This window comes from Vulpes vulpes, chromosome 13 (genome assembly GCF_048418805.1).
Source record: "Vulpes vulpes isolate BD-2025 chromosome 13, VulVul3, whole genome shotgun sequence".
Taxonomy (NCBI): Eukaryota; Metazoa; Chordata; class Mammalia; order Carnivora; family Canidae; genus Vulpes; species Vulpes vulpes.
Genome location: NC_132792.1, coordinates 118,716,137 through 118,838,454, shown reverse-complemented (window position 1 = coordinate 118,838,454; position 122,318 = coordinate 118,716,137). Strand labels below are relative to the sequence as shown.

The 122,318-nt window shown below is 51.5% G+C and overlaps 9 protein-coding genes across 29 annotated transcripts; 4 read left to right on the top strand and 5 right to left on the bottom strand.

The window, feature by feature from the left end:
• Positions 1 to 10,036: 10,036 nt before the first annotated feature.
• Positions 10,037 to 16,328, bottom strand: TSACC (TSSK6 activating cochaperone). The gene is made up of 4 exons (XM_025996890.2): positions 16,203 to 16,328; positions 15,515 to 15,572; positions 11,285 to 11,407; positions 10,037 to 10,252 (listed from the first exon to the last, which is right to left on the bottom strand). The coding sequence occupies exons 1-4, from the start codon at positions 16,257 to 16,259 to the stop codon at positions 10,044 to 10,046; spliced, it is 447 nt and encodes a 148-aa protein (XP_025852675.2). The 5' UTR covers positions 16,260 to 16,328; the 3' UTR covers positions 10,037 to 10,043.
• A 21-nt stretch (positions 16,329 to 16,349) lies between these two features.
• CCT3 (chaperonin containing TCP1 subunit 3) lies at positions 16,350 to 34,049 on the top strand. Its single transcript, XM_025997320.2, has 14 exons — positions 16,350 to 16,654; positions 18,448 to 18,509; positions 19,551 to 19,601; positions 19,690 to 19,752; positions 21,100 to 21,196; positions 26,102 to 26,219; positions 27,736 to 27,922; positions 28,800 to 28,949; positions 30,119 to 30,251; positions 30,433 to 30,514; positions 31,534 to 31,714; positions 32,733 to 32,978; positions 33,246 to 33,377; positions 33,711 to 34,049. The coding sequence occupies exons 1-14, from the start codon at positions 16,624 to 16,626 to the stop codon at positions 33,813 to 33,815; spliced, it is 1,638 nt and encodes a 545-aa protein (XP_025853105.1). The 5' UTR covers positions 16,350 to 16,623; the 3' UTR covers positions 33,816 to 34,049.
• A 3,879-nt stretch (positions 34,050 to 37,928) lies between these two features.
• GLMP (glycosylated lysosomal membrane protein) lies at positions 37,929 to 40,776 on the top strand. 5 transcript variants are annotated; one of them, XM_025997314.2, is made up of 6 exons: positions 37,929 to 38,117; positions 38,540 to 38,797; positions 38,979 to 39,179; positions 39,297 to 39,515; positions 39,943 to 40,199; positions 40,308 to 40,776. In XM_025997314.2, exons 1-6 carry the CDS (start codon positions 37,998 to 38,000, stop codon positions 40,471 to 40,473), a joined length of 1,221 nt encoding a protein of 406 aa, XP_025853099.1. In that variant the 5' UTR covers positions 37,929 to 37,997; the 3' UTR covers positions 40,474 to 40,776. The 5 variants fall into 5 exon arrangements, with proteins under 5 accessions (XP_025853099.1, XP_025853100.1, XP_025853098.1 ...); XM_025997313.1 differs by having other exon boundaries at positions 37,953 to 38,117; positions 38,540 to 38,859; positions 38,996 to 39,179; XM_025997315.2 differs by lacking the exon at positions 39,943 to 40,199 and having other exon boundaries at positions 37,952 to 38,117; positions 38,540 to 38,859; positions 38,996 to 39,179.
• A 478-nt stretch (positions 40,777 to 41,254) lies between these two features.
• On the bottom strand, positions 41,255 to 46,905 carry TMEM79 (transmembrane protein 79). Of its 2 annotated transcripts, none has more exons than XM_025997318.2 (4): positions 46,786 to 46,905; positions 45,184 to 45,986; positions 44,806 to 45,019; positions 41,255 to 41,979 (listed from the first exon to the last, which is right to left on the bottom strand). In XM_025997318.2, the coding sequence occupies exons 2-4, from the start codon at positions 45,941 to 45,943 to the stop codon at positions 41,766 to 41,768; spliced, it is 1,188 nt and encodes a 395-aa protein (XP_025853103.1). In that variant the 5' UTR covers positions 45,944 to 45,986; positions 46,786 to 46,905; the 3' UTR covers positions 41,255 to 41,765. The 2 variants fall into 2 exon arrangements, with proteins under 2 accessions (XP_025853103.1, XP_072588632.1); XM_072732531.1 differs by having other exon boundaries at positions 46,548 to 46,902.
• Positions 46,906 to 48,287: 1,382 nt separating this feature from the next.
• Positions 48,288 to 74,853, top strand: SMG5 (SMG5 nonsense mediated mRNA decay factor). 5 transcript variants are annotated; one of them, XM_025997302.2, is made up of 22 exons: positions 48,288 to 48,646; positions 52,820 to 52,918; positions 53,413 to 53,536; positions 53,875 to 54,031; positions 56,295 to 56,384; positions 57,294 to 57,383; positions 58,049 to 58,127; positions 60,641 to 60,766; positions 60,870 to 60,938; positions 61,076 to 61,284; positions 61,921 to 62,058; positions 62,218 to 62,802; positions 64,553 to 64,728; positions 65,753 to 65,828; positions 66,360 to 66,535; positions 67,367 to 67,525; positions 70,786 to 70,845; positions 71,241 to 71,400; positions 71,802 to 71,892; positions 72,756 to 72,830; positions 73,253 to 73,391; positions 73,574 to 74,853. In XM_025997302.2, the coding sequence occupies exons 1-22, from the start codon at positions 48,573 to 48,575 to the stop codon at positions 73,655 to 73,657; spliced, it is 3,036 nt and encodes a 1,011-aa protein (XP_025853087.1). In that variant the 5' UTR covers positions 48,288 to 48,572; the 3' UTR covers positions 73,658 to 74,853. The 5 variants fall into 5 exon arrangements, with proteins under 5 accessions (XP_025853087.1, XP_072588618.1, XP_025853086.1 ...); XM_025997301.2 differs by lacking the exon at positions 48,288 to 48,646 and adding an exon at positions 48,879 to 49,323; XM_025997304.2 differs by lacking the exon at positions 48,288 to 48,646 and adding an exon at positions 48,879 to 49,479.
• Positions 74,854 to 75,077: 224 nt separating this feature from the next.
• PAQR6 (progestin and adipoQ receptor family member 6) lies at positions 75,078 to 80,143 on the top strand. Of its 4 annotated transcripts, none has more exons than XM_072732518.1 (8): positions 75,078 to 75,600; positions 76,799 to 76,874; positions 77,275 to 77,402; positions 77,507 to 77,712; positions 78,041 to 78,167; positions 78,534 to 78,630; positions 78,781 to 78,931; positions 79,214 to 80,143. In XM_072732518.1, the coding sequence occupies exons 2-8, from the start codon at positions 76,824 to 76,826 to the stop codon at positions 79,486 to 79,488; spliced, it is 1,035 nt and encodes a 344-aa protein (XP_072588619.1). In that variant the 5' UTR covers positions 75,078 to 75,600; positions 76,799 to 76,823; the 3' UTR covers positions 79,489 to 80,143. The 4 variants fall into 4 exon arrangements, with proteins under 4 accessions (XP_072588619.1, XP_072588620.1, XP_025853090.1 ...); XM_072732519.1 differs by having other exon boundaries at positions 75,464 to 75,600; positions 77,206 to 77,402; XM_025997305.2 differs by lacking the exon at positions 75,078 to 75,600 and adding an exon at positions 76,049 to 76,177.
• A 100-nt stretch (positions 80,144 to 80,243) lies between these two features.
• Positions 80,244 to 81,952, bottom strand: BGLAP (bone gamma-carboxyglutamate protein). The gene is made up of 4 exons (XM_025997312.2): positions 80,960 to 81,952; positions 80,789 to 80,830; positions 80,641 to 80,710; positions 80,244 to 80,511 (listed from the first exon to the last, which is right to left on the bottom strand). Exons 1-4 carry the CDS (start codon positions 81,027 to 81,029, stop codon positions 80,382 to 80,384), a joined length of 312 nt encoding a protein of 103 aa, XP_025853097.1. The 5' UTR covers positions 81,030 to 81,952; the 3' UTR covers positions 80,244 to 80,381.
• Positions 81,953 to 82,408: 456 nt separating this feature from the next.
• Positions 82,409 to 101,731, bottom strand: PMF1 (polyamine modulated factor 1). Of its 8 annotated transcripts, none has more exons than XM_072732524.1 (6): positions 101,464 to 101,731; positions 88,128 to 88,288; positions 85,765 to 85,870; positions 85,060 to 85,160; positions 83,894 to 84,089; positions 82,409 to 82,873 (listed from the first exon to the last, which is right to left on the bottom strand). In XM_072732524.1, exons 2-6 carry the CDS (start codon positions 88,193 to 88,195, stop codon positions 82,820 to 82,822), a joined length of 525 nt encoding a protein of 174 aa, XP_072588625.1. In that variant the 5' UTR covers positions 88,196 to 88,288; positions 101,464 to 101,731; the 3' UTR covers positions 82,409 to 82,819. The 8 variants fall into 8 exon arrangements, with proteins under 8 accessions (XP_072588625.1, XP_072588626.1, XP_025853093.1 ...); XM_072732525.1 differs by lacking the exon at positions 101,464 to 101,731 and adding an exon at positions 101,230 to 101,318; XM_025997308.2 differs by lacking the exon at positions 88,128 to 88,288 and having other exon boundaries at positions 101,464 to 101,682.
• A 92-nt stretch (positions 101,732 to 101,823) lies between these two features.
• Positions 101,824 to 118,169, bottom strand: SLC25A44 (solute carrier family 25 member 44). 2 transcript variants are annotated; one of them, XM_025997306.2, is made up of 4 exons: positions 117,697 to 118,169; positions 111,643 to 112,280; positions 105,909 to 106,036; positions 101,824 to 104,077 (listed from the first exon to the last, which is right to left on the bottom strand). In XM_025997306.2, the coding sequence occupies exons 2-4, from the start codon at positions 112,265 to 112,267 to the stop codon at positions 103,886 to 103,888; spliced, it is 945 nt and encodes a 314-aa protein (XP_025853091.1). In that variant the 5' UTR covers positions 112,268 to 112,280; positions 117,697 to 118,169; the 3' UTR covers positions 101,824 to 103,885. The 2 variants fall into 2 exon arrangements, with proteins under 2 accessions (XP_025853091.1, XP_072588622.1); XM_072732521.1 differs by lacking the exon at positions 117,697 to 118,169 and adding an exon at positions 113,639 to 114,979 and having other exon boundaries at positions 111,643 to 113,429.
• Positions 118,170 to 122,318: the final 4,149 nt, after the last annotated feature.

Genomic DNA, 122,318 nt, shown 5'->3' with positions numbered 1-122,318 from the left:
GAGAAGCAGCAGAACTCATGGGAGTGGGGATGAGGCTGGGCACCCACATGAACTGCTTCCTAGAATGGCAACTTAGAAATTGGGCAAGCAGAGGAGGAGGGGGGTGTTTCAAGAAGGAGACTTGCAAAGACAGAAGCCTGGCCATGTGAGTTTCCAGGATGTTTAGGGACTGAAGCTGATAGGGTGGGGTGTCTAGAAAGGCCTTGGATGCCCTGCTGAGGCAGGTGGCCTCTACCCCATGGTCATGGGGCCACTGGAGGACTCTCACAGGTGAAAGACCCTGGCACTACTGGTTCTGATGCCTGTGGGCCACGGGGGACTTCAAAGAAGAGAAGCTGAGAGGTGATCTTTGTGGGGCTGGTGGGAGAGGAAGCCCTCCTTCCATCCTGCTGTCCAGCCCAGTCCAAGGGGGCTGTTGTGTGGGAGGGGATTGCTGCTGTTTGCAAAGATCCCTGCCTGAAAGAAGAGCTGCCACTCCCCGAGGGTGTGACCTAGGCTTGTAGGGGCAGCTGCTCCCCATAGCAGATGCAAAGTGGGGCTCCTGCTAGGAACGGGGTTTGCCACTCTCAGGAATGGGCAATAGAGGTGATTCTGCCTTATGTGCAGTTCATCTCCTCCCCACCTCCTGCCTTGGGCTTGAGAGCCTAGCATGGACTCTGGGGGACAGTTGGATTCTAGATGTCTAGCTTCCTAACCTAAGTAAGTGCCCAGCCAAGTAGGCTTGGGAGGGCAGCAATCAGCCTTTGTAGCACTGCTCCTGGCAAACCAAGCAGGCTCTCTGGCCTTCAGTGGCCCCTGACCCCTGGCCCAGAGGTTCTCTGTCACTCCTTGGTCAGCAGGAAGGATGTTTGCTGGCTCCTTCAGCAAGGGGTGGGGGTGGGAGATGTCTGGTCAGCAGCCTTTGGATAATGATTCTTGGACAATTCGTCTGGGGTATCCTCTCAGGCCCAGCCTTCTGCCCCAGGGATACAGCTTGTTTCCTGGGCATTGTTTGGGAGTGGGGGCTGCTCTGGGTTATCCAGGCAGGGTCTGGACAGGCCCTACAAAGGGAAGAGCCCTCACAAGCTGCAGAACCAGGGAGAGCAAGACAGAATGGGCTGGACCCTCCCAGTATCTTCTGGGAGCCTCCTGGCTGATTCGAGCCTCTCCCATCTTAGTCTCTGAATGCCTCTGGAGCCCTGATTTCCCCCACTTCTGTTGTTCATTCTTCATTTAACAACTATTTGCTTAGTAACAACCCTGGGCCAGGTCCTAGGGCTATGACTCGAGATTCTAGTTAACATGTGTAACATAGTTGGGTCCTGGAGTTCTATACGGACCTCTACTGGATCTACTGGAGGTCAGGAGGTCTAGAGGGAACCCCTGGAAGGGCCAGAATAGCTGGGCCAGCCTGTGGAGAATAGATATCTGGGCAACATCTGTCTATCAACCTGTATGGAAACATCGTTACATTTTAACAACTAGTGGTACCAGCTTATGTCACCCCTGGTCCAGCAGAGGGCAAGATCCTGACAGTCCTCCCCTTCTGAGGGTCCCCCTGACTCCCCTCCCCCAAGGGTTCTCCTGGCAGGCCTCCAGCTGTGAGGACTCCCCTGGCCCACCACCCAGAATGAAGAGTCTCCATCCATGGTTTTCTTTAGGATCACCAAGCGATGTCAAGGCCCTTGGCCCTCCCCCTGCCTCCTCTGGCTCTGGAAGCTCTAGTGGGATGGGGGGGCTTTATTTTTCAATCCCCCCCTCCATCTTAGACCTCCCCCCAAGGGGCCCTCACTCTGTTGTCAGCTCCCATTCTGCTGGCTTGGGGTCTATTCAATCTCAGACCTTCCTTCTCCAGTTTCCAGCTGTGATCAGATGGGTGCCTGGAAGATGGCCAAGGGGAACTGCTATCTGCTGCCTGCCCTGGCCTAGTGCGGCCAGGCTGTCAGGGGGACCAGGGCCTGGGTTACTGAGTAATGTGGGGTTTCTCGAAGCTGCTCTCCCCTGGGGTCACCTCTTTCCCAAAGCCACCTGGCTCCTTTAATTCCGCCGAGCTCTCCCCAGTGTTAGGGGAACACAGGAGAAAAGTGGCAAAGCACCTGAGTCTTTAAGACTCTTGTTGGTGTGTCCATTCATTCACCACATCTTCATGGGGGGGAGGGGGGGAGCTGGGAAGTACTGAGTCCTCCGCAACTGGTTTTGAGGAGCCCCCAGAGGTGATGCAGAGTGCTAACATTTTTTAAACCTTCAGCAAATGTGGTAATCAGTACTGTTCTGATTGCTGAGCAAAGAGAACAAATGAATGACTCCAGCGCACTGTGGGGCACATGGTGTCTCTGTGGACAGTCTCCACGCACCCTCCTGTCCTAGCTGGAGGGGGTGAACAGCAGGGACTAGGGGCCTGATGAGCACAGTCAGGAGGGGTCATCAGACTAGCAGCCCCAGTGACAGAACCACTCTTGGACAGAGGAGATCTGGGGAAACACAGAGCTTGCCTTCATTTGGCAAGCATACTGAGCACCTGCTGTGTGCCAGGTGCTGTGCCAGGAGCTGGGAGCTGCTGGAGCAAGACATAGCCCCCTGCCCTCAGGGGAAATGGATGTATGGGCAGGATCAGGCTGCAGAAGGCTGTCATGAGGACGGCCCAGGGCTCTAACCTGTGCTGGGGGTGGTCAGGGAAGGCTTCCCAGAAGTGATGCTTACTTCGAGATCTAGGCTACTTTCACAGCTGAGGTGGAGGAGGGGGTGCCTTTGTGTCCAGTGTTCTGGTATGAAGAGAAATGAGGCTATACTAGAGAGTTCTTTGATGCCCATTTTCTGGGGCTGGACCAACCGCAGACCTCAACTCTCCTGAAAACCAGAGCCTCTGCAGCACCGTGTAAAACACTGCTGTATGTATATACATGGCATAGTGAAAATCAGATATGGCTTTCTCTGCCCAGGGCCTCACCATATCAGTGTCCACATAAAAGAATGTCAGATCACTTTGGTTTAAGCTTTCTTCAGTTGTAAAATCAAAATGACAGTGCTTTGAAAAAAGTTTGTCAGAAACAATGATCTCAAGCTCCCAGGGTTTTGTTCCATGCATTTAATACTCTATTTGCACTCCTGTGATGGGCCAGGCACTGTGCTGCTATGCGGGATACTGGGGGTTGTCCCCACACCCCACCGCCACTGGCCACTGTGGAGGCAGAACCAAGCTCTGTTCTCCAGAGGCCAAGAGGGAGGAGCTGATGCCTCAGTCACTAAGGCTTGACAGTAGTCCTGCCTCGGAAGTACAATCCTTGCCTATCCTGCTGGGGGTCTGGGGTCAATTCCTGATCAGTGAAAGTTTTGGGAGACAGCCAAGTGCAGAAGGGAAGGGCATAGCCTCAGAGCATAGGGACAAAGGGCAGGGTCTCAGCTCTGTCCCAGAGAGACTTTGGATGAGTCGTTTACCAAGCCTTGAAGCTTGGTTTCCTCTCCTCCCGGGGATTGTTGTGAGGAGGAATGTCCGTGAACACATGACCTGCAGTGCATCCTTAGTAGCACAGCTCATGGGAATTGCTTTTTTTTTTTTTTAAAGATTTTATTTATTTATTCATGAAAGACACACAGAGAGAGGCAGAGACATAGGCAGAGGGAGAAGCAGGCTCCATGCAGGAAACTCGATGCGGGGACTCAATTCCAGGACTCCGGGATCACGACCCAAGCCAAAGGCAGCCGCTCAACCACTGAACCACCCAGGCGTCCCACTGAATTGCTGTTGTTAATAAGGAAATGGCAAGGTGAATTGTGTGGTGGTATTTTCCCCCTCCGTCCTGTGGCTGGCCTTGGGGGAAATCTGTGCCCTGCTCGGATGTGGGGAAACTGGCCCTCAGTCCTTAGTTTTGAACATAAAACAAAGGGTATTCCCTTAACCCTCAACTGTCTGGGTGGGGCCCCTCAAGAGAAAAGCCAGGAGGGCTTTTCTAGGAGGGGTGCGGGGGGGTGTCTTGCTCACGGGATGGGTCATGTGGGTGTGACCACAGTTAAAGGGGGCGAGGGACAGAACGCCATGTGCCCCTCCCAGCTTGTCTTCCTCAGTGCTTCCAAAGACTCCACCACAGAACCAACCAGAACCACACACCATAAAAAAAAAAAAAAAAAAGAACCACGCTCCATCCTGGACCAGTCAGGAAAGCCGGCTCTGTCCCACTGCTTCCCTTTGCTGGGGTCCAGGGACTGCTTGTTTTCTCCCTCTCCTAGGCCAGCCCCATCTTTCACTGCCTGTCTTCCCCAAACGAGAGTCATGCTTTTTGATGAACACCTCTTTTCTCTGAAAAGGGAGAAACAGAGCAGAAATATTCTTCACATATGATCCTGAACAATTGTAGAGCAGATTTCTGCCCAGGGAGCTGACACACCAGGACCAGAGCAGCTGGGTTGGGGGAGGTGGGTCCCTACAGTCTGACTAGGGCTGCTGCCTCTGAGAAGCTCCTGGCTGCAGAAGAGGGACCGGACTGGGCCGTGAACACAGGAGAACCTCGCCTCCTCTAGGGCACATTTAGAACGTGGGCGGCCTGCTTGGGGTCTCTCTCTTGCAGCCCTGCCAGCACACCAAGCCCCTGGCATGGGGGGAATATGAAGTCTGGGGCTCTTAATGCTGGCAAGCAAAGTCATAGCCATTCGGCCTTTGGTTTTGTAGCTGTTTGCTGAGTCATACTCTGCAAGGTCAAGGAGGTCTGGCTGTGACCCTGGAGATAGCAGTGAACAAATAGACACTGATCTTGTCCTCCAGGAGATGCTTCTCTAGTGGGGGAGACTCAATAAACACACACAAAGATGTCTATGAAAGGCCCTAGGAGGTTCGATGTTAACAAGGCTAAGCGAGTGAAGGGAGAGACTGAAGGGAAAGGGGCATGGGGTTGGTTTGCTAGGGAAGCCTCAGGAGACTCTGGAGATGCAGGCAGAAAGCCAGAAAGGGGCTCCTACAGACCTCTGGACAGAGGGAACCACACATGCACTGCCTCTGGGGGGAAACAGCATGGAGGGCAGGGTGGCTGGTGTGGCAGGCAAGGGAGCAGTGCCGTGGGATGGGCAGCACACACAGAGCTCAGTGCCCTGGCATGCAGTGGGACTTTACTGTAGGGGGAATGAAGCCACCCAGGAGGTAAAAGCAGAGGAATAATGGATGTGATTTATTATTTTAGAGGATCCTTCTGGCTGCCTGAGGGGGCATGAGCTGTAGGGATAAGTGGGAGCAGGCAGCCAGTGGAGAGGCCAGAACAACGACCCAGGCAAGAGCAGTGGTAGTGATGACAGAGAAGGACAGAAGCAGTCAGGCTCTGGATATATTCGGAAGCCAGAACTGACGGGGTTTATTCAAAGACATGGGATCAGAGAGAGAGGAGTTTAGGTTCCCATTTTGCATACGGATGTCCAGTTGTTCCAACATGATTGAAAAGACTATCCTTTCTCCATTGGATTACCTTTGCTCCTTTGTCAAAGATGAGTTGACTCTATTTAGGTGGTTGTATGTCTGGGCTCTCCATTCTGTTCCACTGCTCTATTTGCCTAGCCTTTCACCAATACCACACTGTCTGATTAGCATAACTTTATATCAAGTATTGGAGTCAGGGAGCATCACTCCTCCAATTTGTTCTTCTTCAATATTGTGTTGGCAATCCTGGGTCTTTTGCCTCACCATACACACTTTACAATAAGTTTGTCAATATCAGGGCACCTAGGTGGCTCAGTCAGCTGAGCATCTGCCTTCAGCTCAAGTCATGGTCCCGGGGTCCTAGGATGGAGCCCTATGTCAGGCTCCCTGTTCGGCGGGGAGCCTGCTGCTCCCTCTGCCTGCTGCTCCCTCTGCTTGTGCTCTCTGTCAAATAAGTAGTAAAAAAAAAAAAAACTTAAAAAAATAAGTTTATCAATATCAACAAAATAATTTGCTGAGATTTTTTAAAAAATATTTTATTTACTTATTCATGAGAGAGAGACACACACAGAGAGAGGTAGAGACACAGGTAGAGGGAGAAGCAGGCTCCATGCAGGGAACCCAACGTGGGACCCGATCCCGGGTCTCCAGGATCACATCCCGGGCTAAAGGTGGCGCCAAACCACTGAGCCACCCGGGGTGCCCAATTTACTGGGATTTTGATTGAGATTGCATTTAACCTATAGATCAAGTTGGGATTGGGGCATCTGCGTGGCTCAGTCAGTTAAGAATTTGACTCTTGATCTTGGATCAGGTCTTGATCCCAGGGTCATGGGTTCAAGCTCCACATTAGGCAGCCCAATGTGGAGCCTACTTAAAAAAAAAGAAAAAAAGATCAAGTTGGGAAGAACTGACATCTTACCAACACTGAGTCTTACAACCATGAACATGGACTATTTTTCCATTGAGCATGACTTAAACATTTTTTTAATTATTATTGAGGGGCACCTGGGTAACTCAGTTGGTTAGGTGATGAACTCTGGATTTCAGTTCAGGTCATAATCTCAGGGTTGTGAGATCAAGCCCCAAGTTAGGCTCCAAGCTCAGTGCAGAGTCTGCTTAAGATTCTTTCCCTCTGTCCCTACCCCTGCTCTCTCTCTCTCTCCCTCTCTCAAAAATAAAAATAAAGGGGTGCCTGGATGGCTGAGTCAGTTAAGTATCTACCTTTGGCTTAGGTCATGATCCTGGGGTCCTGGGATTGAGCCTGGTGTCAGTCTCCCTGCTCAGCGGGGAGTCTGCTTCTCCCTCTGCCCCTCCCCCACTCATGCTCGTTCTGGCTCTCGCTCTCTCTCTCTCTCTCTCTCTCTCTCTCTCATAAATAAAAGATTTTGCTTTAAGAGAGAAGGGGAGATTTTTTTTTAAAGATTTTATTTATTTATTTGGGAGAGAGAGAGAGACAGGAGTCAGGAGAGGGACAGAAAAAGAGAGATAAGCAGACTCCTGACACCAAGCTTCATCTTAGGACCCTGGGATCAGGCAGACACTTAACCGACTGAGCCATCGAGGAGTCTCAATAAACAAAATCTTTTAAAAATTTGGTTAAAATTTTTTAAAAAATTGTCTAAATTTCAGGTGTATGTTACTTTGATACATTTATATACAGCAATATGATTGCTTTTGTAATGATATTTATCATGTTGCATATTTATTTATTTTTAAAGATTTTATTTATTTATTCATGAGAGACACAGAGAGAGAGAGAGGTAGAGACAGAGGCAGAGGGAGAAGCAGACTCCATGCAGGGAGCCTGATGTGGGACTCAATCCCTGGTCTCCAGTGTCATGCCCTGGGCGGAAGGCGGTGCTAAACCACTGAGCCACCAGGGCTGCCCACGTTGCATATTTACAGTGTGATATTGTTGCCTATATTCTTTATACTGTCCATTAAATCACTATGGCTTATATAACACTCTTTAAAATTTATACCTTTAAAAAAATAAAATAAAATTTATACCCTTAAATATCACTTTTCCCCCCCAACTCCCCATCCCCTGGTAACCACCAGTTTACTGTTTTGTTTTTTTTCAGTTTCTTTTTTTTTAGGTTCCACGTGTAAGTGATATTATATAGTACTTGTCTTTCTCTGACTTAGCTTGGCATAATGTGCTCCAAGTTCACCTATGCTGTTGCAAATGGCAGGATATCCTCCTTTCTCATGGCTAAACTCAATTGTGTGTCTGTATTGTATCTTTTTTATCCATTTGTAATTTGATGGGCACAGGTGCTGTGAAAATGCTGCAATGAATATGGGAGTGCAGATATCTCTTCAAAATCCTGGGTGTTTTTTTTTCTCTAAGATTTATTTATTTATGCAGAAAGAGGGAAAGAGCGTGCAAGTGCAGGTATGAGCATGGGGGAGGGAAGAGGAAGAGAATCCCAAGCACACTCTCCTCTGAGCAGGGAGCCTAATGCAGGCCTCCATCTCACAACCCATGAGATCATGACCTGAGCTGAAATCATGAGTCAGATGCTCAACCAACTAAGCCACTCAGGAGCCCCCAAAATCCTGTTTTCATTTCCTTTGGGTAAATACCCAATAGTGGAATTGCTGGATCATATGGCAGATTTTTTTTTTTTAAGATTTTATTTATTTATTCATGAGAGACACACAGAGAGAGGCAGAGAAGCAGGCTCGCCGCCAGGAAGCCTGATACAGGACTTGATCCCAGGGCCCTGGGAACATGACCTGAGCCAAAGGCAGACGCTCAACCACTGAGCCCCCAGGCATCCCATATAATCATTTTTTTGAAGAACCACCATATTGTTTATTATAGTGGTTGGACCAATGTACATTCCCACTGACAGTGCCCTAGAATTTCCTCCTCACCACATCCTCATCAGTATCTGTTGTTTTTTGTCTTCTTGTTGATAGCCATTCTAATGGGAGAATGACTCTTAAATTTTAAGTATGAATAGAGAGAGAAAAAAAAAAGTATGAATAGAGAGATCATTGGCTAAGGGAAGAGGGGTGCCCATTCAGGTTTTATTCCAGAATTGCACTTTAGTAACAATTATGATCTGAGGAAGCAGAGACAAACTTCCAAACATAACTTCCCCTTTCCTGTGCGTCCAAGCACAGCTAGGTCCAAACTTATCCACAAATTTGGGAGCCTCTCTGCTGTTAAAATTATTTTAATTGCTTTCTTTTTCTCCATGGATAGTGGCTTCATCAGAATTTTTTCCTGAATGCCAAACTCTGATTCTTCAAGCTTAATGTTGGCCTTACTCTGGTGCTGTTCTCTTCAGATGCACAGAATAAAGATGTCTCTCCAAAGGGTTGAAGCTGGTGTGAAGTCCTCTTCTTAATCACTGCTTTATCCCCTCCTCACCTCTACATCCCAACCCAGTTCTTTCTGCACATTCCATGGAAAAATGAGACCTCTGTGGAAAGAGGACAGTCCTGAGAGCAGTTTGCCAATACATCTGTAAGGGAAAGTGATGACCCAGTGTGGCTCACATGGCTAACAACCTCATGTGTCCTCTTCTCAAATACTGGAAACTTATGGCTGGACTTGAGCCCTCATTGAAGCTGAACTGACTTTCCAGCTGAAAAATTTCCAGATGCTGTCTCTTGGACAAGTTCAAAGCTACTAGTTACCCCTTGTCTGCAGTATAGCTCAGATTTACCTGTTCTGTCTTTAAGAGATTACCTCATTTCTAAGCCCTTTATCCAGACCATGGTAGTTTCACGTTTGGATAACTATTATTAATTCACACAGGTCTCTCATGTGCCATTCTGCCTCCACCCCAACATGTCTGCCCATGGTGTTTCTATGACCTATGCGTGCCCCACTGCTATTTGAATGCTTCCAATGGCACTCCAGTGCCTCAAATAAAATCAGAGCTTCCAATGGCTGCCATTAATACAATTTCCCAGGGAAAGTTGCCTTGTCAGTCCTCAGTTGCTCCACATTCTACCTCATATCCTTTTTTTAAAAAGATTCTATTTATTTATTCATGAGAGACAGAGAGAGAGAAAGGCAGAGATATAGGCAGAGGGTGAATCAGGCTCCATGCAGGGAGCCCAATGCAGGACAGGATCCTAGATCTCCAGGATCACGCCAAAGGCAGGTGCTCAGCTCAACAGCTGAGCCACCCAGGCGTCCCATCTACCTCACATCCTATATTCGTGGGGAGGAGGGGCAGGGAGAGCCTCTTCTATTTTCTGATGACACTTACCCTCCTACCTCTAGGTCTTTGTCCAAGCCTCTCGACTGACATGAAACCACCTTACTTCATCTATCTATGCCACCTGCCCATGCCCTTTCATCACATGGCACCATAAGGCCACCTCCAGCAGCCAGAGTCTCAGACTAGTCCAGCTGCATCCTCCCAGCAATGCCTCTCCACCTGCAGCCCCCCTCCAGCCCCGCCCCAAGACCACTACATTTTGCAATGAAGCTGCATTGTTAAGACAGTAAATCCCCCAAGACTGTCTCTACTGTGATATGTATCCCCAAGTGCCTTGTCCAGCACTTTGTACCCGGTGAGCACTCACTGTGACCTTGCAAACTAATCGGCCATGTACAGAATACCTAGGCCCAGGTTCCACTGAGAGTCTGCTGGGGAGAAAGGAGAAAACATACACAATAACTTTGTTCCACAATTCATTTACTGAACTGATTTAACAGCAGACTGCGGGATAAGACTGGAAGGGAAGACTTTTTGCTTCCCCTCCCAGGAGCCAGTTGTGTCATGGATGCTTGTAAATTTTCCAAAATAGCCATCTGTTGTTGGGCAAGCTGGGTCTGAAGCTGGAGGTTGGCATACATACATTCTAGGAGTCCCAGGCATTCCTTGGGCTTGTGTTCAACTCCTGAGGGGAAAGAAATGAAGGTGCAAAGGGATGGGGAGAAATTGTAACGGTACTGTGGTGAGAAGGGCTCTAAGAGGATCACCCTGCCAACCTTTCCCAGCACAGTTCCACCCACATGTAACTTTGTATGGCTGGCCCCTTCCCAGTGGGGCCCACTTGCCTACCCTATTTTAATTGGAAAACCGTCGCTAGAATTTGTTACCCTTCTCCCTTAATTTCTCTCATCATATTTATGATCATACAGTATGTTGTGTAATTATTTATTTGTGGTCTAAGTCCCTGCCCTGGAATATAAGTTCTGGGAAGGCAGGGAGCTTTGTCTGATTTGTTCTCTGTTATATCCTCAGCACCTAGAAGACTGCCCCAGTGCACAAGTATTCAAAAAAGACTTGATGGGTGAAGGAAATTATCTGAATGAGGCTCCAGGGGTGCCCCAGCCTCCGTCTCTCACCCTACATGGTGTTGGATCAGGGGTGACCTGCAAGCCCCTCCTATTGTCTCACTTCAACCAGTCTTGCTGCATTATGCCAATTTTTTCTAATGTTTTCAAAGATGTTACATGCAGCCAACTTCTAGGTAAGTTATTTACCTATTGTTTTTGTATGTATTGGTCATGACTTCGTTAAACTCTGAGGTCCTCAAACACGGTTGCCATGACTGTCTAGGGCCTGGTTAGGCTCCCCACCAGTATCTGAAATACCCACTGATTTCCCCATGGGATCGTGAGTGACTGACAGGCAATAAACTGAGCTAATGCCTACCAAGTCCTTCCCTAGCCACTTTGTAACTAATGCTACTAGCAAGCAACAAAATTTTCCTTTCTGTCCTGCCTAGCCTAGTAAAAGTGCTAATAAAGAAACCAACACAAATTGGTAGAATTGGGAAGAAAATGCAATCAGTAGAACTGAATAGTCAATGAGCTACCAATGACACAGGGGTGGCACCAGGTCAACGGGAGGAAGCTCAGACCACTTCCTCCGTGCGACCTCTCCCACATGGAGTCCATTTGGGAAACCTGCTTTGCGTCCTTACCTGAGGGCAGCTTTGTTCTCTGGATGTTCAGGAAAGTGGCCAGTGGGGAGCTTGCTTGAAGATTAATAAAGCTAGGAGAGGGTTTGGCTCGACACAGAGGCACGGCATTACTTTCCTCTTTGGCTGGAACAAAATCAGAGACAACTAATCAGAACCGTCTCTAACAAGGCCTGGCCTTTCTAAATCAATCCTGACATTTGGTCTATGAATACAAGTGCCAAGGCCCTGCCCCGAGCAGTGCCAAAGAAAGTTACAAAACACACACACACAAAAAAAACAAAACAAAACAAAAAAAAACCATAGTAGGATGAAGGGAAATCAAGCAGGATCAGGTTCGGCTTAAGTATTGCAAGTTCTTATGGGCACGTGCCACTTGCTTACTACTGTGCTAGACACTTGGGCATCACAAGATCTCAAACTCATGGTTACTATCACTTTGGGAGACTGATAGGGCACTGATGAAATGTGATAGGACTACCTACAGACCCAAACAATGCATCAGACAGTCTGGGTGAAAATGAGACCTTTGTGTTTGAAAATATATTTGAGAGAATCTCAAGCAGACTCCACACTGAGCATGGAGCCTAATGCAGGGCTCAATCTCACAACCCTGAAATCATGATCTGAGCCAAAATCAGGTCGGATGCCAAACCAACTGCACCATCCAGGTGCCCTGAGAATGAGGCCTTTAAAAAAAAAAAGATTTTAAAAATTTATTTATTCATGAGAGACACAGAGAGAGAGAGAGAGAGAGAGGCAGAGACACAGGCAGAGGGAGAAGCAGGACGTGGGACTCAATCCCAGGTCTCCAGGATCAGGCCCTAGGCTGAAGGCAGTGCTAAACCACTGACCTACCCGGGCTGCCCCAGAAATGAGGCCTTTTATCTTGTAATTATCCTAAGTATGTGATTGAACGTAGAAATGGATGCTTTTGAAAAGGTGGAAGAGCTCAATATGAGTACAGTAGAGAAGACGCCAGGCAGGTGGAGGATGTTTGTTGGGCCTTGAACACATGGTGCTTTCAATGAGTGGAAAAGATATATCAAGTGGGAGAAAAAAGGAGGGCAGGAGAGCAGGGTGAGCAATGAAGACCCTTCACAATAGTGAATCTGAGACTTTAGGCTTTCTCTTGAATACAATGGAAAGCCATTGAGCAATTTAGGATTAGAAAATATGATAAAAACTGTATTAATCTACAGATATTAAAATAGACTGAATGTGAAAGGAGTTCCTGAACAGGAAAATAAATAACCTTTGGCAGAAATACTTAAGTTAGAAGGAAAAATGGATTTGTAGGGAGGTCATCAATCCTATAGAAGACATGTTATTTTTGCCTATTGAGTACCATCTCCTCTGGGAACCTATACTCTCCCCAGATTCTAGGCCATACTGGTGGGATCACATCAGGCCCCACCCTCAGGAGAAAAGGGGTTGTGGCCCAGCGCAGGCCAACCATGGTATCTCATCCTCCTTGGCAACTGTGATTGATCCAAGGGGTAAGCACACAGGGCAAATTGGGCCAGAGTCACTCTCTGAGATTGATATACAGATTCTGTTGTTCAAGAAGCTTGCTTTCTTCTGATCTGCTATGCTGGAAAATGCAAAGTCAGGGCAGATGAAAGCTATTGGATTTGGCCAGCATGCTGAAGGAGCAGGTACAGGCAAGAGTATAGACAAGAGTGCAACAGACAGACTGATGGACAGACACCCAGAGGCACCAAGTCCCCCAGTGCAGTCCCTGACATCCCAGCTCTTGCAGGCTTTCTTCCTGTCCTGTGACCATCTCAGCCTCCCTCCCAACTGCACAAGCCTTTGAATTTCCTTGTTTACTCAAGGGAGTCTGAGTGGGGGGTCCCATCAGATTAACATAAATCACATTTTGGACATACTGATTGAGTGGAGACTAGGAGGTCCAAGTAGAAAAGCCTAGAAAGACAGCTAGAAGTGGTACTGAGATCAGGTGAAAAATCAAGCTGCCAGGCCAGCCACCAAGATGTGATAAAGAAGCTGCAAAGATCAATCAGCTCTCCAAAGTAAAACATTGAGAAAGGAAACTGGAGCTTGGCGAGCTCTTCCTCAGGAGTTTGGAAGATGAGAAAGAAGCGGCAAAGCATGGATGGAGAAGGCATGAAGACGGATGGAGAAGCAACATAGCTGGGGCTCCCAGGGAGCCCACAAGTCACTGCCAGGCTGAGATCTTCTCTGAGGACAGAAAAACTGAATCCACTCATTCATTTACACATCTAAGAGACAGCTAAGTGCCTGAGTGTCCATCACTTGAGGATGCCACAGCAAGCTAGCACCCATGATCATGACTCTCATGGAACTGACAGCATTACAGTATAGACAGTCAAAGGGATCAAGCATGCATGTTATTGTACCCCCATAATGTGAGAAGAGCATCTAACCTATAAGCCATCTGTGCAGCTGGGGAATGTGTTTCCTTGAAGTGATCCTGTCTCAGCTGGGATTTGGAGGAAGATACAAGATGGAGGTCTTCCTAGAAAATAAGCCTTGGTGCAGAGGTATGACAAACAATAGGTTGTGTATGAAGGAAGACTTCATATTCTTGTCCTTAACTCCAAGAGTAACAGAAGAATGGCCCACTGGAGGGCGGGGGGTGGGGGAGTACACATGGGTACCAGCCTGAGGTGCTTTCTATGTGGAAACTCACTGAGCCTATAAGAACTGAAATCTGTTTTATTCCCTATTACTCCTGAAAGAAATCTGTCTTTTGGGTTTTCTTAGGCTAGGTTTGTGGATTGTGCAAACCCTGCTGTAGGCCATCCATCTTCTTTTCCCTTTCTCTCATCAGTCATTTGACAGCTCGTGCAGAATTGTATAAGGTGACAAAAGCTGAAACTTGGGTCTCGAGATTATACTCACCACTGGAAAAATGTAACTTTAACTTCCATACAAATGCACTTCTCAACAATTCAGGCCCTTCCTAGGTAGAGGAGGATATATTTTCTACCAGGTTGTAAGGTATGAAGAACACTTACACACAGTGCATACTAAAGGAACCACACTTCTGACAACACAACTGAGGACGAGGTCAGGGAGCAGCAACAGGACACAGAATGTAGAAAACAACGGTAAGAGGTGCTTTACGTACATTATCTAGTTCTCACAATGGTCCTAAGAAGTAGGCAGCTTTATACACATTTTATTTGACAAAAGTGGAAGTTAAGAAATTTGCTTAAGATTCCACAACCAGCCAAGTGTCTGTGCTGGGGTTAAATCCAGACCTGTGGCCTCCAAGGTCACACTCTTCACACGTGCACAACATACTGTGAAGAGAGCTAGTCCATTATGTCTAAGCTGTGACATAGTAGGAGTCATCTACTCCACCTACAGTAGGTGGATGGGCTCTGAAGTCAGGCAGCCCCAGGCAGTTCCCTGGCCATGAGTGGGACTGCCCCCCTTGAATGGACACTAGGTCTCCTGGAATCCTTGCACTTGAGGTCTAGTTCTAAATATTAACAGGGGAAACAAAGAAATAATATATTCACTCAATATGTCATTGAGCAACTGTTATGTAATAGATCCAGTTGTAGATGCTGGGAGTTCAGCAAGGTTCTCATTTATTTATTCTTTAAGCAAGCTCCACGCCCAGCCTGGAACTCAAACTCATGACCCTGAGATCAAGAGTCACATACTCTACCAACTGAGCTGGCTGAGTGCCCCAGCAAAGCTCCCATTTAATGGGAAACTGTAGAAGAGATACAAATACTTTCCAATTAGTGAGAAAAAGAGGGGAAAATGGGGCAGCCTGGGTGGCGCAGCAGTTTAGTGCCACCTTTAGCCCAGGGCATGACTCTGGAGACCCAGGATCAAGTCCCACATCTGGCTCCCTGCGTGGAGCCTGCTTCTCCCTCTGCCTGTGCCTATCTCTCTGTGTCTCTCATGAGTAAATAAATAAAAATCTTATTAAAAAGGCGGGGGGGGAATTCCTGGGTGGCTCAGCAGTTTAGTGCCTGCCTTCCGCCTGGGGCGTGATCCTGGAGCCCCAGGATCGAGTCCCACATCGGGCTCCCTGCATGGAGCCTACTTCTCCTTCTGCCTGTGTCTCTGCCCCTCTCTCTGTGTCTCTCATGAATGAATAAATAAAATCTTTAATTTACCTTTAATAAAGGGGATATATGTATAATTAGAATCACCTTCCCAAATTCTGAGCAATTAGGAAGGTCTGGCTTCCAAGGCAGGGGGCAAGGGGCCTCAGACACACACCTTTTTCGTTCGGGTGGCTAGCATGCTGCTCCATCTGGACACCAAGAAGGTGTGGTGCCTAGGGAAGAATCACAGCGTTACATGATCAACTCATGCTACCATTTTACCGCTGACAGTTTAACTTCTCCCCAGCACATCTGACACTGCTCCAATTTAGGGAGGAAGATGTATGAAAGAAGGCACTGTTCTGCTTCATGGCCAAGTGCTCCCATGGTCCCTTCGCTAGTTTGGAAAACAGCAGTGTCCCTGACTGTTATTTCCTCTCTTCTGGGCAAGTCGTCACTTAACTAAGCCCAAACCTTCAGAGTCTCCCAGTAACGGGGCTTCCCTCAATGTTTCCCTTCTGCAGCACCAGCCCTTCTCCTGTCCTCTGAGGTCACTGCAGCAGCCTCGCTCCTCATCACGTGTCATGGGCCGAGAGAAAGCGCAGGAGGGCGCGGGGTACCGGCGTGGAAAGACGGCCCGGCTGCGCGAGGAACCCCCGGGCTCGCCCCCAGCGTCTGCGGGAAGCACCTGCGAGAGGAGGGCGAGGGGCGCGCTGGGGCGCCCCGGGAAGGGCTCTGCCACTCAACCGCCCCGGGGACCAAGTTCCCGAAGTGGCCGCGCCGCGGTCCCTCCCGCAGCTAAGGCTGGACAGAGACCATCGCCCCCAAAGGACCCGAGGCGCGGGCCAGCTCAGGGACTTCACCTGCGCTGTTACTCGAAAGCCTCCTACCCGGGTCCCACCCTTGTGGTTGATACACATGCGCGGTGGCGCCGCGGCCAACTGCCCCAGCCTCCGCGCTTGCGCCGACCTGTGCGCCGCACGCGGCCGGGAGCGGCCACCCTACTGCGCAAGCGCCCGGGCCCTCCCCTCGCCACCATCGTGCGCTCTCTATCTAGCTTGCTCTGCCGTTCTTGCGTAGAGGGCGGGGCTAAGAAAGCCTATTGGCCGGTTTTCTTGCCGCTCAATGAGCTGGCTGCAGTGATTGGCAGCGACCCGGAGGGTAGCGGGTTTAGGTGTAAGCCCTGAGGAGGCAGCGTTTTCTGGGCTTCTCGCTGATTCTCTCTCTCCAGAAGGTTCTGCCGGTTGCCCCAGCTCTGGGTACCCGGTTCTACATCGCGCCGCCATGATGGGCCATCGTCCGGTGCTCGTGCTCAGTGAGTTGGGGGAAGCCGGGGCAGGAGGGGCCCCTTTTCGCCCCTTTCCTCCGCGCTTTGGCGTGTTGCCCCAGCCCGGTCCCGCCCTGGTCCGGCCGCGCAGCCTTCCCGTCGTCGTTGGTTTCGGAATCCCCTTTCCTTCTCCTCTTCCTGCCCTGAGCCCGTTCCCTTAGGGCCTGGGCCGGGCCGCTGGTCTGCGGGCACCCGGGCTCCCTCCGCCGCCACTGCACCCCTGCTCGCGTGGTTCTCGGTGCGGGCCCGGAGAACGGGATGTGGTCAGGCCTGGCCTCCCAGCCCCGGCCCTTGACCCCGCCACATCGCCTGGCTCGAGCGTTCCGTTTTTATCGGGGGTCTTGACAGTATTTTCTCGTCGGATCGGGGTCTTAAGTGACTGAAGTAGGGACGCTGCCGACGGAGGGGGGGGGCGTCCGCGCACAGCGAGCGATGCCCTGGTAATTTCTCAGTAACGCCCTCCCGGGGTCTCCTTTCGCGGGGTCCGGCTTCGATGTAATTGGCCCCGCGGTGTCCTCCGCGCTGTGATCCTACCTACTGAGTTTTCCTGAATTTCTCTCTAAGGAGGATTCGCTCCATTGTCTTCTCCTGGGGTATTCCCGTTCCTCGTGTAACTTCTGTACCTCGTCTGCAAACTTGTTCCTCCCTTACCGTTTTATGTATACAAAATTCCATAAAGCGGTTTTATGCCTTTTCCCTGTACCTGGGGAATCACTGTTTTCACGGAAAAAAAATTTTTTTTTTTTTTACTTAACCGGGAAAAAGCCCTTTTTTTTTTTTCTTTTGTTTTTTTCTGAGGAGTCCATCAGAATAGTCTCTGCAGGATTTTAGTTACTGCTACTCGAAACATGAATCTAAATTCTGAGGGTTGTGAGCGTGTAGATTTGATGGGACTGGTTGAAAATTTTACTGATTTAAATTGTAGGGAATGTGTAATTTGGAAGGAGGGAAATCGGCGGTTTGGTTGGAGCCACTGGCTTGTCTCCATTGGGAGGGCCCCAGGGGTGAGTGGTGGTTGTGTGTGAAGCCTTTTTCGGGTCTTCGTTATTTTCTGGCACTAGTCACTATGACTGAGTAGGCTCCCTGTTAAAATCTGATGGTAGAGCGGTTACTGAGGCATCCTTATATCCTAGCATGCAGTGATTATCTTGCAAATTGAGCCACTCTGAGAGGACAGTCTAATTCCACAGCACACTGTGGGGGCGCTATCAGTAATTGTGCTGGGATGGTTAGTATAATTCCTCCTGCCCAAATAGGAAAATGAACCCCCAAACTCCTTCCTCTTTTTACAGAAAGCAGTGACTGATGCTTTTTTTTAAGTTACCAGCTCTTTGAGAATAGGATATAGATCCTCTTCCCAGTCAAGAATGCAGTACCTTCCCATTTTCTCATAATCTCTAGGAGTTTACCATTCCACTAGCCCATTTATGGACCTCAGTATGAATCTTTGCTGTTAATTCGTGAATATTTGGTTAGTGGGAAAGAGCTGACTAGGGTTCCATAGTTGTAGCGTTAGGGATTGTTTGTATGCCAGGGTTGACATAAAAATGTAGCCATAAGTACATGTTTTAGTGTTGTTGTTTTAAGTTTTCAAAGGTATATTGACATGTAATAACCTACATGTATCTAGAGCGTACAATTCATTGAGGTTTGTTCTTTGTATATCTGTAAAACCTGTGTGTGTGCATGTGTGCGTGTGTTATTTCCAAAGGTCAGGGAGTAAATAGTTGCTACACAGTGGGTGAATCCTGGTCTATTACATTTTACTTTATCTGTTTTAGGCCAGAACACAAAGCGTGAATCTGGAAGAAAGGTTCAGTCTGGAAACATCAATGCCGCCAAGGTAGCATATCATTCATTCATTTAAAGATTAGATTTAGGGCAGCCCTGGTGGCTCAGTGGGTTTAGCGCCACCTCCAACCTGGGGCGTGATCCTGGAGACCCGGGATCGAGTTCCACGTCGGGCTCCCTGCATGGAGCCTGCTTCTCCCTCTGCCTGTGTCTCTGCCTCTGTGTGTGTGTGAATGAATGAATGAATGAATGAATGAATGAATGAATGAATAAATAAATAAATTTTTTACATAAAGATTAGATTTACTTATTTGAGAGAGAGAGAGCAGGAGCGGGAAAGAGGAGCAGAGGGAGAGGGAGAAACAGACTCCCTGCTAAACAGGGAACCCGACGTGAGGCTTGATCCCAGCACCCTGGGAGCTGAAGGCAGACACTTAACCAACTGAGCCACCCAGGTGCCCCAGTAGCATATCTTATAAATAGTTTAACGTTGATGAGTTTGCTTTCAGCTGCCTTCCCTAGTATTTCTGTATTCATTTGCAATTAGGCAGAAGAAAAGTTTGACTTGCCGTTTTTGAGGGCATTTCTCTGATGGTGGTAGGACGCCCTCCCGCAATGAGTTAGGTTTAATAGTCTTTTCATATTGTGCATAATTCTATTAGCGTATATTTTATAATCTGTTCGTGTTTGTCTCACACTATGTGTGGAGTTACTTGAAGGGAAGGACTGTATTCCCTTTTATATCCCTAGCATCCATTGTAGATCCTGCCTCGGTATTCAGTTAATGTAGTTTGGATGAAAGAATGAAACAGCCCTGGAGCTGATTTAGCGTGGTGTGGAGGCCACTGTCATGGAAAGAAGTACTAACACATGGACTTCCAGTTATCTGAGTTATGGGAAACTGAAGCTCTGGAAGCTATGTCCCCTCTTGTCCTGTGAAAAATTATTTATACATCCACCTTGAACTCATTCCTGAAGAGGAGAACAGAATCCGGACATGTAATCTCCTGTATCTAACGTGGCTTCTCCTAACACACACATTCATGTGGTTATCTGATTGGTGGTTACATGTATTATATTTTCTTTTTGATAGACCATTGCAGATATCATCCGTACATGTTTGGGACCCAAGTCCATGATGAAGGTAGGCCTGTCTCTTACTGAAAATTGACTACAAATTTTCCCTTTCTGTTACCTGGAAGACTTAAGTATAACTTTTACTTTGGCCCTAGATGCTTTTGGACCCAATGGGAGGCATTGTGATGACCAATGATGGCAATGCCATTCTTCGAGAGGTATGACTTTTTATTCTAGCAATTTTATAAAGGACCCGTAAAGTTATATATATATATATATTATTAGTTTCTTAGGACTGTTCTAACAAGTTACTACACAGTGGGTGGCTTTCAACACAGAAATTTATTTTCTCACAGACTGGAGACTAGAAGTCCGAAATCAAGGTGTCAGCAGGGCCCTACTCCTCCTGAAAGCTCTTGGAAAGAATCTTTGGTTTTGGTTTTTGTTCTTTGTTTTAAGATTTTATTTATTTATTCATGAGAGACACACAGAGAGAGGCAGAAACACAGGCAGAGGGAGAAGCAGGCCTCCCATAAGGAGCCTGATATGGGACCCGATCCCAGACCCCAGGATCACGCCCTGAGCCGAAGGCAGAGGACACTCAACCACTGAGCCACCCAGGCATCCCATGGAAAGAATCTTTGTTGCTTCTAGCATCCCGTGGTTGACCATAATGGTTGACATTCCTTGGTTTGTGGACTTAGTCACCTTTTCAGATGTTATATGCCATTCTTGTGTCGTGTCTTTTATTATAAAAGGACAACAGTGGTTGGGTTTAGGGCCTATCGTAATAATCTTGTATGATCTAATTTTGTTTAAAGATTTTATTTATTAATGAGAAGAGAGAGGCAGAGACATAGGCAGAGAGAGAAGCAGGCTCCGTGTAGGAAGCCCAATGAGGGACTCAATCCCAAACCCCGGAATCATGCCCTGACCCCCCTGACCAAAGGTAGACACTCAACCACTGAGCCACCCAGGCATCCCTTGTATGATCTAATCTTAATTACATCTGCAAAGACCCTGTTTCAAAACATTCACCTTTACAGTTTCCAGGGGTAGGACTTCAGCTGTCCTTTTGGAAAACGCAGTGCAACCATGACAGTGGGGCTCCCTGTAAATAAGCTAAGAGAGTACTGATCTGTCTTTGAGAAACTTTTTTTTTTTTTAATATTTATTTACTCATGAGAGACACAGAGAAGCAGAGACACAGGCGGAGGGAGGAGCAGGCTCCATGCAGGGAGCCCGATGTGGGACTCGATCCCGGGTCTCCAGGATCACACCCTGGGCCCAAGGCAGGCGCCAAACCACTGAGCCACCCAGGGACCCTGTCTTCGAGAAACTTTAATGGTTAAGTTGGCATATGCATTTTTTCCTAAGAAGAAGGAGACTTGGAAAGAGGATTTATTTACATATTTTGGGGACCATTTTAAATCTTTCAAGCTGGTAAAACAAAGATAAGGGAGTGAGTGTGGAAGTAAGAAGCTCAAGAGTTAGGACCATGGAAAGTGGATTCCAAAGTCTTTGAGTAGTGCTGATTGAGTGGCAATCTGCATTTTCCTTTTCAGATTCAAGTCCAGCACCCAGCAGCCAAATCCATGATTGAAATTAGCCGGACACAGGATGAAGAGGTTGGAGATGGGACCACATCAGTAATTATTCTTGGTAAATAAGAGGAGAACAGTGCTGATAGAGAAAATTGGATTGAAACATGAAGGGTTTTTGTCAGAAAGTAGATCTGCATCCTCCTTTAAGAAGGAAATTGTAACCAATCCACTAATTACAATATTTAAGTAATTTTTTGCTAATTTCCTGTGTATTTTCTCCCAAGTGAACACAAAACACTCCTCATAGTGTAGGATGAACTAAAAATCTGGTTGAACAAAATATAGTGGTTTATTGTCATTCACAGTAAGTTATATTCTGGAAAGCTACCACAAATCCTAAACCGTCACTCCTGGAGGAAATACAGGTTAGGCCCCTGTCAGCCTCTTCACATACTCTGATAAATACACACTTTAGTTTTATTTATTTTGGAGAGAGCGTGAGCGAGCATGGGGTGGGAGGCAGAGGGAGAGAAACCCAAGGAGACTTTCCCACTGAACAGGAGTCTCATATGGGGCTCAATCCCACGACCCTGAGATCATGACCTGAGTCAAAACCAAGAGTCAGGGCACCTCTTACTTTATGTGAGATTTTGTTTGTTTTATTTTTATTTATTTATTTATTTATTTATTTTCCTGTTTTATTTTTTAAAGTAATCTCTACTCCCAGCATGGGGCTTGAACTCAAAACCCTGAAATCGAGTTATGTGCCTTTTTTTTTTTTTTTTAACATTTTTATTTATTCATGAGAGAAAGAGAGAGAGGCAGAGACACAGAGGGAGAAGCAGGCTCCATGCAAAGAGCCTGATGTGGGACTCGATCCTGGGTGGTTCAGTGGTTAGTGTCTGCCTTTGGCTCAGGACGTGATCCCCGGGTCCCAGAATCGAGTCCCACATGAAGCTCCCCACAAGGAGCTTGCTTCTCCCTCTGCCTCTGTCTCTGCCTCTCTCGGTGTGTCTTTCATGAATAAATAATAAAATCTTTAATAAATAAATAAATAAATAAATATGAATGAATAAATAAATAAATAAATAAATAAATAAATGCGTCTTATGTAAAATATGTTGCTGATTCACTAACACTGAACTCAAGGCTGGTAGCATCGTAACTCATGCCTGAATGAAGCTTATATAATGTGCTGTTTGCTCTGTAAGGTACAAACAGTCTTCTTGCACTTAGGAAAACTGGACTGTACTTTAGTGCTACACTTGGGGGCCAGTTCAAACAGTGGAATCACCAACAAAATGTACAAAAATGAGGGATCCCCGGGTGGCTCAGTGGTTTAGTGCCTGCCTTCGACCCAGGGGCGTAATCTTGGAGTCCCAAGATTGAGTCCCACATCAGGCTTCCTGCATGGAGCCTGCTTCTCCCTCTGCCTATGTCTCTGTGCCTCTCTCTCTCTCTCTCATGAATAAATAAAATATTTTTTAAAAAATACAAAAATGAAACTATACAACGGAAAGTATGACAGCTGAAATAAGGCAGAGCATTGTATCGAGTGACTCAGAGTTTTCCACCTCTGCACATGTGTGTGACCATGAAAGTGTCCCCAGTGCTGATTTGGGGCTTACAAATAACGTTTTTGCAAGTAATGAAATTGACAAATGAATCTTGACAATGAGTCGTGACCATACAAGTTTTAATAACTGATCTCCCATTTTCTATAGGATCTTGGAGAATCACTTCTGAAAACATTGCCTTTATTTCTCTATATGTTTTAAGTCAATGGTGAATTTTTTTAATCAAGGCATTTTTAAAAACCTACATACAGTAACACATTAATAAGGAAATGAGAACTATTTTAAGGAATGCCTTTTTTTTTTTTTAAGATTTTTATTATTTATTCATGAGAGGCAGAGACACGGGCAGAGGGAGAAGCAGGCTCCACGCAGGGAGCCCGACGTGGGATTCAATCCCAGGTCTCCAGGATCAGGCCCTGGACTGAAGGCGGTGCTAAACCACTGAGCCACCAGGGCTGCCCAGGAATGCCTATTTATAGTGTTGACCCACATGCCTAAAAGTAGAATCCATACAATAGAATTATTATAGGAACTTTGGTTTAATTTTTTTTTAAGATTTTTATTTATTCATGAGAGACAGAGAGAGAGAGAGGCAGACACAGGCAGAGGGAGAAGCAGGCTCCATGTAGGGAGCCCGACGTCGGACTCGATCCCAGGTCTCCAGGATCACGCCCTGGGCTGAAGGCAGGCGCTAAACCACTGAGCCACCCAGGGATCCCCTGATTTAATTTTTTTTAAAGATTTTATTTATTCGTGAGAGACAGAGAGGCAGAGTGAGAAGCAGGCTCCATGCAGGGAGCCCCGATGCTGGAGTCGATCCCGGGACTGCGGGATCACACCCTGAGCCAAAGGCAGATGCCCAACCACTGAGCCACCCAGGCATCCCTTACGTGAACTTTTAAAGTGGCATTTTCAATTATTTTTAGAATGTATCAAATTGGGTGGAGATGTACTGGAGTCACCACCAACTAGGCACTTTGTTATTTTCGAGAGAGAGCCCGCATGAGTGGGGGAAAGGAGTAAAAGCAAAGGGAGAGAATCTCAAGCAGACTCCCCACTGAATGCAAGGCTCGATCTCACAGTTCTGAGATCATGACCTGAGTTGAAACCAAGAGGCAGATACAGCTGCCTTAGCCACCTAGGTGCCCACTAAGCACTTCAGACCCAATTTTTATGAAGAGGAGTGTAAATTAGATAATTTGGAGTCAAAAGAGGGAGGACAGATTTTATATGATTTCTTACTTTTTTGGTAGAAGATGAGCGGTAGACATCAGGCAGAATTTCTAGTTAACAATCTTCGTTGAATCTCCTGGAGAGCTTAGATGGGTTAAGTATCCATATGTCTAGGTAGCTCTGCCATTCCTAGACTCATTTTTCTTGTTAAGTTATCCTGACTTCTCTAGCAGGGCGTACATATTCTTTTCTGAGTGAACTTACTCAAACATCTTTTTTTTTTTTTTTTTTTTTTTTTTATTTATTTATGATAGTCACAGAGAGAGAGAGAGAGGCAGAGACACAGGCAGAGGGAGAAGCAGGCTCCATGCCCCGGGAGCCCGACGTGGGATTCGATCCAGGGTCTCCAGGATCGCGCCCTGGGCCAAAGGCAGGCGCCAAACCGCTGCGCCACCTAGGGATCCCTCAAACATCTTTTAAAATGCTTAATTATCTTTGGGGGCACCTGGTGGCTCAGTTAAGTGTCCGACTCTTGGTTACAGCTCAGGTCATGATCTCAGGGCTGTGAGACTGAGCCCCACATCAGACTCCCCGCTTAGTGCAGTCTTGTCCCCTCCTCCCCTTCTGTCTCTCCTGTTATGCGAGTAGACATGCACGTGTGCTCTCTCTCTCTCAAAATGAATAAATCTTTTAAAAATAAAATTATTATCTTTCAATATACACATTGGTCACTTAGAATTGGTGTAAAGTATTCAAGAATTCAAACATTTGAGGGACGCCTGGGTGGCTCAGCGGTTGAGCGTCTGCCTTTGGCTCAGGGCGTGATCCCGGGGTCCCAGGATCGAGTCCCGCATTGGACATCCTGCATGGAGCCTGCTTCTCCCTCTGCCTATGTCTCTGCCTCTCTCTCTCTCCTGTCTCTCATGAATAAATGGATAAAATCTTTGAGGGGGGAGACATTTGAGCACATGGCCAAAAGAGTACACTAGTAAACTTTGGGACATCTGTGCACATTTAAAAAATTAATGTTAGTGGACAGGTAGTGCAAGCAATTTGTACAAAAGGCGCTTTTTTTTTTTTTTTTTACACTATTTTATTTATTTATTCTTGAGAGACACAGACTGAGAGAGAGAGGGGCAGAGACACAGGCAGAGGGAGAAGCAGGCTCCATGCAGGGAGCCCGATGTGGGACCCTATCCCAGGACTCCAGGATCACACCCTGGACTGAAGGCAGGCACTAAACCGCTGAGCCACCCAGGGATTCCCCCACCTTTTTTTTTTTTTTTTTTAAGTACATTTGTCTCGAAACTTTTTTTTAAACAGGCTTGTGTGTGTGCATCTATACATGCATTTGTGTGTATGTGAGAGAGTAAAGACAAATTTTTTTAGTAAGGGAACATTTCACAAATCTCTCATTCAGAGAGTAAGTTTTGTAAATTTTTGTCGGTATGTTTCCAGGTATAAGGTTTTGTGTTTTTGCTTTTAGTACCAGTGGTTTCAGTGCATCCTAGGTTTTGAGATGTTCATAAACAAGTCGGTTTTTTCCTTTATGCATTTTTCTTTCTAGAATCTTTGAAAAATACCTTTTGTTTTGAAAACTGGTGACAGGGCAGCCTGGATGGCTCAGTGGTTTAGCGCCGCCTTCAGCCCAGGGCTGGATCCTGGAGTCCCGGGATCGAGTCCCACGTCGGGCTCCCTGCGTGGACCCTGCTTCCTCCTCTGCCTGTGTCTCTGCTTCTCTCTGTCTCTCTCTGTGTGTCTGTCATGAATAAATTAATAAATAAAATCTTAAAAAAAAAAAAAAGAAAGAAAGACAAGTGGTGACAAATCTTGATCTTGAAAGATCAGTAGAATAAACTGTACATTTAATCTTTGATCATTTAAAATATACGCCTGGATGGTTCAGTGGTGGAGCATCAGCCTTCGGCTCTGGTCCTGCAATCGAGTCCCACATCAGGCTCCCCATAGGAAGCCTGCTTCTTCCTCTGCCTAGGTCTCTGCCTCTCTGTGTTTTTCATGAATAAATAAAGAAAATCTTTTAATAAAAGAAAGGCTTCTGTCACACCACCATTTAAAAAAAAATAGGTCTGATGATTTTTTTTTTTATGAATTCCCTTGTATAAAGTATAAAATTTGAACAGTATTAACAGCCAATTGGCATAGCTTTTGGGACAGTATTTTAGGAAAAAAGATAACAGTATTTTGAGAAGCTCAATGAAGTTACCTTGAAATCCAGGTACTTTTAAAAACCATTATGGTGTATCTTTTTTCAGCGGGGGAGATGCTGTCTGTGGCTGAGCACTTCCTGGAGCAGCAGATGCACCCAACAGTGGTGATCAGTGCTTACCGCAAGGCATTGGATGATATGATTAGCACCCTTAAGAAAATCAGGTATTGAGATCAGAAGTTACTATCATCTCTGGGGAGCCTGGAAGACTGATCTGTTCTGAGGTGATGAAGGAAGGCCAGACACATCACAATTTATACGCTGGTGTCCTGTGCTAGAGTGAGACAGGAGAGCAAAACCAACAGAGGATGAGGGATGTAAACATTTTGGAAAATGACAAAGGATACAAAGCGGACAAGAGGGACTCAATTCAGTTCTTCAAAATATCTCTTGGTTACGTGCTGTTTGCTTGTTTCTGTGTTAGATGCTGCCAAGGAAAATGTTAGATGCCAACGGGAGGAATTAGTTGAAGAGTTAGGTAACTGTAATGATTCAGGATTTAATAGTAAAGTGTCCTCCCAATCATGACTGATGCGGTCAGTGTTCTAATAAAATGCTGTGGAGAGGGTAGCTGGCAATTTTCCATTCAGGTCAGAAGGAAGGGGGCTGAAAATGCTTTTCGAGTCCCGTCTCAGAATTGAAGAATTTGCCCCAAGTCTGCTGAATACTAACAGGGTGGTGATACGACTGTGGAAAGGCAGGACCTCTAACATCAGAGGATATTAAGTGATGACATAATGCAAAATGCTTTTGATTTAAAAATTTTGTTTGAAACGTAGAACTTACAATGTTGGTCTCTACTGGGTCGCTGGGTACCTAAGTCTCAAGCAGCTTGATGAGCTCTGTACTATAGTGCCTGTCGTTTAGAAACAGAGCATATGAGAACACGTGTCTAGCACTCTTAGGGAATGCAGCGTTTGCCTGAAGTTAATTATATGAGGTAAGCTGTGTAAGAATGTATAGATAACCAAAAGATTTATTGAGTTTGTGGAGCTGAATTGATAGAAAGTTTTTCTTTTCAAACAATAATTGTCTAAATATCTTAGATACTTGTAGAGCTATTGGTTCTTCCCTGAAATCTGTAATTCAACAATTATGTATTAGTAAATTGTGTGCCTTACGTTGTTAAAAAAGGGATTTCAGCAATAGGAAAATTGGACAAGATGGTTTCCGAGGTCTCATACAACTTCATTTTTAGCGTTGTAAACAGTCTGATTACATATTAATGTATGCTGCTGTTAGGAAAGACCCAAGCACATAGACACAGAAAGCACCACATGATATACAATGGAATGGAATAAGGTGCTGGATAGAAGAAGAGAAGAGAATCAGGTGTTCAGTACAGATTAAGGGTGATCATTGGGATAAACTCTCAGAATTTGTTAGCTATGGGAAAAGGTTTCAAAGACAAAATGTGTTTTGGCTCAAGTTGTAAAAGTTGAGTTTATTTTGTTGAAGCAGAAGGTAAAGAACAAATAGTCTGGAGGGTTGTCAGGCAAAAGAATAGATTACTCCAGGATTTGAGATACTTTTCAGGGATGGGTTAGTTGTAATCTTGCTGAAAGGCAGAGGGATGAACAGTTCTGCCTGTTGGCCCACTCTGATCCCCACGCTAGAGAGGAGGGACTTCTTGAATATGCAAGGTCTCTACTGAGCATACTACCTGTTTCTTCTTTCCAGTACCCCGGTTGATACCAATAACCGAGATATGATGCTGAACATCATCAACAGCTCTATTACTACCAAAGCAATCAGTCGGTGGTCCTCATTGGCTTGCAATATTGCCCTAGATGCTGTCAGGACTGTGCAGTTTGAGGAGAATGGTCGCAAGGAGATTGACATCAAGAAATACGCAAGGGTGGAAAAGGTAAGCTTTTTAAACAGTGTGTGTTTGGAAGACAAGTTCTTTCCTAGTATGATTAGCCCACTTGTGGAGGACATAGGCTTAAGTCTTTATAGTTAGAATAATATTTGCTGCCCAGAAAACAAAAACTTGAAAAAGAGAGTACCAAGGAAGCATTCCCAAAATAGTACTTCTGCTACTGTTCCTACCAAGGTTTACAGGAGCTACAGAAAGGCTTATTGGTGTCTCTATGTTTGTGCATTTGTGTACATACTTGCCACTTGGTGAGGATATGAATGAGGGCTCTACACTCTCGCTAATAAGCCCCAAAGAACTCTCTTCCATCTCTACTCCTTTAAGGACAAAATGTACTATTAATAGCTTGTGACCTGTAGGGGGAGCTCTAGGTCTAAAAATTTTGTGAGAATCTTGGGGAAATAGAGAGTCTTTCTCAATCACTGAATTTCTTAGTCTCTGCTGACCTTTTCAGATTGGGGTCATGGTCCATTATTGGTGTGTGCCTCCTAGAGGGAAAAAATGTGATTGCAACCATGTTTGTTTTGACGTTCAAGGAAGAAAGCTATGTTCGAAACCTGAAATAGGGCAGTCCCGGTGGCGCAGCGGTTTAGTGCCGCCTGCAGCCTGGGGTATGATCCTGGAGACCTGGGATCGAGTCCCACGTTGGGCTCCCTGCATGGAACCTGCTTCTCCCTCTGCCTGTGTCTCTGCCTCTCTCTCTCTCATGAATAAATAAAATCTTAAAAAAAAAAAAAAGAAACCTGAAATAGGGGAAAGATGTTAGATGGGGAAAGTTAGCTCCAGGGTGAAAGATGAGTGTCTAGGAGGAGAGTTGAGAAACTCTTTACTCTTGGTTGTGGATGAAAGTGGGTCTTTTGCTCAGATACCTGGGGGCATCATCGAAGACTCGTGTGTCCTACGAGGAGTCATGATTAACAAAGATGTGACCCATCCACGAATGCGGCGTTATATCAAGAACCCTCGCATTGTGCTTCTGGATTCCTCTCTGGAATACAAGAAAGGAGAAAGCCAGGTAAGGTTCCTGGCCCTCTTCCTTGAAGTTGGTGTGAAAATCTGACTGCTAAAAGAGACAAGGGAAATTAAAGGTGTGTTCATTACATTGTCTGCTCTGTTGTGAGTGATCTTCATATACAGTTTCTGCTTCTTAACAAGAGCTGTTTGATGTAGTTAATACTTCAGTTTACAGGGGATCCCTGGGTGGCTCAGCGGTTTGGTGCCTGCTTTTGGCCCAGGGCACGATCCTGGAGTCCCGCATCAGGCTCCTGGCATGGAGCCTGCTTCTCCCTCTGCCTGTGTCTCTGCCCCCCCGTCTCTCTCTGTATAATTAATTAATCAACTAATTAATTAATAACTATCTTTAAAAAAATACAGTTTACAGATGAGGGATCTAAAGCTCAGAGAAGTTAGGTTAATTGAGTAACACAACTGTATTGACCAAATCAGTATTTGAACCCAGCTCTGTTGGCTTCAGTTCCATACTACCACGCCACTTTTCCTAATGTATGAAAACATAGAGTAGGAGTTAATTTAGCTTGGAAATGCTAAAGAATTTCCAGAGGGAAGAGGTTCACAAGACTCTCTTACCTGTGGGTGTTAATAAAGTAATTACAGCTTGTTAATATAAGGGTTGGGAACAAGATTTATTTCAATGTGGAAAGAATTAAGACCCAGAATTTTCACATTGACAAGACGGAAGAAACATTACATGGAGGTTCGGGGACCTTAGGCCACAATCTCCACTGATTGCCTTTGACTTTGAATTACATTTAATGCATAATTAAATCAAGGAGTTAACCTGACACCCTGGAGCTAAACTAGCTTCATAGATGTGAGCTCCTGGCTTAACAGGACTCCGACACTTCCTGCGGTGCATGAGAGGACTGGGTAGGGGAGCCTGGTACTTGGGATGATCCTGAAGAGATCACCTGTCCAGGATTTTTTTTTTTTTTTTTTTTTTTTTTAAATAAAGTCCATGACTTTCAGGACACTTGGGTGGCTTAGTGGTTTAGCTAGCACCTGCCTTTGGCCCAGATTGAGATCCTGGAGTCCCGACATCAAGTCCCACATCGGGCTCCCTCCATGGATCCTGTATCTCCCTCTGCCTATGTCTCTGCCTCTCTCTGTCTCTCATGAATAAATAAAATTAAAAAAAAAAAGTCCATGACTTTCTTCACCACATAGACTGACATTGAGATCACAAGAGAGGAAGATTTCACACGAATCCTTCAGATGGAAGAAGAGTACATACAGCAGCTCTGTGAGGACATTATCCATCTGAAGCCTGATGTGGTCATCACAGAAAAGGGCATTTCAGGTAGGACTCCATTTCTTTCCCATCCTCCTATTGAGGTAGAAGAGGATGGGTTGACCTCATACCCCTTGGGCATGAACAGCATAATAAACATGTGATGGTTAGGGTACAATGAGGGTGAAACCCGGTTCAGAAACCAGGAATTCTGACTTCTAGTTTGATACCTCTACTCTTGGGTTTACAGATTTAGCTCAGCACTACCTCATGCGGGCCAATATCACAGCAATCCGCAGAGTCCGGAAGACAGACAATAATCGCATTGCTCGGTGAGTAGGCCACGTAAAAATAAGATTCTTCCTTCCCATGTGTTTTTCCTTTTGGAGCTTTCTAATGCAATGATCATTATCTGAAAATGTTTAATACAGGACACAGCCAAACCTGGTACAGGTGGGAATGCCCTGGGTTTAGCTGTGTACCCTCTTCAGAGAATCTCCAGTTCAAGTTATCTACTGCAAGAGTCTCATTTATACTGCCACTAGCCAGTAGTGATCCACTCGTGATTAACCATCTGTGGTCCCTACCTTGGGGTCTGCTTTAGTCTATTTAACTAGCTCAGAATAGAGCACAAGCATCAATTAATTTCCTTGATTGGATCTTTAGCTGTTGTTCATGCATTTTAGGTTGCGTTCTTGATGTCTGTGTTCACATACCATTCATTTTTAATACTAATTTTTATCTTAAAAAGAGAAGTCTGTCCCGATATCATATATCCGATCCAAGTAGAATTTTATACTTCGCTAGTTCGGAAATGGCTTTGGGCATATATGGGTACAAATGGTTGATTGCATGCCCACGAGTGGGGAAAAAGTGACAAATTAGTTTTGTTCAATGAAATTGAGTTAGACATACACTAATGTACTTATTTTCCTCCTTGCTTGATTTTTGCGTTGTCTGTAGTACAATTCTGTCACTGGCCTTGAGCTCTAACTGGGCAGTATGGGAGAAATCCTATCTAAGAAAGACCATTATGTGGTCGTATGCATATTAGATATGCCCGAGAACTCCTTTGTCCAGCTTTTAGTATCCACAAAATATTGAATTAAACTGCATTTGGTTATAGAAGTTGTTCTAGGGATATACACATTCATTTGTAAAGACTTGTTAGTGTAAGGAAACTTCCCTGTACATGTTTGGAAATCTATCTCCCCAGGCAGCCAAGACCTCCCAAGTTACATAGCAGTGTTTCCAGCAATCCACTTTTGGCCTTATTCCCAGCCACAGACTCTAAGGACTAGGAGGAAGCATAAAAGTATCTAAAATCACCTGCCCCCAATCTAATCAATAGAGCCTGTGGGGCCCGGATAGTTAGCCGGCCAGAAGAGCTGAGAGAAGATGATGTTGGGACAGGAGCAGGCGTGTTGGAAATCAAGAAAATTGGAGATGAGTACTTTACATTCATCACTGAGTGCAAAGACCCCAAGGCATGTACCATTCTCCTCCGCGGAGCCAGCAAAGAGGTTCTCTCGGTGAGTCCACCTCAGAAGTGTGACTGCATGGACCAGGTCCTTTCATTTCTTGAGAGTCCCAGAAGACCTAAAATCCTCCTGTTGCCCATTCATAGCTATCTAATTTTTGATATGTGGCCACAAATACCATTTCTTAAAAGTTAAAAACAGTTGTTTTAGGGACACCTGGCTTGCTCAGTCAGTAAGGCATTCAACTCTTGATCTTGGGGTCATGAGTTCGAGTTCCATTTGGGTAGAGAGATTACATACATAGAAACACAATCTTTTTTTAAAGAACAATTTCTTGGGCAGCCCGGGTGGCTCAGCGGTTTAGCACCGCCTTCGCCCAGGGTGTGATCCTGGAGACCTGGGATCGAGTCCCACATCGGGCTCCCTGCATGGAGCCTGCTTCTCCCTCTGCCTATCTCTCTGTCTCTCTGTCCCTCTGTCCCTCTCTCTCTCTCATGAATAAATAAAATCTTTAAGAATATATATATATAAAGAACAATTTCTTAATTGTTAAAAGTATGATTTACCATCTTAATTTTTAAGCCTACGCATTCACGTTCTTGGGCAGTAGATCTCAGGACCTTTTTATCTTGCAAAACAGACATTATACCTATTGAACAATGACTCATCATTTCCCTAGCAACCACTGTTTCCTTATTTTTTAAGTTGACATTGTAAATACCACTTTTTCTCTCAGGTTAAGTAAGTACCCAAAGGTGCACAGCTAGTAACTACACCACGCAGCCTCTTAAGCGAACACAGTTGGGATGGGTCAAAATGGGGTAGTGCTCTGTCTAGCCAGACTTCACAGAGTGACACGCCTGCCCCCTGGCCCTCTTGTGCAGTTGTAATTCATGTGTTTTTCCAAAGTAAAAGGTATCTGCCCTGCCCCACAAGGGTTCCAAGGGCCTTTCCTAGTTGACCTCCTTGATGGTTTACCAAACTTAGCAGTTAGGAAGACCTTCAGTGCCTCTGATATATTCCTGAGTCATTGAGCTTTGGCTTCACATAGTCTGTTTGCTTTCCCAAGGAAGTGGAACGCAACCTCCAGGATGCCATGCAGGTGTGCCGCAATGTCCTCTTGGACCCCCAGCTGGTTCCAGGAGGTGGGGCCTCTGAAATGGCTGTGGCCCATGCCTTGACAGAAAAATCCAAGGCCATGACTGGTGTGGAACAGTGGCCGTACAGGGCTGTTGCCCAGGCCTTAGAGGTCATCCCTCGCACCCTAATCCAGAACTGTGGGGCCAGCACCATTCGTCTGCTTACCTCCCTTCGGGTGAGTTCCTTCCCATGCTTTTGCTCTTGATGGGGTGGGGAAAGCTGACCTCCACCAGGATGGTTTAAGAGGATGGTTCACATCGTGCATCAGGCTTTCCTGACAGCTTAGGCCTTCTAGTGTCCTCTCTCTGAGCATGCCACCTATTTGCTGTCATTGTCATCACCTTTTTTCATTTCATTGTTCTTGGTTTATTACCTTCATGTTCCCTGCCCGCTTCCTCGTTCTGTTTTTGCCTTGAACTGTTGATGCTTCTTCCATCTACAGGCCAAGCACACTCAGGAGAACTGTGAGACATGGGGTGTAAACGGTGAGACAGGTACCTTGGTAGACATGAAAGAACTGGGCATCTGGGAACCACTGGCTGTAAAGCTGCAGACATACAAGACAGCAGTAGAGGTGAGGCGCCCTGAAACCTACGCTGTGCTGTTTATTTACAGATAACCAGAGACCAGGGTGTTAGGCTCAGTCTTGAAGGGAAGGGTACAGATGGCAGAATGTTCTCAGATCTCCTAGGGAATCTGTTCCCCTACTTAACTTCCAGCTCATACAAAAAGCAAGGTAATAGCAGATATGCATTGCTTGCTGAGGGAGAGGTGCATTTTACAGGCAAGGCTTTGAAAAGGCAGATCTCAGATAAAATGCTAATTATGTAGGAGGAGCTAGGTTTTAAAGAAAACAAGTGTTCTTCCTTTCTCTGCTGACCTCTTTGGGGCTGTGGTTTTTCCCTAGACGGCAGTTCTCCTGCTGCGGATTGATGACATTGTCTCAGGCCACAAAAAGAAGGGTGATGACCAGAGCCGGCAAGGCGGGACTCCTGACGCTGGCCAGGAGTGAGTGAAGGGCAAGGTGACCTCAACGCACAGAGCCGGCAGAGGCTTCCTCTTCCCTGAGCCAGACTGCCAGGGACACTGTGGACGTCTCTGTTTGGAAGGGATCAGGTTGAGGGGCAGCCCTGGCCTCTTCCTGTTGTAGCTCAGTTTGCAAAAGGCACTGACATATAATTCTTCTCTATTGTAAGCTTTCCATTTAATGTAGTTTGCTTCCGTTGATTAAATCTAAGTCATTTGAGATGGTGGTATGTGTTTTTCAACGTTGGTTCATATCTCTGCCTCCTGGCAAAGAGGGACGAGACAAGATTTTGCTGGGGAGGAAGGGAGATGGGAATGAGGTAAGTACTTGCCTCCCTAGAGGTGTATTTCAGACTTCTCAGTAGTTGCTGGTGGGAGAGACTCTTGGTTCTCTCAGAATTCAGAGGTTCATACTTTAAAACTTGAAGAAGCACCGCTTCGTATTCACCACCCAAAGAGCAGGAGGAACCTGTCCAGACCATGGGTGTTCCCCATCTGTGGTTGTGAATAGAGCAACACCCAGTAGGTGCTAGGGCTCAGGCATTTGTCCTAAATAACATAGAACATGTGTATTTTCTATTGTATCCTTCCCATCTTACCTGGAATGCTTCCTCCCCTGTTCTTCCTGACTGCAGTCTGTACTCTGGCCTGCTTGTGTCACAGGCAGAAATAGAAGGTTTAATCTCATTCTCTGCTTTGTTTTTATCAAAGGAGAAAAATAATGGCCATGGGATGCTGGAGGTCAGGTGGGGCCAGCCTGTGATTTCTTCAGTGTCCTTCCTCTTAGCTCCTGGGCCCTCCACACCCCCTTTGTCCTTAAGATTCATATAGTTAGACTTTATCTCCTCCTGATCTCCGGACTTGGTCATATTAAGTTGAATACTAGGTAGGATCATAATAGCACCTGGAGCTTCCTGTATGATAAACATTCTAGTTACTGTGCACATATTAGTCTTCATGATGACACTTAAGATGGGTAGTATCCCCCCATGTTGCCATGGGGCATCTATCTGGTGCATATAAAGTTGTGTAAGGGTCACAGGGCTGGGAAGTGGCAGACTGGATTCCTGTGTGGGCGATCTGCTTCCAGGAGCCAAGCTCTCAGGCTGTGCTCGCTGCATGAGGCGTGCGGGGGGCTCTGGAAGCCTCTGGTCTGTCCGCACCCGTGGCCCAGCGCCCTGCTCAGCTGCTCGAGGTCTTTGATCTTCCCCCTGTCCAAGGGCTCTGAAGTAAGCCCACCTCTACCTCATTAATCATACCTTCAGAGCTCCAAGACCTTAGAGAAGAGATAAGTGAACTAGGTTTTGAAGAAATGGTGCACAGAGACCCTGTGTATTCTTCCTCCTGTTTGTGATTTCCCCCATGTCCACTCTGGCTGCGGTTCTACCAGTAAGGCAGGGGGTAAATGAATGCTGGGTGGATGTGTGGTAGACACATCCTGCTGTGGTCAGAGCCTCTCTGTGCGCCTGTCTCCTGGTGACTTCCATCATTACACACCCCTTTGGCTTTGAGAGCCCCTTCTAACTTTCTGGGCTGGAAGTGAACATGGTGATTATGGGATGCCTCAATCCCTGCACTTTGTGGTCCTGGGAACCCAGTTTTGCCACCTGCTTGACTTTGCTCATGGTCCTCCCTGTCAGACTCCTGGATTTCCTCCTATAAAGTAGTGTTTCTTGGGTGGTGGGGAGGCTTGAATCCCTGATTACCCTAGCTCCCTCTACTTAGGCAAGACTCTTGTTTCTATTTCCCCCAGTCAGTTCCCAAAGTTGATACCTCAGATGATACAAGTACTTGTCTCAAAAAAGTTTTTTGAGAAAACCTGAGTTCATCCTAGAGTAGCCGTTTGGGGGAAAAATGAAATTGGATCCCTACTTCATTCACTGTTTGCAAAATTAGTTCCAGGCAGCTGAAAGATTGATACAAGAAAGTGAAACTAGAACACATGACATTTTTTACTATATCAGAGTGGGGAAAAATAAAAATTTGCATTGTGAAAACAACAAACAGGAGGTAGGGGGATGCAGATGCGGTGATGTTTGTTCCAATACAAAAAGTAATTTATTTAAAGAAATTTTTTTTGAGGTCAGCCCCGGTGGCGCAGCGGTTTAGCGCCGCCTGCAGCCTGGGGCGTGGTCCTGGAGACCCGGGATCGAGTCCCACATCAGGCTCCCTGCATGGAGCCTGCTTCTCCCTCTCCCTGTGTCTCTGTCTCTCTGTCCCTCTCTACCTCTCCGTGTGTGTCTCACATTAATAAATAAATAAAATCTAAAAAAACAATTAACTTTTTTTTTGAGATTTTATTTATTCATGAGACAGGCAGAGACATAGGCAGAGGGAGAAGCAGGCTCCCTGTAAGAAGCCCAATGCAGGACTCGATCCCAGACCCCAGGAACACACCCTGAGCTGAAGGCAGACACTCAACCACTGAGCCATCCAGGTGTCTCTCTTTAAAGAACTTTTAAAACTTGGCAGTCAAGGGGCGCCTGAGTGGCTCAGTCTGTTAGGCGTCTGCCTTCAGCTCAGGATTGTGTTCCCAGGGTCCTGGGATCAAGCCCCCCAGGCTCCCTGCTCAGCTCAGTCTGCTTCTCCCACTCCCTCTGCCCCTTCCCCAGCTTGTGTGCATGCATGCTTTCTCTCTCTCAAATGAATAAGATCTTAAAAAACAACAAAAAGAATTTGGCAGTCAAGAAGATAGGGCCCATAGAAATAATAGGCCAAGGGTGTAAGCTCCAGAGAAGTGACAAACACAGAGCTAATAACATTACTTGTTAGGGACATGCATGTAAGTGTGAACACTTAATGAAGCCCCTCTGGCACGTGGCCTGCCCATCAATAGACCTCATACACAGGTCAATTTGCCCTGGCAGTTTGAATCCTGGCTGCTTATCTTCTATATTTGGATTCAAATGTGTATGAAATGCTGTACATACAGAGAGATTCATTTCAAAGGGAAATTGGAAAGTACCACAGTTCTGTTAAATGTATCCCTGGGACCTCCCCCTACAGTAAAATACTTTAGTGGAGAAAGAGTTCCAGGTGCAGAGAACAGTCTTCAATGTGTAAGTGAAAAGGCAAACTGCAGAAGGGTGTTTGGATTCCATTGCATGGTATTACATATATGTGTACACACGCAGTGTGCATGTGTACACATTGTGTACGAAACTTTTTTTTTTTTTCTTCAAGATTTTATTTATTCATGAGAGACACACAGGCAGAGATGCAGACAGAGGGAGAAGCAGGCTCCATGCAGGGAGCCCAACGTGGGACTTGATCCTGGGTCTCCAGGATCACTCTCTAGGCTGAAGGTGGCGCTAAACCGCTGAGCCACCCGGGCTGCCTTTGGTTTAGTTTTATTAAGTGGGCTCTGCCCAGCATGGGGCTTGAACTGTAGGCCCCAAGACCAAGAGTCGCACGCTCTACCGACTGAGCGGGCCAGGTGCCCCTGCATGGAACATCATTAGAATGACACTATTACCAACGCAGTAGTTGTCTCAGGACCTGGCTCTGCTGGGGAATAAAGATGACAGACACCTTTCAGAAGTACCTTAGGAAGTTTGTGTCATAGGCATTTATTATTAGTCAAAATAATTGTTTTTTAGTCAAAATTATTTTAAGCAAAACATCCAAGAACAACAAAGCGATTTATTCAGCCAGATATGAACTCTGACAAAATGTATGTGGTATTCTCACCTATTTATTGAAGTATCTTTTCTCTGTAATAAAACTGAGCTCTTCTAGGAAGAGGAACCTGCATTACTTAGGTGCTCAATAAATATGAACAACTGGCAAAATCAACTGGGCTATACTGTCCCCCGCCCCACCCCTAATTTCTGCAGATTCTGCTCTTCCTTCCCTACAGCACAGTTGGCTTGTTGGGATCGTTGGGATCTTGGAGTCTGACATCATGGCCATTATAGGTAGCCAGTGTGGCCATTTGGGTAGGAGAGGCCGTATGGCTATGCACCTGTCTAGTCTGGGGTGTCTTGCTTGGAGCCCTGCTGGGGATGACAAGCTCCTAATTTCTGGGGTTCTATTCTCTCTCCAACCTCGATTGGCTCAAGGGCGGTATCTCTTTAAGAGCTGGTGGCAGCCCCGCCCCACAAGGAGATCAGCCGGGTGTGTGTCACATGACTCCCAAGTCTCTTCCGCCCTCTGCAAGTGGGGCCGCATGTGGGGCCATGAGGGGCCCCGCTGGGGCTGGGGGCGTTGTGCCCCCAGTTCCATGCTCCTTCTGATTCAGCTGCTGTCTGCAGCCCCGTTTGGCCTGCTGGGGGAGGAAACTCGCCAGGTGAGGGGCTAGAGCAGTATGTGTTCCTGGAAATGCTACCCTGGGAGGCACCCAAGCGGCAGGGCTGGTGGGGCAACGCCAGGGCCCTGGGACAGGATTGTGGACGAGGGTGGCTCCCGGGCTCCCTGTCTTAAGGGGACACCTGCCAGCGCCTGACTCAGCCCTGAGTGACCCAGGTCCAGCAAGAGTTGGGCTGCTTCTCACCCCTGGCCCCGCATCCTTGTCTGCCTGCTGGAGTCAGGGTGGTTGTGGCTCTGCCCGGCTCTCCAGGCCACATCCCTCCAGCCGATGCCTCTGCCTCAAACCAGATGCCCGAGTTCCCACACCGCGTCTCTTGCCTTTCCCCATTGTTCCCCAGCTGCTCTGTCCTGTGCCTCTTTCCTGACCTCGTTCCCTTGACCCTCCATTATGCCGTATTACAGGTGTCTCTGGAGGTCATCCCTGACTGGCAGGACCCCTCCCCGAACCTGCTCCACATCCGGGCAGTGGGTAGCAACTCCACACTGCACTATGTGTGGAGCAGCATGGGGCCACCGGCAGTGCTGCTGGTGGCCACCAACACCCCCCACAGCACCCTGACTGTCAACTGGAGCCGCCTGCTCTCCCCTGAGCCTGACGGGGGCCTGACGGTGCTCCCCAAGAACAGTATCCAGTTTTCTTCTGCCCTTGTTTTCACCAGGGTGAGGAGGTTGGGGAGAGCCAAGGGGAAGAGTGCTGAGCAGAGGGTTCATCCGGACCCAAGGTGGGGACCGAAGACCAGGGTATGGGAAGTAGAGTCAAGCATAGGAGCCATGGGGTGGGGGTGGCTCTGGGGGGAGCTAGACTCAGGCAACTCCTGTCCCATCTCACCCTGCCTGCCAGCTGTTTGAATTTGACAGCGCCAACACATCTGAGGCATCAGCCAAGCCTCCGGGAAAACCGTATCCCCCGTATTCCCTGGCCGAGTTCTCTTGGAACAACATCACTGACTCATTGGATCGCGCTACCCTGAGCGCCACATTTCGAGGCCGCCCCATTCAGGACCCCGCTGGGGCCTTTGCCAATGGCAGCCTGGCCTTCAGGGTAAGGGTGTGGGGAATGAGAGGAACACCAAAGGCTGTTTTCTGAGGGTGGGGGTGGTGGCCTTCACATACAGGCAGGTCCCTGCTTCCCATGCCTCGCCCGCTTCCCCCATCCCAGGTGCAGGCCTTCACCAGATCCAGCCGCCCAGCCCAAGCCCCGCGCCTCCTGCATTCAGCGGACACCTGCCAGCTAGAAGTGGCCCTGTTTGGGGCCTATCCCCGGGGAAACCGCTCCCTGTTTGGGCTGGAGGTAGCCACCTTGGGCCAGGCCCCCGACTGCCCCTCAGTGCAGGAACAGCGCTCCATTGATGATGAATATGCACCTGCAGTCTTCAAGGTCAGTCTTCAGGCCGAGAGGCGATGGGTGGGGGATGGTAGGACTTCAAAGAACCATGTAACCAGTTACTAGCTAGTGGTGCCATTCAGCTCATTCAAGTGCTGGCCACTGTGCTGACCCAGCCTCTGCCTTCAGTGGGGAAGACAGAAGGCAGCCAGGCCTGGGGCCCGGGGGTTGGGGGAGCCTGGGGACCTGGGGCTGTGAGCTGAGTATAGGCTTATGGACATCAGGGCTGGGAAAGGACCCAGTGTTCCCGAGCCACCTCCCTTTCTACAGAGGAGGGGCGGAGGCCCTATGTAAGCAGCCTTGAGGCATGGAGGCAGCCTAGGCCTTTGGACAGTTGGTGACATTTGGGAGGCCGGGAAAGGTGGAGGAACAGGAGGGTGGGCAAAGGTTGGTCCTCCTCATCCTGTTGTTTTTCTCCCAGTTGGACCAGCTGCTGTGGGGCACCCTGCCCTCGGGCTTCATGCAGTGGCGGCCAGTGGCTTTTGCCCAGAGGCAGAGGGGCCGGGAATCATCCCTGCCCTGCCAAGCTTCCCCTCTTCGCCCCACCTTGGCATACCTTCTTCCCCAGTCTCCCATCGTCCGAGCCTTCTTTGGGCCCCAGACTGACTTCTGTGCCTTCAACTTGACATTTGGGGCTCCTACAGGCCCCGGCTACTGGGACGAATACTATCTCAGTTGGTGAGGGCCGGGGCAGGCTGGGGCTTTGGGAGTGGACGTGGGGGTGCCTGGCTTCCTGGTCTTCCTGCCTAACCTGCTTACCTGTCTTTCTCACTCTCCCTGCCCTAGGTCAATGCTCCTGGGTGTGGGCACCCCTCCAGTGGACGCCTTGTCCCCGTTAATCCTAGGCATCATGGCGGTGGCCCTGGGTGCTCCAGGGCTCATGCTGCTGGCAGGAGGCATATTTCTGCTGCTGTGGCACAAGCAGTGCTCCCAATACCAGCCTATAAACTGAGGCCCACTCTCTGGAGGACGGGACATTGATTAGTGGGCCTGCGTTGCTGGTCTGCCAGTTGAAGGGTTAGCTGTTCTTCTTCCATCTTGCTTTTCTGCAAAACCTCAGGGAACCCCCAGGCGGGGCTTCCATCATACTCTCAGGAGGGACCAGCAACAGGGTGATTGCTAGAGGTGGGGGGGTCCCTTAGTGATACCCCTCTGCCCTTCCACCATTTTCCTGGCATGAGACTCAGACATAAATCAAAGGCCTTCTGATTGGTTGGCTGCCAGAAGGCACAAAATAGACTCATTTTCTCCCTGGTGCTTGTCTCAGTGTGGATGTTGTGGGCAGGTGTTAGGCTGGTTCCAGGAACCAGAGGCTGAGATGTGGGCATGGTAGACATGTCTTCCCTGGTGTGCCCCCTTCTCGTCACCAGGCAGACACTCCTCTCCCACCAACGGGGCAGCAGCTTCTGGTGCTCTCTGGGTCAGACGAGGGACAGACACCTGAGAGTGGGGGTCAAACATGAAGGAAGAGCCAAGGAAGGCTGGCAGCCACTTCTTGTCACCCACATGCTCCCACGGGGTTGACATCAGCTGTTGGGCCCTGCAGCCAGTCCCCGTCCACCACGTGTGAGGGCACACACGCATGTACACTTGCACACACACCCCTCCCCCTCCCCTGAGGCGGGCCTCTTATCCCCCCCTGTACCTCTTCCCCTGGGAGACACATATTGTGGGCATTTCAGAGGTGGGAGGTTACAGGGGCCTAACTGGGTTGGAAGACAGGAGACCAGCTCTGGGCTGGAGTGGCTTTAATTATCTGAACTGAAGCTAAAGGTCCCACAAGGGCCAGCAGTGAAGGGTCCTGAACCCAGGCCCTCCAGAAGGTTTTCACCAAATGTGAAAGTCCTGATTGATCGGATGCCCAGTCTTTTTCTTCAGCCTGGGCAAGGTTTCCAGTCTCCCTGCGGCCCTCTGCTTAGACAGTGGCACAGAAAAGGCCAGTTTGGCCGTAGCTCTGCCCGCTTGAGGCCTTGCAGGAGGCTGGAGGGTGGGGCAGGGTCATGGGGGCAGTGCTGGGGCTGCTGGGGAAGGAAACACACCCTTGCTCCTGGTGCCCTGCCTGCAGCATGCAGAAGGGACATAGCTGTCCACCTCCTTCCCCACAAGAAACCAGTCAAAGTCCCTCTCTCATGGCCCCGGGCTCCTGAGGTGAAGGGCTACACCAATTGGGGGAGCAGGGACAGTCGGGGCAGTAGTGCAGCTTCTCCCCCGAGGTGCCAGGGCTGGGCTGAGGCTGCAGAGGCCTCAGCCCCAGGGCCTTGGCCTGTGCTCCGAGGCTGAGCGGGCATGGTCGGGGTAGTCCAGGCGGCTCTCAGCCGCAGTTAGCATGCGCTCAGGCTCCACCAGGAACATGTAGTAAAGGTTCCACACCAGCATGGCCAGCAGGGGCAGGAACGTGAGGCCATAGCCAAAGCCTCGGAAGGAGCGGCCCACAGCAAAGGTCAGCCAGTAAATGAGCCTGCGAGGGGAGGGCAAGAAGAGGTCAGCCTCCCCTGGAGGGACATGCATCAGCTAGCTGGCCTGGAGGCTGATGGGAAGAGCAGATGGGGGTCAGTGGGTACTACCAATACTTCTAAACAGCCCATGCTCGTGCACCACTTTAGAAACACCAATGTACACATCTTCACATCTCCATGAGACGAATATATTATTCCCCTCCTGGTTCACTTTCCAAATTTTTAAGTTTAAAATTTTTACGTAGGGATCCCTGGGTGGCACAGTGGTTTAGCGCCTGCCTTTGGCCCAGGGCGCGATCCTGGAGACCCGGGATCAAATCCCACGTCGGGGGATCCCTGGGTGGCGCAGCGGTTTGGCGCCTGCCTTTGGCCCAGGGCGTGATCCTGGAGACCCAGGATCGAATCCCACATCAGGCTCCCGGTGCATGGAGCCTGCTTCTCCCTCTGCCTATGTCTCTGCCTCCCTCTCTTTCTCTCTCTGTTACTATCATAAATAAATAAAAATTAAAAAAAAAAAAAATCCCACGTCAGGCTCCTGGTGCATGGAGCCTGCTTCTCCCTCTGCCTGTGTGTCTGCCCCTCTCTCTCTCTCACTGTGTGACTATCATAAATAAATAAAAATTAAAAAAATAAATAAAAAATAAAATTTTTACGTAGGGATGCCTGGGTGGCTCAGCGGTTGAGCGTCTGCCTTCAGCTCAGGTCATGATCCTGAGGTCCTGGAATTGAGTCCTGCATCGGGCTCCCTCCCTCCCTGCTTCTCCCTCTCCCTGTGTCTCTGCCTTTGTCTCTCATGAATAAATAAATAAAATCTAAAAAAAAAAAAAAACCACACACAACAACAACCTTTGCACAGGCAGGATACATTCACGCGGTTCAAAATGCAAAAGGCTCCAGTACACATAGTAAAATGTCTCCCTGTCCTGATGCACAGCCACCCTAACCTGGCCCCTCTGCCCCCACCTCGGATGTCCAGTGTCGTGGCGGCTTGCCCATCAAGCGCTGTTTTATGCGCAGATGAGCGAGTAAATGATTGATGTTTTCCTTTTCCCCTTTTCTGAAGTGTGGTAGCACGCTGTGTAGACTATCCTGCACGCTGTTTTTTCCCCATTAACGTTATATCTTGGAGCTTAGTGTTCTATCAATACATGACCAGCTTCCTCATCTTTCACAGATGAAGTACACCCCCTGTAGGGATGTCTCCTTTTGCAGATGAAGAAACTAAGATTCCAAAGGGGTGAAGAAAAACCGGTCCAAGGCCACATGTCAGGGAAATAGTAAAACCAGGCACGAACCTAGGCCCAATCAGTATCCTCCCTCCTGCTATTTGAGAGGGGCAGAGGGGAAAAGAGTAAGCAAGCCAGCTCCACGAGGGCCCGAAGCCCAGGGATGGGTCTTTCGGCTCCCCGAAGATCCACTCAAATACATACCCCTCAATGCCAGGAGGGCAGCAGTTCCCTCTCAAGCCATGAAGGACTACTTAGTACAAGACGGACATAGCGGTGCCTTCCTGCATGGGTCGGAGGGAAGGATGGAGGAAAAAGCCCCAGCGGACAGCATGACAAAACGAATGCTGCTGCCGAGCATTCACTGCGCACTGGGCTCCTGCGAGGGCTGCATGAACAAACTCGTTTAATTCCCCACAACTGTACTGCACAGATGGAGGAGCAGAGGCATGAGTGCTCAAGGAAGGTGGGGAAGGGAGGGGCCTGGGTGACAGCCGGAGGGGCCTGCATTCCAGGCCTGAAGGGCCTCGGCCAATACCCTGCCCTGCTCTGCGGTGCTCTACTTGCTGTGAAATGGGTGCGCAGGGCCAGATAAGCACTGGGCCTTCCTGTAATCCCCTCACTACTGTGTAAGCCAACTTCTGAGGTCGGTGCTCCTCAAGATACACATGGGAGAGTGAGTTCATCTTGGGAAGCATCTGGGAAAAAACAGGCTGCACAATGGCCAGCACACTGGTGGGACAGATGGTGCTAGACTACAGTCACAAGCGACAGCGACGGCAAACACATGCTAGCTCAAGAGGAAGAATGTTCTAGCAGTTAAAGGGACCTGGAATCCTGTATCAAAAGTAACAAAAGCAAATAGGGAAATAATGGAAAGTTCTGCGTGCGCCTTCAGAAATTCAAAAGTGCCTCTGGGTTAACAGCAGTTGACATGGACACACCGTGAGATTTCAGGTGACTTCCAAACAAAAGCAGAGGAACGAGGCTGCATGAGAGCCAACATGGCTCCTGCCAGTGAGCACCAACAAGTAGGACAGTCTCCTGCTCCAAGGGAAGGTCATGAGACTCAGGGACAAGGACCGTTTGGTAAAGTAAACCCTGGGGGAGGAGGGTGTTGGAGTGGGGACATGGAGAGCTGTTGTCAAAGATCTGGATTGTCCTGGGCAATTCCAGAGTCAAAGTCAGGGCAGCAGTTTACAGCACTTTCTAGTAACTGGGACCTTTGATAAATGAGACACATGGTCTTACACTGAATTGAGCTTTGGTGATAGGGGCTGTCCAACTAACTACAGGCCAAAGACCACCTGACTCTCTGGGAGGAGTGGCAGCAATGGGTGGGAGGCTGATCCAGGCGACACCTTCCAGCTTTAGGTTGGTCTATGGGTCTCTGAAATCAATTTCCTTTGGGAAGACACATAGCTGGTCACCTGCTACCAGGTGAGGTAAGGTGTAAGGGAGAAGGCAGACTCACCGATCCAGGTGCACAGCCGGCTAACACAGAATCCAGAAGGCTTCCTGTCCCCATCATTTCCCCAGACAAGAGGCCTGGGTCCCTCCAGCACCATCCCCTCCCCCAGGCCCCACACCCAGCCAACTCACCTGGAGACAGCAAAGAGACCAGTGAGCAGAGGGAGCAGTTTGAGGGTCTCTTGGGGCAGGTAGGTGGAAAGCACAGCCATGTTGAAGAAGTACAGGATGAAGAGCTGGACTGACTGGGCCACATACCGCCGGTGGATCTCCACCTCCCGCCGTGGCTCCCCAAAGGGCCGCAGGGCCGAGAAGCACAGCAGACTCAGCCCATACACCAGGAGCCCTGTTGGGGTTGCAGGACACACAGGGTCAGCTGGGGGCAGCAGGAGGGAAGCCAGAGAGGGGTTGCAGGGGGTAGGGAGGGGTGCACCCACCCCAGCCTGGGCTGGCCCGGGGTAGGGGATCTCCTGCCTCCCTACCCTGCTCCCTTCTCCTGGCCTGGCTCACCCAGGATGATGGGGAAGGTGGCAAAGACCCCGCAGCGCAGCGTGTAGATGAGGCGAGAGCTCATGGTAGGCAGCCGAGGAGCGTCGAAGGGCAGGAAAGTGTAGGCCCCGTACAGCAGGCAGGGAAAGAGGACAAGGGCGGCCCCCATGGAGGCCATGGCTCTCAGCCCCTCCCGGCCCCCGCAGCCCCTGCAGCCCCTGCAGGAGCGGCCAGGCGGCTTCACCACGGCCTCAGCCCACTTGCGCTCGCGGGGCTCAGGCTGAGCAGCCCGAGAGGACAGGCAGGCCCGTCCGCGCTCGCCCTCGCCCGCCTCACAGTGCACAGCTGCGTCCTCCTGGGGCCGCCGCTCGATGCACTGCAGGTCGATGGGTACAAAGGCCCGGGCCACCTTCTCGGGCAGCAAGTTGGCATCATCTTCACACAGCTCCTCTAGCTTGGTGGGTGGCTCCGACCGGAGTGGCTCTGGCTCGATGTCCCGCCAGCCTGGGGGGTCTGGGAATGGGGCACTGGGCTGGGGGCCGGTCCCCCACGGCAAGGTGGCAGCCTCGCTCACTGTGCTGTTGAGACCATCCTCAGCCCCCTCTCCAGCCACAGGAGATCCAGCTGGAGACCCCATCTCGGAGGACTCAGCTCTGTGGGACTCAGCCCCACCTTCCCCTTCCGGCTGCTGGCCACTGGGGACCAGGGCCTGGGGCAGGCTCTTCTCCACAGCCTCAGACCCCTTCACTTGCAGCAGGGCCAGGGTTTCGGGTTCTGTCATGCTGGGGCCTCAGTTCTGGTGTCTACCATGAGGTCGTATCACCCTGGAGGGAGTGGAGGAAAGCTCTGTTAGAAGTTCCTGGCTTCTGGCCCTTGGGACAGGTTGATAGAATTGGAATGGTTCCGGGCAGCTGGTCTCATGGGCATTAGCCCCTTCTGGGACCTTAGGGTGAACATGGTACAGAGAAAGGTGTTGACATAGGAAATGGGAGGGAAGTGAGCAGCCATAATGGAGACACTTTTTCACCATCAAAGGCCATCCAGCAGGAGAGGGTGAGTCAGGGGGCACAGGCGTTGGCAGCTGTGGCCCCGGCCAGTCCACCCACTCTTCCTAACCCCTCCACCCAAACCCCTGGGGTCATAGCCACCCTAGTGCGGAAACAGGAGAAAGAGTGGGTTTCTAGAGCTTTGCCAGGAGCTTCCTTCCTACTAGGGGCCTCCCTGTGGATGGAGAAGCTGCTCCTTCACCTTCAAACCTCCCCTTCTCCTTGTAGATTCCTGCTTGGAACTCTCCTGGTAACTGATACCAGGGATCTGCCAACAAATCAGTCCCAAGGAATTAGCAGCAGTAGTGCACCCTGCTCTTCTGTCTCCAAGTTGTGTACCTGGGCAGTCTCCACACTCTTCCTCAGCCCCTGTTTTTCATCCTCCATCTCCAGAGGGCCTGGGGCTGTCCATTCTGATGTCTAGGTCTAATTATGGCTGTTCCCATGCCTCCTCTCTTGTCTTTCTCCCCTCCCTGTTTCCTCCATCGCAGTGCTGCTGGAAGGGGCTGAGTCCCGTCTCTCCACCTCCTCTAGGGCCTTCTATCCCTTGCCATGTGGACCCATGACACCCTCTTACTTTCCATCTGGAGAGGCGGAGGGTCCCCAATGTCTGGAAAGGAGCTGCCTGGGTCCTCTGCTGGCTCCGCAACTATTCCTCTCAGTCTCTCTCCCTCTACCAGTGTCTCCAAACCTGTCTGACCAGAGCAGGTGGGGCCCAGATTAAAGGGGCAGGCCCCGCCCTGCTGAATCTGCCGACAGAAAAGCCCTGGTGGAGGATATCCTGCTTTCTGAAAGTGGGGGTGCAGCTGGGCATAAAGGTCAGTGTGAGTTCCAGGCACATGGGATGTGTGGGAACTTGAAGTTCAGGAAAGCAGAGGATAAAGAGTGGGTCTGTACGTCAAAGGGTGTTTGGAATAGGTTGGGATACCCAGAAAAGAGGTGGAATTTCTACATTTATCCATGCAGTATTTGTTGAGCACCTGTTTTCAGCTAAGCACTCTTTTAGGCGCAGACACAGGAGAGAAGATGTCAGGTGAGGTCTCTGTATTCAAAGAGCTTGTTCTATTGGGGTAACAGATGATAAAGGCCTTAATCAAGAAGACAATTCGAGGGATCCCTGGGTGGCGCAGCGGTTTGGCGCCTGCCTTTGGCCCAGGGCGCGATCCTGGAGACCCAGGATCGAATCCCACGTCGGGCTCCCGGTGCATGGAGCCTGCTTCTCCCTCTGCCTGTGTCTCTGCCTCTCTCTATCTCTCTGTGACTATCATAAATAAATAAAAATTAAAAAAAAAAAAAAAAAGACAATTCGAGTGAAGAAAAACCTCTTTGCCAAGATGACATTTGGGCTGTGACCTGATGGGAAAGGAGGAGTGTCTCGAGGAGAGAACAGGGGAATGACCAGCTCAGGCAATTTCAGGAACAGAAGAAAGGCTGGTGGCTGGAATCAGGAGACAGAGGTGGGAAAGAACTCGTGTTCCTATTACAGCTTACGCAGACCACGAAACACCTTGCTTTGTAGCCTAGGTTCAGGGTTAAGAAAGCTGTTAAGAATTCAGAGCGACTTTTCAAGCAGAAATGTGAGAGTGGCTGCTCATCCCTGTGGGACCTCACCCCAGAAGCCACCTGAGCTTTGTGAGGGCGGGACAGTGTCTGGATTGCTGGTCCCTGCATCTCCAGAGCCCTGGAATGTGGCCAGGGGGCAGCAGGTGTTCCATGAATTTTGCTGGGCTGACCAGAGACACCAAGTGAAGTCCAGCCGCGGGAGCCCAGGGCCGCGGCGCCCTGCGAGGGTGAGCCTTACTCTTGCGTCCCACCTTTTCCAAGGAAACCTGCACATTCACGTTGTTCAAGTGATGGGGAAAAGGAAGAAGGGGAATCAGCAGTCATCTGAAAGAGATGCGGCTCCAGTGGGGGGCTGGGAAGGGTCGGAAGGATGGTCAAATTGCCACTGCAGAACAGAGGGAAAAGCCTCGCTCTGGGCTTTGGGCCCATCGGCAGCCACCCAGCACAGATTCAGCCCCACTGTCCGTCCCACGGCAGCTTTGTCAATAAAGTTTTTCGCAAGGACGTGGAAAAACCGGAAGGAGGCTGCGTTGCCCAGAGTTAGTTCTGGCAACTTCCCGGAGGGAAAACGAGCTTCGCGAGATTTGGTAACCTTCAGGCCACCGAGTCGCAGCTGGGCAGCTGCTATCGCGAGATTTGGCGGGCGGAGGAGGAGCTGTCGCAGGCAGCCGCCTCACAGCGATGGCGGCCGAGCAGGGCCGGCAGCGGCTGCGGCTCTGGCTCTGGCCGGACACGACAGTGGTGGCGGTAGCGGCGGGTGGCGGGGGCCTGTGACCGGGAGCCGCCCCGGACCCGGGCACCATGAGCCAAGGCCCCCCCCCAGGGGAGAGCAGCGAGCCCGAGGCGAAGGTCCTCCATACCAAGCGGCTTTACCGGTGAGTGGCCGGGGCGTGCGTGCGGCCGCCGGGGGAAGTGGGCGCCGCGGGGGCGGGACCGCGGCGGGCGGGGACGGGGTGCGGTAGGAGCGCGAGGGCGCGGCCGGGCGGCGAGCGGGGTCCGCGCGGTGGCGGGCCGGGGCCGAGGGCCGAGGGCCGAGGGCGGAGGGCGGCCGGGCGGCGGGGGGCGCACGTGGAGGAGGGCCTTGGCCGGGAGCCTGAGGCGGGCCCCGAGCTCTGCAGGCCGCGGAGGTGAGGATGCGGTCGCCGGCAAGGAGAACCTGGAAGGGAGAGGCGCTCCGAGTCCTCCAGGTCGCAGAGGGGAGCGCCCCGGATTACAGCCCGGAGAGCCGAGCGCTCCATGTGACCTTGGGCCTCGCTCTCCGCATCCTGGAGGGGTCAGGCTTCGGCTGGATACGCTCTGAAGTCTCTCTGGCTCCAGTTGTGGGGAATTTGAATGAAAAGAGAGGCTGAAGACGAGTCGTGTTGGCCTGGAAGGGCCACGAAGGGCATTGAGCCCGGAGCGTTCCCTAGGTCATGGGCGCCTATTTCAGGGCACCTGGACACTCCCGCTCTTGAGCCCTGCCTCCTCACAGCCTCATGACTACTGCATTCCCTGGCCAGGCAGCTTCCATTCCTGGTTTCTGGTTTCCGCAGCACCACTCACTGTCCTGCAGGTCCTGTCTTCACCCCTCATCTTGAGGCCCCTGTGCGCTCTCTCACCGGGGTTGGAGGATTTTTTATGCGGGGCTCCTGGACGGTGGGCTCTGGAAGTGGGGCAGAGTGGGGGTGAAGCATGAGACCAAGCTGAGGTTGCTGCTTTCCAGTAACTGGTAGGTTTTGAGTTCTTCATTTAGCTCAGGCTCTGTAGAACAGAGCCCTCAGAGCAGTGTGCCCCATTTTGGTAGTGAAAGAGTCAAGAGCATGTTGTCTTTTCCTCCCTAGAGTAGGCATCCTGCCGGCTTGGCCTTTGTAAATAAGAGGCAGAGGGGAGTATAGGCTCTTCCAAAAATAGAAAAGTGATCCAATCCAGCAGCCCCTGGGCGCCTACTGTAGGCTGCCCCAAGCCATCTCAGGGATCCTGAGAAGTCAGCTGTAAGTGGCATGTATGCCTCATCACGCTGCCGAATGTCAAGACTGCCTGTCAGTGTGGGCCCTGTCTTGTACTTGTCTCTAGCTTTTCATAATGGCCCTGGTTGTCCTTCTAATCCTTCTCACGGCTAGTTCTTTCTAAACCCACTACCCTTACGGGACTGATGGTCTTAAAGTGATGTGTGTGCACGTGTGGCTTACATGTGTGCATGTGGGTACCTCTGCCTGTGACTGTATGTTCTTGGCTTTGAGCAAGGCAGAAACGTAGGGCAGACAGCAGGTCTCCATTTTTATTGTTTATTAAAGCAGTGGTGATTGTTGGAAGGAACTGGGGAAGGAAGGTCTGATTTCTCTGCCCAAGATAAATCTGTTTTTATTATTATTATTTTTTTAAAGACTTTATTTATTCATGGGGGGGGGGGGTGCAGAGACAGGCAGAGGGAGACGCAGGCTCCATGCAGGGAACCCGACGTGGGACTCAATCCTGGGTCTCCAGGATCAGGCCCCAGGCCAAAGGCAGGCGCTAAACTGCTGAACCACCAGGGCTGCCCGATAAATGTGTTTTTATTTTTATTTATTTATTTATTTTAAAGATTTTATTTATTCATTCATGAGAGACAGAGAGAGAGAGGCAGGCTCCATGCAGGGAACCCAATGTGGGACTCGATCCCGGGTCTCCAGGATCGTGCCCTGGGCCGAAGGCAGGCCAAACTGCTGAGCCACCCAGGGATCCCCTAAATGTGTTTTTAGACTATGAAACTGTTACTAATAGCTTCATTAAATTTGGGAAATTCCCACAATCCGCTTACAGAAATGAGATTCTGAAATGTTTTAAGCCCCTCAGAAGAAAAGGCAGCAGTAGAAGGGGTGTTAGAAGGGCCACAAACACCAATTAATTAGGCCGATTAACTGTTTAAAAAAACATGTTTTTTGGGGTGCCTGTCTGGCTCAGGAGAGCATGCAACTCTTGACCTCAGGGTCATGAGTTCAAGCCCCACGTTGGGTGTAAAGATTACTTAAAAAAAAAAAAATTTGCAATTAGAACTTCCTAGGGGGGGAAAAAAAGAACTTCCTAGAGTAATGGTTTTTAACCTTTTTTGGATTCAGAACTAAGGAGAGCTCTAGAACTAGTCCATAGAGATGTATGCACACACTTCTGAGATCTGTCCACGGTACAGAAGTTAAAAAGCCCTGCCCTGGGGAACTAAGCTGGCATAGAGTAAAATCACTGATGGCTGTCAGACGGCCCTGGCATTGAGGGTCAGGCTGGCTGAAAGGCAGCCTAGAAGGCATCTGGAGAAATGCTAAGCTCTCAGCATTGCCTGTGAGAAGGCCTGGATTACCATCCTACCCCCTCATCTGGGTGCTGGTGGTCACTTTGCCCCATCCGGGCAGCTTTTGCCAGTATACCATCTGAGCCACCGCAGGCCCACTTTCCCTGCCATGGCCCACTTTCCCTGACCCAGGAGCCCATGTCTCAGTATTCTAAATTTTTTTTTTTAATTTTTTTTTATTTATGAGAGTCAGAGAGAGAGAGAGAGAGGCAGAGGGAGAAGCAGGCTCCATGCACCAGGAGCCCGATGTGGGATTCGATCCCAGGTCTCCAGGATTGCGCCCTGGGCCAAAGGCAGGCGCCGAACCGCTGCGCCACCCAGGGATCCCCCCATGTCTCAGTATTCTGAGACAATCAGATTGTTCAATCAACAATCAGATTGTTTTGAGAATCATCACTCCTCGCCTCCTCCTCCCCCACCTTCTTTTGGTTGCTTTTGTGTGCAGAGATATGTCTAAGCTTACTGTTCTCACAGCTGCTGTCTTCCTCTGGATTTTACCTTCTGGAGATGACACATACCTCTGGCACTTCTTAGCCATCCGTTGTAGTTTCCTTGGCTTTTTCTCTTTAGTGTCTGGAGTCTCCCCCTTAGCCTTATGACAAGAAAGATGGAGACTAATACTTGAATATTCCGCGTGTACAGGTACCTTTATGAGTGCTTTGTGTATTAGCTAATTTAATCCTTACAAAATAGGTGATATAATTACTCCCATTTTTTTTTCTTTAAATATTTTATTTATTTATTCATGAAAGACAGAGAGAGAGAGGCAGAGACACAGGCAGAGGGAGAAGCAGGCTCCATGCAGGGAGCCCAGTGCGGGACTTGTTCCCAGGTCTCTGGGATCAGGCCCTGGGCCAAAGGCAGGCGCCCAACCGCTGAGCCACCCAGGCGTCCCTATTACTCCTATTTTGTAGATGGGAAAACTGGGACATAAGGAAGTGAGATATTTTGCCCAGGACCCAGAGCCTCTCATATCAAAGAATCCGGAAGACCTTGTGACTACGCTGTACACAACTCAGGACCACCCCTGCCTCTCCCCCCACCCCCCGCCCTATTTCCCCCATACTCCACTAATTCAGAAGTAGACTTTATGCTAGGAATGCCTTTCCTTTATGCCAGAGACCATAAGCCCTTGTGCAGTAATTAATTCATGTCACTGTTATTTGTTGAAGGCTGCCATATGCCAGGGCCACATGGAAGTTCTTCTGTTCTATCCTCTGAGGCAGCTGCCCTTCCTGCCCCATTTTTAGGGACGGGGCAACTGAGGCTTGGAGAGCGTAGATAATTTGCCCAAAGTTACAGACTTAGACACACCAGGGGGCCAAAGCGTGGATTTTCTGGCATCAAGGTGGAGGCTCTTTCCATTAAGAGAGTCTAGCTTCTATATAAGCTTTCACTGCCGTGACACTGTGGACGTCTGAGGCGGGTTATTCATTGTGGTGGACTGTCCTGGGTATTGTGGGGTGTCTGGCAGCACCCACTAAATGCCAGTAGCAATTCTCCTTACCCCCTCAAACCCCTGCCACAAGTAGTGACAATCAGATGTCCCCTGGGGTCGGGGGCCCTTCATCAGGAGGGAGACTGTGTTCATCTTGTCTTGTGCGGCTCAGCCTGTAGCCTTCCCGTTCCCTGCCCCTAATTCTGTAGCTTCTCCTCTGGGATCAGTGCCTGTTCCCCCACTGCCCCCCCCTGCCCCGGCCTAAACATATGCATGACTCAGGGACTGTTTGCTTGTATTTCCCTCCAGGGCTGTGGTGGAGGCTGTGCATCGACTCGACCTCATCCTTTGCAACAAAACCGCTTATCAAGAAGTGTTTAAACCAGAGAACATTAGCCTGAGGAACAAGTAAGCTGGAGACTAAACCACAGATCTTTACAGTTTCTCTACCCTTCAAACCCTGTCGCATATAGACACATATTCTCTCTTACCTCCTGTACTCATGGTACAATAATGGGCTGTGAACTCTGGCTTTCCTAAGAGATGAAATGGGGACCCCTTGCTCTCTCTGCAGCTTCTGCATCTAACAGACTGGTGCCATGTGAATGGCATTGGAGTTAGGGGAGCTGGCCATGCCACGTAATGACAGGAAAGAAAAGTGGGATTAAAAGGCAGGAATAAGGAGAGAAGTGTATAGAGAAAAAAGATTATTGAAGCTTTTACTGCTCCTGCCTTTGTCCTTTGGGGCTCCCCCTGCTTTCCAGGACTGTTGTTTGTCCCAGGTTATGCAGACTGACCCTGGATTCTCCTGGGAAGTATAGGAATTTGTCGGTCAGGGTATTGGCAGATGCCTCCTTGCCCCATCAAGGCTGGTGAGTCTTTGGTGTTCCCCTGTACCTCAGGCTGCGTGAGCTCTGCGTCAAGCTTATGTTCCTGCACCCAGTAGACTATGGGAGAAAGGCTGAGGAGCTGCTGTGGAGAAAGGTGTACTACGAAGTTATTCAGCTTATCAAGACGAATAAGAAGGTAAGGGGAGGTCCTTGAAAAAAAAAATTTTTTTTTTTTGAGGTCCTTGATTTTGAGAAGAAATGTATCTAAAGAGGGAAGCTAAGAAAGGAAGAAAATAGGAAAGTAGACCAGGGTATGGTTGGAGTTAGAGGAGCCAAGGAGAAGCAAGGAGGGAGGAACAGGTCAGAGAGGTGGGTCTAAGGCTGTGTGGATAACTCGTGAGTGAGAGGAGATGTGGATGGAGTTCCAGAGCCAAGAACAGAAGTTCAGTTCCTCGTGAGAGGAACCGTGTTAGGGTGGGGTAACCGTCCTCTGAGCTTACTGCTTAGTAGGCGCTCTCCTTTCCCAATGCCCAGCACATCCACAGCCGGAGCACCTTGGAATGTGCCTACAGGACGCACCTGGTTGCTGGGATTGGCTTCTACCAGCATCTGCTGCTCTACATCCAGTCCCACTACCAGCTGGAGCTTCAGTGCTGCATCGACTGGACCCATGTTACTGATCCCCTCATAGGTCAGTGAAATCTGAAAGATGGGTTTGAGGAGCAAGTGGGCTTGAGGAGCAAGGAGGCTGACCACCTTCTTCCAGGTTCATATAGCTTGTGACCTAGCCAGGCAGAGAGGATTCTAGCAAGACCTCTGGAAGGTCCATAGACTTTGGGTTTATCCAGACAAGCACATGAGGTAGGGTGAAGATCTGAAGGAAAGAACAGTATCTGTTGGTTGGGACTGTAGATTGAGGAGGAGTTGGAGGGAGGGATGGAATGATCTAGAGCAGATCTGGCACTAGAGAATGGTATCAATAGCATTTGTTTTCTTGTAGTTAAATTTGGTTAGCACTGTTTTTTCTTCTTTTAAGTTTTTATTTACATAATTTCTTTCTTTCTTTTTTTCTTTTCTTTTTTTTTTTTTAAGATTTTATTTATTCATGAGAGAGGGAGAGAGGCAGAAACACAGGCAGGGGGAGAAGCAGGCTCCATGCAGGGAGCCCGATGCGGGACTCAATCCCGGGTCTCCAGGATCACGCCCTGAGCTGAAAGCAGATGCTCAACCACTGAGCCACCCAGACGTCCCTATTTACATAATTTCTGTGCTCAACATGGGGCTGCAACTCAAGACCCCAAGATCAGGAGCTGCCCACTCCCCTGACTGAACTAGCTGGGTGTCCCCAGTATTGTTTCTTTTAATTTCAGAGATGGTTTCCTGGTTTATTTTGCAAGTATTGAAAGTTTTAGAAATCTTTGGGGATTATGGACATTCCTTCACAATAGCTTTGGTCTCCATGTGGCTGCCTGAGGTGCCAGTGGCTGTGGTTGACCTCCTTCCCTCCTTGTCTGAGCCCCTGGCCCCTCATGCTCCTTCCCTTCCCTCATCTGAGCCCTCACCCTTGCCAGACCTCTGGGACCGAGCTTGTATCTGTGCCACCAGAAGGCGTTCTCTGGTGAGAAGCACAGCACTGCATTTGGTGCATTTACAAAACTTTGTTTACAAACAACATTTCAGGGGCACCTGGGTGGCTCAGTGGTTGAGTGTCTGCCTTTGGCTCAGGTCCCCAGGATCCTGGGATCAAGTCTTGCATCAGGCTCCCAGCATGGAAGCTGCTTCTCCCTCTGCCTATGTCTTTGCCTGTTTTTTTTTTTTTTTTTTTTTTTGCCTGTTTCTTTGTGTCTTTCATGAATAAGTAAATAATCTTAAAAAAAACACACACACAAAAAAAACCCCAACAATGTGACCAAAGACTGCCCTCCTAGACTTTATACATATGGCCAGAGAGGTCCGTACCCCCCCAAAAAAAGTGAAGAACCCTTATTTCAAAGAATCAGTTCCCCAAACTCAATTTTTCTCCTCATTGGTATTTTCTCATCCAGCCAACTAAGACATACTTATAAAAAACACTACGAGGGGCTTTTCAGGATGGGAATCGCATAGCCAGCTCAGTGGATGTGAGGTGGTGTGGACAAGAGGATGTGCTCTGGAGCCAGTCTGCCTTTTAAGTCCTGGCTGTGCTACTTACCTGCTGCATGACATTCTCCTTAACAGTCAGGTGGGAGTAGTCAGAGTGACTCCCTATGGGGTTGCTGTGAGGATCTGTTAAGTTGACACAGAACAACACTTAGACCAGTACCTGACATGTGGGGAAGCTGTCTCCCAAAGAGCTCAGGCTCTCTTAACTGAGGTTACAAAGCTGCTTGGTTGAAGGGAGAGCTGAGAGCTCAGCACATTGGTCTCTGGCCACACTGGTCCTCAGCAGGCATGGCATGCTCACCTGTCTTCTTCATGGGTGGATTCTCATAGGCAGCCTTCTCTGCAGGCCTCCTCTCCCAGGTGGAAGCCAGGAGCACCTACCTTGGCCTCTTCATTCATAGTCTATTCTTCCTATCTATCTATTCTATCCTAGGTTTCCCCTCTCTACCCAAACATTTCACCATTATGTGGGGAGCTTCTACGTAAGGCACCCAAGGCTGTCCTGACACTTGAGCTCCTCTTCCTCCTTTCTAGAAGCCTTCCTATGATGACCCATAGGAGTCATATTCACACTTTTAAGTCGCCTTCACCCATCCCCTCCAGTGCCTTTCTCTCCTGTGAATGACTGTTACCTGTGAGCTTCTGTCTCTACTTGTGTCCTGGATGCGTGTTTTTTTTTTTCTGCCCCATAACACAGTGTTTCAGGATGAGCCATGGATTCCTGATCTCCTTTCTCCACCTAGGAAAGGTGTTTCCCCATTGGTAGGGGGCTGGGGAATGGGCTTCTGAGTCTCTCTGTCTATTTTTCTCAGGATGCAAGAAGCCAGTGTCTGCGTCAGGGAAGGAGATGGACTGGGCACAGATGGCCTGCCACCGATGTCTCATGTACCTGGGGGATTTGTGTAAGGATCAGAACCTTTCATTTTCTGGTTTGGGCTCCAGGACAAGCAGTAAGCTGCTTCACTTGTTGGTACCACCTGGTATGTGATGAGAGAGCAGGAAGTAGTTTGGCCTCTGTAGCTTTTCCTCTCACTCAAATGATGTCCCCTCCTTACTGTTCCTCCATGAGCCAGGAAAGACCAGTGACTACGGAAGAAGGAAAATGAACTTTGAGAAAGTCTGGGTGATAACTTGGTGTCAAGAATGGATTAGGGAGATTTTACTTCGAAGATTTTCTCCTCCTTTGGGATTTGCTTTTCTGTTTATGGACTTCTAGAGGACTTGCAGTTAGGTCTCATGGAGGACTTCCTGCCTGACAAACGTTCCTCAGAATAGAGGAGTCCTCTTTTGCCTGCTGGCCCTTGCACGTCTGGTCCTGGTAGCACCCCTGGTCCTTTTGAGGCTGGTGGATGCCTCACCTTCTGTCTTCTGAGGCACCTTCCCTCCCTGCCCCCTGCGGTGCCCTCTTGAGCAGTGTGCACAGAGACAGCTAGCTGCTTCATGTGAGACTGACCAGGTGTTCTCAGTAATGTCTTCACTTCAGAGCCGAGCAGCTGTATTCTAGAACCCAATACCAGAGGTCTTCCCAAGTAGTTTGCTGCAGATCCCCTGCATTAGGAAGAGATAAGTAGGAGCCTATTTCAAAACACTAAATATTCTTCACATGTTGAAGCTGCCAGCAAGGAAGAGAGAGTTGAACAATTTTCCCATAGTCATTCAGAGTTAAGATTGTGCCAGAGGCCCAAGCAGTGTACCTCCTAGCTTAGGTATCTTCCCAGACTCTTGCTACAACTCCACCTGGTGGACTCCCAGATGAGGGGAGGCTTTTCTGAAACACGACATCATCAAGCTTCCTCTCTCCTCTCCTGCAGCACGATATCAGAATGAATTAGCTGGCGTAGACACTGAGCTGCTAGCTGAGAGATTTTACTACCAAGCCCTGTCTGTAGCTCCCCAGATCGGTAAGTGGCACCCCTGCTCGGGACTCCCTACACAGCAGCTTTTTCCAGGAGGAAGACAACGTTAAGAGGGCAAGCAGACTGCACTGGCTTCCCTGGATCCTCCCATGCTCAGTCCCGTGGTTGTGCGTACCCCTTTGGAACACACGCTCAAAACAAATGCAGAGTCTTGATGTAAGAAGGAGGGAGGCAGAGGGGAAAGAAGAGAAGGCAGCTCCCCTGTCCCTGGGGTCTCTGTAGAAAGAGGAAATTATCCTTCAGTTCTCTGCACAGGAGGCAGAGTGGGAGAACAGATGAGGCGCCATCACAGGGAGAGTTGGGGGTTAGGTTAGCTCCTAGCAGGAGAGCTCAGGGCTGAGAAGCCTTGCTGAGATAGAGGAGATGGCTCCATGGCATTCTGACAGAGAAGAGCCCCAGCTGCCATTGAAGGAATGGCACCCATTGGTGCTAAATTCCCTGGCAGGCCAGGGTGGAATCCGCTGATAAGAAGTGAGTCTGTAGTCAGTTTCCTGGGAAAATAGGGTTACAGTGCTCATTGCTGGAAACACAAGCGTCAGCTGCAGACCTGGCTGTTCTCCCCACAAATGTCCTAGTGCTTAGCAGGGGTTGCTCGTGGCAGCTTTGGATTAGTACTGTGGCTGCACGCTGCATGACCTCTCTCCCTCCAGGAATGCCCTTTAACCAGCTGGGCACCCTTGCAGGCAGCAAGTACTACAACGTGGAAGCCATGTACTGTTACCTGCGCTGGTGAGTGTCTTCCGGCTCTTTTCCCAGCCAGCTTTTGCGTCCGTGGGGCTCCTGCTTCGTTTTTTCTTTCCTGTCCCTTTCCTCGGCTCCAGGCTGAAACAAGGAGGCCAAGAGTGAGGGGTCCCTCCTGTTAGGGGCACCCTGATGCAGCCCTGCTGCTTGTTAAAGATCCACCTGAATTGGTAGGCACTCTGGCCGCCAACTGGCTGCCCATTGTCTTATGTAAAGTAAAGGATTGCCATCTTGAAGAAGGAAATAAATGTGATGGAGTTGATAAAATCTTATCAAGGCAGCGGCTAAACCAGAACTGCAGAACTGTTGAGTCTCAGTGTCTCAAGGTGACCATGGTGATGGTGTGGGAGGACCAGCTGAACTGCAAGGTGGCTCCCTGCTTCCCTGGTGCTGACACTCTGCTCAGAATGAGAAACCTCGGTTTCAGGACAGCTGAAGCTGACTGGGCTTAGGTCACCAAGTGCACGTGTGCCTGTTAGGCAGGCTGGGAACCACTGATTAGGTTATAGTTGGAAATGAGCTGCCTAGGCCCCAGCAGCTGCCACCTCATAGAGGCGGATGGCTCCACGAGAAGCTAGACATTTGCAGAAGACAATGCTGTGAATTAGGCTTCAAAGCAGAGGGAGTGGGGACGCCTGGGTGGCTCAGCGGTTGGGCGCCTGCCTTTGGCTCAGGTCGTAATCCCGGGATCCAGGTTCGAGTCCTGCATCGGGCTCCCTGCGAGGAGCCTGCTTCTCTCTCTGCCTGTGTTTCTGCCTCTCTCTCAGTCTGTCTCTCTCATGAATAAATAAATAAATCTTAAAAAAAGAAAAACAAAAAGTAGAGGGAGTAAACTGGTCTTCATAACTTTAGTGGTCACATGCTAAAGTGTAAAGTAAGATTCTGCCTTGTAATTCCATGTGCCGTGATCTGTGGTTCACCTGGTCCAGTAAACCTTTTCCCTTGAATCGGCACAGTGTTTTGCTCTTGCGGTGTCTGTCCCCTGCATTGGTACAGACTGGCTCCTGATGCTGCCGTTTCCATTCTTCAATATGGTTACCAGATTCACAGGCTTCCGTTGCCTCTTCTCCATTCCTCTCATGCCTTCCAGGGAATCCCCCCTTACTGGTCCTTGGTCCCTCATCACACTCATGACCATGATTTAGGTCACTTCCAAAGAGGGCTCAGCATATTCAGGTTTGGAGGTACCTGCTGAGGTCCTGCCCCGCTGTGCTAACGCATTCACATCTCATGTTCCTCATGTTCGTTGGTTAGGCATTTGAGTACGACTCATTTGGGCGGTTCAGTTCCCCCAGGGGCCATATCTAGAATCAGTCACTGGTTCCAGTGCCCTGGAGGGTTGGTATATCTGGAGCAAGGCTCATTTGGACCCCCTCCCACTCCACGTGGTCTCCTTTTCTTGAGAGACATGGATTGCTTACATGGTGGCTCAGTGCTCCCGACAGTGGATAATGACCTAAGAGATTTGTAAATAGAATCTGCCAGTCTCTTAAGGCCTGGGCCTAGAGATTGGCAGAGCCCCTTCTACAATATTCTGTTGGTCAGAGCAGTTGCACTGCATATAGTCCTTTCCCCATGGTCCCTGATATAAGAGGAGACATAGAACCCACTTCTGAATGGAAGGAGCGTCAAAGAATTTCTAGCTATCAGTCACTATAAACGTGTTTTTTTTTTTCTAATGTATTTTGCGTTTTGTAATGAAAAGAGTTTTTTCCAGAAAAGACATTACAAACAGTACAATATATACTGTTGACATCATAGGCTGCAGCAAGGCAGGCTGGCTTGGACCCTGCTCTAGCGTGCATTAGCTGTGGGGCCTGGGCAGGATTCCTGCTCTTCCAAGCTCCTCTTCCTCGTCTGAATGTGAGGATAGTCTCAGGGTGCAGTGCCTGGCACTCAGTGAGGCTCTCTGCACACACGGTATTCAAGGGAGTGTCATGTGGGTGACTGAAATTGTGTGTAAATAACCTCATATGTGGTCCCCTTGTTAAATGCTACTTGTTAACTGCTTTAGGACAAAGATAGCCTACTGTATTTCAGGGGTGGTGCCTAACTTAAGTGCGTAACAGAGTAAGAGCAATTATCGAACCATAGGTACTAAGGAAGCAAAGGCATCATTTTTCCTGTTTTTTTTTTTTAAAAGATTTATATTTTTATTTATGTGTTTGTTTATTTATTTATGATAGAGAGGCAGAGACACGGAAGGAGGGAGAAGCAGGCTCCATGCCGGGAGCCTGACATGGGACTCAATCCCGGGACTCCAGGATTGCTCCCTGGGCCAAAGGCAGGCGCCAAACCGCTGAGCCACCCAAGGATCCCCAGTTTTTCCTGTGTTTATCTGGAAGTTGTGTCTGTGTGTTTTATCAGGAAAGATGGCCTTCACTCTGAGTCTGTACATGGAAGCAAAGCTGGGGCAGCATACATTTGCTAGAAGCATTGTTCCCTAAAGCTCCAGCAGAGCGCCATCCCTGCTCTGTAGCTTACTGCTGTGTTTCTTTCAGCATCCAGTCGGAAGTGTCCTTCGAGGGGGCCTATGGGAATCTCAAGCGGCTGTATGACAAGGCAGCCAAAATGTACCACCAGCTGAAGAAGTGTGAGACTCGGAAACTTTCTCCCAGCAAGAAGCGGTGAGTAGGGCCTATGGGGCTGAGAGGGCTCTGCAACTGGGGCGCTAGGACCCAAGGGACTCTGGAGCCATTTGCCATTTACCTTGGGTTCCTCTCCTTCCAGCTGTAAAGACATCAAGAGGTTGCTGGTAAACTTCATGTACCTTCAAAGCCTCCTGCAGCCCAGGAGCAGGTAAGTGGAAGAGGGCAGGCCCTTGCCCTGCATCCTGCGAACCCTGTCCAGGGTGGCTTTCTCTGAAGTGTCCCTGGCTCCTTGTGCCTGCCGCAGGTGGCATCACTCACCTCCTTGTCACTCCTGCCCTTCTGCAGCCCGGTGGACTCAGAGCTGACCTCACTCTGCCAGTCAGTCCTGGAGGACTTCAATCTCTGCCTCTTCTACCTGCCATCCTCACCCAGCCTCAGCCTGGCCAGTGAGGGTGAAGAGGACTATGAAAGTGGCTATGCCTTCCTTCCAGACCTCCTCATCTTTCAGATGATCATCATTTGTCTCATGGGTGTGCATAGCTTGAAGAGAGCAGGTAACTCCCTGTGCCCTGCTTCCTGTCCCAGGATTCTGGGTTCCTCACTTCCCTTCCTGCAGCCCTTCCTTTGTGAACTTCCTCCCACAAAAAGTGCTTACACCATCTGTGTCACTGCTGGGCTCCTGATGAATGAACAAAGGCAACAACATATCTCCGCGCCTCCCCCCCGCCTGCAGCAGATCCATGTTGGCCACAACCCAGGCAGACAGGGGCATCAGGATAGTTAGCTGATGATCTACACAGAATTCACATTTTGCTGTTGCGGGTAGTTAGGCAGTGCTGCAGACCTCTATGGCAGAGGCACATGTGTGCAAGGTCAGGAGGGAGGGAGAGGCCGGGCTGGATGTGTGAGTGCTGGAGCTGTGAGGAAGAGCCTGTGTGGAGGCATCAGAACCAGGGAGGATGGCATGGGACAAGAGGGTATGCTCACCTGAGGACATGCAGAGTGAGCTGGCACATTGTAGATGACAAGATAACTGTGCAGAGACCTGAAAAGTCTTTTTACTTAGAAGAAGCTTTGAGAAGTAGGTGGGTTCTTGAAGAGGGGAAAACATGTGAGATGGGGCTGGAGCTAACGGCACCTGCTGCTCCTCTGAGCCCTGGGACCCTAACACCTGGCTTTCCTGGCTTTAGGGTCCAAACAGTACAGTGCAGCCATTGCATTTACCCTGGCCCTCTTCTCCCACCTCGTCAACCATGTCAATATACGGCTGCAGGCTGAGCTGGAGGAGGGTGAGAATCCCGTGCCGGCGTTCCAGAGCGATGGCACAGGTGCAGGCATGGGGGGATGCGACTGTGGCAAGGTCAGCCTGGGGCCTGGTGTTTGAGGAAGGGGAGTACAGGTGTGGCTGGGGTGGTGTTGAAGAGCAGCTTCCAGCTTCTGGGCTCCAGGTTGTCCCTAGGTCCCACCTGACTGTTCTCTTTGCACAGATGAGCCCTTGGAGAAGGAGGAGGCACCAGGCCCTGAGCCCCCTTCTGCAGCAACTCAAGCGACTGAGGTCAGAAAGAGCCGGAAGTTCTCTCGCCTCTCCTGCCTCCGCCGCCGCCGCCACCCACCCAAAGCTGGAGATGACAGTGACCTGAGTGAAGGCTTTGAATCAGACTCGAGCCATGATTCAGCCAGGGCTAGTGAGGGCTCAGACAGTGGCTCCGACAAGAGTCTCGAAGGTGGGGGAACAGCCTTTGATGCTGAGACAGACTCAGAAATGAACAGCCAAGAGTCCCGGTCAGACCTGGAAGACATTGAGGATGAGGAGGGTACTCGGTCCCCGGCCCTGGAGCCCCCTCGGCCCAGGTCAGAGGCTCCCGAGTCTCTCAATGGCCCACTGGGCCCCAGTGAGGCGAGCATTGCCAGCAATCTCCAGGCCATGTCCACGCAGATGTTCCAGACCAAGCGCTGCTTCCGACTGGCGCCCACCTTCAGCAATCTGCTCCTCCAGCCTTCCACTGAGCCCCACACTGTAGCCAACCGCAGGTCATGTGTCAATGGAGATGCAGACAAGCCTTCGGAACCAGGTATCTGGGCTTCTCTTCGTCCCACTCTAGTCCGTAGTTCCCTGCCATCACCCGAGAGGTGGCTTTCCTGTCTCTTCAAGTGCTTCCATGTCCACCCTCACTGCTTTCCATGTGGTCTGGGTTTCCCCATTCCTGCCCGTGTTCTTCCCCTTTTCACATCCTACCCTGCCCCGAAGGCATGGGGCTTCTGTCCCAACACAACCACTGCCACTGTCCCTTATCTCACCAGGGCTCTGGGACACTAAAGGGACTGGCACCCACTAGGACAGATGGGCAAAAGCGGGACCTCTCTCTTGAGGATCTTTCCTGCACAGGTTAACAGCAGCCAAGCCTGTTCTCTGCTGAGCGCTGGGCTGGACTGTTTCCGGGTATTGTTGAACTTTCACGGCAGTCTTGTGGAGGAAGAGTTCTCATCCCTTTTCTAAATGCCCCTTGCCACCAGCCTGTCGCGTGGCTAGTTCTTCTTGTCCTTTGGTTTTCTCTTTAAAATCACGTGGTCTGGGATTTTTCCAAGGTTAGATTTCTTTTGGGGGGGCTCTTGTAGCCTCTGCCCCCTCCACAGCTTCGAGGCCTTTCCCACTCAGGGGAAGTTGTCTATTGGCTTGTCTGTGTGAGCCCGTGGGGGGCAGGATAGTCTTGTTTTTGGTCTTTCCTTGGATCCTCAGTACCTAACACCGTGCCTGTACTGGGTGGGACAAAAGCACTGATGGGATAAAAGAAGCCAGGAAGCCAGTGTGCAGAGGTAGAGTGGCTCCATATTTGACCTGCTAGGTTGAAAAGCTAGGAGTTGAGGTTGTCTTTTTTTTTTTGTTTCGTTTTTTAGGTTTAATGTATTTATTTGAGAGAGAGAGAGGGAGTGTGCAGGAGTTGAGGGAGGAGCAGAGAGGGAGGGAGAGGGAGAGAGAATCCCAAGCCCTCTCCTTGCTGAGCATGGAGCTCAACATGGGGTTTGATCTCACTACCTTGAGATCATGACCTGAGCCAAAACCAAGAGTCAGACACTTAACAGAGTAAGCCACCCAGATATCCCAGGGGTGGTTTTTTTATTTCTGTATGCTTTTTCTCCCTCCCCAGCAGCTCCCTTCTGATTGTCTGCCCTGCCTTCTAGCACAGAGTAGGGCCTTTATAAACACCGGTTGAGAATAGCTGTAGGCCACCCTCACAAGTTAGCTTGAATCAGAAAGAACCATATTGTTTTATTTTTTTATTTTTTAGTAGCCTCCATGCCCAGCATGGAGCCCAGCGCAGGGCTTGAACTCATGACCCTGAGATCAAGACCTGAGTTGAGATCAAGAGTTGGATGCTCAGCTGATTGAGCTACCCAGGCACCCCAGAAAGAATTGTATTTTATTTTATTATTATTTTTTTTAAGATTTTATTTATTTATTCATGAGAGAGAGGGAGAGGCAGAGACACCGGCAGAGGGAGAAGCAGGCTCCGTGCAGGGAGCCTGATGTGGGACTCGATCCCAGGACTCCATGATCACGCGTTGGGCCGAAGGCAGGTGCCAAACCACTGAGCCACCCAGGGATCCCCAAGAATTTTATTTTAAAAGGCACCAGTCTCTTGGCTTGAAAGGAACCGGTTAACTGGCGTAGAAAGATTAGGCAGGGGTATTTAATGAGTTCCCCATCTTTCACCTCAGAACTCTGCTCCAGAGTGCAGGCAGGGCGATTGTGCCCTCCAGCTTGGGGCCGAAGCCCAATGCCACGTGCCTGCTGTTCATCCCAGCTCTGTCTCCCACTCCCAGCCTCCGAGGAGGGCTCCGAGTCGGAGGGCAGTGAATCTAGTGGGCACTCCTGTCGGAATGAGCGCAGTGTCCAGGAGAAGCTGCAAGTCCTGGCAGCCGAAGGCCTGCTTCCTGCCGTGAAGGTCTTCCTGGACTGGCTGCGGGCCAACCCTGACCTCATCGTTGTGTGTGCACAGGTGCGGCTCTGGGTGTTGGGGGACACAGCCTTGGGGGTGCTGGGAGGCCCAACAGGTGGCTCCATCCCGACAAGTTATTGTCAGGCACCTGCTTTGGGTGGGCCCTTATGCTTTTTACAGGGAAAGGATTAGATGTGATCTCTGCACTCCAGGAGCCTGTGGCCTGGCCTGGGGTACACATTCTGTGGACCAGGAAAGCAAGAGCTGCTTATTCCACTTTGTGTCCTGCACACCGGGCATAATGCCTAACGTGAGGAGTGGGACTGATGAAGGCGTATGTGTGAGGGCCAGCCTCCATCCTGATCCCAGAGTCCAGAAGGAAGAGGGGGCACTGGCGCCAGGGAGACAGAGTCCAGGGCAGCTTGATCTCCAGACAAGGCTGAGGTGTTGGGGCAGGAGAGCAATGGAGGATGCGGTGTCAGGCTGGCGCTACAGAGGCTGGTGGGGGTGGGGGCTTCTCTTCCCCTGGTTCAGTCTGTCTTGAGGGCTCTTCAGTTTTTATTCGGTGTCGCTTCATCCCAGGAGCACAGAGCTATGCTGTGAAGACCCCTCCCTTCTGGTCACCCTCTTTCTCAGATGAGAGTTGGGGTTAAGGCCAGGGACACCCTTGAGTGTGTGATGTGTGCCAGCAGCTGGTAACTCACTATCCTTAGTCAGAGGAAGTGGGGTCACAGCCCCACACAGATGTCCCAGGATGGGTACTTGTATGCTGAATGGTGGGGGGAAGCTGTCTCCAGCGCTCTAGTTTTTCCTACTCTCAAGATTCAGAGTGTCCTTCCTTTGGCCTCATAGCTTCTCCCATTATCCTGCTGCTGGTGACACAGTGCAGCTGGGCCTATGAGCCCCCTTCATGCCTCAGGGGACCGGCTCCCATTTTTCCAGGTCTCCTGTGAGCACCCCCTTTGCCTCTTTTGTTAGTTTTTCTCTCTGATTCCTCTAGGCCTGTGGCCATAGACATCCCCCACCCCTCAGGTGTCATGCTTTACTTGTTCCCCGCCATACTGAAGGTGTCCCCTCTCCACAGAGCTCTCAAAGTCTGTGGAATCGCCTGTCTGTGTTGCTGAACCTGTTGCCAGCTGCTGGTGAGCTCCAAGAGTCTGGTGAGTGAGTCTGCAGCACTGCCCCTGCTTCCCCTCTCCCTCAGTGGCCCCATGAAGCCCATCCCCCTCCTCTATAACCCAGCCTAGGGGGAAGGAGGTTAATGGGACTCACTGCCCAGCTACCCTGACACACAGCAGCCATTGTGGTTTCTGTGTCTCTGGTTTCCTCCAACACTGCCCCACTGTGGGCAGGTGGCCTGGCTGGCCAGGGAGTGTGCTCCCTGGGGAGGGCAGTGGGGCGGGCAGAAGTGGGGTGAGGGGAGCCTGGGAGCCAGCCTCAGGCACTGAGCATCCACCTCGGCCTCCAGAGCTCACCCCTCCTGCCACCTACAGCTGAACGTGCCCACCTTTCCCCACCTCTGGCCATACCTGAGAGGTGTGCATGTCCTTCTCCAGAGCTCTCCTGGTGTCCTTCTTGAGCCGTGTGGGATGGCCCTCCCTGTGTGTTCAGCTCCCTGTTCTCCAAAGGAAAGGGCTCTGTCTCTCTGGGGGCTCCCACAGGACAGGTGGTCTCACCTGTCTTCTCCCCAGGCCTGGCCCTGTGTCCCGAGGTCCAGGACCTACTTGAAGGTTGTGAACTGCCTGACCTGCCCTCCAGTCTGCTGCTCCCAGAGGACACGGCCCTTCGTAACCTGCCTCCCCTCCGGGCTGCCCATAGACGCTTCAACTTTGACACAGACCGGCCCCTGCTTAACGCTTTAGAGGAGGTGAGGATGGTATTTCTGATGCCACAGGCTCCATCATTAGGCTGGCCCAACAGCAGAGCAGGTGGCAGGCAGGCACCAGACAGGCAGTGTGTCCCAAGGCTGGGCTGGAGGGCTTCCCTCCGGGGCTGTTGCCCTTTGCTCTCCTCCTCACAGGATGCTCATCTGTAGGCACCTTGTTGTAGGATAGGCCTTCCTCCATAATGTCCACCTTCTGCAGCGGGTGATATGGGGAGCTGTTATCATGCTGTTTCCCACTCTGCCCAGCATGGTGTGAGCTGGACAGGAAGCTGTCAGAGAGAGAGAGCTGGAAGGGAAAGTGCTACCCCCTAGGTAAGTCCCCTTTGCGTCTGCATCAGCGCTCAGGCTGTCTGGGGACGGCAGGGCAAGCCAAGCACACAGGCCTCCCAGCACCCTCGCCAGCATGCACACAGGTCTCTTGTGTGCTCCTCTCCAGCCAGAGGACCTTGGATTTAGCTTGTTTCATGTTTTAGGGTTCTAGAGAAGATTTTTGTTTGGTGGGGAAGAATTGTTCTGCCAACCAAAAGAATAGATTGGAAATGTTGATCTATTTCAGTTCCCTTGTTTTTACACGTGAGACTGAGGGAGGTGGCATTAGTGCCCAGCCCTGCTGGTTCGCCAGTCCTGCCTGCAATCTCCTTTCCTGGCCACCTGAGGCTCTGGGTCTCAACACCCCCTTCCACTTCACAGACCAAAGGCCTTTCCAAAGAGCCCCTGCTGCTGAGGCAGCAGTGCGCGTGGGCCAGGTGCGCGTGGGCCAGGTGTGGTGCGGTGGGCAGGGTGGGTCTGACTGGCTCCTGTGTCCCCTCACAGTCAGTCGTGCGCATCTGCTGCATCCGCAGCTTTGGCCACTTCATCGCCCACCTGCAGGGCAGCATCCTGCAGTTCAGCGCAGAGGCTGGCATCTTTGTCAGCATCGCCCAGTCTGAGCAGGAGGGTGTGCTGCAGCAGGCCCAGGCGCAGTTCCGTATGGTGAGTCGTCCTGCCCCCCACCCCCTGCTCCGCTCCTGCCCCCTGGGCTCACTGCCACACCCAGGGCCCTTGATGGAAGAACATGGTGAGTGGGGGTTTGGGGACGGGCCTTGAGCGGTGCTTTGAGTAGAGGCAGCATGGCACCAGGCCTGTGTCCAGACTGCCTGGCTTGAGGGCCATCTCTGTCCCCTGCTTGTCTTAGCTCAGCAGGTTACTTGACCTTGCCAAGTCTGTTTCCGTACTAGTTATGTGGCACTGGCAGAGTTGGCTTCACAGGGTGGTTGTGACCATAGAGTGACAGCGCATCTCGGGCACCTGGCGTGCTTGGTAGGTGCACCCGGCCCTTCCTCTTTAGGGATGGAGACTGAGGGTAGAGTGAGTGGCAGGATCAGGGTATTACATGCATGTCATGCAGGACCCCTCCTACCTCCAGGAGCCCCAAAGAGTAGGAAGTGTTTGAGTTCCCTCTTCCCCAACGTCCACTCCCGAAACACTGAGAGTGTGCGCTATGCCAGACCCATCTGTACCATAGGCAGCGAACAAGGTAGCCCAGATTCTGCGGTGGGGCCTGTCTGGCCCGGGGTGTGCTGTCTGCATTGGGCTGGGTGACACTACATTTTGGCGGGTGGTGTGTGGCGCCGAAGCTCAGCCCACACTGTCTCAGCAAGCCTCAGGGCTTCCGAAGCCAGTCTCCTCCCAGCAGACACGGGCCTTCCCACCTTCCTGAGCACCCTCTTCCTGCAGACATCTCGCTTGGGTGGGAAGGGCACAGGCTCCCCCAGAAACGCCCTTCTTTGCAGTCTTAAAAGCAAGTGCATTTTGTTAAAAAACAAATCTTTCGTATTAAGGTTTTTGTTGTTTTGTGGAGGAAAACACTAATTACAAAGATAATCGTGGGGAAATTACACAGCTTTTAAAAATGTTAGTTTTTGCAGGTATTTCCTTTAGTTTGAAACTCTAAGACTCTTCCAGGGGATAGGGGAGACCTGAAAGCCCCCATCACATGGTACTGGACACCAAGGTGACATCGCCTGCCGATGCCCCTATTCTGCCCTTATTCTGCCAAGAGGCAGATGTCCATCCTAAGGGCTTAGCCCTTAGGAACAGCATGGCTGTCATCATAGTGACATCTGCCATCATGTATCAAGAGCTCTCTATGCCAAACCTGGTTTGCCCATGACAGCTTATTCACCCTTGGGCACAGCTCTGGGAAGTGGGTGCTTGCCCTCTCCTGCACTAGACAGGGGCACAGAGCCACCGAAGAGGAATGGGCTGTGGGATTGGGCAGGCTAGCTCTTCTAAGCTGCTGTGGGGCACAGTTGGTCTACAGGCCCGGTGGCTGCCGGGGGCCACTGCTCCTGCTCCAGGATGCTTCTGCCCTGGGGAGGGACCTGTCTTGCCTGTGGTCCCTTGGGTTTCTTGTGAGGAACACAGAGGCCCACGTCTCTGAGCTGGTAGACCAGTGATGCAGAGCCTGAGGTTGGTGTGGTTCTCTCTCTTCCTGGATCCAGAGGGATGCCTACTCCCCCTGGCAGAGGGGCTTCACAATTCTAATTCCAGACTAAAAGGCCATTCCCTGGACTTGATTTCTGCAGTGAGAGTGCTCCCTGTCCCTGCCAGTCTCCCAACGGGGCCTGTGAAGAAATGGCCTCAGGTTCTGCTCATGTGCCTCACTCTCCTTCCTGCACCCATGTTTCTCCAGGGGGACATTCTAGGCATTTTGGACAGGGCTGTTCTGTCCTGCAGGACTCTGCAGGGGCATAGGTGGATCTTGCACAGCTGTAGTAATTGTTACAATGAAGACAATAGGAAAGCTGCAGTACTATTAACCACGGACTTTATTCAAATGTCACTAGATTTTCCACTAACATTTTTTTAATTTTTTAAAAAGACTTTATTTCTTTATTAGAGATAATGAGTAGGGGATGGGGGGAGAGGGAGAACCAGATTCCCCGGTGAGGAAGGAACCTGAGGTGAGGCTTGATCCTGGGACCCCAAGATCACAGCCTGAAACAAAGGCAGACAGACACTCAACCCCTAAGCCACCTAGGTGCCCCAAGACTTCACCTACTGAGCCATCAAGGCACTCATTAATGTCTCTTTTCTTTCCCAGGCTCCCACATTGTGTTGGGTTGTGTGTCTCTTTGGTCTGTGATAGTTCCTCAGTCTTTTCCTTTCATGACCTTGACACTTCTGAGGAGTATCTGGGCAGTTAATTTGTAGGGTGTTGCTCAACCTGGCTTTGTCCAGACATGTCTTAGCCCCGTGTGTTCATGGTTAGGATGAGATTATACATTTGAGGTGAATGTTGTAAAGCACTGCTCTGAGGATGTCACTTTGCTCATCAAAGAACCTTCAGTGTTCCCCTCACCCTGGTCTTTAGGTCTCCATTCTTAACATCATCTTTAGACCATGTTAGGGAATTGGGGTGTCATCCAGAAGACAGCAAAAAACCATCAGAGGACTTTTAGTCAGGGCCACGATGGACACCAGATGGTATTTCCAAGATGGCTTTGGTTGCAGGCAGGAAAAGTGGCTTGGGATAGAGGCAGGGACCAGGGAAGGGGAAGTTGTCATCGTCGAGATGGGAGGAAGCAGCTGAGACGGGCGGTGGGGGGGGTGGGCAACAGAGACAAAGGGGAGCAGAAGTATGTGAGCGATGCAGTTGCGATGCAATTGGCAGGACTGGGAAGCAGTAACTTTGGGAGCTGAGAGGGAACAGTCACAGCCAGCTCAGCCTCCTCCCTGGGCAGACAGTAGCTGGTTTCCTGAGTCAGGGATCACCAGAAGGGGGGCAGCACGTTTTGAACAGAGGGGGCTGTCTGGGCTGGAGATGCTGATTTGGAGGAAGTTGGCAAGTGGATGGTGATAGAAGGTGGGGTGTGTGAGGACAGCAGCCCTGTAGGGCAAGTGGGTCAGATAGAGCAGAGGGGCAGAGATGGAAGCCTGATATGTAGCCAGGCGCCGCCCTTTGTGGGGACCATGCACAGCTGGCTGCTCCCTCACGTGGGCACCTGGGCTGGCCAAAGCTTGGGTGTGTGGGTCCCAGAAGTCGATCTCCGCCAGAGGAGTGGTTTTTCCCCCTAGAGCCTCCCTGTCCTTCACTTAGGAGCAAGAGAGCTGACTTCGTGTGAAGGCTTCTTGTTTCAGACCTTGGGAATTCCTGCTGGATGATGCTCTGTTAACAAGCTCTTGATCAGTGGGCAGGGGAGTACAGCCCAGCTCCTGGTCCTAAGTTTAGCACGTGTTTCGCCTCCTAGGCTCAGGAAGAGGCCCGTCGGAACAGGCTGATGAGAGACATGGCCCAGCTGCGACTTCAGGTAGGTGGGTTGGGGCCCAGCTGCTCCTGTTCATGATCGGGGCATTGGCCAGACCCCATAGGCCCACCATCCCATCCAGCCGCTCCCTGCTGTCTGTTCTGCCTCCCCTGCCCCATCCCCCCCCGCCAAGCTCTGTTCCATTTCACCCCTCCACGGCGACCTTTGTTTTAACCAGATCACCTCCCAGACCACCTTCTCCTGCTCATTTCCGATCTGAGCCTTGAGGGCCCCTTTCTGCCCTCAATGCTGTCTCTTCTTTCATCTCCCTTTGCTCCAAGACCCTTGGCACAAGGAGCACCCTGTCCCCCTTGGCAGCAGGAGATGCCCCACAAGAGCCCCCTTGGGTTCCATGCTTCCCACCCGGCTGCAGGGCCCACTCTGCCCTCTGTCCCCAGCTCGAGGTCTCTCAGCTGGAAGGGAGCTTGCAGCAGCCCAAGGCCCAGTCAGCAATGTCTCCCTACCTCGTCCCGGACACCCAGGCCCTCTGCCACCACCTCCCGGTCATCCGCCAGCTGGCCACCAGCGGCCGCTTCATTGTCATCATCCCAAGGACAGGTAGGCTTACTGCAGAGGTAGGGGGAAAGGGTATGGCTAAGAGACTTCAGGCTTGAGATCAAGAGGCCCTAGTTGGGGGGGGGGGGGGCAGTTTACACACAGTGGCCTTGGTCGCTGCCACCTTTGTGAAGCTCAGTCACCTCCTCTGTGCAATGCATGTGACAGTCTCTGTTTAAGCTCACAAGATGGGAGGAAACAGGAGAGGAAAACCTAAGTGAACACACGTGGTAAATTGCCAGGTACGTTGTTCACAGGCAGTCATACTCTGGAAGAGCGCGGGGAGCCCCGCAGGATCCTGCAGTGTGTACTAGATAGAGCTCAGCCGCTTCCTGTGGAGCCTCAGGCCACAGGAGCGGGAGCTCACCTCTTTTGTCCTTCCCCACCCCCACCTTGTCTGCCAGTGATTGATGGCCTGGATTTGCTGAAGAAGGAACACCCAGGGGCCCGGGATGGGATCCGATACCTGGAGGCAGAGTTTAAGAAAGGAAACAGGTGAGTGTGGGCCTGGCTGGGCCTCTCCTGAGCCCTGTGTCACGCTCCTAGACAACAGATGCTTATTTGTTCTTTGGTCCCTGTGGGTCAGACACAGGCTTGCACTCCCTGCGTACTGCCTGGAGGGGGAGGTCCAGAGCCTTGATCATGGGCCAGGGTCTCAGGTGTGGATGGAGAGTAGTTAGAGGGCCTGAGCCCTGTGAGGGAGCATTGCCCAGCTGTCTCTTTGACTCTGGGCAGATCAGCATCACCGGGGAGATGGGAGCAGATCCCCCAGCTCTAGGCTCCTTTGTGGGAGATTTTCCTGTGTTTGGGTCTGCCCAGTGATCAAATATACTAGGGTGAGAGTGCCTTCACCAGGCCAGCTCTCCTCCCATTGCAGCCATTGGGGATTGGCAGGTGGCAGCATGTAGGTGCTCAGGCCAGCACAGGCCCTCCCTTCTGGGCGTTGGGGCTGGAAGAGCACCAGGCAGTGGGTGCAGAAGAGGGAGAAGCTGGCACCTTCCCCTGCTCCCCCACTGCATCTGCTCTGCTGGCCAGGAAGCTGCACAAAGCCTGCTTGTTCGGACCTTGTCTCCAGAAGCCCTGACTTGAAAAGCATCTGCTACTCCTCCCTCCCCAGCTCCTCCCCCTGGAGGAACCAAAGGAACGATGTTATCAGGAGGAAAAGCGAGCTGGGCTCACTGGCCAGGAAGCTCCTTTGAAATGGCTCCAAAGAGAGCTGTGATGGGAGAGGTGCCCCTACCCTGCCCATAAGACGGGGGCCCCCTCCCCTGGGCCACAGTGAGGTGCTTTGTGTAAGGTGCTGCCCTCCTCAACCCCCAACCCCCACCTGTACTCTGCTGCCTCCTCCTCCTCTGCAGGTACATTCGCTGCCAGAAAGAAGTAGGAAAGAGCTTTGAGCGGCATAAGCTGAAGAGGCAGGATGCAGATGCCTGGTAAAACTTGAGCCCCATGCTCCCAGAACCTCAGAGAGGCTGCCTACCTTGCTCCTCTGCAGGCACTCCCCAGGCCAGGGAGTGCTGCAGCAGAGAGCAGACCAGCCTGGGGCCTCACTTAGCCCACCGGGGGCCTCCTGCACGTGTCCCTGAAGAGGGAGTGAGAAGTGACCGCAGCCCTAGAACCCCTGTGGCCCTGAGATGCTTGGGCTTGGTGTCCTCATTCCAAGTACCTTTGCCCAGTCCCCTGCAGGACACATCCTCCAGTACCAGCTTCCAGAACTACTGCCCCTGGCTGCCTGGTTTCTCCTGCTCTGTCTCCTGGTCCCCTCCCTGTCCCCAGCTTCCCCTGTGCCCTGGGGTTCCTGGTGTCCACGGTGTGCTTAATGCTGGGGGTTGGCCTACCTCCTCTTCCCTTCCAGGACGCTCTATAAGATCCTGGACAGCTGCAAACAGTTGACTTTGGCCCAGGGGGCAGGCGAGGAGGACCCAAGCGGCATGGTGACCATCGTCACAGGCTTTCCACTGGACAACCCCAGTGCGCTCTCAGGCCCCATGCAGGTAAGTCCAGGCAGTGGGGGACGGGGATGAACCAGGGAGAGGTGCCAAAGCAGCCTCCCTCCTTAGACCACTCCATATAGTTGCTTTTCCTTCTTCCACCATCCCTTCCCCAGCCTCAGAATGGGTCCCAGAGTTTAGGAAGTCAGGCCCTCCCCCAACAGCTCCCCCTCCCCCTTCCACAGGCAGCCCTGCAGGCCGCTACGCATGCCAGTGTGGACATCAAGAATGTTCTGGACTTCTACAAGCAGTGGAAGGAGATTGGTTGAGATGGACCCCCCCAGGCCCTGCAGTGGGGCTGCATCCAGATCTCTCCTGCCCTCCCTGGCAGCCAGGACCACCACCTGTAGTCACCCCACCACACACAGAAGCACGCACGCAGGAAGGAAGCCCAGCTGCACGCAGGCCGCAGGGAGGGCCCCAGGAGCTGCAGGGAAGGCCCCTAAACCCCTGGGAGGGCGGGTCCCCCTGTTGCGAAGATGACATCAGGAGAGTGAGGGAAGTGCTTGGAGCAGGAGAGGCATGTGGGCCTCCCGCCCGCCCTCCTGCCTCAGTGCCCCCACCCCCACTGCTGCTGTCCCTATGGGCAGGTGGCTGGCATGGGAGTCTGTCTCATTGGAGCAGTGTGTGGACCTCTGAGGGGAAGGGACAGAAGGGCCCCTCTTCCTCCCAAGACACGGCGGTGGGCGCTAGGGGAAGAACTGGGTACCAGAAGACGTCTGGGTGGTCCTCTGCAGTCCCTTCCCTTCGAGGACCTCCCGTTGTCCTCTCCATGCAGGTGGGACAGCTCTGGAGCCTTGGGGACTCTGGAAGGAGAGGGCCTGGGAGTGGGGCCAGGGCGTGACCCCTCCTGCTGCCCCACTTGTGCTTTCTGTCTCCAGTCTCCATCTGCCCAGCTCAGTGAGCCCAGCCATCAGTGGCCATCTGGCCCACGTGCCAGCCAGGGTTCCTGTACCCACAGCCCCACGGCCATGGTACCTGGAAGAGAAGGGGGTACAGTGTGAGGCCAGCAGCCCCCTCCCTGGGGGAGGCCTGCATTGAGGTGGGCAGCAAAAAGGAGAGCCCCTGAGAGCTGCCCCATCAGGGGTCTGCTGTCCCTGTGGGGCTGAGCATGGGGCAAGCTTGGGCAAGTGGCAAGGGGAACAAGCCGAGATCATGAATAGCTCAGGGCAGTGGGCAGAGTGGCCGGCGCAGGCGCTTTGGGGGGCTCTGGCCAGGAAGCCTCAGCCCCTTACCCTAGGGCCGGCCAGGAGCTTAGCCAGGGGGCCGGGGTTCCTGGCTCTGCTGCCCCCTTCCTCAGCACTAGCCTGGCTTCCCAGGCTATTCTTGGAGGAGAGTGAGCTTCCTGCCTCCTTCCTCTAAGACAGTCTGGGACAACCTGGGGCGGGGTGGGGTGACCCCCATGCCCAGTCCGTGGCAGAAACTGAGACTAAAGCATCACTTAATAAAGACCCCTCGAAGCCCACTCCCTGTCTCCTGGTGCTGTTCTGTACAGTCGTGTTGGGATGTTGGTGCTTTCTCGCTGAAATGGCATTTTGGGAAAGTTTCTTCGAGGTGAACCCCTCAAAACTGACAGCTCAGGAGGAAGGAAGTTCCACGGCTGGTTTTGTGGAAGACGCGGTCAAGTTCGGAGGCCCTGTGAGCAGGGGTGCGGACAGGAAGCTTAAAGAAGGCGGCTGCGCCCCAAGGGCCACAGTCGGGGTCCCTGGCCTTGGTCCCCCTGCCGGGACTGGCAGTGTGTCAAGATGGGCAGGAATGGTGATTTCCTGGTGGTTGAACCAGCATTTACTGAAAGCATTTGCCCTGGACTGTGCCAGCCCCCAGGTGCTGAGAAGCATCCGGACAGAGAGGTGCTTCCTGAAACCACACATCAGGATGGGGACTCAGCCTTGTCTGCGGAGGGGGCCATGCGGTTCCCGCCTGTCGGGGCCAGTCTGGTGTCCGTGGGTGTGGGTGGAGCTGGAGGGGCTGGCTGTGTGTAGGAGGCTGAGTGAGCTGCCTGTTAATGGGGCCGGGCCACCCTGAGCTGCTCCCTGGGGGCTGGACAAGGCCTGGATTGTTCCTTGGCTCCTTTTGTCTCACTCCCCGCCCAGGCCTGGCCCGCCTGCCACTCTCTCCCTCCAGTCAGACTGGCTGGCAGGAGCCTGGGACTCTGCCGGAGGAGCCCTGGGTCTGCTGACCCACCAGCGTAGGAGCACCGGCCAAGCTTGGGGTAAGGACGCTCACCTGGGGCTGTGACACCTGCTCTGGCCCCCTCCTCGGTTTCCATGGCTACAGCACACACTCCAGAGACCCTAAACCCTGCTGCTGAGGGACAGGACCCTGAAGGGAGCTAGGCCCTGGCATCTTCACTCCCAGCCAGCTCCCAGGGAGATGGGCAGCAGGCAGGATGGGTCACACCACCCGATCCCATTCCTGGGAGGCTTCATCTAAAAGCTTAGCCAGGGCATGGGGGCTAGAGACAGGGTGTATCTTTGCCTAGCAGGGTCCCGGGCACCTAGCTCAGGGGCCCAGGGCCTGGCAGGAGCAGAGGCGTAGGAGGGGGGCCCACCAGCCCTGTGAGGTCCAGATGCTCCGCACCAACCGCCACAGCTGGCGGCAGGAAGAGGGGTGGGGCCAGCTGCATTGTTGCAGGGATATTTTGGCCTGAGGAGGGGGAGGGTCTTACTCTCTCTTCCCCGGGCGGCTCCACCCGCCTGCCTGGCCCAGCCCCTCTGCTGGTGCCAAGGAATGTGCCTGGAGTGGCAGGCGGGGCAGCGGAGCTGCGGCCACCCGGAGGCAGTGCACAGGTCTGGAGCTGAGGGTTATGGGCTTAGGAGGGTCGGGGCCCCCCCAGGACACAAGTGTAGTCCTTAAAGAAGAGCGAGGCACCCACCCCCCATTCGTTGCCCCTCCCATGGCCATCTGGCCTCTCCAGGAATTCTCAGCAAGCGCCATAAACTTTCAGTGTTCAGCCCTGGTTCTGCGGGCCAGGGGCTTTCTGGTGGAGGGGGCGGGGGTGCTCGTGCTCTCTCTGCACTAACCACCCTGACCCGGGGTTCTTTTGAGACAGAAACTGCGGTCAGGGGACCTGGATCCAGAGTCTGGGGCTACTAACCTGGGCAGCCTTTGGGTTGGGGAGCACACTGCAGTCCCACTGTACAGCCCACCTCAGAGGGGGAAACTGCTCTGGGCTAGGATGGAGAGGGTGGGGTTACATGCTGTGATGACTTGATGACAGGAAGCAGGACGGCCTCCTCCCCCACCCCACCCCCCAGCCTGCAGGAGTCAACTCCACCCTGGCTCCCACCCACACCTGCAGTGTCCTGCACAGCCCAGCCAGGAGCTAGGGGACCAGGCCCGGCCGGGTGAGAAGGGGCCAGTGGATGAGGGCAGATTCCTGATTCCCTCACCCTGCACTTTGTCTCTAGGTCAGCGTGGAGGTGCTGGGCTGCCATGCTCAGTCTCAAGCTACCCCAACTCCTTCGAGTCCACCAGGTCCCTCGGGTGAGGGGCTTGACCCACCAGTTCCCATTCCCCAGGCTACTTATGGGGCAGAGGCCCTTCCCTTGAAGCAATAGCGGGGGTGGGGGGGTGGTCTCTCCTGCAGGCCGTCTCATCCCTACCATCCCTCTGCCCTCTAAGGAACCTGCTGGCGACCCCTCCCCAGAGCCCCCTCCTTCCCGGGGGCCCCGGTCTGTGCCCGCCCCCCCTTCCTCACTGTCCCCTCCTCCGTTTCTCCTCCTCTCTCTGGACCTGCGGTAAGATGGGGATCCGGTTGGGTTTGGCTTTGGGGCTGTTGTGACCTCCATCCCAGTCTCATCAATGCCGCTTGCAGAGACCTCTCCCGGAGAGGGAGGGTCGGGCGCTGTGACGCCCCTCCTGTGTCCCACCGGCCCCTGCACAGGTGTTCTGGGAAGACGGCATCATGTCTGGCTACCGCCGCCCCACCAGCTCGGCCCGGGACTGTGTCCTCAGCTCCTTCCAGATGACCAACGAAACTGTCAACATCTGGACTCACTTCCTGCCCACGTGGTGAGGGGCGCCCCGAGGGCTCCCCAGCGGGCAGGGGCCGGGGCTGTGCGACCCGCGGGCGGCCGGTGGCCTGAGCACCTACCACCCGCCCCCCCGCCCCGCAGGTACTTCCTGTGGCGCCTGCTGGCGCTGGCGGGGGGCCCGGGCTTCCGGGCGGAGCCGTACCACCGGCCGCTGCTCGTCTTCTTGCTGCCCGCCTGCCTCTACCCCTTTGCTTCGTGCTGCGCGCACACCTTCAGCTCCATGTCGGCCCGCGCGCGCCACATTTGCTACTTCCTGGACTACGGCGCGCTCAGCCTCTACAGCCTGGGTCAGCCCCACGCGGCCCTGGGGGGGCGGGGGCAGGGCCCTCGGTGGCAGGGCCCGGGAGCTGCGGGGACCGGGCAAGGGCGGGTCCCGGGAGCGATGGGGGCATGCCCTGGTGTGTCGGGGAGCGCTCCAAGCAGGAAAGGGGCGGGGCCGAGGTGTTCTGGGGGCGGGCCCGGGGCGGGGACCAGAGGGTGCTGGGGGCGGGGGCGGGCGGGGTTTGGGGCCCGGACCTGGGCGTTCTGCCCCGGGGCAGGGGTGGGGCCGGGCACTCTAGGCGGCGGGGCGCGGCCTTGGGATCTCAGCTCCTGCCCCACCCTTTTCCTCTTCAGGCTGTGCCTTCCCCTATGCCGCCTACTCCATGCCGGCCTCCTGGCTGCACAGCCGCCTCCATCAGCTCTTCGTGCCTGCTGCCGCACTCAATTCCTTCCTGTGTACCGGCCTCTCCTGCTACTCTCGGTGGGTCCTCTGCAGGGGCGGAAGGGGCAGTCGGAGGGACAGGACCGGGCACCCCCCAACACGCTGGAGGCCACTGGTGGAGTTCCTGACCGACATGAGTGACCATGTCCCGACTCACCAAGGACTCGGGGTGCCGCTGGGGTGCTAGCACCACACCTGCGGATCTCCTAGTTCCACAGCTGCCCAAGGGAGGCAGGTGTCCCCGCTTCACAGCAGTGGTCATTTCCACAGGGGCCACCTGCCCCGAGGGCTTCACAACCACTTAGCTACACTGACATCTGTCTTGGCCAAAGGACACCTGTCCTGAGACCACCACCTGGAGAAGGGTAACCAGCCTCTCCCTTCTTCCCTTCCTCCCTTTCCTAGCTTCCCTGAACTTGAGAGCCCTGGGCTCAGTAAGATCCTCCGCACAGCTGCCTTCACCTATCCCTTCCTGTTTGACAACCTCCCGCTCTTCTACCGGGTAAGGGGGCCTGGGGCCCCTGATCTTCCCCTAGAGACACTTCCCCCCCATACCCTCCCCCCATGGAGACTCTCCTCCACAGAGGCCCTCCTGCAGAGCCCCCCCCTCCACCCCCAGAGCACCCCCCCCACCTCTGCCATCCTTTGCCAGCTTGGATTATGCTGGGGCAGAGGCCACACCTGTGGGCAGGAGGCGCTGAGCCCCAGCCACAGCTACCACCTCCTCTGTGCACTGCTCACCGGCTTCCTCTTCGCCTCTCACCTGCCTGAGCGGCTGGCCCCAGGGCGCTTTGACTACATTGGTGAGAGCTCAGGAGTGGTCCCTGTCCAGGGAGGGGTGCGGGGGGGAGGGGGGGGCAGCATCCCAGGGCAGAGTGAACAGGGATGAAGTATCACAGCCAGAGACAGGGCCTAGGTCCAGGCTCACCCTCCTCAGATGATAACAAAACCAGTAGCATGTACACTGGGGGCCTGATGCACACCGGCTCACTCCCATGGGTAGGTTTTCTTATTCCCAGAGGATGCAGTAGTCAGGGTGGCCCCTGGGCATGCGGTCTGTGCCCTGAGCTGCCCCCACCCCACAGGCCACAGTCACCAGCTGTTCCACATCTGTGCTGTGCTGGGCACCCACTTCCAGCTGGAGGCAGTGCTGGCCGATATGGGATCTCGCCGGGCCTGGCTGGCCATGCAGGAGCCGCCCTTGGGCCTGGTGGGCACAGTAGCCACGCTGGGCCTGGCAGTGGCTGGGAACCTGCTCATCATTGCTGCCTTCACAACCTCTCTGTTTCGGGCCCCCAGCACAAGCCCCCTGCTGCAGGGCAGCCCCTTGGAGGGGGTTGTGAAGGCCAGACAACACTGAGGTCCCATCTCTGAGCCTGCCCCACCCCACCCCGGGGAAGGGAGAGGCCAGGCTGGAGGCTGGGACGGAGCCCAGATCCCAGATGGGGTTTGATGAGGTGGGGTGCAGGGGAAGCCTGGAGCCAAGAATGGCTGAGGAGAGAAGGCATAGGGGATGAGGGGGCAGAGGAAGTGCTGGCTGTAAGCAGGAGGAGCAAGGAATGTGTGCTTAGTGGGACCAGGGCAAGTGCTAAGGGTCTGAGAGGGGCAGTGCGAGCATCCAGGCTGCAGCTAGCCCCCGGCAGGAGGCTGGGGACGGGGGTGCTGCAGCCCTTCCACCCACTCCCGTCCTGGCCTGCAGGCCTCTGCCCAACACAGGGGATAACTAACATCACTAACGTAGCACCCCCCCCCCCCCCACTATGCTGTTCATCAGGCCACGAGGCCCACTGTGCCTTCACCTCCCAAACCAGGTGCCATCTGCCGGCAGTGCTTGGCACCCCCCAGTCCCCCAGGATGTGCCTGTTCCAGTCACCACACATAACTCAGAGTGTCCAGGCCTTTGGGTCTTTCTGGATGTCATGGGACGGTGTGGTAGGGGGGCACCCATTATAGTTTTAGGAAGCTGCCTCCCGGGCTTCCAGTTGAGGTGGGTACAAATAAACCAATCAACAGCAGCTTTGGGGAAGTACTTTCTGGGACTGAAGATGGTACACATCCCCTCCCCTGCTGCCCTCACACACCAATTCCACAGATGCACAGAGACAGCCCCACCAATTCCTCTTCTGGAGTTTATTCTGGAGCAAGTGTGATGACAGGGACCCCACACTTGCAGGGCAGGGAGGTCAGGGTGAGGGGAAGGGAGGGGTTCTGGGAGAAGGGGGGGTGGGGGGTTGGAGAGTGGGGCTGGCCGCTCTAGACCGGGCCATAGAAGCGCTGGTAAGCTTCCTGGAAGCCAATGTGGTCAGCCAGCTCGTCACAGTTGGGGTTGAGCTCACATACTTCCCTCTTGGGCTCCAGGGGATCCGGGTAGGGGGCCGGGGCCCTGACAGGCCAAGAGAGTGGCATCAGCCTCCAGGAAAAACAGCTGCTGCCACCCCCCACCCTGGGGGACCTTGGAGTCCGCATCCCTCATCCTGGATTTGCAGCCACAGGGCCCTGGCCCCCTGCTCACCCCAGCCCAGAGTCCAGGTAGCGCCGGAGCCTCCTCACCACCTCGCTGCCCTCCCGCTTGGACACGAAGGCTGTGGAGCAGAAGGGCCGACATCAGGTGGCTGGGGGCCGGCAGGCTGCACACATTCCCCCCTGCTCCCGCCTCATACCTGCACCTCCTCTGCGGGATTCAGCACCGCTGGGCTTTGCATCTGCAAAGAAGAGTGCCCATTTCACCCCTGCTCATGGGGGGGGGGGGGGGGCTGCACCTCCTCTCCCTCTACCAGGACACAGCCTGCAGGAGGGTGGTCGGACTGGGAGCTGGAGGTGGGGGCACTCACCTGCTGGGCCAGCCAGGCAGAGGCAGAGTGCGGCCACGGCCAGCAGGGCAAGGACCATCAGGGACCGCATGGTGGGTCGGTCCTGTCTGTTCTGTCTGTCTGGGCCTGTGAGCAGCTGCTGCTGGGTCTCAGCTGGCCTGCCTCTCACCGTCAGCACCCTTTATACTCTGGGTCGTGCCCTGGAGGCAAGGGGGGGCACCCACCATGCATGCTGTGGGCGGGCCACGGGCAGATCTGCCAGGGCTATTTGGGAGTCATCCGCCCTGGCTCTGGAGGCCAAATCCCAAAGGATGTGGTTGGAACCACAGCTGCCTGGGCAGGTCTGGCCCCACTGCAAGGCGTGCACCCCAAATCGCCCAGCTCCAGTGTCAGTGGAAACACCAGCTGGCAGGCCAGAAGGGGGTGGGACAGGAGCCTGGGGAGAAAGGGGGGCTCGAGGCCTAAAATAGACTCCGGTAGAGCTGGGCAGCCCCTGGAAGACTGTGATCTGCACGGTCGGCCCGAGGGCAGGAGCCAAACCCCAGGGAGGGAGGGCCTGGGCAGTGATGCCCTCGTTGACCTGGAAGCACCCTACCCTGTGGAACGTCCAGGGCAGGCCTGGTGTGGGGCTGGTGCCTCAGGCCAGGACCCCAAAACCAATAGAGGTGGGCAGTTAGGGAGATAGCTCTTCTGCCTCTGACAGTGGGGACCCTCTCCCAGGGCCCCTCACAGGTGGAGAGGCAGGGCAAGGAGCAGGGAGATGGGGTGCGCCTCTGGCTCCTGACCTCTGACCCTCTTCCTGCCCTTGTGGCCTCAGTGCTAACAACTGCGGGGACCCGTCTTCCAAGACACAGACGTCTAGCCTAAAAAACCCCATCTCAGCACACCTGAGGGTGAGGAGGGAGGGTGTCCTCACTCACCACCCAGCACAGGTGGGGACCTGACATGGCACTTGCTGCCCCCACCCCACAGCCCAAGGCTGGGCAGGAAGGCGTCTCATGTCAAAGCTGCAGCTCCCTGGACTCTTGTCAGTGGCTCCAAACAGACCCAACCAAGCCTCCCTGGGGTGAGATCTTCTCCAGGAAAAAGTTGTGCACTCCACGTGTACCCATCGACTTCACCCGCCAATCAGAGGAGTCACCTGTCCTGCTGCTGGCTGAGCACCCCCAATGGCCAGCTGCCCTGGCCAGGGAAGAGGGCCCACCTGCCTGCATGCATGAGCACTCACTGCACACAAGACCCAACGGAGGCCGCCACAACGAGCTCAACAGGCAGAGAAGGGTGGAAGCCAGGGGTCTGGCTTCTGTGACAAGGGGCCCTGCTGCCTCCTGCACATGGTGGTCGGGTTCACCCCTGCCAGCCCACCTCAGCCTGGAGGCTCCCGGGCACAGTGGCTGAGGCCTCGCTGGTGGAAGGGGGCCCGGGCCCAAGAGACTGGGAGAGGCCCAGCGGAGGAAGCATCCTCACAGATTACAGTGGAGGAAGTTTATTTACGGATGTGGGGAGAACATGGCAAGGGCCCTCAGGCTGGCCAGCAAGGGGGCAATCAGTGCAGACCAGACACAGACTCCCTGAGCCAGGCCCGGGGCGCTCTGGAGTGGGCAAGGGTGGGGCCCTGGCCTAGAGGATGGAAAGCCTGCTGCCTGGTTCCCAGCATGGGAGATGGCCAACCATCCTCAAAAGGATAAGAAAACAAGGATCTGAAGGTCATGTCTGTATGCGTGTGACCCCAAGGGAGCCCCAAAGTCAGGAGGGATGATCAGGCCTCATCCTCCAGCTAGTTACATCCCCACTCAGGACTGGGCACTGTCTCGGTGGTTCTGAAAGGCAGCTCCCCCAGGCCCTTGACCACCATCTGCTCCTGATCCGGCCACCGTCTCCTCACTCAGGCTCCCCCAGCACACCCACCAGCTCCTTCTGTTCTCTGCGCAGGGCCTGCAGCGGCAGGAGGGAACAAACAAGACATGAGAATATCCAAACCCTCTCCCTCCACTCTGCTTGACCCCAGGCCTCCTTCCCCTAGGATGACGTGGAAGGCCCAGCAGGGCATGTGAGGGCCAAGGCCTATCAGGAGGGTCCCCTCTACTCCACAGGGGTTTATGGCAGGCTGGGGGCTGTAGTCACCAGGGCTGGGCCTCCCCAGAGCGCCCACCATGAATATGAACCCCCAAAGTATGCCCTGATCATCTGACCTCCCACCAGCGATTTCTAGCAAAGATACTCTCGAGTTAGGTGAGCTTGCAACTGGGGAGAGGGCCATGGGGAGGACAGAGCCCTCCTGGTCCCACATGGGGCCCAGTACTTGGCTCATCCAGCTGACCCACTGCACACATGGCTGGGGTCTAGCTACATTGGGTGAGGGGCAGCTCTGAGCAGAGGCTTCGAGCCCCCCCAAACAGAAGAGTGACCCATGGCCTCACAGAGACAGAGTGGCATTGCTGGGGCAGCATCTCGCCTGAGGACCCAGCAGGGCACCCCAGAGCCAGGGAGGGGTGAAGACAAGAGTGAAGAGCAAGCCACTGGCCCTGCTCCAAGGCATGGGGACCCACTCCCGTGAGGAACAGGACAGTCAGCTCCCAGAAGGCAGCTGCCTAGTGGTTATGAGTAAACACAGGCTGGACATCTGCATGACGAAGCAAGCCCAACACTGGTGCTGCTGCCCAAGCCCTACCAGTAATCCTGGATTGGAGCCACTTTTTGCATGAGAGAGGGCATACGGGGACAGAGGGAGAGGGAAAATCTGAAGCAGACTGCGCCAAGTGCAGAGCTGACCTGGAGACCACAACCCGAGCTGAAACCAAGAGTTGTCAACCGAATGAGCCACCTGGGCACCCCCTCACATATACGTCTTAAAGCTCCTGGGAAGTGGTCGTGTAGAGAACCCAGGGCCACGGGGTGCTAACCCTGACAGGAGGAGCCAGCCCGCAGCAGGAAAACACCTGCCAGGGCACCCACCTGCCAGGCCTGCTGCTGGGCCTGGCCTTGCTGCTGCAGCTCCTCCACCCGCCGGCGCCCAGCCAGGACAGCCTCTGCCAATTGTCTGTTTTCGGCCTCCTGCCTGTGCACACGGCGCTGTAAGGCTTCGCGCTGCTGCAGGAAGTAGGGCACCATGGCACTGCGCACGTCTTCTTCCGGGATCCCGCTAGGGCGCCTGTGAAGTCACATGGGCCAGTGGAGGGGTTTGGGGGGGACGTGTGTGGGTGATGCTGCAGTGGTCTTCCCGCCTGCAGTCTCACATTGTATGGGTTTCCATGGCCCCTGCTCTGCTGATACACTAACCTGTGAAGCCTTAACTTGGGCGCCCAGGAACCCCTCTCCCTGTCCTCTCGGTCCACGTCTGAACCCATCACAGCCACATGCACCCCCACGTCTAACACTTCAGGGCAGGAGGCGACCTTCCAGCTGCTGCCTCATCCTGGGGACCAGTGAGCTGGAGTGTGGGGTGGGACTGGATGAGTGGGGGACCTGCAGAGGCCCCAGCAAGTGGGAAGGTGGGCAGATGAAGAGGCAAGAGTATGGGGGTTCTGAATGCTGTGTGAGGGGATGGGTTGGTTCTGATGGGCAGTGAGGTGGAATCTGCCAGAGATTCTTTAAAATATTCTTTTTCTGTTATAAAACTTAATTCTCTTACGTGTTAAAATCACAAAGCATAAAAGAACTGGAAAGCATGAGGAAGGTGTTTCCTGGCTCTGGTCTGATGCTGTTCATACAGGGAGCCGGTGGGGCCCCATCCTGCACAGGACACCCCAGGCCACAAGGTTGCCTGCAGGAATGTCAGCTCCAGGGGAGCAGGACTTGTTCAATGCTGCATGTTCCCCAAATATTGTTAGGTGGATGAGTGAATAAAGACCAGATGCCTAGGCTGGTCCAACAGAAGACGGCAAATCCACCCTTCTGCCTCCTGCCCACCCTCTCTGCTACAGCCAGGTGGGGCCTGAAAGGAGCCCCCGGCATGGATGGCACGGCGTCCCTCCATCTGCCCCAAGCCCTCAATAACATGTGTCTGCTCTGGGGCTCTCCTTACCCAGAGGAGACCATAGGCTGGCTGCACCCTGGAGGTCAGCGGCGGTCTCCCGCAGGAGCCTCCAGGGGCCGGAGCCAGCTCCAAGTGCCCTTCTCACCAGGCCAGCTCCGTGTGGTCTTTGCCTTCTTCCACGATCCTGTCCAAGGTGTTCAACACTGCTTCCAGGTTCCCCTCTGCTTTGATTTCTGAGATTTCCTCCTGGAAAGAAAGTGGTAAGAGTGCTAATGACACCAGACAAGCCTGCAGTGAAAGTACGCCCCACTGCCGACAGGACTCAGTGAGATTTTGGCTAATTTCTGTGTCTTTGTACCAACATTCTGACTTCTCTCCGTGTAACTTTAATAATTAAGAACGGGAAGTAAAAGTAGAAAACACTTCACAGCCTGCCCGTTGCCTTAGGGTGCTGTGGTCCCAGGCCTAGTGCACCTGTTCTATGGCCCCAGACCCATCATGCTGCTGCCCAGGCCCATCTTGCAGTGTGGGGGCTCGGCCATGAGACCCTCTGCACAGATCCGATCCGTCCCACTCAAGCTTGGACTCCAGTTGTATGCAGGTCCACAGAGCACCATGTTGTGAAGCGCCTCCTCTGAGCCAGGCGCTATACCAGGCGCCAGAGGTGGGGAGAGGAGCCAGGGCCTGTGGGGGAGAAGGCCTCCGAGCACATATGCACGGCACCAGGGCATGAGGGCAGGGGCATGCATGGTGCCTGTCCATGGCAAGGGGCAACAGCCACTGCTCTGAGCCCTGGGGGTGCCCAGAGGAGCCCGAGCTGCCACTACCTGCTGTGCTCCTTGCCACTCACCTGGACAGACGTCTGCAACTGAGTGATGAATTTGTCATAGATTTTCTGTGTCATCTCAGGCTGCAGCTGGTAGAGGCGCTTGTAACAGTCGGTGAATCTCTGGTAGCTGGCAGGAAGGAGAGACAGCAAGGTGGAGGGTCAAGTGTACAGCCAGCCTGCCGCACCCACTGGGCCACCCCCACCTCCCCCTCAGAGCTCAGGGCCTGGTCAAGTTCATGGCCCTGGGTAAAGGCTGTAGGTAAAGCTCTGATCAGCCCCACCTGCCCCCAGTCCCACCACGGTGCATCAAGTCACCAGGAGGGTGACTCTTCGTGGGCCACTCCTTCAGTGTCCAACCAGCTCCCAGGTGATGCTGCTGCCAGTGTGGGCTGAGGTCCCTGAGAAAATGGTCATCCCAGTCTCTCTGCTGGGCTAGATTAGGAAAGGATGTGTGGCCCCTGGGACAGGAGTCCCTCCTCCTCAAAGGAGCCACATGGGGAAGGAACAGGCACCCTTTCTGTAGGATGTGACTACACGTGCTGGAGGTGACACCTCCAGCTCCCAGCCACTGTGGGGGCCCTGGCCTGAGGGCAGAGTTTATACCCTAAGTTGGTGACTGGAAGAGAACTGTGGTCTCTGAGGATGTCATCAAGCTGCTGAAAACCCCAAACCAGAGCCATCCCACACTGGGGCTGCTGGTCAGTGAAGTCATGGATGCCACTCACTGTTCACACCATTTAAAATCCTGCCTCTGTCCCTGGCAGTGGAGAGGGCCTCCCTGATCCATCCTTGGAGCTGGAAAGATCAGAGGGTACTCAGGACACTCCCAATGGCTCACGCCCTTGGACAAAGAAATTCAAAGAAGGTAAAGCAGTCTCTTGCTTTTTCTCTCCCCACTCCCTTTCTCGTCTCTTCACCTTCTGCCAAGGTTCTATGCTGGCTGCCCAGCAGGTCCTGGGTGTTCTGGGAGGCTGCGTGGCCCTCCTGGAGTTCCCAGTAGAGAGAGACCAGCAGACACAAGCATGTGAACAAGGAGATGGCCACTTGTGGAGGCGCTTTAAAGGCAAGGGTTACAGGGACAGCCTTTAAGCTGGCATGTGGGGTGTTCAGTGAAAGCCTCTGATAAAGCAATGTTCAAGTGACCTACAGGAAATGTTGGAGCCAGGGAGTCCCCAAGCACACAAAAGCCCCCATCTATGCTTGGCTGTGGGTCCCAACGCTCCTCAGTTGTGTGGCCAGGCTGGTTGGCTGCTGGACAAATGGGGGACTGGGTTCCTGGAAGCCCGTGCACAACCCCCACCCCCCTCGGGGAATCACCGCTGGTCCTTCCTTTCTCATGGCTCTTGACCTCCCCACCCAGTTCTTGCCCCTACACCATGTCTGTGACAAGTGAGAGCACACAGGGGCTTGCAAGGGACACCTTCTCCACTTTCACAGTCTGTGAGCCTGCTGTTCACCACAGCCAGCACCGGATACCAAATTACATAATCTAGCAGTAAATCATATTAAAAGCAATGGTACTAACTACTCAAAACACACAACATCCTAATCCTTCCACCACATTCTCCTTGCTCTGGAGGTGGCTTACATCATCTGTCTGGAAACACTCTGTAAAGGTGTCTGCTGCCCACCTTTCCGCAACTCTGTATTGAGCATTTACACTTTGGAAGCTGGCAAATGCAGTAACCCAGGGCTTTATTTTTGGAGGGCTGGATGCTGGTACACCATGGGGGTTAAACCTTGGCACCAGTGACCAGTGCAAGGGACGGATCACAGGCACCCTTCAGTCCTCGTGGGGACTCAGGCAACTTGTGTACCGCTAGCGCCACTCGCCACGCAGTCTGTGGCTTCACAAAGAATGTGGAAAGACACAGGATGCCCAGCCAAGCAGGCCTGGAATTGAAACCCGGTAATTGTGGCTTGAGATGGACTTGGATGGGACACTGGAGATCCTGTTCCTAACCAGCCCACTCACCAGTGGAGGGTGTGAGTGGCCCCCTTCCTGCACTCAGGCAGCAGGCTCAGTGGTGAGGGGGCCTGGGGCCAGCAGTCTTCCTGTGTCCCCACTTAGCTCTGACTCCGTGAAAGCGAAGCCCATTTGCACAGACCCCCAGAACAGTGTGAATGCCTGCCGTGAGGGCACGGAGAGAAGGCAGCCGGACTGGAGGCCAGTATCAGCAAGACAGGACAGGGATCTTTGCTTTTTTTTTTTTTTTCTTTTTCCAGTTTTCTTGTGATAAAATTGCCATACCTCATTGTATGATGGCTTGACTTACATATACAGTGGAATGATCACAGGAAATACAGTTAACATCCATCACCATCTCAGAGAGAGAAAAAAAAACAGGGAAGAAAAGTTTTTCATTGTGAATGGGAACTCTTACGATGGACTCTTCACAGAACGGCATGAGCTGCGTTGGCATGTGTTGGACTCCACACACCCAGGATCCATTCATCCTCCAGCAGGACACGTATGCCTCTGTCTACCTTCCTCCTACCCGCCTCCACACTGCCAGGAATTCCTTTCTTGAGAGCTGGCACAGGCCTGGGAAGGGTTTAAATGCCCTTGTGATCTGAGAAAATACTCTGAGGGAGAAGTAGGACAAGTGATGCATTTTAGAAACCATTCAGGGCCATCTCACCCCCTTGGCTTGTGCCAAGTTTTGTCTTCTCATGTAAACTCTGATATCTCTGTGGGTGGGGAGGCCACCTGCAGAGTCACTGGGACCTCCAGGGTCCCCAGAACTGTTAGATGTGGCAGCACATAAGCCATGCTGCAGACCAGCAGCTGGGGCTGAGGAGACCCTACCTTACTCCCGGCCACCTCCCCACCTGCTTGGGCAGAGGAGTCTCCCTCATGAGCAGCCCCAGTGGCCTCCCTGCCAAGCCCCCTTTTGCTCTCTATTGGAACGGTGCCCTGGCCTTGGCCTTCCACGGGTACGTAAGGGTCACCCAGCTACACACTGGTACATGCATTGGTTCTGCAGACTCACAGCCTGTCCCCTCTGAGGTTCAAATTCTACCTCTACCACTTGTCAGGTGAGTGATCTCTGACTTCTTTACCTTTATAAGCTTCAGGTTCTGCCTCTGTCAGGTGGGGATAATAAATGGATCCCTAACTCACTAAGTCACTGTGAGGCCACATACATAAAGTACTTAGTATAGTGCCTTGCACACTGACAGGCTCCATGCTGACTACTATTATTATAACTAATTTCAAAAAAAGTCCTCACCACCCCCTCAGAAGTGCCAAACAGTGACTTCACTTGACTTGGCTTCCCAGAGTCGAGAAGTGTCTCCTGCCCAAGACAAATGCTTAGTAAAAGCATCCTAGTGGCAGCTGCATGCACAGAAGCCAATCCAGTGGCAGGAAGCACCCACTGGCCTCATGACAGAGAAAAGGCTAAGTTGTGGCCTCCCCAAATCATCAATTGAAGGTCACTATTTGAAATGTATTTACTGAATTTCAAAATACAGATGACCATGTTAACTGATTTTAATCTAGTTTGTCTCCTACACTCTTTTTAAAAAATGTTTTATTTATTTGACAAAGCGAGATAGACCATGAGCAGGAGAAGGGGCAGAGGAAGAAGCAGGGTCCCCTCTGAGCAGGGAGCCTGACATAGGACTCTACCCCAGGACCCTGAGATCGTGACATGGGCTGAAGGTAGAAGCTTCACTGACTGAGCCACCCAGAGGCCCCCTCTTCACACTCTTTTTTTGAACTTAATTCTTTTTAGTAATCTGTACATCCCATGTGGTGCTCGAGGTCACCACCCTGAGATCTAGAGTCGCCTGCTCAGACTGCGATGCCAGGCACCTGGTTCTTAAATCCTCCCTACACAGTATCTGAGACACCTGCATGGTCTGAACTCACTGAAGAAGCATTTCAGGGCAGCCCAGGTGGCTCAGTGGTTTAGCGCCGCCTTCAGCCCGGGGCATGATCCTGGAGACCTGGGACCCGTTGGGCTCCCTGCATGGAGCCTGCTTCTCCCTCTGCCTGTGTCTCTGCCCCTCACCCTCATGAATGAATGAATGAATGAATGAATGAATGAATGAATGAATGAATGAATAAATAAATAAATAAATAAAATCTTTAAAAAAAAAAGAGAAGCATTTCAGTAACTGTACTAAAAGCTCACTGCAAACTGAGTTATCACATAAGTTTAACTTAAAAATTTCAAAATACCTAGGCACAGCATCAAGCCCCTGGGGTCAGCCTGGGGGTTTGTGCCTGCAGATGGCTCTGCCTGCGCACCTGGCCGGCCACATGGCCTAACAGAGGCTGGCCCTTGTGGCTTGCTAAGCCCCTTCACGGACTGCCCCCAGAGGGTGCCTCGGTCCCAGCCGAGGGATAGGGGTGCTATCCCTGCACTCTGTACCTCCCCACCGCACCTCTCCACCACCTGGACGGCAGCCCTGAGGCTAGCAGGTGCTTCTCCATCAGCTCCTTCCTGCTGCCTTCTCAGGCCAGGGTCCACTGGGCAGCCCCAGGCCTGACAAAGAGAGGGAAGCCAAAAGGAGAAATGCTCCTAGATGACAGCACAAGTCTTTGATTTATGAAGACAACTGTAGCAAAAGTTATCTTTTAAAAATTAATCTTCATTAGGGGCGCCTGAGTGGCTTAGTTAAGTGTCTGCCTTCTGCCTGGGTCATGATCTCCAGGTCCCCTGTGTTGGGCTCCTTGCTCAGCAGGGAGCCTGCCTCTCCCTCTCCCTCTGCCCCTGCCCACCCCCATGCGCGCACTCTCTCTCTCTCAAATGAATAAAATCTTATTTTTTATTTTTTTAAAATTTTATTTATTTATTCATGAGAGAGACAGGGAGAGAGAGAGAGAGGTAGAGACACAGGCAGAGGGAGAAGCAGGCCCCATGCAGGGAACCCGACGTAGGACTCAATCCAGGGTCTTCAGGATCATGCCCTGAGCTGAAGGCAGCGCTAAACTGCTGAGCCACCCAGGCTGCCCTAAATCTTATTTTTTTTTTAAATTAATCTTCATTAGGTCTTTAGGTTTTTAGGCCCCCTGGACTAACTTAACCTTTTATTGCTTGGATTCTTTGGAAACTACTAGAAACTTAATAGTGAGAATCTGAAATTGAGATGCTTTTTCTGAAAAAGACTTTTTTTCCCCAAAGGTTTTATTTATTTATTTATGAGAGACAGAGAGAGAGAGAGGCAGACACACAGGCAGAGGGAGAAGCAGGCTCCACGCAGGGAACCCGATGTGGGACTCAAACCTGGGTCTCCAGGATCACTCCCTGGGCTGAAGGTGGCGCTAAACCACTGAGCCACGGGGGCTGCCCCCGAAAAAGACTTCTGATTTGACAAATATTAGCACAAAGATCAAAAAAAAAAAAAAAAAAAAAAATCAATCCAGATATGTGTAGATTGGTCTCCCTTATCCACAAGGGATACATTCCAAGACCTCCTGTAGATGCCTGAAACTGGATAGAACTATGCTTTTTCCTGTACATAAACGCTTATATACTTATGATAAAGCTTAATTTATACACTAGACACCATAAAAGATGAACACTGTAAAAAATGATTGTTCTATAAAATATAACAACATCCTGTAATAAAAATTACGTGAATGTGGTCTCTCAACTTTTTTTTTGGTGGGGCAGACAGGGATTTATTAGGTCTCTTGAAAAGAGCTAGGATCGCTGGGGTCTGAAATCGCCCATCAGAGGCCACCCAAGGAGTGGCAGCGTGTTCCCAGGTGACAGTGGCTGGATGGACTGTGGTGAAGATGAGCAGTGGCACCCAGGGCCTATGGGAGGCTGCTCCAGATGGCATGAGGACCAAGCAGTAAGGTCTGGGTGGAGGAAGAGTGACCTACTCCGTGTGGTCAGGTCCTTGGTCACCAGATGGAGGTGGGAGCTTTCCCTATGACATACAGGACTCACACATCACTTGTCAAGGACCCCAGCCACCTGGAGCCTCAGGCATCAGAGGTGTATCCGTGGTCAGTGGGAATTTTCATATACATTTGTCGAGCCCTTTCTGTGTGAAACCAGCTGCAAGTTCCTGTTTACACACACAGAGGGAAGGAGGTCCTAGCAAGGAGAAGCAGCAAGTGGGGAGAGCAGGTCGCTGCAGAAGACCTCATGGGCACCTGTGTGCTTCCACTTGCATGCAAGTGTGCACATGTTAGACACCCACAGCCCTGACCACGGCTGTAGAGATGAGGGCAGGGCCAAGGAGTGAATGGCCTTGTGTGCTGAGCTGATTCTGGAAGCAACCCTGAGCCAATGAACCCTTGTAACCAGAAGGCCATGCTCCAATGTGAGCAGTAAGGGAGGGGACGAAGCTGAGGCTGGAGGGCCAGGAAGGGGTGGCTGAGCATGAACTGCTTCAACAGGGCTCTGTATCTGATGGTGCAAGGGATGGGTGAGCACTCCTCAACCTCTGGCCTAGGGAATGAGCACTCGCTGGGCTCTTCAACCACGTTAGAGACCATGGAGGGAGCAGCCCTGTCCCCACCTTGCTGAGCTTGATGGTCCTGGGGACATCAAGAGAGTCCAGTGGTAGACTGTAGGAGCCGGAAGCTTGGCAGATCAATGCAGCTTGGGATCCTCACAGCCCTATCTACTGCATGTCAAGAGTGCTGGGCTGCGCGATAAGCAAAGTGGGGAGAGTGGTACATGAAACCAGCCAGATCCTGTCCTTGGGACCTCGGGGGTGGCTTGAGTGGGACAGATAACAGAACTGTGCACAGTCAGAAGTGTCGTGATAATGACTAACCAGGGGAGGAAGGTAGCTTTACAGAAACTCAGGAAGAGACAAAGTAAACCGTTCTTGGTGGAACAAACCTCAACTGCAAATGCCCTGAGGCAGGGAAGCTCTTGACCTAGGAAAGGAGGTCTCACTGAGGCCAGAGCATGGGAACTCGGGAACTCGGAGCCCAGCTGAAGGGACTCAGGGGAGCCCAAGGGCAGCCAGACATCACCCGGCATGTGCTCGCTCACATGTGGAGGAATGTGAGGAAAAACCAGGGCTCTCAGTCAAGGATGAGAGGAGGAAGAGCCCAAGAAGGGAAAGTGGCAGAGGCTGGTGTGGGAAGCTGAGGGTCAAATGGCCAGAACAGAGATATGGACAGCAGCAAAGGCTACAAGGAGAGTGAGTAGGCTAACAAAACATCCACGGTAAGTAGCAACAGCATGATTAATGATCTTGAAAGGAGAAGTTTCAAGGGAATGGTGGCAAACTGCTTCACGCTGAGACAGAAACTGGAGATGGGCACCTAGCATCTGGAAGGAAGAGAGCTGTGGCCACGACCCTGGACTAAGGGGAGTGACAGCAAGGGAGGACGTGCCCCTGGGTGGCTCTCAGCCAGGACCACAGATGCAGGAACTCATCTGGGAGCTCTCGGTGTTCTCCACAGACCAGGTGCTAGGTGCCATCTCACTGCGAGGCACAGGGAGCGAGGGGCAGGGTGCAGGGATGCAGCCTGAGGGGCGTGATGACATTTATGGTAGGCGGAGAAGGGGAGAAGACAGGTGGGGGCAGGAGGGGCCGGGCTCATAGAGGGGCCACTGTGGCCCAGCATGGCTCCCAGCTGGGCTCCCACCAGTTAGAGGCTCTGTGGCGTTGCTGGGCAAGCTGGGGAAGGGGCCGAAGAGTGCAAGCAGAACTCGGACTGGGCCTGGCCATCCCTGGGAGGAGGGAGCAAAGGTGCAGAGAAGCCCGAATCTGTCCAAATAGCTTTCTAAGCCCAGACCTGTTTCTCTCCTCAGCCCCAGACAGATGGCACGACCCTCCACCCAGCCACCACCCACAAGTTGGGAGCCCTGGAGTCCCTGGCCCTCCGACCCCCAGGTGCCCCTGTCTGTACCACCACTGTGGCCCCTTCCACACAATTAGGCACAGGACTCTCAGCTGACAAGCTTTTCAGGGTCAGGAAGAACACTTCAGACCTTTAAAAAATAGAATGGCTTCAGACACCTGGGTGGCTCAGCGGTTTAACGCCTGCCTTCAGCCCAGGGCTCAATCCCAGGATCGAGTCCCACATCAGACTCCCTGCATGGAGCCTGCTTCTCCCTCTGCCTGTGTCTCTGCCTCTCTCTCTCTCTCTCTCTGTGGGTCTCTATGAATAAATAAAATCTTAAAAAAAATCATATTCATGTGGGATATGGATGCTTCCCTCCATAATCTGACTTTAAAATTTAACATTATAATGTGATCATTTTCCCATGACTTGGCATTATTTAAAATACTGGAATTTTAAATACCACCAGAGTATTTTATTAGTCTGAGTTACTATACTTGGGTAACCACCATCATTCTTCAAATGTTGGACATGTTGGGTAGTTTTCAATTATTTCCCACTGAACGTTGTCCTATAATAAGATTTTTTTTAAAGATTTTATTTATTTATTCATGAGAGACACAGAGAGAGAGAGAGGCAGAGACATAGGCAGAGGGAGAAGCAGTCTCCATGTAGAGAGACCAATGTGGGACTCGACCCCGGGACTCCATGATCATGCCCTGAGCTGAAGGCAGACGTCCAGGCGTCCCAACCCTCCACAATGTTAACATTTTGTACAACTATAGTACGATATCCAACACCATATGATCCACAGTTCATTCAGATTTCACCGGCTATCCACGTACCTCTGTTTGTGTGGACATCTTCGTAGTATTACATGTGTACTCCAGTCAATATACTGCATGCTTTTTTTCCATTTTTTAAAGACTTCATTCATTTGAGAGAGAAACAGAGTCAGGGGAGACACAGAGGGAAAGGGAGAAGCAGACTCCCCACTAAGCAGGGAGCCCAACAAGGGGCTTAATCCCAGGACCCCAGGATTAAGACCTGAGCAGAAGTCAAGGGCTTCACCCACTGAGTCACCTAGGTGCTATTACTGGAGGCTTTTTAAAGACACTGACATAATGTGATTTAGAGTCTCAAAAAGAACCAGGCTAGACCACTAGAAAGACCTTAAGACAGTCCTGCCAATAATCTATTCCTCTGCACAGTGGAGTACCTTTGAAGTCATTGTATTCAGAGCATTACAAATAAATAAATAAGTATTTTTAAACTGGTGGAGAGACATCTCTCAAACATGGAGGAAAAAAAAAAAAAGATCAGTCATGACTTAAAGAAACATCAGGGGGATGCCTGGCCTGCTCAGTTGGTAGTGTGTCTCTTGATCTCTGGGTCCTGAGTTCAAGCCCTATGTTGGGAGTAGACATGACTAAAAACAAATAAAAAACTTAAAACAAAAAATGTGACTTTAAAAAGAAATGGATGGGGGATGCCTGGGTGGTTCAGTGGCTGAGGGCCTGCCTTCGGCCAGGATCAAGTGTCTCTTGATCCTGGGGTCCTGGGATCGAGTCCTGCATTGGGCTCCCTACATGGAGCCTGCTTCTTTCTCTGCCTGTGCCTCTGCCTCTCTCTCTGGGTCTCTCATGAATAAATAAATAAAATCTTTTTGAAAATTTAAAAATAAAAAAAAGAAATGGATGGCTCAACCAAAAGATTTTTTAAATAAGCATATAGAAGATTTTAATAAAATTGAAAAGTTCGAACTGACAAGTACAGAAATTTATACCCAAGAAATAGAAACTGCACATTTTTTTTAAGTGGAACATTCATTTGAATGTTCCACACACGGAATATTCACAAAAACTGCCCACATATTTGGCCAAATGATGTCAAAGTGCCAAAAGCCTCCCCCCGTCCAAAATCAGTGTCATACAGACCATGTTATCTAATCATGATGCAATAAATTTAGAAATCACAACAGAAGGATAACTTTAAAAAACTATATGCCTGGAAACCAAATAACATACTAATAAATAATCACTGGTCAAAGAAGAAATCATAAGGAAATTTACAAAAAACACAGAATTAAATGACTATGTCCACATGTGAAAGAATGGAGTTGGACCCCTTTCTCATATCATACACAGAAACTAACTCAAAATGGATCAAATGCTGGGATCCCTGTGTGGCTCAGCGGTTTGGTGCCTGCCTTTGGCCCAGGGTGTGATCCTGGAGACCGGGATAGAGTCCCACATCGGGCTCCTTGCATGGGGCTACTTCTCCCTCTGCTTGTGTCTCTGCTTCTCTCCCTCTCTCTGTGTCTCTCATGAATAAATAAATAAAATCTTAAAAAAAATGGATCAAATACCTAAAACAGAAGAGCAAAAAGTATAAAACTCATTAGAAGAAAACACAGGTGTAAATCTCTGTGACCTTGAATCAGACAGTGGTCTCTCTCATGATACTAAACCACCAGCAAGAAAAAATTCTTGATTTTTTTTTTGTAACCCCCAAACCTGGGTTTGGTGGGCTTATTATTATTTATTTTAAGAGTTAAGAGATTTACTTATTTATTTATTCATAGAGACAGAGAGAGAGAGAGGCGCAGAGACACAGGTAAAGGGAGAAGCAGGCTCCACGCAGGGAGCCCAACGTGGGACTTGATCCAGGGTCTCCAGGATCACGCCCCTGGCTGCAGGCGGTGCTAAACCACTGCACCACCGGGGATGCCCAAGTAAATGATTTAAATTGGACTTCTCAAAATTAGGACTCTTAAAGTTAACAGTAAAAAGACAGCCCACTTAAGAAATGAGCAAAACAGGGATCCCTCGGTGGCTCAGTGGTTTAGTGCCTGCCTTCCGCCCAGGGCGTGATCCTGGAGTCCAGGGATCAAGTCCCACATCAGGCTCCCTGAATGGAGCCTGCTTCTTCCTCTGCCTGTGTCTCTCATGAATGAATAAATAAAATCTTTAAAAAATATAAAAAAAATAAAAATAAATTCTCATAGATACTGAAATTTATTTATATAAAAAAAAGAAATGAGCAAAACAAAACATGGAGCATATTTGGCTGGCTCAGTTGGTGAAGCACACAATCTGATATCAGGGTTGTGGGTTCAAACCCCACATTAGGTGTAGAGATTATTTAAAACTAAAATAATTTTAAAAATAAATAAATAGGGGGGTTGCCTGGGTGGCTCAGTTGATTAAGTGTCTGCCTTCGGCTCAGATCATGATCCTAGGGTCCTAGAATCAAGTCCCAAGTCAGCCTCCCTCTTGGGAGGCCTGTCAAGTCCCAGTTGGGTGTAGAGATTACTTGAAAAAAATTTTAAATCTTAAAAACAAAACAAAAACAAGACACCGGTTTTGATTGTTTACTTTATCCCAAAAGGATAAAGCACAAAGAGAAATGCAGTTATCCCAGGCCCCTCACAAACTATAGCTCCTCCTTTTCTCAGCCTAACTCCACATCCCTTAGCCAGAATAAATTGTAAGGCAATGTCTAATCAATTTATCTTTTAAAAATCCTTAATTTTCATGAAATTACTTTTTTTTCACCTTATGGTTGTACTTTTGGGTCCTTGTTTTGAAGATTTTATTTATTCATGAGAGACAGAGAGAGAGAGGCAGAGACATAGGCATAGAGAAGCAGGCTCCCTCTAGGGAGCCGGATGAGGGACTGGATCCTGAAACTTGGGACAGGTGTCCCTTGGGTCCTTGTTTATAAAGGCTGTCTTGCCGGTCCTATTTTTCTAGTTTGCCCATCATTGTCAACTAAGTTCATCCATCCGTACTTCATTTTGGGGTGTCCTTTATCATATGGCAGGGTCCTCGGTCTCCTGTGACTCGTCCCTTCTCTGCTCCCTGATCTGCTTGCCCATCCTTTTGCCTGTCTATTCACACACGTTCTTAATGCCACGCCTCTGTTGGAAACCTAAGAGTCCCTCTCCTTTCTCTTCTCTTTAAGATTAGCACAGCTATTTGGGGACCTTGATTTTTCCTTGTAAACTTCAGAGTGAATTCTTCTGGTTCCTCAAAAACATTCAGCTGCAATTTGGTTGGGATTGTACTGAATTTGTAGATCAGTTTGGGGACCACAGGCATCTCTGCAATGACACCATCCAGCCACAAATGTGATACATTTAGTCAGATTGTCTTTTATGTTTTTTCGTAAAATTTTAAAGCTCTTTAAAGAACTCATCCGTTCTTTACTAGGTTACTACCTAGTACACTTCATAGTTTTTGTTACTATTGTGAATATTCTACTTTCTTTTAAAATTCGTTACTGACGACTTAGAGAAACTATTGCTTTTTGTAAGATAATTCTCTAGCATTCTTACCCTACTCTTATTAAAGTATAATAACCTCCTTCAAAGTTCACAAATCATAAATGTTCAGCTTGATAACCATTTTCAACAATGAGCACACCCATGTAACCAGCACCCAGATCAAGAACCCCAGGAAGTGCTCGTATCTCCCCTCCTCATCTTTACCTTCCACTGAAAGCATAACCACTTTCCTGACTTCTACTAACTATACATTAGTTTTGCCTGTTGTTGTTGTTGTTGTTTTTTTCCCACTTTATTAAATGGAATTCTGTGGTTTGTAATTTTTTATGTCTGGCTTGTTTTCCTCAACATTGCCTTTGTGAGGGCAGCCCGGGTGGCTCAGCAGTTTAGCACCACCTTCAGCCCAGGGCGTGATCCTGGAGACCTGGGATCGAGTTCCACATCAGGCTCCTTGTGTCTCTGCCTCTCTGTCTCTCATGAATAAATAAATAAAATCTTTAAAAAGAAACTAACAAACAAAAATTGCCTTTGTGAGATTCACCCATATTGTCATGAAGGACTTGCAGTTAGTAAGCAGAGTGATGTCATTGTGCCTTCTTCCTAAAGTTCTGTCTCCTTTGTTGTGTTCTAACTTTTCAAAATGCTTTAAATTTTTATTTAAATTTTTTATTATTTCCCCTTTTTCCATTTTATTTTTTTTATTTTTTAAGATTTATTTACTCATGAGACAGACAGACTGAGAGACGCAGAGACATAGAGAGAAGCAGGCTCCACACAGGAAGCCCAATGTAGGACTTGATTCTGGATCCCAGAATCACACCCTGAGCCAAAAGGCAGGCGCCCAACTGCTGAGCCACCCAGGCGTCCCACAAACCTGTTTATTAACTGAAGATTTCTGTTCCTCAAAAGACATGATAGACAAAATTAACACCTAATACAGAAAGATCTTTCTTTTTTCAGTCTAACACTGACAAGGGTCACTCTAGAGAGGTCACTAGAGGGAAGGGCAGTGGGGGACAGGGAAACAGGCGATGAATACTGAGCGATGCAGATCCCTACACTGTACACCTGAAATTAACGTAACGTTAACTATACTGGAATTACAATTAGAAATTTTAATTATGGGACGCCTGGATGGCTCAGTGGTTGGGTGCCTGCGTTCGGCTCAGGGTGTGATCCTGGAGTCCCAGGATCAAGTCCTGCATTGGGCTTTTTGCACTTTTTGCATGGAGCCTGCTTCTCCCTCTGCCTGTGTCTCTCTGCCTCTCTCTCTCTCTCTCTCTCTGTATCTCTCATGAATAAATAAATAAAATCTTAAAAAAAAAAAAAAAGGGGGCAGCCGGGGGGCGGGGGGGGGGCGGGGCAAGGGGCTCAGCGGTTTAATGCCACCTTCAATCCAGGACCTGATCCTGGAGTCCCAGGATCAAGTCCCTCGTCTGGCTCCCTGCATGGAGCCTGCTTCTCCCTCTGCCTGTGTCTCTGCCCCTCTCTCTCTCTCTCTCTCTCTGTGTTTCTCATGAATAAATAAATAAATAAAATACTTTTTTTAATAAACTTTAATTAAAAAGAGAAAATTGACAAGGGATTGATTTCTTGAGTGTATCAGGAATTCGTGCAAATCAACAAAATAAAAACCCTAATTAAAAAGGAAAATGAGGGGCACCTGGGTGGCTCAGTTGGTAAAGTGTCTGCCTTCAGCTCAGGTCATAATCCCAGGGTCCTGGGATCTAGCCCCACGTCGGGCTCCAGCCCCACATCGGGTTCCCTGCTCAGCAGAGAGTCTGCTTCTCACTCTGCCTCTGCCCCTCTGCCTGCTTGTGCTCTCTAGCTAATTAAGAAATAAATACATAGATACATAAACGAATAAAATAAATAAATAAAAAGGAAGAGAGAAAGAAAGCAAGTCTGGAAAAAAGAAATAGCTGGAGGAAATGAGTAGGCCAGTGGCAGAAAAGGAAGCCCCACAACTGACAAGAGGAGGAAATGCCCAAAGCAGAGGTGTGTGGATTATAATCTGGCAGGACAGCCAATTCTACACCTTCAGAGCAGCAGGGTTTGGAATGGTGGATGCCTGGGACTGATGAGGATGCAGGGGGATAGAACAGTTCTTCTGGAGAGCAATCTGACAAGGTACCGACAGGTGCAAGCTCCAGAATGCAGAGGCTCCTCTCCATTATCTACCTCCAGAAATGCTAGCCCTGGGACAAAGGCAGGGACAGGGACATTCACTAGGCATGACTTGTGGAGGAGGGGCCTGGAGGCAACCAGGGGTCTATGACAGGAGACAGGCAGGAGCTGGATGCATTTCATGGAATGAAAAGCAGCCTGCGAAGCCCTGAACTACATGAACTTAGAGTACGTAGTTAGATCTTTAAAAAAATGGTGTTGAGTGAAAAGTCCTATGTAGCTCAATTATCATTCACATAAACTTAAAACACAAACATAGTTTACAAGGATGCAAACATACTGAAACGTCACTTCCTTGCACCCGTGCTAAGCAGAACCCCCCCATCCCACTGCTCTATTCCTTTCTCCTGATTTATTTTTCTTTATGGCACTCGCAGACCTACTGCATGAGAGCAGGGACCTTTCTCGCCTCTTGATCACTGGTTTATCTCCAGCTCCTAAAACATAGCCTGGGGCATTGTGGATGGTCAATAAGTAACTGCACATGAACAAATGGAGAACATAGAGCCAATAGAAAGTGGGGCCTATGGAGAGAAGAAAGGAAGACGAAAATGAGTAGGAAGAGTTAAAAAAAATAAATACATAAAACAAGGGGGTGGAATCCTGGCTGGATACACGTTGATGGTGTCTTATGATGAGTCCACAAAAACAATTACAAATTATTTTATAAAACTCATTACTCTGGAAACTAGGTTCTGCACGAAAAAGCTGCCACCTGCATGTCTGTGCCCGCCTCCCCCCCCCCCCCCAGCAGGCCTGAGCACCTCAGGGCCTTTGCACAAGCCGTGTGCTTTGCCTAGCCTTCCTCATCCTTCAGTGTCCGCTCAGGGTCACTTGCTCAGCGGGCTCCTTCCAGCGTTGTCCTCGCCCATCACCTGTTCATTATCTCATCAAGCTGGTGCCTACTCAGTTCCCTGCCCGTCTCCACCCCCCGAGAAACCAGCTCCGCGCCCACCGTGTGCGGAGTGGACCAGCCGCAGGGTGTGTGTGGGACTGAAGCGCGGCGGGGGGTGAGGGCGGAGACAGCAGGAGTTTCTCCCCAGCAGCCGACGGGGACAAGACTGAGGTCCGGGGTGGGCGTGGGGGTGGGGGTAGTTGGGCCTCGGGGTCCGGCGGGTCCGCGGGGTAGGCTGGGGGGGGTGGCCGCGACAGCTCCGATCGCGGGGGACGACGGGGTTCCCGGGGAGGCCACGCACGGACAGCCTACGACCCGCACGCGCCCTGCCCTCCGCGCCCGTACCTCACAGGGCAGGGGCACCGTCATCACCACCTCACTAACCACCGTCAGCGTTCAGCGGGCCAGGCAGAAGTGAAGGAACCCGAACTCCCGGCCCCGCCCCCTGGCGGCGCGCGTGAGACCACGTGACTGCAGACGGGGGGACGCTGGTCAGTCGCGCCCCGGCGCGAGGCCACGTGACCAGGCCGCCGCCACCGCCGCCCCGCCCTCTACCCTGCCTTGCTTCCTCGACCTTACCTCCCGGCGGCGACGAGCTTCTGGAGAAAAGTATCCACCAGAGTGTCGAGGAGCTTCACTCTCGGAATGGTGGCGCTGTGGGGCCCAGACTCCGGACACGACCCCTCAGGCCCCTTTTCCTCACAACCGCCGTCTGCGTGGGCGCCGCGCGCTGTGGCCATGTTGAAGTCGGACCGCCAAATCTAACGGGCTCGGCGCCCCGCCCGCCGAGGCCCCCGATTGGTCGGCCCCGGCAGTGGGCGCCTCCGGTTGGCAGTGGCGGGTGTCCAACCCCGAGCCGCGCGAGGGGCGGGAGGACGCAGCTGCGCGCCAGCGCCGACGTCCTACTTGGGCGGGGGCAGAGTACGCGCCAGCCAAAGCTCAGGGGCTCAATAAAAACTTTTAATTACACGTCAGAGACTTCGTACAGTGCAGCAGTGAGTGTCCGCCGCTAATGTTCACAGGAGTCCAGTCTACCAGACGTCTACCCAGTGTCCCACGTTCCTTCCAGTTCCTGGCCACGGACCAGCTGGCCCCCAAGTCCAGCGGGCGTGGCCTTCGGTCGCCTCCCCGCCAGGCGCCCCGTAACCCAGCCAGACCAAAGCCCATGAAGTGCTGGATGGGAGAGCAGCGGTCAGGGCTTCCTGTTGGGAGACGCACGGCGTCCTATCGGACCGTGCGGGTGCGCGAGTGTGTGTGTGTGTGAGAAAGGGGAGGGGGTGAGGGCGATGAGGAGAATGGAGGGAGGTAAAGAGGGCGATGGGGGCGGGGCGGCGGCACCCTGCCTGGGGAGTTGGGGGAAAGCGGTCTGAGCGCTCTGAGCCCACAAGCCCCTGGAAGTTGGGGAGGGCTGAGGCCCTGGCCTCCATGCTATTGGTGGCTCTGGGGGCAGGTGGGTGAGGGAGGGGCAGGAGGTTCAGAGTCACCTGTGCACAGAGGTGGGGTGGCAACCATCAGCGGACACTCACTGGGGGACACACCGAAGGTAAGTAAATGGGAATAACCCTGGAAGGTTTGGGACCCAGACAGGCAGAGGTGGTGGTGGCAGCAGCGAAGGTAGAGGAGCAGGCTTTGGCTCTGATCCGCTTGGGCGACAGAAGATGGGGCAGCCGTAGGAAGTGTCAAGGCCTCAGGTAGCTAGCACCTTTCAAGTTGGCTCCTCGGCCTTTCCCAGGGGAATGATGAGAGGCCACACATGTGCAGTAGGAGTGCAGGGTCTGACAGGCCTTTTGTCATTAGGGGCACCACACCCCGCTTCGCAGGCCCAGTGGTGGAGGAGGGCTGGCTGGGCGGTGGCCACATCTGCTGGGCAGTGTCGGGCTGGTAAGTGCAGTCCTGGTGCGGGTGACCTCCTGACCCACTCCTTACTCCCCCAGCATCCCTTGAGAGGGATGAGGAGAAACACCAGTGGTTCCACAACTCAGAGATTCCTGTTGTGAGAACTGTGTGAGTTCCGGTGACTGGGGTATAGATATGAGTGGCCCCACCACCTCTCCCAGGCTTCACTGGGCAGCTCTCGGCAGATGCACTGGGGCTTTCCAGAGCAGCTGTTCTCTCCACCCGGTAGTGCAACAGCACCGAGGCCGCCCCATCTACTCCAAACTGCCCCCTCCCCCCCATCATCTGGACCAGGGGCAGCCAGCGGCCTGCATGTCCTGGGGCTGCTGGCTCTGAAGGAAGTGGAAGAGATAGGTAACTGGGATTGAGGGGAAAGCCACTTTTTCACCTGTCTGAGCAAGGGGTGGGCTCTAACCGCAGGATTGGCGCCTCAGCAGTACTGACAGTACCTAGTTCACAGATGTTAAAAAAAATACACAAAATAAAGTATCAACATTTGTCCCCGACCTAATAACTCTCCAAAGAGAGGACAAGTGCTCTGAAGAATCAGAGGTCTGTGCTGCTCCTGCTCCCTGTGCAGAAGTACCTGGCACCATGCCCCGGTGGCAGGGAAAAACAGAACAGTCTGGTGGGCAGCTCAGTCCCAAGTAAAAACACCCAGCCTATGATACTAAGCAGGAAAGGGCTGATGGCAGCTGCTTGGAACCTGGGCTGAAAGCCCAAGAGGAAGACCAGTGAGATAGTAAGCAAGCTCTATGTACAGCTCTTGTCAGGATCGCAGGGACACAGATGGTGGGAGAAACCAGAAGGGTTCACAGGGGACAGGTGCGGCAGAACTGGTGTGGATGGTGGGTTTCCTTAGGACAGGACCAAGGACCGGGACTGAGCGAGGGAGCCTAGTTTGGCAAGAAAATGAAAAATAACAGGAGCAGGGGGTCCAGGTGTGGAGCCTCTTCAGCAAGAGCAGTTCAGAGTCTCTGCTCTGTCCCAGACAGACCACCAGGCCCTGGGCAGGCTGCAAAAGTGGTGGGGGCACGTGGGGAGGGTGCTACCCGCCCTAGAGTAAGTAGTGTGGCAAACATTGGGGTTCACTCCCCACCATGGGTTACCAGTGTCTGGAGTCCACCAGCTCAGGTCGGAGGCTGAGTTTCTTGAGGCTCTCGTAGCCAACCACGATGACGATGGTAGAGGGCGTGGCAGAGATGATTCTGGCCGAGAGGCCCTTCATGAGGCCCCAAGGCCCCTCTTCGGCTATCAGCTGTCGGAAGGTCAGGGTGATGGAGCTCTTGCCTTCCACCTGGAAACGCAACAGAGCAGAAGGCTGTGGTCTGCAGTCAAAGCCGCTCAGCACAGTCTCCCTCTGCCTTGGGCTACCATGGGAAGAAGCCCCCTTGGAGTCTGGGGGCTGGATTGTGCTTGTGAGGGCCAGTGTGGCACGGGGCTGCCTGCCCAGGCAGAGTTCCATTCCCTGGCTTCCTGACAGTGCAACCTCAGGGGGTGTACCCACTTCTCTGCACCTCAGTCCCCTCTGGGGTGAAACAGCAACGGGGCATACCGCCCCCCGTGGTTGTTCTGAGCAGTCAACACTGCTGAGAACAGCGCCTGGCAGACGCTCGAGTTCTGTAACCTCGAGCTATTATTACCACGAGGTAAGCCACTCAGCTAGGGTCCTTGGACTGGATGCTGCTCTCTGGCCCCGGGAAGACTGGGTCCTCGCGGCCTTGCCAGTCTGTTATTTCCATTCTATCTCAGTCCCTCACTTCCTGCAGCTGGAGTCCTGCCCTGATCTGTCACTCCCACACACCCCGGGACCTGTCTTCCCTACCACACTGCAAGTTTGGCTAAGGCAAGAATTTTCTCTGTTCCTTTTCAGCAGTACTGCCCCCTTCCCCTGACCACCCGTCCCCGGCCACCAAAACACACTTCGCCCCGCTCAGGCCCCACACAGACCCTCAACCACTGCAGGACACGGACTCCTTGACACACCTCCCTAGACTGGATGATGCTCACAGGGGACCTCTGGCCCTACTCCTCCCCACCTCCTTTAGCATCCTCCTCCATCCTCCCCTCTTCCTCTCCAGACTCTCCTCTGACCACCCATGCCCCCCTAGCCCTCCCACTCATCCACAGCCGAGTCCAAGGCCGTTCCAGCAAGGCCTCTGGCCCTCATATGCACTTTGTCCTCTCCGGCCTGGGAGCGCCTCAGAAGTAGAGACCTGTCCTCTCCCTGGGATCTCCTCCTACAACACTCAAAACAAACCTCCAAGGAGAATGCAGAGGGAACCTGTGTGCTTTGCTATTTGCAAACCAACCAGATGCCCATTTATTCATTTAAAAGTGTGTGTGTGTGGGGGGGGGGGCAGGTCATTCTCTCCTAGGGACAAATACACCTAGATTTACCACCCACCCCATCCCAGCACCCTGACTTCACCCCCAATCTGTTGATTTCTTTCCCTCCCCTCCCAACCTCACTAGTGGCCCGACCTCCTGGTCAGCGGTCCTCTCACGTTACCCACCTCACACCTCCGAATCCCCGGTTCTCTCCACCTAACACTTTAAGCATCAGAACCTGCTGCCTGATTGTCACACATCCATAGTTAGGTTCTATGGGCCTAACCATAGTTAGGTTCTTGGACTTGGTGCTGGGGAACTATCTTTGAGCTGAGTGAAGACAGGGATGATAATCTCTGCACAGCACCACCAAGGGCTGTCAGTGTCTCTGCTGAGTCCACAACGGCACAGTCCAGGAGACCTTCTCGAGAACAGTCCATAGAGGACTCACAGCCCGGCAGAGAAACCAGACTTACAGAATTCACCGAGATGGCTATTTCTAATACCACAAGGTAAGGAAAAGGTGTCTGATGGGCTCTGCTAACGGGATGCAAGGCAGGGAGGAGCCAGTGAGGCATGGTGAGGACAGGAGGAGGGCATGCCAGCAGCAGACACTGTGAGGGAAACTAGATGCTTCACAGTGCTCAGCTGGTTTCTGTAGATGTTGAGTCCTAACCACAAGGAAGGGGCCGACCAGGACCAGGTTGGCTGGGACTAGGAGGCTATGACACAGAGAGGTCAGGGATTGCTGGGAAGCCTACAGTTACCCTTCTCACAGGGGTAGAGGCTGGCCTTACCTGCACTCGGGTTCGGATGACATCCATGGGATTGGTGAGGATGGAAGCGGTGGCCGCAGCCAGGGGCCCCGACACGGCTTGAAAGACAATGTGCGGGCACTCTTTAGGACAGAGGTACGAGAGTTGCTCTGGAATTGAGGGAAAGACAATAATACCTCAAGATACGAGATGCCATTCAATCTGCCCCCATGCTGCCTCTATGCCCAACAAGGATGAACCCTCTTCATCCTCAGTGTCCTTAGGCCCTGTAACTCCCATCTTCTCTTTTTTTTCGCTTCCATCCTAACCAACAAAAAATGATAAATCTCAGGCCCCTTCTGGAAGCCATGCTGGGTACATTGCCCACTTCGAATAGAAGATTCCTTTGGAGAAGGGGTTTCAGAGCCTCTTTGCTTGCTGCTTTCATCTGATGGACATAACTCCTTCCTGGTGTAAAAACCTTATTGCCTGTGATCTATTCCTCTCAACACACAGCCAGGAAAGCACATGAGGTACGTTTTCTCACACATGCACGGAACAACTGGCAGCAAACAGTAAAAGCTGGCAGTGCTGACTGGCTAAGGGGCAGGGTGACCACAGAGGGTGAGGAACCTTTTCGCTGCATCCCCTTCCTTATCTGGTGAGTTTTGAGCCACATGAATACTTTTACTCTTCTTTTTTAAATTCCAGATATTAACATGCAGTGTTATATTAGTTTTCAGTGTACAATATAGTGATTCAACAGTTCACTATCATACTCAGTGCTCATTATGATAAGAGTACTCCTCATCGGGATCCCTGGGTGGCGCAGAGGTTTGGCGCCTGCCTTTGGCCCAGGGCGCGATCCTGGAGACCCTGGATCGAATCCCACATCGGGCTCCTGGTGCATGGAGCCTGCTTCTCCCACTGCCTATGTCTCTGTCTCTCTGTCTCTCTCTCTCTCTCCCTCTCTCTATCATAAATTAAAAAAAAAAAAATTAAAAAAAAAAGAATTAAAAAAAAAAAAAAACGAGTACTCCTCATCCCCATCACCTGTTCCCCCATCCCCCACCCACCTTCCCTCTGATGACCACCAATGTGTTCTCTAGAGTGAAAAGTCTGGTTTTTTGTCTTTTTTTTGTTTGTCCTGTTTCTGTCCTGTTTCTTAAATTCCACATACATGTGAGATCATATGGTATTTGTCTTTCTCTAACTGGCTGATTTCACTTAACATTATACTCTCTACCTCCAACCATGTCATTGCAAATGGTAAGATTTCAGTTTTTTTAATGGCCAATATTCCATCATGTATATACCCATGTGAATGTTTTTAAAAATAAAAACAATGACACTTAGAGAAAATCAGGGCAGCCTGGGTGGCTCAGTGATTTAATGCTGCCTTCAGCCCAGGTCCTGATCCTGGAGACCCAGGATCGAGTCCCACATCAGGCTCCCTGCATGGAGCCTGCTTCTCCCTCTGCCTGTGTCTCGCCCCTCTCTCTCTCTCTGTGTGTGTGTGTGTCTCATAAATAAATATATAAAATCTTTAAAAAAAAGAGAGAGAAAAATCATATCCAACAGTGAGATTTTTTTCCAGGCTATATCAAGAAAGACTCATTTTTCAAAATACTGATGGAGGTGATGGCAGAGGACCAAGCCCCGTCCATTCCCTGGTCACTGGAAAACTTACCTGCAGCTGAACTATTTACTTTACTCTCTCTTGAGGTGAGAAACAAGAGCTCATTTGTTCAACAAGGGTTCATTAACTGGCTACAGTATGCCAGCCTCCCTGAGGATGGAGCAGTGAATGAATGAGCTCAAGTCCCACCCTTACAAAGTTTTCCATTCTAATGGGGGAAACACAGACAATTAACAAATAAAAACCAAAATATATAGCTACGTCAGAAGGTGATGCATGCCCCCTGTAGATAAAAATAAAGCAGAAAAGGGAGATTGGGAACGCTGAGTGTGGGGAATGAAGGGGTTGCCATTTTAAACAAGGCAGTCATGGAAGGCCTCTCCAAGAAGGTTGAAGTTTGAGCAAAGACCTGAAGGAGAGTGCAAGCCCTGTGGATCTGTGGAAAGAACTTTCCAAGCAGTGGTAACATCCTATGCAAAGGCCCTGAGGCAGGAGTGTGCCTTAAGTCTCCAAGAGCAGCAGGGCTGGTGTACCTGGAACAGAATGAGCAAGGGAAACAACAGTAGACGAGGTCTGAGAGGTAAGTCATTAAGGCCTTGGAGCCACTGTGAGAGCTTTGGCTTTCGCTCTGAATGAGGCTAGATGGAAAGTAGATTTATTATCTCAAAGACTCTCAGTCTTCTCTCTACAGTTCAGCTGTCAAAGAACCTTTTTTTTTTAATACGTAAATTTTTTTTTTAAGATTTTATTTATTTATTCATAGAAACACAGAGAGAGAATGAGAGGCAGAGACACAGGCAGAGGGAGAAGCAGGCTCCATGCAGAGAGCCTGATGTGGGACTTGATCCAGGATCTCCAGAATCATGCCCTGGGCTGCAGGCGGCGCTAAACCTAAACCGCTGCGCCACCGGGGCTGCCCGCTGTCAAAGAACCTTGAAGAACTTTTTCTCATGCCTCTACTTTTGGTAATTTGTAGCCACCTAAAAATCTTTAGGGGACAGTAGGAAGGTGGGGGTTGGCAGGGCAGACGTAAGGGCCTCTAAATCTAGCAGCATAGTAGGACTCCTTAATGCCCTGCCAGAACCACCTCTCCCCTGGTTGCTAATCACCTCCCTTCCTCCAGAGGGTCAGCACAAACCAAGACAAAGTGACCTGTTGACACCTTCTCACCCATATCTTGTTTCTCCTAAGAAGCAAGCATCTTGAGGCTACTGGAAGGTGGCATCTGGTCTGGTGCTGCTAGCCTCCATGGGCATGTCTGCACTGGCCCCCAGGCCTGCAAGCCACAGCAAGATCCAGGTTCCAACTTAGTCATACACACATGCCATATTCCTGGGACTCCAGGAGAAGATGAAAAGAAAAAAGCAAGAGAGTGGGGAAAAGTGCCCCAAGTGCTTTCTGGGCACCTATTATCTGTGCAAAGCAGAAGATAAACCCAGGCTGACTTGGTTTATGTCCCTTCTGGTTACATGAGTTTGGACAGTAATATAAACGTGTATTTATCTAATGCTACTGGATGCCACACACTGTGGTGAGCACAGGACATAGAAATGAACAGGGAAGTACCTTCCTGGGACTCAATCTAATCCAGGAGTTGTGAGTCAGGGATAAAATGATCACAAATTATAACAAGTGCTATGAAGGAAACAAACTGAAAAAGAAAAGAGAAAGAGCCCTCTTGCCAACTGGGTGAAGAAGTCTGCTGTGCAAAGGTAGCATATAGGCTGAGGCCTAAAGCATGAGGAGGACCCTGCCACCAAGAGAACAGGGCCAGGGCACTCCAGGCTGAAAAACATTATCTGCGAGGGTGAAGAGCTTGGTGTGATTCAGGCAGAGAGAAGGACCTTGAGGATGGAGCAAGGTCAGGGGAGAGGCCCCTCACAGGACTGGTACAGCAGGCCATGCAGCTCAAGGACATCTGTGCTGACCATGGACACATTTGATTTTACTCTAAATGCCCAGAAGGCAGCACTGGTAGATTTTTAGCAAAGGGCAATGACAAGAGCCCATCTACTCTTTCAACAAATACTTAGGAAACACACATGTCAGACAGCCTGGCACATAGTGCATGTTCAATAAATGTTAGCTTCCTCCCCTGTCCAAGAAACTTTCCAATCAATTCTATCTCAATAAAACTGGAAAAAATGTATTTTTTTAAAAAAGGAACCTTTCCCCAGAGTGAAGAGATAAGGCACATACAAATAATATCAAGACAAGCGATACAGCTGCCTGAAGATAGCTTCAAGCCATGTCAGGGGGCTCAAGGGAAGGAAAGGTCACTTCTGGGTTAAGGGCCAGTGGAGAGATGTGAGAGGAGGCAGTAAGGAACTCTCAGGTAAGTTATGGCTTCACCAGGCAAGTGTGCCTGGGGGCTGAGAGGAACAAGCAGGGGTGGGAGACATCATGCACAGTGGAAGATCTGTGCATGATCTGACCTGGCTGCAGCACCCACTACACTAGGAGAGGCTTCAGTATAAAGGGAGGTAGAAGCCAGGCTGAAGAGATGGGCTTGTCCTCAGGAGCAGTGGGAGCCACTGAACACTGCAACTAGGGTTGAAAGAGTGACTCCATTAGGGATGTGTGGCAGGTGGGATGGGAGTCCAGCTAAAGGGCTGGTGCAGCACCCAGCAGGGTGGTCACTGAGACATGATTTCCAGGAGAGGCAGGAGGAAAGGACAAAAGTAGGGAAAAACATTCTGGGGTCACCAGGACCAGATGTGGGGACAAGGAAGGAAGAGTGATAGTCTCAGGGATGGCCACTGAGAGAAGGAAGTGACCTAACCAGCTTGGTTAAAAAATAGTTCACTGAGCAATGTTTCAGATGTAAATGTGCACACCCAAGTCGAGAGGCCCAACAGTCAGAGTGCCTATCCAGAGCTCTGGAAAGTTAGTCTGGGGATGGACAAACATTTTCTGACATGTCAGAAAAGTACAAGTCAATCATAAATGAAATCACATAAGGAGAGAAGGGAGGAGACAATGCCAGAGAAAATGCTCACATTTCCTCGAGTTTTTTTAACATTAAGATTTTTTTTTAAAGATTTATTTATTTATTTATGATAGACACACACAGAGAGAGAGAGAGAGAGAGAGAGGCAGAGACACAGAGAGGCAGAAGGAGAAGCAAGCTCCATGCCGGGAGCCCGACGCAGGACTCGATCCCAGGACTCCAGGATCACGCCCTGGGCCAAAGGCGGGCGCCAAACCGCTGAGCCACCCAGGGATCCCCTAGATTTTGATAATCTTAATTCCCAAAGGATGTGATGCAAAGGGCCAGGGGTAGAGTCCAGGTATGTGAATTTCACCAAATAGTCTAGAAGAAAGGGTGTGTGAAACAGAGCTAGCAATAAAGAAGAAGGTACAATCAGGAAAATAGAATTAGAAATGCATAGTACCAGAGGGACAGAATGATTATAGGTTAGGAGGTCGTCATGAAATTTGGTTAGAAAGGTCCCAGATGGATGATACAGAACGCCCACCACCAAGGCTCAGAAGCCTGCAGCAGGGGCTGGGGAGGCTTCCTCACGGGAATCTGCTGGTTGCCCAAAGCTGTGGATGCCGAGGGTGGCAGGCTCACCGAGGTCTTGCTCCTGGCAGTGCACTCTACCCTTACAGAAGGAAATCTGGCAACATATTTACTTTGGACCCAGTAATCCATTTCTGGGAAACACTTAAATAAAATGTCTTACAAACAAAAATACATTCTACAAGTGAAGGGGTTCAAGATTCTATGACATCTTGAATTTAACAACGCTGAGGAAAGATATCCAACTCAAACATTCAAATGAAATTTCATTTGTAATTTCATCTTCAAATCCCAAATATCCCATGAATTTTGTCCTTCCTCACCTTCCAATTCTCTACCAAGATTCCACTAACCCTCATTGATTCTAATGCAGCCAGACCATACTTTATGTTCTACAGTCATCACTTTACTTATCTGATTCCCCCCACAATAATATAAGCCCCCTGAAGGCAAGAACCGTGTCTTATTCATCTATGAATGGGGTCAAATGTTTGTTGGATGAACAGCCCATTCTCTCATGAAATCTTCCACTCCAGCATGCACAGAGCCGCAGCATCTCAGCCCCATTAGCAGGCCCTCCCTCTACCCTCACTCTTCTGGCCTCCTCTTACCTGCATAGAAATGATAGAAGGGCCACCAAACAGCACTATTTGGGATGTAGGTAAGCAGTGAAGCCACGTAGCCTCGGTAGAAGCCTCGCAGCCCATCAGCCCGCAGGATCTGCCTGATGATGTCCTTGGTTTGGCCAAAGGCAACTACCCCTCGTCCATCTGGGCTCCCTCGCACTTGGAAGCGGCCCATTCTCTCACCCTTGCGCTGCATCATCAGGTGCTGGGACACCACATCAATGGGCACTGTGATGCTCTGAGCCACGAGGGAGGCTGAGCCACCGGCCACCAGTGATTTGATGGTGTTGCTCTGGCTGTAGTCAGCGACAAATTTCCGGGTGAGCTCATATGTGGTGACATAGCACTGGCCAGAGATGAGGGTGAAGGTGTTGACCAGGAACCCCCGGTAGAGGCCAGTAACACCGTCTGCTCGCAGGATCTTGATGAAGGCATCAAAAGTCCCATGGTAGAGGCTCTTGCCTTTCTGAACCTGCAGCCGGGTGCGGATGAGGGTGAACGGGTAGACGCTGACACGAATCATCATTGTCATTGCTACACCAAACACATAGAACTTCTTCTTGTCCAGGTGTTCCCACTCGATGATCTGGATGTTGCGCTTGTCCTCCATGGCGCCTGAAGACCTGAGGATGTGAGCAGGTGGGAGGATGTAGAGAACGAGGCCAGAACTTTGCACTCTGCTCTGCGGGGTAGGCTCTGAACCCCCTCCTCAGGCATCATCTCCTAGAGTTCTCACCTCCCCGAAGCTTAGACTCCACCCAGTCCGGCTTGGCCAACTCTCGCCTGAGTCTTCCTTCAAGGATCAGGATGTGACCCCCTCCTCTCCCCTTCATTGGTCCTTCCCCAATTCCAGGAGCTGTTCCTCACTTCAGTGACTTCTCCGCTCCACTCCCACTTCAGCTCCCTGCCCCAGGCTGATCCACCACCTCTTCCAGTCCCTGCCTCTGCCTGGGCCCCAGTGTTACAGTCTGCTGTCCTTCTCCTCTGCTCACCCCAGGCAAGAGCGCAGGATGCTGGGGATAAACCACCCGGCAGGATGCAAGGCTCTCCAAGGCTCTCCTCTCGGGTGAGCTAAGGGGATATCACTCAGCAGGTTCCTACTGCTGGAGGGCAGGAAGCTCTCCATGGTGGAAGATCTAGTGGATGCTCCAGGGTGTGCTGAGGAGACACTGCCTTGACCTTTGGCCCTCTGCAGGGTGTCTTTTGTCACCATTTCCCAGCTTCCATCCCTCACTTTAGTTCTGATTTCCCTGCTGGCCCCTCTGAGCCACCCCACTACACACTCACCACACATCTTTTCTCCAGGCTGCATTCGAAAAAAGTGTGGCACCCCCCTTTCTCCCCTCCCTCCAGTGAAAGGAGTTAGAAAGTTAGGAACAAGCCAAAGGTCAGAGTCCTCTTTGGTTATTAGATAACTCAGTCCAGAGAAAGAAAAGAACCAGCAGAGAGCTAAGTGGTTTCCCTGAAGAGTCTCAAGAACCACAGGGGAGAGGACATGTCTGGCCCCTCTTACCCCTAAGCACAGAAATCATATCTCTGTCCTATATAATGAGAGTCAAGTGACAGGGGAGACACAGATTCTGCCTTCCAGAAACTCACAATCTGTTCCTAAGGACAACAGTATCCCTCTAGGGAACAGATGTAAGATACTGAGAAAGAAACCAGGGCACATCACTGTAATGTGGCTCTCATGTCAAGTGTATCCACTGCCTAAGTTTTCAAACAAAACTAATACTAATGTAATTGTATAAAATCAGGAGGTTGTGGGATCCCTGGGTGGCGCAGCGGTTTGGCGCCTGCCTTTGGCCCAGGGCGCGATCCTGGAGACCCGGGATCGAATCCCACGTCAGGCTCCCAGTGCATGGAGCCTGCTTCTCCCTCTACCTATGTCTCGGCCTCTCTCTGTCTCTCTCTCTCTGTATGACTCTCATAAATAAATAATAAAAAAAAAAAAAAAAAAAGATTAAAATCAGGAGGTTGCAACTGAGAAACTATAAACAGCAGGCCATGATATATTGGTGACAATATAATGTGTTCCTGGGCAAGACACTGGACATTTTCAGCCAGAGGGGAAATGGGGAAGTGAAGTTGGCAGTGAGAAGTCAGGGGCTTCCCATGCTTTGAGAGAGATCCCCCCAGGCTGGGAAAGGAGGTGACCACATCAAAGGGACAATCTAGAATTTGAAATCTTCTGGAAGCCCATGCCTTGGCAAACCTCATGTCAAGTTTCTAAACAGAGTCCATCCTCTACCACCTTCCCCACTAAAAGCTCCCAACTAGCCTGAGGAGCTTCTTGCTTTTACAATGGAAGTCAGCGGAGAAGCACAGTGGGGTTTCTGGACACCCCCCCCCCCCCCCCCCCCCGCTGGATTACATCACCATCACTGAAGGACCTGCCTGTGGGGCAAGCTGCACACCTATGCGCTGAGGGGAACTTCAGCTTCCAGGTGAGGCGAGTGGGAGGCACCCCTGCAGGACAGAGCCACATGAACAGAGCAGAAATGCATGAGGACAAAAGGAAGAAAACAGTGGCCTAGAGCAGCCAGCTCAGCCAGAATGGAGCATCTGCGGGAAAGGAGCGAAGGGAAGTGACCATTCCTCCCCTGCCTCAGACTCCCACCAAGCCCAGCAGACCTCTCCTCTGAGGCCCTCAAGAGAAGGTGGTTATCATCTGCCCTGACCCACGTGTTCATTATACAGGGTCCCAAGGTCATGTTTTCAACACCACTGAGCGATGAGGAGGGAGAGACTCTAGGATTTTCTGAATACCTATGACCTCATGTAATCCTTACAACTGAACCTGTGCAGTTAGACACTTCTGCTAAATGAGGACACCGCATCAGTAAGTTAAAAGGAACAGGTCTAAGGTCATGCCGCTGGTCAGTGGTAGAGACAGGATATGAGCCAAGATTTCTCCTCTACTGACCATGCCTTCTACCCCATGGGAGTCGCAGAGTTCCAACACAAGTCACACAGTTCAGTCTAAAGCCAAATCACTCCCACCTATGGGAGGCAGAATTAATGCCCTCAGGACCGCTGGTCACCCAAGGGTTAAGCATAAGCTCCTGGCCCTGCAGATGACCCGTTATTTCTCTCAGTTTCTTTCCAGGGAAACCAAGAGCTGCCTCTGCTTCCTAGGGTGCTGGTGGAGTGACAAGCGGAGAGGCTGGCTGGCACACTGTCGTCCCAGGACAAATACAGCAAGGCTCGTGAAAACTGCTAAGCAGGGCAGAATGGCAGAGCAGCAGATTCTGTTCCAAGACCTGGTGTTGTGGGCACTTCCTCAGTTGTCAAGCTGAAGCACAAAGTACCAGTATCTCCCTAGCATGAAATCCTAGGCAAGACCCAGTGTCCCGTTTCCCTGCTTTCTTCCATCTCTTATGTGTGCCCAGGGATTCTAAATTCCCAGAAGGAAGGCAGGGGACAACTCTCTCCGAGGCCAAAGCAGGTAACTCCTACCACTGACATGGTGACAGGAGAAGCCACTAAGGGTCTGGCCTCAGATGGAGGAGCCTAGACAGTTAAAGAGGAGAGGGCCCTGCAATCACTCCTCTATCCCTTCAAAAAGTGGGATCTCGGGCAGATCAGTGGCAACCACCGGGTGGCTCAGTGGTTTAGTGCCACCTTCAGCCCAGGGCCTGATCCTAGAGACCTGGGATCGAGTCCCACGTCGGGCTTCCTGCATGGAGCCTGCTTCTCCCTCTGCCTGTCTCTCTCTCTCTCTCTCTCTCTCTCTCTGTCTCTCATGAATAAATAAATAAAATCTTAAAAAAAAAAAAAAGTGGGATCTCAACCTGCTCTTTGTTACATAACATCCAAACTTCCTGCTGAAATATCAAAACGAGTTCCTCCAGACGCCTGGGTGGCTCAGTGGTTGAGTGTCTGCCTTCAGCTCAGGGCGCGGTCCTGGGGTCCTAAATGGAGTCCCACATCTAGCTCCTTTTCTCCATTTTTTTAAAAGATTTTATTTATTTATTCATGAGAGACAGAGAGAGAGAGAGAGGCAAAGACACAGGCAGAGTGAGAAGCAGGCTCCCTAAGGGGAGCCCAATGTGGGACTCGATCCTGAATCCCAGGATCATGACCTGAGCCAAAGGCAGACACTCAACCGCTGAGCCACCCAGGTGTCCCTCACATCTGGCTCCTTGTGGGAAGCCTGCTTCTGCCTCTGTCTCTGCTTCTCTCTCTGGCTCTCTCATAAATAAATAAATAATAATAATAATAAAAACTGTTAAAAAAATAAAAATAAAAAACTTGGTTTTTTTTTAAAAGATTTTATTTATTTATTCATGAGAGACACACAGAGAGAGGCAGAGACACAGGGAGAGGGAGAAGCAGGCTCCATGCAGGGAGCCCGATGTGGGACTCGATCCCGGGACTCCAGGATCACGCCCTGAGCCAAAGGCAGGCGCTAAACCGCTGAGCCACCCAGGGATCCCAAAAAACTGTTGTTTTACCCTTTGGAAAATCCTCTTGGCAGACTCCTGTACACACATTTCCTCCAGCCTTCCCTTCTCCCAACACGACCAGCCCCAATACTTTAAGGCTCTTTCCCAGATCCTTATTGTGAGCAAGCTCCAATTCTGAATTTCCTTCTGTGTTTTAACAACTGCTCAGGCACAAAGTTTGAAGTGCCTCCTATGGGTACCCAACTGATGACCCAGAATACCCGAAGTCATCAAATCTGATGTCAGAGGCACAGCCTCCACTGTCAAGCCCAGCAAAGGAAAGGGACACATTGGAGGTCTCTGCACACCTCCCTTCCACTTGCATTCTTCCTGAACCAGAAGCATCACACCAGACTATTCACTGGGTCTGGGGATAAGATTCTGGTTTGAAACAAGGCAGTGTCACCTGGAAGGCCAGGTCATGCAGTGCAAAGGACACTAACTAGTATTCAAGAGACCCAAGTTTGAGCTCTACTTCTATTCCTAACTGGTACCACTGGAACCATGTGTTCACTGAAACTGTTTCCTCATCTATGAAGCGGGGCTAGTCAGGCCTGCCATGGCTGGATAATAGTGTGGAGGCACTCACGGGAGGCAATATGGGGGAAAGTGTTTTGTAACAGCAAAGCATCTCCATCATTGCAGAAAGCTCTATCAGACAACCCTGCTCTCAATCCTGGCTACTCAGGGTGGCGCACAGATCCCAGCCTGGGCGTCACCGGGAAGCTTCTTAGAAAGACAGAATTTCAGGTTGCAGGCTAGCCATGTTGAATAAGAGCCAACATTTGTCAACAAGTTCTCTGGGTGATTACTATGTGTCAGAGTTTGGAAAACACTGCTTTAAATATTAAGGATCATCAGTATTATCATAACGATACAGCTACTCTAAGAGTAATAATGGCCATTATGACTCCATCCTGACTTGTCACCAGAACTGGGCCCAGTGATGATCACTAGACGCTGGCAGATCTTTTCGGGTCAACCACCCCCACCAAAGCAAATCCCCTTCTACAGCTCCAGACCCACACCCATGGGCTTGGGTCCCCGCTCCTCAGCCGGAACCACACTCTGTGGTTCCCCAGCGGTTCCTCCGCTCCCCCACCCTTGCGTCTGCATCAAGACTCTGCATCCTGGGAGCTATCTCCCGCACGAGCGCGAAATGTACCGACGCGCTAGTCCACCGGTCCTCAGGGCGGGTCCCCGCAATGCCTGCGACCCCTCCTTCGAGGCCGTCTCTTTCCTCGGGCACCCGGAGGTCCCTCCCAGCTCTCCCGTGGTCGTCCACAGGCACCATGTGATCCCTCATCACAGACACCACTTGACACGGTCCTTGCAGCTCCCGCCGGCCCTCCGCACGGCAGCCCTCGGCGGGAGGCTTGGACGCGGCCGTCACCACGCCTCCCGTCCCGCTCCCTCCGCCGTGGGCGAGCCTCGCGCTCCTCCGACAGAACAGACGCCGGGCTGGAGTCGCCCCTCATCCCCGCATCGGCCAGGGGTGCTCCCACGGAGCGCAGGCACCCGCTGCCGCCGTGACAGGTCCAGACCCTCGGAGACCTCAACCGTCAGGCACCCTGCACCGGCGGTTTCTTACCTCCTCCGATCAGGGCGGTTCCCCCGCGACTGAGGCGAACTCCAAGCCCGGGCCTCTAGGCCACAGCTCCCACTCTAGCCTCCATGCCGGGCAGCAGCCGGCACACCCGGGCATCTTCCTCCATCTCGACCCGGCTCCGGGTACTGCCGGAACCGGAAGTCGGGACACTGTCACTCCCGCCCCGCGGGCAACTCCACCAATCGTGTGCTGAATCTTGAGCCTCTCCCTTGTCGCCCCCAGGGAGGGGATGGGCGGGGCCGGCGTCCATCTTGAACTCGGGCAGAAGCCACGCCTTCACTGGCCTCGTCTCGCCCTCAGTTCCACGGCGCGTGCGTGTCCTTTCTCGTTCGCAGAAGTCAGGTCATCTGGCCGGTCTTGAGGATCTGGTTGTAAATGGGTCACCTTGTGTTTCGAGTCTGTTGGAAATCCTAACCTCAAATCTAATCTGTAATTTTTGCGTAATTTTTTGTCATCTGTGGAGCCAGAACAGAGGCCAGTGTGCAATGTGAAATTAGACAACCGATCTTCAGATTTGAGAACTTAAAAAATTGCAGTAGGAGCCATCCTGGGGGCGGAGGACATGACATTAGGATCTCTAACGGCTTGGAAACTGTCTACTTATATTTGGATTTAAAAGCAGAGGAAGGGCAGCCCAGCTGGCTCAGCGGTTTGGCGCCGCCTTCAGCCCAGGGCATGATCTTGGAGACCCTGGATCGAGTCCCACGTCAGGCTCCCTGCATGGAGCCTGCTTCTCCCTCTGCCTGTGTCTCTGCCTCTCTCTCTGTGTGTGTGTATTCTCATGAATAAATAAAATAAAAGCAGAGGAAGAGGGAGCACCTGCCTTTGGCTCCAGGCTCAGCAGGGAGTCTGCTTCTCCCTCTCCCTCAGCCTCCTCGCCCTCCCCCCTCCCCTGCCCGCGCCCCGGCTTGTGCTCTCTCTCTAGCTCATTCTCTCTCTCTCCCTCAAATAAATAAATAAAATCTTTAAAAAAAATAAAAAGAGAGGAATAGCTCTTCAAATGAGGGACTGGAAGGCCTGGAGTGGAGAGTCAGTCCACTTCAAAATATATATTTCTACAATTCAACAACAAAAGACAAACAACCCAATTTAAAAATGGATAAAAGGACTTGAACAAACGTTCTTCTCCATAGGTCAGCTCATCAGTAAGTCCATTCCTCCATGTGCACAGACCAAGGATCTGGGGGCATCCTTGCAAACTCTCCTTTTCTCATGCATAACACACAGCCCATCATCAGATACCATTGGCTTCATCTTAAAAATATGTCCAGAGCTTGGGCACTCCCCATTGCCTCCATATACCCTCCCTGGTCCCAGTCACCACACTCAACTGGACGATTCCAGTAGCTACCTCACCGGTTTCTTTACTTCCACCCTTGCTCCTGCTATGTTCTAATCAGAAGGAAGCAGTCGGGCTGATGCTCTTAAATTCTAGGTCAGATCATGCCCCCTCCGCTGTTCAAAGTACTCCAGTGGTTCCCCATTTATTCAGAGTAAAAACCAACATCTACAACAGCAAAGGCCTATTGGTCCTTTAATCCCCCGCCCCGGCCCCGGCACACCCAGTATCTTTCTCCCTTCATCTATTACTCTCACTCCTGCCTCAGGGCCTTTGTATGGGCTTCTGCTGTGTCTGGAAGCTTTTCCTACAGTCATCCACATAGCCTATACTTTCATTTACTCCTTTGTTTTATTGCTCAAATTTCACCCTCTCAGCAAGATCTACTCTGAATCTCCTATTTAAAACTGTAGACATTCCTTCCACTCAACCTTCTTTCTGCAACTGTTTTCTTCCTTCGTAGCACATCACCATCCAATGCACCCTACCTATTTGATTTATTTATGTTATCTATCTCCCACACCAGTATGAATGCTATGACCATTAGAATTGTTTCTGCTTTGTTCATTGGTGTGCCTGTCACATAGTAGGTGCTCAGTAAATATTTGAATGAATGAAAAGATTTCAGCATTAAGAGTATATGCCAGGCACACAGAAACCCAATGAAGCAGCAGCAGCAGTGTATAAAACGGATTATAGCGAAGTGTGCATAGGGCACTAACTCTGTGTGGTAGGTTTGAAAAGAATCCAGAGTGGAAGATGTCCTAGGTGGAAGAAACAGCATGCCCAAAGGAACCTCGCTGTTAGTGAAGCCACTGAAGTTTCTTTCTTAAGTTTTTTTCATTTATTTATGAGAAAGAGAGAGAGAGAGAGTGCATGTGCATGGGGGAAGGGCAGAGGGAGAGTGAGAATCTCAAGCAGACTCCCTGCTCAGCGCAAAGTCAGATGTGGGGCTCGGTCTCACAACCCCAAGATCACAACCTGAGCTGAAATCAAGAGTCAAATATTCAGCCAACTGAGCCACCCAGGGGCCCCTAGCCATTACCAGTTTTAGGCAGAATTTTTTTTGGTAAGCTTCTCTTGACCCTGGCCAGAGAATGGGGTCTGGATGGGAGTGGCAGGAAGGTGGAAGAGACTAGTTAGCGGTTGGCTCTGATTGTCTCGGTTGGCTCTGATTATCTCGGTGAGGTGGTCAGGACCTGGTGGGACTTCAGAGGAGCTGAGGAATTCCAGGGCAAGTGAAGAGGAGGAGAAGAGTGGGTGGGGACCCAGTCAACAGAATGGAGGAGTGGGAAAGAGAAAGTGTAGGCTGAGTCCCAAGCCTCTGCATTGCAGTGTGATTGCTAGCATAGGGAAACAGGGAAGAGGGGCAGGTTTGGAGGGGCTGATAAATTGAATTTGGGACATGTTGTGTTAAAGATGTCTATGGTGTGTCCAAGTGGAGGTCAGCGGTAGCTAAAAGGGCATGCAACTGTTCCCCACAATACGTCTTCCCCAGCTTGTGGCGGCCCTGCCCTGTCCCTGTGCTGTAAGCCCTGTGAGGACAGGAAGTAGGCACACTCATGTGTCTCTGGCTGTCTAGGTCAAACTCTGGACCATAGCAGGTGCTGAGTGCATGTTTGCTGAATGGACAGATAGATGGATGGACGGGCATCCTTCGTGAAGAGGTGGGAGAGGAAGCAGTAGGCATGGGGCATGGAGACACTGCCCGAGGGAGGGAGTGTTTAGAGGGAGAGAAGAGAAGGATGCTGACAGGAAACTGAGATGCAATGGCAGGCATGTAGTGAGAAAACACTGCAGCCAGAGACCAAAGACAGGTCTTCCACCAAAGTCAAAGGCTGTAGAGAGGTCACATAGGGTGAGATGGACCAAGGATGTGATCTCACAAATGGTAAGCACATCAGGAGGCCTCCTGAGGTGCCTCACACTGCAGGCTGTGGAGGTGGCTTGAGATGCCCCCTGTGCCCCGGAGCATTGGCAGCCCAGCAGGGGTACTCCATGTGCCACCCCACTCTCTGTCTCACAGCCTTATGGTTGGCTCAAGTACCTCCTGAGTGCTGTGTTGGGGGAGGATGATCAGCCAGGACAGGGGCCGGTTTGGGAAGATGGCATGGAAGCATCCAGACTGTACCCCAGGGGGAGATGAGGAAAGAGAAGATTCCAGAGGGGAGGCAGAGAATGGGGGAGAAAGGATGTGCTTTTAGGAGCCTCTAGGTCCCCTGGATGAAGATGTCCGGCAGGCTTGTCCTTGCATGGCTGGAGCACAGGAGAGAGCTCCCTCTGGAGTCGCCCATTTGGCAGCAAGGGATCCATGATCCTTAAAGCAGAAGGAGCTTCCTGTGCATTCCTTCCTTCTGAGAGGCAAGGGATCGCGGCACAGACATGAAAGGTGGTCTGAGTCTGCTAACAGTGGACAAAGGCCCCAGCAGCTCCGTCCTGGCCCAGTGCCCTGCCTGCTGCCCTACATCTCTTGGCCTGGTGGTCAGGGAGCTGCAAGAGGAGTCTGTCAGGTGCTCAGAACAGTGAAATTCAGGCTGAGGATAAAAGTGCATTGGGTGACAGGGGCAGTAGGAGCCAGCAGGGGAGAAAGAAATCCCTAGAGAAGCCAAATAACTGCACTAAAGAGGACATGGAAAGATCTTGAGGAGATACTTGGACACCCATGTTCATTGCAGCGCTATTCACGGTAGCCAAGCACTGCCACAACTTGAGTGTCCACCAACAGATGAATAGGCAGATAAACTGCAGTATGCACCTACAGTGGCATATTATTCATCCTCCCAAAAGGAAGGAAATCCTGTCATGAGCTACATGGATGAACCTTGAAGATATTATGGTGAGTGAAAAAAGCCAGTCGCAGAAGGCCAAATACTGTGTGATTCCACTTACATGAAGTACCAAAAGTAGCCAAATTCATAGCAAGCAGAATGTTGGTTGCCAGGGGCTGCAGGGACGGGGAAATGGGGGGATGTTGTTCGATGGGCATAGACTCAGATGTGCAAAATGAAAAGCTCTAGAGGCATTACACAGCAATGTGAATATAGTTAACGCTACTGAACTGCATGCTTTTTTATTATTATTATTTTTTTATTTATTTATGATAGTCACAGAGAGAGAGAGAGAGAGAGAGGCAGAGACACAGGCAGAGGGAGAAGCAGGCTCCATGCACCGGGAGCCCGATGTGGGATTCGATCCTGGGTCTCCAGGATCGTGCCCTGGGCCAAAGGCAGGCGCCAAAGCGCTGCACCACCCAGGGATCCCCTGA

Coding starts and splice junctions, on each gene's coding strand:
- TSACC (XM_025996890.2), bottom strand. CDS start 16,259: ATGTGTATCAACCACAAGGGTGGGACCCGGGTAGGAGGCTTTCGAGTA. Junction 11,408..15,514: donor TAGCCACCCGAACGAAAAAG/GTGTGTGTCTGA, acceptor ATTTTGTTCCAG/CCAAAGAGGAAAGTAATGCC. Junction 10,253..11,284: donor GAGAACAAAGCTGCCCTCAG/GTAAGGACGCAA, acceptor CTTTCCCCTCAG/GAGTTGAACACAAGCCCAAG.
- CCT3 (XM_025997320.2), top strand. CDS start 16,624: ATGATGGGCCATCGTCCGGTGCTCGTGCTCA. Junction 16,655..18,447: donor TCGTCCGGTGCTCGTGCTCA/GTGAGTTGGGGG, acceptor TATCTGTTTTAG/GCCAGAACACAAAGCGTGAA. Junction 30,252..30,432: donor CACAGAAAAGGGCATTTCAG/GTAGGACTCCAT, acceptor TTGGGTTTACAG/ATTTAGCTCAGCACTACCTC.
- GLMP (XM_025997313.1), top strand. CDS start 37,998: ATGTGGGGCCATGAGGGGCCCCGCTGGGGCTGGGGGCGTTGTGCCCCC. Junction 38,118..38,539: donor TGGGGGAGGAAACTCGCCAG/GTGAGGGGCTAG, acceptor GCCGTATTACAG/GTGTCTCTGGAGGTCATCCC. Junction 38,860..38,995: donor AGGGTTCATCCGGACCCAAG/GTGGGGACCGAA, acceptor TGAATTTGACAG/CGCCAACACATCTGAGGCAT.
- TMEM79 (XM_025997318.2), bottom strand. CDS start 45,943: ATGACAGAACCCGAAACCCTGGCCCTGCTGCAAGTGAAGGGGTCTGAG. Junction 45,020..45,183: donor CACCTTCCCCATCATCCTGG/GTGAGCCAGGCC, acceptor CAACCCCAACAG/GGCTCCTGGTGTATGGGCTG. Junction 41,980..44,805: donor GGTCTCTTTGCTGTCTCCAG/GTGAGTTGGCTG, acceptor CTCCCCTCGCAG/GCTCATTTACTGGCTGACCT.
- SMG5 (XM_025997301.2), top strand. CDS start 49,247: ATGACTACTGCATTCCCTGGCCAGGCAGCTTCCATTCCTGGTTTCTGG. Junction 54,032..56,294: donor TGTTACTGATCCCCTCATAG/GTCAGTGAAATC, acceptor TATTTTTCTCAG/GATGCAAGAAGCCAGTGTCT. Junction 64,729..65,752: donor TCATCGTTGTGTGTGCACAG/GTGCGGCTCTGG, acceptor CCCTCTCCACAG/AGCTCTCAAAGTCTGTGGAA.
- PAQR6 (XM_025997305.2), top strand. CDS start 76,119: ATGTGCCTGGAGTGGCAGGCGGGGCAGCGGAGCTGCGGCCACCCGGAG. Junction 76,875..77,274: donor GAGTCCACCAGGTCCCTCGG/GTGAGGGGCTTG, acceptor GCCCCTGCACAG/GTGTTCTGGGAAGACGGCAT. Junction 78,631..78,780: donor ACCTCCCGCTCTTCTACCGG/GTAAGGGGGCCT, acceptor ATCCTTTGCCAG/CTTGGATTATGCTGGGGCAG.
- BGLAP (XM_025997312.2), bottom strand. CDS start 81,029: ATGCGGTCCCTGATGGTCCTTGCCCTGCTGGCCGTGGCCGCACTCTGC. Junction 80,831..80,959: donor CTGCCTGGCTGGCCCAGCAG/GTGAGTGCCCCC, acceptor TCTTCTTTGCAG/ATGCAAAGCCCAGCGGTGCT. Junction 80,711..80,788: donor ATCCCGCAGAGGAGGTGCAG/GTATGAGGCGGG, acceptor TCTGCTCCACAG/CCTTCGTGTCCAAGCGGGAG.
- PMF1 (XM_025997307.2), bottom strand. CDS start 101,624: ATGGCCACAGCGCGCGGCGCCCACGCAGACGGCGGTTGTGAGGAAAAG. Junction 85,871..101,463: donor AAGCTCGTCGCCGCCGGGAG/GTAAGGTCGAGG, acceptor CCTTCCTGCCAG/CTACCAGAGATTCACCGACT. Junction 85,161..85,764: donor AGTTGCAGACGTCTGTCCAG/GTGAGTGGCAAG, acceptor CTTTCTTTCCAG/GAGGAAATCTCAGAAATCAA.
- SLC25A44 (XM_025997306.2), bottom strand. CDS start 112,267: ATGGAGGACAAGCGCAACATCCAGATCATCGAGTGGGAACACCTGGAC. Junction 106,037..111,642: donor CTTCTATCATTTCTATGCAG/GTAAGAGGAGGC, acceptor CCTCAATTCCAG/AGCAACTCTCGTACCTCTGT. Junction 104,078..105,908: donor TCATCCGAACCCGAGTGCAG/GTAAGGCCAGCC, acceptor TTGCGTTTCCAG/GTGGAAGGCAAGAGCTCCAT.